Source organism: Durio zibethinus, chromosome 7, assembly GCF_047325235.1.
Source record: "Durio zibethinus cultivar Kanyao isolate XHJ-2024 chromosome 7, ASM4732523v1, whole genome shotgun sequence".
Lineage (NCBI taxonomy): Eukaryota > Viridiplantae > Streptophyta > Magnoliopsida > Malvales > Malvaceae > Durio > Durio zibethinus.
This window is the reverse complement of record NC_143168.1, coordinates 11,901,568-12,045,746: the sequence shown is the minus strand read 5'-3', so window position 1 is coordinate 12,045,746 and position 144,179 is coordinate 11,901,568. Positions and strand designations below refer to the sequence as shown.

The 144,179-nt window shown below is 30.6% G+C and overlaps 11 protein-coding genes and 1 pseudogene across 22 annotated transcripts; 4 read left to right on the top strand and 8 right to left on the bottom strand.

Moving 5' to 3' along the window:
* Positions 1–31,289: 31,289 nt before the first annotated feature.
* Positions 31,290–32,261, bottom strand: LOC111277707 (uncharacterized). The gene has a single exon (XM_022864121.2). The coding sequence runs from the start codon at positions 32,128–32,130 to the stop codon at positions 31,624–31,626; it is 507 nt and encodes a 168-aa protein (XP_022719856.1). The 5' UTR covers positions 32,131–32,261; the 3' UTR covers positions 31,290–31,623.
* A 28,676-nt stretch (positions 32,262–60,937) lies between these two features.
* LOC111277985 (uncharacterized) lies at positions 60,938–63,058 on the bottom strand. The gene has a single exon (XM_089763487.1). The coding sequence runs from the start codon at positions 62,893–62,895 to the stop codon at positions 60,958–60,960; it is 1,938 nt and encodes a 645-aa protein (XP_089619613.1). The 5' UTR covers positions 62,896–63,058; the 3' UTR covers positions 60,938–60,957.
* A 6,737-nt stretch (positions 63,059–69,795) lies between these two features.
* On the top strand, positions 69,796–73,602 carry LOC111276725 (leucine-rich repeat transmembrane protein kinase family protein). Of its 2 annotated transcripts, XM_022862497.2 has the most exons (3): positions 70,208–70,570; positions 70,880–72,873; positions 73,041–73,602. In XM_022862497.2, exons 1-3 carry the CDS (start codon positions 70,329–70,331, stop codon positions 73,346–73,348), a joined length of 2,544 nt encoding a protein of 847 aa, XP_022718232.1. In that variant the 5' UTR covers positions 70,208–70,328; the 3' UTR covers positions 73,349–73,602. The 2 variants fall into 2 exon arrangements, with proteins under 2 accessions (XP_022718231.1, XP_022718232.1); XM_022862496.2 differs by having other exon boundaries at positions 69,796–72,873.
* A 448-nt stretch (positions 73,603–74,050) lies between these two features.
* EMB3003 (2-oxoacid dehydrogenases acyltransferase family protein) lies at positions 74,051–78,217 on the bottom strand. The gene is made up of 6 exons (XM_022862498.2): positions 77,098–78,217; positions 76,461–76,652; positions 76,287–76,374; positions 74,739–74,809; positions 74,544–74,627; positions 74,051–74,376 (listed from the first exon to the last, which is right to left on the bottom strand). Exons 1-6 carry the CDS (start codon positions 77,974–77,976, stop codon positions 74,272–74,274), a joined length of 1,419 nt encoding a protein of 472 aa, XP_022718233.2. The 5' UTR covers positions 77,977–78,217; the 3' UTR covers positions 74,051–74,271.
* A 699-nt stretch (positions 78,218–78,916) lies between these two features.
* LOC111276723 (5'-3' exonuclease family protein) lies at positions 78,917–82,876 on the top strand. 3 transcript variants are annotated; one of them, XR_016343456.1, is made up of 7 exons: positions 78,918–79,443; positions 79,609–79,779; positions 80,240–80,474; positions 81,456–81,678; positions 81,797–81,954; positions 82,373–82,516; positions 82,596–82,876. XR_016343456.1 is itself a non-coding variant. In XM_022862493.2 (6 exons), exons 1-5 carry the CDS (start codon positions 79,048–79,050, stop codon positions 82,488–82,490), a joined length of 1,143 nt encoding a protein of 380 aa, XP_022718228.1. In that variant the 5' UTR covers positions 78,917–79,047; the 3' UTR covers positions 82,491–82,516; positions 82,596–82,827. The 3 variants fall into 3 exon arrangements, 2 of the variants coding, with proteins under 2 accessions (XP_022718228.1, XP_022718227.1); XM_022862493.2 differs by lacking the exon at positions 81,797–81,954 and having other exon boundaries at positions 78,917–79,443; positions 82,596–82,827; XM_022862492.2 differs by lacking the exon at positions 82,596–82,876 and having other exon boundaries at positions 82,383–82,520.
* A 1,062-nt stretch (positions 82,877–83,938) lies between these two features.
* LOC111276722 (tetratricopeptide repeat domain-containing protein PYG7, chloroplastic-like) lies at positions 83,939–89,669 on the top strand. Of its 3 annotated transcripts, none has more exons than XM_022862484.2 (6): positions 83,939–84,215; positions 84,642–84,737; positions 86,391–86,442; positions 86,901–87,193; positions 87,423–87,569; positions 89,121–89,669. In XM_022862484.2, exons 1-6 carry the CDS (start codon positions 84,078–84,080, stop codon positions 89,400–89,402), a joined length of 1,008 nt encoding a protein of 335 aa, XP_022718219.1. In that variant the 5' UTR covers positions 83,939–84,077; the 3' UTR covers positions 89,403–89,669. The 3 variants fall into 3 exon arrangements, with proteins under 3 accessions (XP_022718219.1, XP_022718222.1, XP_089619612.1); XM_022862487.2 differs by having other exon boundaries at positions 84,076–84,215; positions 86,387–86,442; XM_089763486.1 differs by having other exon boundaries at positions 84,076–84,215; positions 84,555–84,737.
* Positions 89,653–94,010, bottom strand: LOC111276721 (MLO-like protein 1). Its single transcript, XM_022862482.2, has 14 exons — positions 93,774–94,010; positions 93,613–93,670; positions 93,297–93,523; positions 92,957–93,073; positions 92,788–92,848; positions 92,116–92,210; positions 91,812–91,886; positions 91,600–91,688; positions 91,283–91,332; positions 90,748–90,788; positions 90,361–90,570; positions 90,120–90,187; positions 89,979–90,039; positions 89,653–89,889 (listed from the first exon to the last, which is right to left on the bottom strand). Exons 1-14 carry the CDS (start codon positions 93,888–93,890, stop codon positions 89,653–89,655), a joined length of 1,506 nt encoding a protein of 501 aa, XP_022718217.1. The 5' UTR covers positions 93,891–94,010.
* A 14,866-nt stretch (positions 94,011–108,876) lies between these two features.
* LOC111276718 (protein SENSITIVE TO PROTON RHIZOTOXICITY 1-like) lies at positions 108,877–111,605 on the top strand. Of its 3 annotated transcripts, XM_022862478.2 has the most exons (3): positions 108,891–109,015; positions 109,545–109,593; positions 109,912–111,605. In XM_022862478.2, exon 3 carries the CDS (start codon positions 109,945–109,947, stop codon positions 111,454–111,456), a length of 1,512 nt encoding a protein of 503 aa, XP_022718213.2. In that variant the 5' UTR covers positions 108,891–109,015; positions 109,545–109,593; positions 109,912–109,944; the 3' UTR covers positions 111,457–111,605. The 3 variants fall into 3 exon arrangements, with proteins under 3 accessions (XP_022718212.2, XP_022718213.2, XP_089619611.1); XM_022862477.2 differs by lacking the exon at positions 109,545–109,593 and having other exon boundaries at positions 108,877–109,015; XM_089763485.1 differs by lacking the exons at positions 108,891–109,015; positions 109,545–109,593 and adding an exon at positions 109,151–109,265.
* Positions 111,606–112,785: 1,180 nt separating this feature from the next.
* LOC111276719 (Tmem18) lies at positions 112,786–116,257 on the bottom strand. Its single transcript, XM_022862479.2, has 4 exons — positions 115,987–116,257; positions 115,097–115,202; positions 113,295–113,443; positions 112,786–113,206 (listed from the first exon to the last, which is right to left on the bottom strand). The coding sequence occupies exons 1-4, from the start codon at positions 116,125–116,127 to the stop codon at positions 113,111–113,113; spliced, it is 492 nt and encodes a 163-aa protein (XP_022718214.1). The 5' UTR covers positions 116,128–116,257; the 3' UTR covers positions 112,786–113,110.
* A 1,565-nt stretch (positions 116,258–117,822) lies between these two features.
* LOC111277984 (GRAS family protein RAM1-like) lies at positions 117,823–119,488 on the bottom strand. Its single transcript, XM_022864429.2, has one exon. It carries the CDS (start codon positions 119,339–119,341, stop codon positions 117,941–117,943), a length of 1,401 nt encoding a protein of 466 aa, XP_022720164.1. The 5' UTR covers positions 119,342–119,488; the 3' UTR covers positions 117,823–117,940.
* Positions 119,489–123,450: 3,962 nt separating this feature from the next.
* On the bottom strand, positions 123,451–132,654 carry LOC111276717 (embryogenesis-associated protein EMB8-like; annotated as a pseudogene). Its single transcript, XR_016343455.1, has 15 exons — positions 132,279–132,654; positions 132,091–132,180; positions 131,937–131,998; positions 130,857–130,957; positions 130,098–130,187; positions 129,369–129,490; positions 128,785–128,862; positions 127,828–127,916; positions 127,469–127,513; positions 126,434–126,490; positions 126,224–126,353; positions 126,049–126,132; positions 125,558–125,624; positions 124,880–125,336; positions 123,451–123,635 (listed from the first exon to the last, which is right to left on the bottom strand). The product of XR_016343455.1 is annotated as an embryogenesis-associated protein EMB8-like (transcript).
* A 1,870-nt stretch (positions 132,655–134,524) lies between these two features.
* LOC111277654 (sucrose transport protein SUC2-like) lies at positions 134,525–140,904 on the bottom strand. Of its 4 annotated transcripts, none has more exons than XM_089763482.1 (5): positions 140,763–140,904; positions 135,654–136,847; positions 135,113–135,196; positions 134,968–135,024; positions 134,525–134,817 (listed from the first exon to the last, which is right to left on the bottom strand). In XM_089763482.1, the coding sequence occupies exons 1-5, from the start codon at positions 140,899–140,901 to the stop codon at positions 134,657–134,659; spliced, it is 1,635 nt and encodes a 544-aa protein (XP_089619608.1). In that variant the 5' UTR covers positions 140,902–140,904; the 3' UTR covers positions 134,525–134,656. The 4 variants fall into 4 exon arrangements, with proteins under 4 accessions (XP_089619608.1, XP_089619609.1, XP_089619610.1 ...); XM_089763483.1 differs by having other exon boundaries at positions 134,525–134,830; positions 134,981–135,024; positions 135,113–135,176; positions 135,658–136,847; XM_089763484.1 differs by lacking the exon at positions 140,763–140,904 and having other exon boundaries at positions 134,525–134,830; positions 134,981–135,050; positions 135,109–135,176; positions 135,658–136,881.
* Between the last annotated feature and the right edge of the window lie 3,275 nt (positions 140,905–144,179).

Below are 144,179 nucleotides of genomic sequence, written 5' to 3'. Positions count from 1 at the left end.
AAAAATAGTAAAAAAAGGGAAAAAAAATTAAAAGTTTTTTTATAGTCTTTTATGGTGTTTTGGGTTTGGATAATTAGGATTTTCTTTTGAGAGTTTTGTGTTAGAAAAAGGAGTTGATAAGAAACATAAAAAGGAGACATTCAACAAAAAATTTTGCCAGAAAATTTTTTAAAGTTTTCGAAAATTTTCTAAGAAACAAGAAAGAAGACAAGGTAATTTCTATTTTTTTCTTCTTTATTTGTATATTTATTTATGTTACTTAGTTGTTTCTCTTTCTTCTTTATTTAAAAAAAATTTATAATAAATATCTTTCTTCTTTATTTAAAAGAAATTTTTATAATAAATTTTCAATCCTACCAAATGATTGGAGAATTTTTTTTTTAAATTATGAATTTTACTAAATGATTGGAGAATTTCATAATGGATTTTAAGAAAAAATAAAATAAATTTTAATCCTACCAAACGATTGAAGGATTTAAATTTTTGTTAAATTTTATCAAACTATTAGAGGATTTGACCTTTTTTTTTAATTTTTCAAAAAAAGATTTTCAGCAAAAAATCCCACCAAACGATTGAGGGATATGCATTGATATAAAATCTTACCAAATGATTGAAGGATTTTATTGATTGATTTAAAAAAAATGATTTCTTAAAAATTATGTTAATGAATCTGATGACAAACCTCTTCAGAGGGACACAAGTTTTTATGAATACTCTTGAGGTGAGGGAATTGTTTTAAATTTCTAATGAACAATTGAAGTAATTTTAAGAACAATTTTCAATATTAAATTTATTAGGTAAATTACAAACACATTTTAAGGCTTAGATAATATGAAATCAAATTGGTATTATTATTTGATGGACGTTGTAAGGGTGCTATAACTTTCTTCACACGTAACCATTCTCTTGGATCTAGTCTTGGTTTCATTGACATAAAATCTACATTTTAAAGATACCTAAATTAAGCTTGAGATGTTTCTTTAAAAATGAACATATTCAATTAGGTGGCCAATTGCACCTAATCAAAAAAGATTAGTGGTGACTTTTAAAGTCAAGTCTAGTTATAAGTTAACAGATTTATACATTATGACAGTTTGATGACTTCACTTAGGAGAAAGAGAGTCAGGCCAGCAAATGACTTCATATTATCCAAGCCTACTTTATTAAATTTACAAGCTTTTTTTCTCCTTTGTGTTTTATTTTCATGTTATATATTATCATTCATGTGCATGCGTATAGCATGAGCTCTACACCCAAGCTCTGTCATTTAGGAAAAAGTTAAGTACCTACATTTTTGTGAGATTTCATGTCTTTGAATGGGTTAGCGAAATACTTTTACTTAAATTGAACCTTTTCCGTTTATAGCCTATAATGAGCGAGAATTTGGGTGCCCTACTAGTCTGTGAACGACAATGATGTAAAGAATAGTTTGGGAACCTTTAGAATTAACCCAAAACACATATAGTTAACTTTATCAGCTTAACCTATAGATAGAGCCATGTCTTCTTCACATTTTAGAATTGACCTAGAGTTTAACATCATATTCTATGCTATCATATTATTATATTTTGTGCTAACATATTTTTTCTTATATTGCATTAACTAACTAGTTTTTTTCTTTATTCTTCTTCTTATATATTCATAAAACATGCATATAAACTGTATAACATATTTGCCCTGAAGATATTTCCATTAAAAAGTTTTCATGGAACCTACAAAACATCTAGTTTGTGTTTCTTCTATGTTTGCCAAATGCGAGTTACCTAATGAGTTGAAGATTGAATCAGAGAATATCCAATAGAAGAAAAGAGATTGTCTATCACTTGCTTATGTTTCTACATTACCTAAAGAAGTTCAATTGCTCTTTAAACAAAATGATTTGCAAGATTTAACAGCTATATGGAAAAACATGAGCTTGTAAAGACAACAAGCTTTTTGTCAAAAATTTGATCATATTGCACATCTCTTGTTAGTGAAAGTGGATAGTCACTTATAAAGGTAATGGTGTAGTTTTGGGACCCTTCTTATCATTGTTTTATCTTTGATGAAGTGGATATAGTGCCAACCATAGAAGAGTATTCGATTTTGGTAAGTATGCATCTCCAACATCCAAATAAAATTTATGTGAAGTTAACTCATACATAGAGCATCTTGTGACCCAATTAGTGAGGCAATGATCAAGGTAGATGACATGGTTAAGGAGGCTGAAGCTCTTAAGGAAGTAATCACCCCAACAGAAAAGCATGGACAACATTTGTTGAACTTTATTGGGGAAACCAAAGACCAATATGAACAAGTCAAACATCTTTTCAAATTAAGAATAATAGATTCTATGTAAATGGACTTTTGTGGAATAAATGAAAGTGTATTTTTGTTAAAAATTCTACTAAAAGCAAATATCATATCTTATGCATTATATCTCATACATTGCATTCATAATAATTTTTTATTTTTCACACTAAGTCATAAACAAGTCCCCTAATTAACAATTATGGTACTTAAGATTCAAGGATAGCTTTACCATAAAAAAATCCCATTCACCACAATATAACACTAGAACTCGAGCAAGACAGATGGAAAAAGAAAACTTCAATTGTTTTGACAAGATTACAAAGGCCCAAAAATAGCTCACAGGGGAGTTGGTAAAAATTTTGAAAGCTCTGAATAAGTTGAATAAAGAAAAAGGGGTGGAAGAAGTTTCAAGTCAACCAGAGCATCTTGTATAGTATGTAATTAATCCTCTGTACCTTCTAAGATTTAGCCCTTATCAAAGCCAACCTTTTCAAAGGGCACAAGCAAATTTCCTCAGGACCTATCCATGGGCTAAGAAAGGAATACAATCACTGTTGCCCAAAGTCAGTCCCAAAGTTATGTTAATCTAGTATTTGAAGAGAAAGCCTTAGAACCAATCTAGATCTTCGATCTATATGATCCAAAAGAAAAGGAGAAGTTAAAGTTAAAAGTGGTCGAGTCAATGAAGGGTTTAAAAGCTGATCAAAAGATGAATAGGCTCGAAAAAAATTTGTGAGCGGTGGAAAGAATTAGTTTCTACAATTCAATGGATGCTGTTGGGTTCTATTTAGTCCTATTTATTATTATTCCTAAAAAATTCAAAGTTTTAGAGTTTGAAAAGTATAATGGTACAAAGTGTCCAATAACTCATGTTACTATGTACTGTCAAAAAATAGTTATCTATACTAGTGATAAAAAACTCTTGACGCACGTATTCCAAGATAATCTTACTAGTTATACGATGAAATGGTATGTTCAGCTGGATCGATCTCGCATTCACACCTAACAAAAGTTAGTCCACGACTTTATCAGTCAATACCAACACATAATAGATCTAGTTTTTGATCATTTTTTTTTGTAAAATATTGACAATAAGGTGATTGAGTCATTCAAAGAATATGCCCAAAGATGGAGGGATATGGTTGTTCAAGTTCAGTCACCTTTAACTAAGAAAAACTATGATGCTTTTTGTAAGTACTTTAAAATTTTCCTATTATAAAAAGATGATAGAAAATGCAATAAAAAATTTCATCGACATGGTGATCTTAAGTGAAATTATTAAGAATGCCATAAAAAAAGGCAAGTTGGAAGAAGGAGAATTTTTCACTAAAAAAACATCTAAGAAAAAAAAGATTAAAGCTCAGACTATAAACTTTGAAAGGCAACAGTTTAGTAACTATCAATATCCATCACCAGTCTACCCCACATATTACCTCACTATAAATAACACCATATTTTAGCCATATCAGCCAACTCCACAACCATCATACCCTTCCACATATCAACTATCTTTTAGACTATAAACTCATAGTATGGTCCTAACCCCTAACCTCATGTCAGACCTTTAATCCATCTTACTAATCCAACAAGTGGTTTGTGAGAGTCACAAAATATTGAAAAAATTTTACCTTTGACTTTATCCCTATGACCTATATAGAGTTACATCGAAAAGTCTACAATAACCACCTAATCGCCCCTATTTGTCTGGAACCACTTAAGCCCTTTTATCCTAAGTGGTACAATCCTACAGCTTATTATGATTACCATTATAAGAATGTTAGTCATTTTATTGAGAATTGCACTGCTCTAAAGCATAAGGTGCAATATTTGATTAAAGATTGAATGATTAACTTTGATACAAGTAGAGTAACAACACAAAATGTTAGTGACAATCCATTACCTAATCACAGTGTAAATGCTTTGAGTAAGGATTGAGAGTGTTACGTAAAGAAAAAAATGAAAAAAATTAAGACTCATCTCAATTAGCTATTTGATGCTTTATCTGAAACTGATATGATACAACTGGTAGACCTATATACTTATCATGGAATATGTGTGCTAGATAATAAATACAAACACCATAATGAGGTTTATGGTTACTCCACTGAAACTTATGAACAGTTTTGTTAGGAAATATAAAAGCTTATTGATTTTTACCAGATTGGGCTTTATAAAGAGAAAAAGATTTCAAGAAATACCGAAGTGTCTATGACTGACAAACCATTAAAGTTGGTTTCAAAACCAATAACAATCTACTGTGAGGAGAAACCAAAGTTAATAATAAATAAGCTCTTGCTCAAACCGATAACTTTTAAGGTCTCCACCCTGTTCCCATACAAAGATGACAAAGTTATGTTATAGAAATATGGTTGTGATGTGGTAGATCAAGGGCAAAAGGAGATTACACCTAAGACTGATGTTGCCAACATAACCCAAAATGAAAAATGTTACATTTCAAAGATGCTAAAAAAAGCTAAGAAGGAAAAGGCATATGTAGGAGAAAAACATAATGAATCGAAGGTAGTGCCTAAAAAAAATGATAAAAGCCAATGACTGAAAAAGTGATTTGTGAGTTTTTTAAGCTGGTGAAGCATAGTGAGTACTCTATGGTTGAACAACTAAACAAAATGTCAACTTAAATTTTGCTACTATCATTGTTGTCGAATTCTAAACCACATCGGAATGCTTTGCTGAAAGTATTAAACCAAGCATATGTGACCTATAATGTGTCAAAGGAATATGTGAATAATTTGTTAAAAATTTAATGGTGCCACATTATATAGCTTTTAGTGATAACGAGATTCTTTCAAAAAAAAAGAAAAGTACTAAAGCTTTTTATATCATTATCAAGTGTAAAAGCCATATCATAGCCAATGACCTTATCGACAATGGCTATGCTATTAATGTTATGCCTATGTTAACTTTGGCAAGGCTAGCAATTGAGTTGTAACATATGAAGAGTAGCCATATGGTTGTACGTGCTTTTGATGGTAATAAGCACAATGTCCTAAAAGATATTAAAATGCCTTTGCAGATTGGGCTATGCACTTTTAATGTTAAATTTCAAGTAATTTTTATTTCCTCATCCTATAACTACCTGTTAGGAAGTCCATGGATCTAAACAATAGGTGCTATCCCATTTTCTTACACTAAAAAGTCAAATTCAATATAAAAGGCCAGCTGATCATTGTGTTTGAAGAATAGGACATATTGGTAACCCAACCTATAAATACCTTACAAGTAGAAGCTATTGAAGAGGTATTAGAATACTTCTATCGATCCTTTAAGTTTATCAATTATATGGGTGAAAGATCTAAGATAAACCAACCTTATTTCATAACATAATGGTGAATCAAATTTTCAACAAAGGCTGGTATCCTGAAGTGGGGTTGGGTAAAAATTTACAAAGAATAAAAGAGACTCTGATGATAGTTGACAACAGTGAGAGGCTAGGTTTAGGCTATGAAATAAAAGGCTGAGAGACAAAAAGAGACAAATGAACATAATGAAAAATAGGATGATGAAACTTAGAGGTTATGAACCAGAAGCTATGCCAACGGTTATTCCACACCTTATGATACATTTAGGCCTTAAAGGTTTATGTATCTAGATTTGGGTAAAAATTTGGAAGAGAAGCCAAAATTAAACATGGAGAATGCATTTGCTAAATTGGCCATTTATGCAATTGGAGATGAAAAGGGGTATGAACATGAAGTGTAAGCCCGTCTTTGTCCATTAGGTTATGAGTTGAACAATTGAAGCATCATTGAAATGCCTACTATCCTTAAAACTTTTTCAATGTAATTGTACATCCCAACAGCTTATGTATAAAAGCATTAAGATGATCTTTTATGTATAGGTCATTTATCTATTATTATTTCAATAAAGATTAGGAATGATGCATTTTCATTCATTTATTCTATTACTCTTATTTTTTATTTTTCCAATACATCTTGGTAACATATCTAATTTCATTCAATTTTAGGTCCTTAAATGAACATAAGGCTAATCATGATAACGATTAAGGGATTAATTTTAAAATTTTGATTAACACTGATGAACTTGATAATAAAGATGATTCTGAGGAATATGTATTACCTCCAGACCTAATGAGATTAAATGAGCAAGAAAATAAACCAATTAAGTCTCATTAGGAGATAATTGAATTGGTGAACTTAAAAAATGAGGAGAATAAGAAAAAAGTTAAGGTCGGTACATCACTTTCATCGATAGATAGGTAAAGATTGAAATATTTGCATTAAGAATTCATAGATCTATTTGCTTAGTCTAATCAGACTATGCTTGAGCTTAGTACAAAAATAGTGAAACATAAATTGCCCTTAAAGCAAGAATGTAAACCAATCCAATAGAAACTAAGGTGAATAAAACTTGAGATGCTTCTAAAAATTAAAAAAGAGGTGAAAAAGTAGTTTAATGTAGGTTTCCTGCAAGTGACCAAGTATCCAGTATGGGTAGCTAACATAGTACCTATCCCTAAGAAAGATAAGAAGGTTCGAATATGTGTGGATTATCGTGACTTGAAAAGGGCTAGCCCAAAGGATAACTTTTCTTTGCCTCATATTGACATGCTAGTGGACAACACGACTAGAGATTCTATGTTTTCTTTCATGGATAGGTTCTCAGGATATAACCAAATAAAAATGGCTTAAGATGATAAGGAAAATACCACTTTCGTGATCATGTGAGGTACATTTTGCTACAAAATTATGTCTTTTGGTTTAAAGAATGCTAAGGTAACTTATCAAAGAGCTATGGTGACACCCTTTCATGACATGATACACAACAAGATTAAAGTGTATGTAGATGACATGATTATGAAATCTCGTGAAAGATAAGATCATGTCACCATCTTCAAAAAGTTGTTTGAGAGGTTGAAAAAAATTTAACTTAATTTAAACCCAGTTAAATGTACATTTGAGGCTAAGTCAGAGAAGTTGTTAGGCTTCGTAGTTAGTGAAAGAGGGATTATAATTGATCCAGATAAAATTAAAGTTATTCAAAATTTATCACCTTCAAGCGTATCGAAAGAAGTTTGAGATTTTTTGGATAGATTGAACTATAATTTTTGGTTCATTTTTCAGCTCATTTATAAGTGTGATCCTATTTTTAAGCTTTTTTGTAAGAATAACCCTAGTGAATGGAACCAAAAATGCCATGATGCTTTTAATAAAGTTAAATAGTACTTGTCAAATCTTTAGTATTTGTGTCATATGCTTCAGGGAAACATTTGATTTTATATTTGACAGTGTGCGAGAAATTGATAAGGCGTGTGTTAGGACAACAAGATGAGTCTAGCAAAAAAAACTATCTACTATCTGAGTAAAAAGTTCACAGAATACGAGTCAAAGTATTCTTCTTTGAAAAAAATGTATTGTGCATTAGCTTGGATAGTCAAAAGACTTAGACAGTATATACTCTATCATATCATTTAGCTTATAACAAAATTGGATCCAATCAAATATATTTTTGGGAAGCCTTCATTGTTTGAAAAAATTATGAGATGGTAAATCATACTCTCAGAATATGACATCTTATATGTGAGCCCAAAGGTAATCAAAAGAAGTGCCATAACCGAGTTTCTCTTAGATTCTACTATTGAAGATTATGAGCCAATGAGGTTAGAGTTTTCAAATGAAGATTTGATGGTTGTTTCCCAACTTGAGGAGGAAAGGCATGATAAAAAGTCTTGGAGAATATACTTTGATGGAGCTACCAATGCCTTGGGGCACTGGGTTGAGACAATTTTGATCTCTCATAAAGAATGATATTATCCTATAACGGCAAGGTTAAGTTTTAATTACACTAATAACATCACTGAATATGAGGCTTGTATCTTGGATTTACAAGCTATTATAGAGAGAAAGATTAGAGTATTGTAAGTGTTTAGGGACTTAGCTCTAGTCATATATCAGTTGAGAGGAGAATGGGGGACGAGAGTTCAAAACTCATCCTATATCAATAATATATCTTAGAATTGATCTAACAGTTTGAAGATATCCAGTTTGAGCATTTACCTCGTGAAGAGAATCGGATTGCTGATACTTTGGCTACTCTAGCAATAATGATTTGAATTAATGATAAGATCGATATTCAACCCATCAAACTAGATGTTAAGGATAAGCTAGCTCATTATTCTAATGTAGAAGAAGAAGAGGATGGGAAGCCATGGTATTATGATATCTTGTAGTACATTAAAAATAAAAAATTCTCCGACCAAGCAATTGAAAATGATAAAAGAGTCATCATGAGACTAGCTATGAGTTTTTTCCTAGATGGTGATGTTTTGTATAATAAAAGTCATGATCAAGTATTATTGAGATGTGTAAATGTGGCTAAGGTAAAAAAGATTATTGAAAAAGTGCATGATAGAATATGTGGGGCACATGCAAATGGCCATATGATGGCCAGAAAATGTCATAATTGCCAGATTTATGTCGAAAAGATTCATGCTCCACCTATAGCTTTACATATATTGGCACCACCTTGGTCGTTCTCCATGTAGGGCATGAATGTCATTAGTCTTATTACTTTGAAGACCTCTAATGGGCATAGGTTCATTTTTATGATGATAGATTATTTCATGAAATGGGTAGAAACAATTTCATTTATAAGTGTGAGATGATCTGTGGTCTGTAAGTTCATAAAGAAAAAAATTATTTGTAGAGCTATACTTTCAAAAATAATCATTTTAGATAATGCTAAAAATTTAAACAGTAAAATGATGAAGGAAATAAGTGCCTAATACAAGATTAAACATCCTAATTTGGTGTTACATCGCTCAAAGATAAATGGGATAGTTGAGGTAGCAAACAAGAATATAAAAAGAATATTTAAGAATATGATCGAAACTTATAAAAACTTTATGAAAAGTTACCATTTGCTCTAGATGCTTGTCGGATATCAGTGCGTACCTTTATTAGAGCAACCCCATTTTTTTTTTTTTTGGTTTATAGGATGAAAGTTGAATTACCAGTGAAAGTGAAAGTTCCATCCTTGAGAGTTTTAAAGGAAGTTAGATTGGAAGAGACTGAATAGATTCAAAAGCACTATGAGTAGTTAAATTTCACTAAAGAGAAGAGATTAACAGCATTGTGACATGGTTAGCTATACTAGAGAAAAATGATGAGAGCTTATGATAAAAAAGTCCGACCTTGTTGTTTTCGAAAAGAATAGTTGGTTTTGAAAAGAATTCTCTCAAGTCAGCATGATAATAGAAAAAAATAGACTTTGAATTAAGAGGGACCATATGTGGTAAAAAGAATTTTTTCGAGTGGAGCATTAATATTAACGGAGATGATTTACCAATCTTATAAATTTTGATGCTATGAATAAATACTATGCTTAAAAAAATAAAAAATAAAAAATAAAAAAAAGAGGACTCAAATAAAAAACTTAAAAAGGTGATTTGAGTCAAAAAGGGGTTCATCTAAGTTGAAAACCTAAAAGAGTAGCTTAGATGAAGAGGATACAACATCAAATTTTGGGATCTCACCAACATGAAAGCTAGCATGTTCCAATAAGCTTTATGTTGTTAGGTGCATCAAGTGGTTGAGTTTTCGAAAAGACTTCAAGAAGTGTTATCATGATGATATTATTGTTTATTTTAGGCATTGTTATCCTAATAACCTATCTTTGTAACCTTTCCTCTTTCAATGGCCAAAGTTGTTTTATCATTTTTTCTAAATAAGAGATATTTCATTTTATTCCTTATGTCTCTCTTTTAATGAATATATTTCATTTATTCCCAATCCATTCATGTTTTTTTCCTTTAAATATCTTGCAATGGAAGAAATGTGTGATTGAATTTTTACTTTTGAAAATTAAAATAATAATTGATAAATGAATAATAACATGAAAGATTATACATTACCTTGTAAAGATTGAGAGTGATAAAGGCAAATATGAATTGTTCAGGGCTTGGTAAGGATATTGTATTTGAAAATGGAAAAGAAAGATTTTTTTTTAAAGGAAGAAATATGGGTGCTAGCATTGAATGAGAGAGATGATTAGGAATTGAATCGGTTCAGTCTTATTGTTTGAAGCTTAAAGATGTCGACTTCCAAAAAAATGAGGCTTGAGAACTTGTGCACCATAATTAAAAAGATATTAATTATTCAAGATTGAGTTTATTCAAGATTTTTTTTTGGATTTTAAAGTTAAGGTTGAAATTAAAGTCTAAAGTTTAAACTAAAAAGAATTTGAAACTGTTTTTGGTTTAGGGATGTAGACATTCATTTTTCGGTAAGCTTCAAAATAGATAATAAATAAAAGATAAATAATAAATAAATAAAAGTAGAGTTTTAATCCTAGTAAAATGATAGGATTAGGACTTTAAATTTTGAAACTGGGATCAATAAGGATGGGTTTTTGAAAAAACAGGCATAAACAGATTAAAAGATAGGGGAAATTTGATTTTCAAATCCCATTTAACCTTGTACCTAGCCCTATATAAACCCTAGTAATCATAAGAACAGACATACAGAAAGAGAGAGAAAAAACGGGAGTAATCAGAATCAAATAGTTTTTCAATAAAAGGTTTTTGGGCGAATTCATGGTTTTTAATTGTTTTTTGGAGATTTTTCTAAGTTTTCTAGAAATTTTTAGAATCCGATGAAATTTTTGATGAAAATTTAAAATTTTCGATGACTTTCCAATGAAAAATCTAGTTTTCAGTTATAAACCTCATAAACCAATGATTTTTTCAACGACATTCAATGAAAAATGGCGATAAAAAATTGCCTAGAGGGAAAAATAAAAGAGAAGAGAAAGAGAAAGGGCATAGCATCTGAAGAAAAAGGAAAATTGGTGCCTTTTATAGTGCCTAGAAATGACACCATTTTGGGTTAAACGCAAGGAAGATTCACGCGTTTTCTTTTGATCTGACCTGACTCGTAGTGCCTTGACCCATTTACCTGCTATTGAGCCATCGAGTTGAGCTGCATTTTAAGTCATTTCAGTCGCGCTTGTCTCTGAAGCCGCATTCCATTCAAGTTCAGTCGAGCCGCACCTAGTTTTTTTATTTATTTGTTTATTTATTATTTATTTTTTATTATTAATTTTTTTGCTTATGTATTTGTTGATTAAATTAAAATCATTTATTTATTTAATTAAAACATTCTTTAATTTTTAATGATTTCATAAAAATAAAATTTTAAAAAATATTTTTGAGAAAAAGTTGAAAATATCAATTTTCTTTGAAAATAAAAAAAAATCAAAAAGCATTTTTAAGGAAAAGTTAAAAGCATCAATTTTTCTTGAAAATAAAAATTTTAAAAATATGTTTTTGAGAAAAAATTGAAAGTATCAATTTTTCCTGAAAATAAAAATTTTAAAAATATATTTTTGAGAAAAAAAATTAAAAGTATCAATTTTCCTTGAAAATAAAAGTTTCCTTCAAAAAGCATTTTTTTATAAAAGTTGAAAGTATCAATTTTTCTTGAAAATAAAAATTTAAAAATATATTTTTGAGAAAAAAAATTAAAAGTATCAATTTTTTTTGGAAATAAAAGTAAAAAAAAATGTTTTGAGAAAAAGTTAAAAGTATCAATTTTTCTTAAAAATAAAAACTTCAAAATATTTTTTGAGAAAAAGTTTGAAAGCATCAATTTTTCTAAAAAATAAAAATTCAAAAAAATATTTTTGAGGAAATGGTGAAAGTATCAATTTTTCTTAACAATAAAATTTTCAAAAAATATCTTTGAGAAAAAGTTGAAAGTAGTAATTTTTCTTGAAAATAAAATTTTAAAAAAAAATATTTCTGAGAAAAAGTTCAAAGGATTAATTTTTCTTGAAAATAAAAATTTCAAAATGTTTTAAGGAAATGTTAAAAGTATTAATTTTTCTTGTATAATGGCATGACTTTTTTTAAAAAATAAAACAAAATAATGAAAAAGATCCTTATCAAAGATTGAAGCATTATCTTTTTTTTTTTACCTTTTGTCTTTTTCATTTTTTAAAAAATTTTTAATGTTAAATAATTTGACGATAGAACCTTTACAAAAGAAACATTAGTTTTTTTGTATACTCTTAAGGTGAGAGAATTTTTTTAATTTTCTATCAAAAGTATTGGGGTCAATTAAGAATAATTTTTAATGATTAATTATTGGGTAAAATTTTTAAGGCTTAATAGATACCATCATTCGATAGGCGTTGTGAGGGTGTTATAACATTCTTCACATGTAATCGTACTCTTAGACCTAATTTTGGTTTCACAGACATTGAATATACCTTTTAAAGATACCTAAGTCGAACTTAGGATTTTTTTTTAAAAAGAGATAAATTCAATCAGGTGGTCAATCGCACCTAAACAAAAAAGATTAGGGGCGACTCCTTAAGTAAATGTCAAGTAATAAGTTCACAGATTTAGACGTTATGACAATTTGGTGACTCTACTGGGGACAAGCCGAAAGTCAGGCTAGTAAATAAATTTGTGTTATCCAAAAGCCTAATAAAATTGAACTTTTTATAAAGATTTTTCAGTCATTCATTCTATTTATTTATTTTGCTTTTGATGTCATTCATATGCATGTGCATGACATGAACTCTATACCCGAGCTCCATCCCTCTAAGAGGGAGTAAAGTACCTATGCTTTCATGAGGTTTTAATGTCTCTACAGTAACTAACAAAATACTCCCACTCAATTTGAACTTTTTTCGCTTGTAGCCTGTGATGGGCAAAGATTTAGGTGTCTTACTAGTCTGTGATAGATAATGATATAAGGAGCAATTTGGGAACCTTTAGATTTTCAACCTTTTAAACCATATATAATGAACCTTAGAAATGCCTAACCTATAGATAGGGCCATCTCCTTCCCTTTAGAATTAACCAAAAGCTTAGGATTCATTCTTTCATTGTGTATGATGTTCTACTTTATTTATTTATAGGTTTTTTCTTATCCAGTGTACTAATCGTCTCTTTTATTCATTTTTTGCATGATTCATATTAATATCATGAAGTTGTATAAAGAATATTTGCTTGAAAAGATAGTATTCAACAAAGAGTTTTTCATGGACTCCATAGAATGATTGATCTACTCTTTATCTGTATTAGCTTTTTTAGTCACCAAATGAGGTAAAGGTTCAGTCAGAAAAAATCTAATAAAAAGAAAGGGATTGTCTACCAATTGGCTATGCTTCTACCTTATCTCAAGAAACATCTATCCTCCTCAAACAAAATAATCTAGAGGATTTAGTTGATATATGAAAGAAGATGAGTCCATCAAGATAAAAGGAGTTTTGCCGGAGACATGGACATATAGCACACCTTTTTGAAGTGAATGTTGAGAATCAACTAATTAAAGTTGCAATGCAATTTTGGGATCCTTCATACAAGTGTTTCATTTTGAATTAAGTTGATATGACACCAACCATTTAAGAATATTCAACTTTGTTGGGTCTGCACCTTAAGGCTCCTAACAAGATATATGTCAAAAGACACAAATCAAGATTCCGTAAGAATCTGACCCATCTTATGGGGATAAACAAGGAGATTGTGGATTCTCATACAAAGAAGAAACAAGAACAAGTTTATTTACCTTGGAAGTTCTTTCATGATTTCCTAGTACAACATGCCGACGAAGAACAGGGCTTAGACGTGTTTGCCTTAGCCATATACGGAATGGTGATTTTTTTTTAAGGTTTTGGGTTATATTGAAATAATAGTAGTTGACTTTTTCAAAAGCGTGATCAATGGTTGCAACCCTTAAACAGTGATATTGGCATAGACTATCAGATCATTGAGTTACTTCGCCAAAATGGAAGGCATTTTATAGGTTGTATACAACTATTGTATTTATGGACGGAAAGCAATTTTAAGTGTAAAAGAAATGTATTCTTGAAGCTATATTTCTTTAATCGAGCTCCAATTAAAGAATTCTATGAAAGTGAGTAGTCGAAACAAAAGTCTAAAAAAGAATGGGTAGCATTGTTACAAAAGCTAACTAGCACTGAGGTAAAATGGTTGGTCTCATGGATGAATAGGAAACTTATGCTATATTAGTATGGAGATAACACCGTGGTCCCACTTTTAGGTTTATAGGGAGTAATAAGTTATGCACCACTATTAGTGAGAAGACAGTTTGGGGCGAAATAATTCATTCCCATGACACATAAACTTCATCAGTCAAATTTTTCTTACAGTGAGCCAAAAGCATTTTAGAGGATGAACGATGTGATTAAAACGTGGAAAAACCCTCATAAGGTGAGTCCTGGACCTTTCACTAATAAGGTCACTCATGAGTACTTGGTCTGGAGAGCAAGACGAAGAAAGAAAGTGGTATTCACTCTTGAAGGTTTTCAACAACCAACAAGAGAAAAGCTTAAAGAAATACCATCAAAATTAGAGCTCGTGGAAAAATAGTTCGAGATAAAAAAAGATAAGCTAAAGCAAGAAATTCAAAAGCTTCAAGAGGAAAATGATCAGTGGAAAGATAAAGCTAAAAAACATTGAGTCAAAGTTTGCAAGATTGCTAGAGAACGCGATATAGCTGTTAAAGACCTAACAGAGCTACACCAAGAACATAAGAGGTTATGTGTAAAGGTGAAAGCCAAGGAAATAACAATTGCTAAGTTGACTGATGAGAATGAGTGATTAAAGCAAGAATATGCTGAGTTGGAGGAAAAAAGTACCTAGGTGCAAACAGAAAATAACATGTTGAATAGTTACTTAAGTAGGTTAAGACAATGGCTGAATTAGCAAGAAGACTATATTGCTGCATTAGTTAAAGAGCATAGAGAGTTGTCATACCAAGTATAGTATGGTAAATGGGAAAACCTAGAAAGACAGAGATATATCGAGCACTTAACAACCCAAATTGGCAAAATGGTGTGTAAGGTAAGAAAAATGGTTGAAAAGGCAGAAGCACTGACTGAAGCAAGTGGTGGCCCTAGTCGGGAAACATAGACAGCACTTACTAAATTTCATTGAGAAAACAGGAGACTGGTATGAGCAGATTAAGTGATTCTATGGTTATAACTCTAAGATGATAAATTCTATGTAAATAGAGTTCTTGGAATAAATGAAATCTTTTAGTTGAACACTATTTTAAGGCAAATATTTTTACATGCATGCATTTTCATTCACTACAACCATCTTAAGTTTTCATGAGATAGTCATATAAACTTGCTAATTCTGAGATATGGTATTAAAGGTTCAAGAATAGCTTGACTATCGACAAATTCAAGCCAACTTGCTTATCACCCATATAATACTCGATCGCAAGCAAGGCAAATGGAACAGGAAAAAATACCTATATGGACAAGATCGAGAAGGCTTAAGAAGAAATAAAAAAAAGAGTTGACAAAGATAATGGAAATATTGAAAAAACTGGATAAGGGCAAGACAGTAGAAGAGACCTCTAATTCAAATAAAAGATAAGATATTGTAGATCTTTTATACCCTCATAGGTTTGGTCCAAACCAAGGTCAATCTTTTCAAGAGACATAGACCCTACACATGCCATTTTCTAGTGCATATGCTTACACCTATCCTGAAGTGCCATATCGTAATTACACTAACCTTATCTTTAGGGTAAAGATAGCAGATCCAATTGAGGTCCCCGATTTTAATGACCTTAAAGAGAAAGAAATGTTGAAAGCAAAAACCTCTAAGATGATAGAAGAGTCAAGCTTCTAATAGAAAATGAACATTTTGAAGGAGAGAGTTCGAGCCATTGAGGGTATGGATTATTTTGGCTTTATAGACGTAGTCCAACTATGTTTAGTCCCAGATGTGGTCATGCCATCAAAGTTTAAAGTCTTTGAATTTAAAAAATATGATGGGACTAAATGCCTAGTAACCCACATTATCATGTACTGCCATAAAATGGCTACCAATGCTTATGATGAGAAATTATTGATGCATGTCTTTCAAGATAGCCTTACAGGCTCTACGGTGAGGTGGTATGTGTAGTTAGATCGAGCCCATATCCGATCCTGAAATGACTTGGCAAAAGCATTTGTAACCTAATATAGACACATTATGGACTTAGCACTTGACCGTCTCTCCTTACAAAATATAGAGAAGAAAACCATAGAAAGTTTCAAGCAATATGCTAAAAAATGAAGAGATGTTGCCTTTCAATTCCAACCACCTTTCACAAAAAAAGAGGTAATAATACTTTTTGTCAGTTCTTTTAAGTCTTCTTATTATGAAAGATTAATAGGAAATGCTATGAAAAATTTTATTGATATGGTAATATCAGTTGAGTTGATTGAAAACGCCATTAAAGATGGGAAATTAGATAAAAAAGAAACAACTAAGGTGAAGAAAAGTGGCCCACCTAAGAAGAAAAAAAGAGAAACTTATGCTGTGAGTTATGAGGGCCAATAGTTTAGAAGTTATATTCCTTTTTATAACCAGCCTATGTATCCAGCCCAAGTAGCCACTACCCATTACCCATATCAACCATCATAACAGTAGGTTTACCAACCCATGCTTCAACTACAACCACCCACTCACATATAAAACTCATCTGTCATACCCTAAGTAAGATTTACTCGTAAACCAAATACCCAACCAATCAACTCAAAAAGATCATGAAATAATCAAAAAAAGATCACATTTGACCCAATCCTCATGCCTTATGTAAACTTACTTCCACAGCTCGTGAAAAAAAAATTTAGTAGCTCGTGTCCTTGTAGATCTCGTGAAACCACATTTCTTTAAATGGTATAACCCAAATGCTCATTGTGATTACCACTATGGGGTTGCAGGCCATTTCATTGAAAACTACATTTTTTTTTAAACATAAGGTGCAAAACTTGATAAAGAAAAGCTTGATAAGTTTTGAAAAAGAAAGGGCATCTAATGTTAAATAGTAACCCTTGCTAACCCATGTTGGAATAATAATCAATGGCATACATAAGGATCAAGCCAGCTAGATAAAAAAGAGAGTATATGAGATCAAGACCCCTTTAACTAAGGTGTTTGATGCCTTGTTAAAGGTAAAAAGGTTGTATCTAATGGACCCATGTACTTACCATAAAGAATATAATATAATCCAAATGTGTAAATACCATAAGGGAGCTATAGGGCATTCAATCAAAAATTATGATTAGTTTCACCAAATTTTATAATAATTGATGGACTCATTCCAAGTTGAATTCTACAAAGTCGAGGGGGCTCAAAGAATGTAGAGATATCTGCTACTGAGTAGGTTCTAAAGCTTGTCCCAAAACCAATAACCATATAATATAAGAAGTCAAAGCCAATGGAGAGTCAACCCACCTATAAACCAATTATAACCTTTAAAATTCCTTGTCTTTTCTTATATCAGAGTAATAAGATGGTACCATAGAAATACAATTGTGATGTTGTGACGCTAGGATCAAATGAAAGAGATATGACAAACAATTCTAATACTGTAAACATAATTGAGGTAGGTGGCATGACTAGAAACAGAAGATGTTACTCTCCAAAAATGTTAAAGAAAGAAAAAGTTAGAGAGGAAGAAAGGAATAGTAAAGATCTTATGGTAGCATCAAGTCAGGAGTACCGAAAATTTATTTTAAAAAAAAAAGCTTGTGAGTTCCTTAGGTTAATCAAACATAGCGAGTACAATGTGGCAGAAAAGTTAAACAAAATGTCAGCTAAGATCTCACTTTTATCACTATTGTTGAATTCAGAGCCTTACCATAAAGGTTTATTGAAGGTTTTAAATTAGGCATACTTATCTCATAACGTATCTGTGGAATACATAGATAACCTTATAGAGAATCTGGTCACCTCAAATTACATTAGCTTTAATGATGATGAGATCCTTCAAAAAGGGAAAAAAGTACTAAAGCTTTGTATATTATAGTGAGATGTAAAAGCCATACAATGGCAAAAGTTTTTACTGACAACAACTCCATGATTAATGTGATACCTATGTCCACACTGGCTAGATTGCTCGTCGACATGTCTTACATGAGAACTAGCCATATAATTGTTAGAGCTTTTGATGGAGCTAGATGGGAAGTGGTAAGAGATATCGAAATACAATTGCAAATCGAGCCATGTGATTTCAATGTCAAGTTTTAAGGAATGAATATTTCACCATCACACGTTGTTTATTAGAGAGGTTGTGGATCCACATGGTGGGCGCTAGCCCACCTTCATTGCACCAAAAAATAAAGTTCATTATCGATGGAAAGCTGGTGTATGTATCAGGAAAAGAAGATTTACTTGTGACCTAGCCAACAAATACCCCATATGTGGAAGCTGTAGAGGAAGTGCTCTTGTAGGTCCTTTAAAATTGTTAATGCAACTTATGTTGATGAAGGATCTAAGCTATATATGCCATAATTGTTGGCAAAAGATCTAAGCAGGTACCAAAATGGTTGTTAAATAGACAATTGAGAAATGGTGGCATCCTAGAAGAAGATTAAAAAAGAAACAACAAGAAATTCGAAAGCTACTAGCTGTGATCAACAACAAGAGAAATTTGGTTTAAGGTATAAACCTACCAAGGCAGATAAAGAGAAACTGATAAAAAGTAGGAAGGAGAAAATGATTGCCAAGTTTAAAAGATAAGAATTGAAGTTAAAAAAATGATTATTCCCTATCTTTATAATACCTTTCGATCATGAGGATGTATTTATCCTAAAGATGATAATCGAGATATAGGGATACAACAATCTTTTTTTGAACTCACCATTCAAATGGTAGAAGGGGAGGCATTTGATAGTCAAGATAAAGCACTGCTAGTGTATTTGACCCCGTAAGGTTCAGTGTTGAAGAATTGGGAGTTCATAGAGCCACCTATTGTCTTTGAATCTTTCCAAAAGTAATGTAATGAATAAAATCCTTATGCTTTTACCCAAAAGTACTAGGATAGTTTTATGTATGGGCTATTCATTCATTTTAATAAAAGGATCAATGCGATGCATTTTCATTTCTTCTTTCCATTCTTTAATTTTATTCCATACATCTTGCCAACATTTCTCCTTTCTCACTTACCCTTAGGTACCCAAATAATAAATATGAAGATAATCATGATAGTAACCTAGGGTTTGAATTTAAAAATTCAATCTATACTGGTGAACTTGATCATGAAGAGGACTCAAATGATGACATTTTACCTCCTAACCTAGTAAAATTGATAGAACAAGAAAAGAAATCAATTGAACCTTACCAGAAAAATACAGAATTAATAAATTTGAAAGATGATAATAATAAAAAAAAAGTTAAAATAGGCACATCATTACCCTTGAATGATAGCAGAGGTTAAAAGAGTTACTTTATGAATATGTGGACATCATTGCATGGTCTTACCAAGATATGCCTGGGCTCAATACTGAAATAATAAAGCATAAGCTGCCTTTAAAGCCAAAGTGTAAGCCAGTGCAATAGAAATTAAGACGGATGAAGCTTGAAATGTTATTGAAGATTAAAGAAGAAGTAAAAAAATAGTTTGATGCAGGTTTCTTAGAGGTGGCTAAGTATCCAGAATATGTAACGAACATAGTCTCAATACCAAAAAAAGATGGAAAAGTCTAGATCGACATCTGAATGTGTGTCGATTATCAAGATTTGAATAGGGCAAGCCCAAAAGATAACTTTCTTTTGTCTTATGTTGACACTTCAGTAGACAATATGGCCAAACACTCCATATTTTCTTTTATGAATGGATTTTCGAGGTAACCAAATCAGGATGGCTAAGGACGACATGGAGAAAACTACATTTGTCACTATGTGAGGAACTTTTTGTTACAAAATAATGCCTTTCAAGTTGAAAAATATTGGGGCTACTTATCAAAGAGCTATGGTAACTCTCTTCTATGACATAATGCATAAAAAATAGATGTGTATGTGGATGATATGATTATGAAGTCTAGAGAAAGAGAAGATCACGTTGCCAGCCTCAAGAAATTATTTGACAAAAAATTTCAATTGAAATTAAACCCATCAAAATGCATATTTAGGGCTAAATCAATAGAGCTATTAGGTTTTATAGTCAGTGAAAGAGGAATAGAGGTAAATCTTGATAAGATCTGGGCCATCCAAGTTTTGTCACCTCCATGCATACCAAAAGAGGTATGAGATTTTTTAAGGAGATTAAATTATATATCTCGATTCATTTCTCAACTCACTTTTAAATGTGATCTTATTTTTTAGCTCTTTCATAAACATAGCTCTAGCAAATAGGATGATGAATGTCAGAAAGCTTTCGATAAGGTCAAAGAGTATCTATCAAATCCATCTGTACTGGTACCACCTATTCTAGAAAAACTATTGATTTTATATTTAACTGTGAATGAAAGCTCGATGGGATGTGTACTAGGGCAACGAATGAAACAAGCAAGAAAGAGCAAGCCATATACTATTTAAGTAAAAAATTCGCTGACTACGAGTTAAAGTACTCCTTATGTTGTGCTTTAGCTTGGACGACTCATCAACTTAGGCAATATATGTTATACCATATCACATGGCTCATAGCAAAATTAGATCCTCTTAAATATGTTTATGAAAAATCTTTGCTATCTGGAAGAATCGCTTTATGACAGGTAATGTTTTCTGAATATGACATCGTCTACGTAACTTAAAAAGTAATCAAAGAAAGTGCCATAACTGAATTTCTAACGCAATGGGCTGCTGATGATTATGAGCCAATAAAGCTTGATTTTTTGGATGAAGACCTGATGGTTGTTTTCCAAGTTGATAAGGAAGAGCCTATTGAGCAATCTTGGAAGATGTACTTTAATGGAGGTACAAATGCTTTAGGACATGAAATTGGGGCAGTCTTGATATCTCCAAAAAAGAATTATATCCCTATCACAGCAAGATTGAACTTCAATTCCACTAATAATGTAGCTGAATATGAAGTTTGTATTATGGGCATACAAGCTACAATTGAAAGAAAAATCAAAGTACTAAAAACCTATGGAGACTCAGCCTTGGTTATTTACCAGTTAAGTGGAGAATGGGAAACAAATTATGCAAAGCTAATAAAATATCACAAGTATGTCACTGACTTGGTTAAACAATTTGAGAAGATTCAATTTGAACATCTGCTTAGAGAAGATAATCGAATTGCTAATGCCCTAGCCACATTTGCAGCTATGAACAAAGTGAAGATAGTTATTAAAATTCAACCTATTAAGCTAGATGTGAGAGAATTTTCAATGCATTATTCAAATGTCAAAAAGGAAGTTGATGAAAAGCCTTTGTATCACCACATTTAATAGTATATGAAGAATCAACAATTCCTAGAGCATGCAACTAAAAATGATAAAAGGATCATTAAGAGATTAGCCATGGGTTTTTTCCTTGACGAAAATATTTTGTATAAGAAGAATCGAGATCTAGTTCTCCTCAGATGTATGAACATGACAAAGGCACAAAAAATCATGGAGAAAGTTCATGATAGGAACTATGGAGCTTACACAAGTGGCCATATAATGACAAGACAAATTATGAGGGCAAGGTATTACTGATCGACCATGGAAAGTGATTGCATAGATTACGCTAGAAAATGCCATAAATGCTAAATTTATGCAGATAAAATATATGTCCCTTCAAATGCCCTAAATGTTGTAGCACACCCATGGCCATTTTCGATGTAGGGCATGGATGTTATCAGACCCATCATGCCGAAAGCTTTAAATGGACATAGGTTCATTTTTGTAATGATTGACTATTTCACTAAATGGATTGAAATTGCATCATATGATAGTGTAACTCGATCGATGGTATATAAGTTTATCAAGAGAAAAGTAATATGTAGATATAGGCTTTCAAAAAGAATTATCACAGATAATACCAAGAATCTTAATAGCAAGATGATGAAAGAGATATGGGCCCAGTTTAAGATCAAGCATCACAACTTGGCACCCTATCATCCAAAAATGAATGGGAAAGTAGAAGCAGTAAATAAAAATATTAGAAAGATTCTTGAAAAAATGACTAAAACCTATAAAGATTGGCATAAAAAGTTACCTTTTGCTTTGCATGCTTATCGGACATCAGTATGTACTTTTACTAGAACAACCCTTTTTTTTCTAGTTTATGGAATAAAAGCCGTGTTACTAGTGGAAGTAAAAATTTTCTCTTTGAAAATCCTAAAGGAAGTCATTTGGAAGAAGCCGAATGGATCCAAGAGCATTACGAGCAATTGAATTTTATTAAAGAGTAAAGACTGATAGCACCATGTCATGGTTAGTTGTACCAAAAGAGAATGATGTGGTTGCATGACAAAAAAATTTGACCATGATGTTTTCATGAAAGAGAGTTGATTTTGAAAAGGATTTCTCAAGTCAACATGACAATAGAGAAAAATAGACTTTAAATTGGGAAGGTTCATATGTTGTTAAGAAAGTGTTCTCGAGAGGAGCATTAATCCTAACAGAAATGGATGGAGAAAACTTACCCAATCCAATAAATTCAAATGCTGTGAAGAAGTACTTTTTTTTAACAAAAAAAAAAAAGAAAAAGAGCTTAAATTGAAAACCCGTAAAGGGTAGTTTGAGTTAAAAAAATAAAAAAGAAAAAAAAAAGGCTCAAATTGAAAACCCGTAAATGGTGGTTTGAATTCAAAAAAAAAAAAAAAGAGCCTAAATTGAAATCCTATAAAGGGCGGTTTGAGTTCAAAAAAAAAAAAAAGAGCTCAAATTGAAAACCTATAAAGGGCGATTTGAGTTCCAAAAAGAAATGCTCAAATTGAAAACCCACAAAGAGCAGTTTGAGTTAGGAAAGGATATCTAAGGTGAAAGCCCAAAAAGGCAGCATAGAGGTTCAAGACATTACTTTCATAGTGCAAAAGGTAAGTGTGATTTGATGAACTCGAAAAGATTAAGGACTTCAGTTGGATGGTTTTTGAGAAGGGCTCTGGGTTACTTTGATTATGATTATCCGGTAGCCCACTTTAGCCCATTTTTGTAAGTCAATCCTATTCAATCAATAAAATCTATTTTTTTCTGATGTCAACACTAACCTTTTTTTATTTTTTTTTCTTTTTGTCAACCCTTTACTCAGGTTAGAAGAAATATGCATTTGCTTTACATCTGTCGTTATATTGAAATGATAATGAATGAACAAATAATGATATGAAAATTTTCTTCATTACTCTGGAAAGATAAGAGTGGCATGGGTAAGCGAAATGAAGGCAATGGAAACTTAATAAAATGGTGATCTTGGTTTAGTTTAAACTAAAAGATAATGATAGTTTGATTCTTTAACCGAATATGTTCAGAAGTTAAAGGATCCATAACTGATGGATAAATGAAAACAAAAAAGAGCTTGAGAATCTTTTTACCATATTCAGATAAGCCTGACATCTCATAACATTTCATGTAGGCATTCCAAGAAAATTGGTATTTCATAGCACTTCGTGTATACATGTCATTTGCTTTTACATCACAGATGATTGGAGTTGTCAAAAATGAAGCAATAGTTGTTGCAAACACAACCTGTACTAACGTATTTTGGCTTAGTCCAAATTATTCATTTTAGATTTCGATTTAGCCCAAGTCATTTTGTTTCAAATTTTGACTTATGTCAGATCCTTCTTCGACTTAGTCTAAATTATTCATTTGAAATTCTAGTTCTATTTAGGTCATTTTCAGATCCTTCTTTGGTTTAGTCCAAAGTATTCACTTTAGACTTCGGTTCGATCTAGGTCATTTTGTTTTTAAATTTTGGCCTATGCCATATATTTTTTTGGTTTAGTCCAGATTATTCATTTCAGACTTCAGTTCTATCTAAGTCATTTTGTTTTCAGATTTTAGCCTATGCTAGATCTTTCTTTAATTTAGTCCAAATTATTCATTCCAGATTTTGGTTCAGTCAAGGTCATTTTGTTTTGGATTTTAACTTATGTCAGATCCTTCTTTGACTTTCATTTTAGACTTTGGTTCTATCCAGGTCATTTTATTTTTGGATTTTGACGTATGTCAGATCCTTCTTCAGCTTCTTCCAAGTTATTCACTTTAGACTTTGGTTCAATCCAAATCATTTTATTTTGGATTTCAGCTTATATCAGATCTATCTTTAGCTTAGTTCAAGCTATTCATTTCAGACTTCAGTTCGATCTAGGTCATCATTTTTAGATTTCAACCTATGCCAAGTCTTTTTTCGACTTAGTCCAAGTCGTTCATCTTAAGTTCCAGTTCAATCTAATTTTTTTTTTGTCTTTAGACTTCATATTAATCCAGTTTGTTCCTTTCTTAAAAAAGGCCATGATAAGTGTTTATGTCTTTGCATAATTTTTATTTAATAAAAAATATGCAAAGAAAGGCAACTGTAGACACTCATTTTTAGGTAAGTTTCAAAATAGATAATAAATAAATAAAAGAAGAGTTTTAATCCTAGTAAAATTCTAGGATTAGGACTTTAAATTTTGAAACAGGGGTCAATAAGGATGGCTTTTTGAAAAAATAGGGATAAATGGATTAAAAGATAGGGGAAGTTTGATTTTCAAATCCTATTCAACCTTGTACCCAGCCCTATATAAACCCCAGCAATCACAAGAATAGACACACAAAAAAAAAGAGAAAAAACAAAAGTAATCAGAATCAATTTTTTTTTAGTAGAAGGTTCTTGGGGGAATTAGTGGTTTTAATTAGTTTTTTAGAGATTTTTCTAAGTTTTTTGGAACTCTTTTAGAAATTTCTAGAATCTGATGAATTTTTTGATGAAAATTCAAATTTTCCAATGAATTTTTGTAAAAAAATCTAGTTTCCGATGATAAACCCCAGAAATCAATGATTTTTCGATAACATTTAATGAAAAACAACAATAAAAAATCACCTCGAGTGAGAAACAGAAGAGAAGAGAGAGAAAGGGCGTAACATCTGAAGAAAAAAAAATCGATGCCTTTTATAGTGGCTAGAAATGACACTATTTTAGGTTAAAAGCAGGGTAGGATCCATGCGTTTTCTTTTGATCCGACCCGACCCGTAGCATCTCGACCCGTTTACCCATTTTCACTTAGCCACTGTTGAGCCATCGAGTTGAGTCACATTTTAAGTTGTTTCAGCTGCGCCTGTCTTTGAAATCGTATTCCATTCAAGCTCAGTCGAGCTACGCCAAAGTTTTTTTTATTTATCTGTTTATTTATTTATTTATTTTTCTTGTGTATTTATTGATTAAAATAAAATCATTTATTTATTTAATTAAACATTCTTTAATTTTCAATGATTTTCTAAAAATAAAATTTTAAAAAATAGTTTTGAAGAAAAGTTAAAAGTATCAATTTTCCTTGAAAATAAAAAAAATTTTCAAAAAGCATTTTTGAGAAAAAGTTCAAAGTATCAATTTTTCTTGGAAATAAAAGTTTTCCTCAAAAAGTGTTTTTGAAAAAAAGTTAAAAGTATCAATTTTCTTTAAAAATAAAAATTTTAAAAATATATTTTTAAGAAAAAATTGAAAGTATCAATTTTCTTTGAAAATAAAAATTTCAAAATACTTTAAGGAAAAGTTGAAAGTATTAATTTTTCTTAAAAATAAAAACTTCAAAATATTTTTTGAGGAAAAGTTGAAAGTATTAATTTTTCTTAAAAATAAAATTTTCAAAAAAATATCTTTGAAAAAAAGTTGAAAGTATCAATTTTCCTTGAAAATAAAAATTTTAAAAAATATATTTCTGAGAAAAAGTTGAAAGTATCAATTTTTTTTGTATAAAGGCATGGATTTTTAAAAAAAAATAAAACAAAATATGAAAGAGATCCTTATCAAAGGTTGAAGCATTATCTTTTTTTTTTTGTTTTTCTGTTTTTCCTTTTTTAAAAAAATTTTTAATGTTAAATAATCCGACGATGGAGCCTCTACAAGAGAAACAGTAGTTTTCTTGTATACTTTTAAGGTGAGAGAATTTTTTTAATTTTTTGTCAAAAATATTGGAGTCAATTAAGAATAATTTTTAATAATTAATTATTGGATAAAATTTCTAAGGCTTAATGGATAACACGAAATCAAGTTGGTACCATTATTTGATGAGCGTTGTAAGGTGCTATAACCTTCATCACATGTAATCGTACTCTCGAACCTAGTTTGATTTTGTAGACATTGAATCTATCTTTTAAAAATACCTAAGTCGAACTTAAGATTTTTTTTTAAAAAGGATAAATTCAGTCGGTGGCCAATCGCACCTAAACAAAAAAGATTGATCGCGACTCTTTAAGTCAATGTCAAGCGATAGGTCCACAGATCTAGACATTATGATAAGGGATCTCATAATTTAAACCCTATAAATACCCCATCAAATTCAACACAAAGGAGAACAAAAAAAAAAGAGTACAGATATACACAGCAAAAAAGCGGAAAGAAAGTAAAAAAAAAAAATTAAGAGTTTTTTCATAATATTTTATGGTGTTTTGAGTTTAGATAATTTGGATTTTTTTTTAGAGTTCTATGTTAAAGAAAAGAAGTTGAGAAGATACACAAAAGGGAGATATTCAACAAAAAGTTTAGCAATAAAATTTTTGAGGGTTTCAAAGAAACAAGAAAGAAGATAAGGTAATTTCTATTTTTTTCCTTCTTTATTTGTATATTTATTTATGTCACTTAGTTGTTTCTCTTTTTTCTTTATTTAAAATAAATTTTTATAATAAACTTTGAATCCTATTAAATAATTGGATGATTCTTTTTTTTTTTTAATTATGAATTTTACTAAACGATTATAGTATTTCATAATGGATTTTAAGAAAAAATAAAATAAATTTTTAATCCTACCAAACAATTGGAGGATTTAGATTTCTATTAAATCTTACCAAACTATTGGAGGATTTAATGACCTTTATTTTTTAAAATTTTTTATAAAAAGATTTTCAACAAAAAAATCACATCAAACAATTGGGGATATGTAATAATATGAAATCTTACTAAATGATTGGAGTATTTTATTGATTGATTTAAAAAAAAAAATGATTTCATAGAAAACATGTTAATGAATCCAATGTATGGAGCATTTTCAAAGTAGAACACGAGTTTCCATGAATACTCCTAAGGTGAGGGAATTCTTTTAAATTTTTATCAAGTGATTGGAGTAATTTTAAGAACAATTTTTAATATTAAAGTTATTAGGTAAATTACAAACACATTTTAAGGCTTGGATAATATGAAATTAAACTTGTACCATCATTTGATAGACGTTGTGAAGGTGTTATAATCTTCTTCACACATAATCATACTCATGGATTTAGTCTTGGTTTCGTAAATATAAAATCTATCTTGTAAAGATACTTAGTTAAGCTTGAGATTTTTCTTTATAAAGGGACAAATTCAATTAGGTGGTCAATCACACCTAAACAAAAAAGATTGGTAGTAACTCCTAAAGTCAAATCTAGCTATAGGTTTACAAATCTATACATTATAATAAATCACATTTATTTGTGAAAAATGATTCCTTATTTTGGTTCATAAAATGTGTTTTTTGAGATTTTTTTTGAGGTTTTCAACCGTGTCAAAAAAGAAAAAAAGTATGAAGAATCCAAAACTCTCTTCTTCTTAAGGTTTTTTTATATTTAAAAGGAAAAGTAAAAATTTACCTTATTTGCCCTCATTTATTGTATTTGTAGACTATATTATCCTTTCTAGTTTCTTAAAATTAAAAAAAATATATGATTGTTGTTATTTATAGTTTTAACCTCATTGTTGCTTGTAACAAAATTAAAATAAAACATAAAATATCTTTATTAATATTATTACATAGAAAATCTAAAATAAATTTATTTGATATTAAAACGTAGGTACAATGAATCAATATTATGATATAAATTAGGATTTTAAGATTATCTTTGTTGAAAATATGAAAAAAAATTATTTTTAGAATTTTTTAGTTTCAACAAAGATAACGTGTTATTTATGTGTCACATATTATTAACATATTAATGTTATAAATATCACATATTATTTTCATGTGTCATTAAAGATAATATAATAAAATATTTTATTAGATAAATTTACATTTCTCTAGACCAAATACAAAATCTTACATTCTTTAAGGTAATAAAATTCAGGAATCACACATTCTCCTTTAATATCACTTTTCCTTACGGAATCAAAAAATCTATCCACCAAATGCTCCCTCCTTTAATAATTCACAAAGCTCTTTTTTTTTTTCCTTTTTAGATATGTTGCTAGTCTATCTATAAATGGATATTCAATGTTTCCATAACTTTTACTTTGGTTTTACTTTAAGTCTTAATCTTTGAATTGTTTCATTTGAGTTCCAAACTTTGTTAAATGGTTCTATTTTGGTTTTTCTGTTATTGTAGCTTATATGGTATGACATGTGAATATATATATATATATTTATATATATACATATATATATTATGTTTAAGGTTGTTAAAATTTGAATTCTGACCCTTAAAACTATGAGTCCAATATTTTACCAATTGCTCATGCAATTATTAACAACATGTGGATATTTCCTTGACATACTATAGTGTTGTATTTATTATTAAAGAAATGATTTCTAAAGATTATTAAAGTGAAAACATTGGTTTACAACCATTTAATATGCATGTGTATAGAAAAAAAAAATGATGTTTTGGAAGTATGAAAAATTATTGGAATGAAGTAAGAAATGAGTAATTGACTATCATATCATTTATTACGCAAGAGCAATTGACTGCCCTAGTAATTGCCCTAGCACTTGCTCATAATCTAGGACATTCTATTTAGAAAAGCAGTCAATTACCATTGAGGGGAAATCAACTACTCTTCCCAAATTGCTTTGGGCAATCAATTATTAGAAAAAGTCAAAGACTTGTATAAGCTTTATCAAGAACTTTTTATGATGATGATGATCATCCATTTGTATTTTCGATTGTATTGTTCCTTTAAGCCTTGGTTGATCCTAAGATGAAACTTTTAAATAACAAAAAAATGGTTTCAAGCTGTGCTGCAAATAACACTTTCCTTAAGTCTTGTTTCGTCCCTACTACATATAGTATGCAAAAGTCATATAATCGAAATAACTCCAAAATACAATGAAGTCTTTTTTGACTTTACCTTGCATTTGTGACATCAAACTACTAAACACCCTTTGATGAAAATGAAAACATTAAGCTTTAAACATTAATTTGTGCGGAAATAATATCAAAGTAATTTTACTTTATTTGTGAAAATGGATGAAAAAAAGCCTTGGTTGATCCTAAGATGAAACCTTTAAAGAACAAAAAAATGGCTTCAAGCTGTGCTGCAAATAACACTTTCTTAAGTCTTGTTTTGTCCCTACTACATATAGTATGCAAAAGTCATAAAATCGAAATGCCTCCAAAATACAATGAAGTCTTATTTGATTTCACCTTGCATTTTTTATATCAAACTACTAAACACCCTTTGATGAAAATGAAAACATCAAGCTTTAAACATTTATTTCCGCAAAAATAATATCAAAGTAATTTTACTTTATTTGTGAAAAATGGGTGAAAAGAAAGAGAGTTTTTGTATTGTTTAATCTTGAACATATTTTTGAACTACTCAAATGAACACTAACAATCTCTATTTATAAAGATTAAAGCCTAAGGTTGTAACTCTTTAATTGTAATATTTCAATCAAAAATCACTTCTTTTAATTAGAAAGATATCTTTTTCAATTATTAAAGATATATTAGTTTATTTGAATGATTATTCTTTTCATTTCAATTGAAATTAATTTTTACGTTTAAGAAAATTACAAATTTTCAACTAAAGCAATCGATTACTCCTATAAGACAATCGACTACCTCTTTGTAAATTACCAACAAATCGATGGTTCATTTTATCTTTTGGTCACAGTCTTAATCTATTTTAATTTCTGGTTTGCTTAAGCTTTCCAATTTTTAACATTTAAAGCACCAAACCTTCTCTATTGATGAAAATTTCCAAGTCAAGAAAGCAAATCCCTGTCACTATATATGCAATCTAGAATCGTTGGAGTCGGACCACATGGTACACTATTTGTTTGTTTGTAATTATATGACTGTCCATTTCTCTAGTCTTGCAGTCCAAGCAAAAAGAGCTGGAGGTTTCCATTTGGAAAATTAGTTCACAAATCACACCTATACTTTCCTTTGCCTCAACCCCTTTTGTGTCACTCTCAAAATCTTTCCCTGCCTATCCTCATTACTCTCGTAACAACAGTCTCATAATATCCCTATATTTGAAATTGATAACTATTCATGTGATGTGTTCATGAATTTAAGCTTGTTCTTGGAGTTACATCCTTTTCTAGGATAATTGTCCAATTTCTTTTTAAGTAACTTTGTCTACAATTTTAGGTAGTAGTATAGCTCAACTTAAGCCTATTTGAAAGTTCGATTAAAGGGCTTCCACTACAACAAAAGATATATTTTATGACTGAACCCTTAAAAAAGTTGAATTATAAAATGCACTTTTCGATATAGTTCTTCAATCGAATTCTCAAATGAACTTTCGAAAAATCTACCTAAACCTTTAAACCTCTTACTAGCTATTTCAGCTAAACAGAGGTGATCGTAACCTTTTTACTTTATTAAGGCACAGCCTTTCATAAGTAATAATTAACTTAGAATTAAGGTTGATTAGGCAGCTTAATGACAAGATCAAAGAACAAATAATAATAATAATAATAATAATACTAATACACCAACAATAGGTCTTAGTTTTAGAGGAATGGAAACTCGTTTTCTCAATGTGGTTTGAATCACATTCAGTTATTATAATGCTTTAATAATAATACCCAATAAAAAAATAATTAGAGAGGAAAAAAGGAGCCCACATTCTCCAACTACATAATAGTCTATTAGCGCGGATTTCATCATCTTATGATTGCTTTTAATGTTGACTTTGATCGATCAGCCTTTCTCATCAGCTCTTACTTAACTAGCCGGCACATATGAAAAATTATTTTAACATTAATTTTGTTTGGTACAAAGAGGCCGGATAGAGATATTGATTCTAATATTTAAATCTCAGATATGTTATCACTTTTTAAGAATGATTATATAAATCAATTTAATTAAAACTCAATATTCATCTTTAACACTAATTTACATGGCAGTATTCATAACACAAAGATTGAATGTTAATATACATAATTCATAAATATGTATTACATTTTTTCTGTATTTCAAAATATAGGCATTGTTCATCATACATTTCCAAGTTCCAACATTGGAGTGGAGTTAGAATCTTCATATTTGACAGCAATTTGTTCTTTCCATACCCATTATATTGCTTTCTCCCATACAGAGTATTTTGAGGAGCTTGGAACTCCAAAACCAGCAGATTCGATCCCAAAGCTAAAACTATATGCATACTTTCCATCATTTTTGCTACAATTCATTTAGAAATGAACCCGGATCGGAGCCCTTAATTCGTCAGCAACAAAACAATCAAACATGGAATTAATTTGTAGGATTAAGCTATGGGGTTTGCCATGTGCGATGTTTAACTGACCGTTGAGAATTATGTAGCAAGAAAAGCTTTCTCATGAATAGCCTCATGAAAACCAACATGCCTGGTCTTCTTGGAGAAAACCTGGCAGTATTGTTTTTGGACAATTTCAAGGACTGGGAACATCCCAATACTACCATGTCTCCTGAAGACCTTGAACTGCGACTTCTTGACAACTCTTCATTGAAATCTTCCCACAACAGGTCCATCTTTTCCTCTTCATCTTCGGCAACCACTTTCTTGGACAGCTTTGAACCTTCCTCTACATATGGAAAGCTCTTTCTTTCCTGATGCTCATCTGGTCTATCTGCGAAGGTATCTTTTTCATCTTCTGCTTCTTTCTCTGTTGTAGCTTTTCTGTCAAGAAAAACATCAGGAGATGCTGCAGGAGACAGACGCCACAACGGCGGTGAATCAATACCAAAAGGGTACAAGTCAGTGGTGGTAGGGAAGCTGAATTCTTCAGTAGCAGCCATGGCCTGGCTGATCTACAGCTCTTTAATTTCTAAACATGGGATAGCAAAAAGAGAAGGCTGTATTGGGTTGGAGGTTTGGTGGTGGTTGCCTTGGAAATTTTAGCTCAACTGCTTCCACAAGTTTAACAACTTTTTATTTTATGTTAAGAAGCTAGATTGAGGGTCCCCAAAAAAAGGGATTTCAATTTTTTTTGGCTCCCTTGAAGTAGGCCACCTATCCATAATTTGGTACTCACCTATTGTCATCCTGGCAAAAAAAAATGATGTCAAGTCAAATAGTGAAATAATTTGGTAAATTTGTTTTGTTTTACACTAATAAGACCAATTTATAAAGTGATTAGGTAAGATCCACAAAGTTTTGTAGCGTACGGACTTTTTCTTTCTAATTTACAATGCTCATCTCTATTGGTACAATTATAAGCTTTTCGTGACCATGGCATTTTTTTTTTTCTCACGTCTTGATCATTTAAACTTCAAATTGCCCATTTAAAAGTATAATTTGGGCAACCATTCAGTTCAAGTTAAAACTTCTTATGTACACCCAAATTTAGTGTTGGTGTACGATTCCTCTCATCAATAGTCAAAGAATAAGTTTAAAATCCTCTTTTTGCAATTAAAAAAAAAAAATAGAACGTTTTTACATCTAGATGAGGCACATAGAGTAAATCTAGGTAAGTATACTTCCTACTCTTTTGATTAATAACATGATAGGTGTATATATAATAAGTTTGAGATTCAAATTTAAATATTTATAATTTTTTATTTATATATAAATTATTAAGAATGGTAATGATTTAAATCAGTTTAAATTTGGTTTATTTTTTTAAATATTACATAATACCATGAATTTAAAATTTTTTATCGGAATTTGATTTAATTCTTTATATAATTTAAGCCGAATTAAATTGAATTTTATTGGTTCAATTTGATTTAATTTTTTAGTTTTTAAAAATTAATTTTTTATTTTTTATATCATTTTAATATAAATTTTTAATATATAAAAATAGATTTTAATATAAAATTATTATTTTTATTTTATAACAAAAAATTAAGAAAAATATATAATTTCATTTGATTTTTTTTTTTATTTTTTATCTCTCAATCTAAAATTCGATCTTAATTTAATATATACATTTAATATATAAATTAATCCCAACCGAATAAAACAATCAATCCAAACTGAATTAAACATTACGATTTCAAATTAATTTTTAATTTTTTTCAATTTTTTTAGTACTTACAAATTATGATTTTATTATAAAAAATTAATAACTGAAATATTAATCTCATCCCCTCATTAAAAATAAATAAATCAATAAATTTTTTGGTGTTGCAAGATGGTTATTGTTATTATTTTTAAAGAGGTTTTTGGTAAGGACATGATTGAAAATGAAGATTGTAAATGCAACCCAGCCAATTAATCCAGTTTTATGCACTGCATGATATACAGAGCAAAATTGCTGTGAATATAGTTGTTTAATTGCTTATCCATCGCCGGATTGAGAGGAGAGGAGTTAGCCTTTGTCTTTCTCCAATCTTATTTTTCCACTTTTTAGAGTTGACTTACAGGCTCATACGTGAAACTTCTTGAAAGAGATCGCATGCATCGCATCCCCATCCCTGTCAGTTTTATAAAACCAGTGATTTTCTGTTTCATGACTCCTATTTTTTTATTCTTAAAATCTTTGAATATTCTTTTCAGCTCTTCTTCGGGTTTTTTCTCATTGAGATGGTCTGATTTATCCATATCCATGGCCCAGCCTACCTAAACTTCAGCTCTTCAGCTTAGTTAAACATGCAGTTTTAGTTTTTTTAGCATTATAGTCTGTTTTTCTTTTCTTTTCTTTTCTTTTTTTTATTTAAGACTGTTAATATTTGAATTTTAATTACTGTAATTAAAAGTTCATTAATAGATCAAGTGACTTTATTGACAGCTCTATAAATTGTTTTGAAATCTATAATATATAATTTCTATAAGAAAAATTGAAAGTAAAATTTTGGAGTTTGAAGGATCTAGATGTTGGAGACATCACGTCTAAGCTTATTTGCTGACAGTGACGAATTTTGATATTTAATTTTGAGGGATCAATTAATATTATTCTGAATTTTAATTTATTTTCTTCATATGTAAACTACTATATATATTATCAATATAAATATATATACAAGAAATATACTAAAAATAACTTACAAAATTATAAATTTTATCAATTTATAAATAAATGTACAAAAAAACATAATACATCAAATAAATTATTTTACTTAAAACTGTGAATGATTTAAAAAACACGAATAAATCAGTTGCTAAATAATATATTTTTTTATCAAAATAAGAAAAATAAAATATGACATTAAATGAATAAAATTAATACTTTGAGATTAGATGTTAATAATTTTTTAACCTTTTAAAAAGTTATTCAAATCTAATTTTTATGTTAGAAAAAAAATTGCATTATAATAGGAGAAAAAATCTAAAATAAAATTCAAAATGAAGATTATATAGAGAGAAGTTGCGGTTAATTAAAAAAAATGTGTTTAATACTTGATTGTGGATTTGAAGTCTTATAAAGAAACTAGAAAGTCAATTTGCCTTTTGTTAAATGGACATGATTATGATTGTAAGTGATATATGCTTCTTAATTCTTATAAAAAAATCTCTTGATTTTAAGGGTTTGTAAGTAATAATTGATTGGTATAACAAATAAACAAATAATAATATGATTTTAATCTCTCTTAAACTATAATGCATAAGATAAATATACATCCGTAATCATAAACATTGAAGTAAAGCTAAGGTAACAAAATTTTTTATGTGACTCTCAACAGATCAATGGATTTTATTTACCCAAAAAACATCTTTATAATACCTTTTTATTGGTCTTACGCAAATTTGCCATTTGAATTTCAGTCTTATTAGCTAGTTTAACTGAATCAACTGGACATAATACATTTACGTCGAGAACAGAGCTTCTAGATTATTTGATTCCCTTAACAAACTTGATTTTTTTTTTTTTTTTGGGGGGGAGAGGTTAAAGACCACTTTTGGCTTGTATAATCATCCACCTTTGCCTCATGTTACAAAGGGTTTTTAAAATTTTTGGGAGAGGGCCAAGGCCCTCTCTGGTTTGAATAAGCATCTACCCTGTTTGCTGGAGCTTTTTTTTATCGCAGTATCACATGTTGTCTTATGCATGAATCCAGGAAATTATATTTCTTAACCATATATAGAAGCAATGATTCGATCCAAAGAGGAAGGCTGTGGTCACATTTGTCTCATCTCAATTGTGCTGTAGTGTACAACCCTTGGATATTAGCTGGAGATTTCAATGTCATAGTTCACCCTACCGAAATGCTCAATTACAATGGCACTCAAACTTTAAATTTTGATATGAGAGAATTTCAGAAGTACTTGACTCAAGTAGCCTTGTTCGATCATGCTTATGTAGGACCTCAATTTACTTGGTTCAACCATCAGCCTGAAAGTTATTTAGCAAGGAAATTGGACAAAGTTCTGATAAATGACTTATGGCTTTCAACTTATCCATAGTCATATGTAGAGTACTTAGCTCCTGAGGTTTCGACCACTGTGCAGCACTCATCAAGCTTCATATGACTACTCATTCTCCTCCTAAACCATTTATGTTTTTTAACTATTGGACTGGGCACCCAGAGTTCAAGTTAATTGTGAAGAACTAATGGAAAATCCCTGTTAAAGGCAACCTTATATCAATGATGCATACAAAAATTAAAGAGGTTAAAACTGGAGCTTAAGAAGTTTAATTTTTCTTGCTATATGGTGAACTGCCTGGAAGAGTGCAAGCTAAAAGAGTGGAACTGGAATCAATTCAGAAAGTCATCCTATCTCATTCCCACACAGAATAATTGATAAAGATTGACAGAGGCCAATATGAAAAACTCAAAGCATTGATGAAGGTCGAAAGAGCTGAAAAATCTAGAATAAGAAGGTTGTAGGAAAGGGACCAAAACGCAAAGTTCTTTCACGAGAAGGTAGCAGCTAATCAAAATAAGAGCACAATAAGAGTAATAATCAATGCAAAAGGGAACATATTGGATTCGTTCTCCCAGATATCGCAGGAAGCTATCTTATACTATTAAAAGTTAATTGAAGAAGTTGATAACAATGTCACAGGTTGCACATATGAATTTCTGACTGAGCTACTGCAGAGAGCCTTATCCAAAGAAGAACAGGACATACCTACAAGACCATTTTCCAAAGAAAAGATTCAGGGAACCATTTTTTCACTCAATAGTGAGAAATCTCCAAGCCATGATGGCTTTACAACACACTTTTCAAGCAAACCTGGAATATTGTTGGAAATGATGTTTCTAATGCTATTATGCGTGCATTTCCTTCAAGCAGGAAATATGTTACCTGCTTTAAATTCAACAATTGTTGCACTGGTGCCTAAGTGCAAAAATCCTAGTAGCATCAGGGACTACACCTATCTCGTATTGCACCATAGTCTATAAATGCATCACCAGGATACTAGCTAACAGGTTTAAGAAATTTCTGTTGGGATTATTAGTTGCAGTCAAAGTGCATTTATAGAGGGGAGAAGTATCACAGATAATGTCCTTTAGGCTCACAAGATGGTTTAAGGTTATGGTAGATCCACATTATCTCTAGGTGTGCAATCAAGATTGACCTCCAAAAAGCTTTTGGTTCAGTGGACTGAAATTTTATTCATGCTGTTTTTAAAGCAATATAGTGCCAAATTAATTCATAGGATGGATAATGAGCTATATTACAACCTCTTTATTTTCTATGTCCCTTAATGGACGATTGGTGGGCTATTTCAAATGAGCTAGAGGAATAAGGCAGGGACATCCAATGTCCTCTTATTTGTTTAATTTGGCAAACTATGTACTATCAAGATTACTTGATGTAGATGCCAAATATGGGGTATTTGCTTTCCACCCAAAATGCAAGAAAATAAGCTTGACTCATTTATGCTTTGCTGATGGTTTACTGATTTTTGCAAAGGGTACCTTGGATTTTTTGTTAGGAATAAATGAGGTGTTGGAAGTTTTCTACACCATTTGTAGTCTACAACTGAATTGTGGGAAGAATGAATCACACAGGGATCAATAGAAGATTGATACTTTGCCAGTCAGATATCTAAGGTTTCTTTTGGTAACTAGAAGGCTTACAGAGAGAGATTGCTTACCTCTATCAGAAAAAATTACAAGGATTAAAAACTAGGTTGCAAGGCATTCGTCATATGCTGGTAGACTTCAATTAATTCATTAAGTGTTATTTAGTGTTCAAAACAATTGGTGAAGACATTTTATTCTCACCATACATTGGCTAGTTAATGAAGATAAATCAATTGTGCTTAGGGTTTTTTTGGAAAGGAAAAGAAGAAACAGCGAAAGGAGCTCGAGTAAGTTGGTAGGCAATATGTTATCCCAAGTTTGAAGGAAGGCTAGGAGTCAAAGATATATTATCCTGGAACCAAGCTTATATTATGAAGAATCTTTGATCCATCTTTACTAAAGCAAGGTCAATATGAATATCATGGTTAGAAGCTTATGTATTGAAAGAGAGAAGAATTTGGCACGTAATAGCCCAATGAAACAGTATCTGGAGCTGCAGAAAATTATTTCATTTGACGCAAATTGCTCACAAATCATTAAGTGGGGTATGGCATTTTCAAAGGGTTGTTATTCGACTGCAATGGTATGGAATGAGATCAATCCTAAACAAGAAAAGGTGGGATGGCATAGGCTTATATGGTTTAAATACCATATTCCAAAACACTCACTGATAGCCTGGATGGCCGCTCTGAATAAACTTCCAATGAATGACAAATTGAAATCTTGGCTAATGAAGATAGAAAGCAGGTGCTGTTTATGCCAATGTGAGGATGAATCCAGGGATCATGTGTATTTTGACTGTGTTTACACTAAATAAGTTTGGAAAATAGTACTCCGGTTATGTAGGATTAAGAGGAGTAGAAAACTGAGAAGCTAAGTTGAGTTGGACAGTGAGCGGGTTGAAAGGGAAAGCTTTGATCTCAATTATATATGCATAGCTTGAAATGCTTCGATATATTTGATATGGAGGAAAGCGAATCAACAACTGTTCAAACATATAGAAGAGACAACAAGACTTATAGTGGATAGATGTAAGGATGCTGTGAGATATAGGTTGCACGGATTAAGGCAGATTGCAGGAGATATAGTAAATAAATAATTATGCGAAGATTAAATTCTTAATATAGCAATTCTTGAATAAATTGCTAATACACTTTCATTTTTTATTTTTGTAAAGTTGTGGAATAATTGTGTTGTAGCTGATGTTTTCTTGCTTTTAAATAAATAAAATTTAGCTTACTAAAAAAAAATAATTTAGGATTTGGGTCTTGAGGTGTTATAAGATTTTTTAAGGTGTGGCTGGGGACAACGGTACAAGTGACAAGATGACATGAGGCATTGGTTGGGAGAATGAAGAGGTGATAAACTGCACTGTTATTTAAAAATTTTTCAACTTCTTTTTCTTTATATAGTTTTTTAAATTTTAAATCTTTAAAATGAAAAATAAAATATATTTTATTATTTCTACATTGTATAAAATTTGAGGTTTGATGGGTATAATTTTTTGGAGTATATCATCTATAATTATTGTAATACAATTAACTAATTAAAATTTAGTATTAAGTAAGGTTTACAAAAAAAATTATAGTCTACACTTTTTAAGTGATCGACCCTACATAATTTTTTGTTATGATTGTCTAATTGCATTATTGTAATAAAGAAAATTGTAGGTGAAAATTTTCAACTTCTTTTGCTTTAGTTTTTTTAAATTTTAAATATTTAAAATGAAAAAATAAATAATATATTATTATCTATATAAAGTTTGAGGTTGGATGGGTATAATTTTTGGGAATATATCACCTAAAATTATTGTGATACAATTAACCAATTAAATTTTAATATTGTGTAACGTTAAAAAAAATTATGTAAAGTTTATAATTTTAAGCTGTGGACCTTTATATAATTTTTTTGTTGTGATTGATATGATTGTAGTAAAGAAAACTGGGGTGAAATGCTCCCTATTTATTTGGCTTTCATATTGGAATTTGATTTTTTAAAAAATATTTATACGATAAATTGATGTTGGATAAGTATTAAACTTATATTTATTTTGAAATTTTGAAATTTGGTATTTTATAAAAGTTTAATAAAATTATTGAATTAAAATAATTATCTGACAATCCTTTATTTATTTTTCTTGCATTTTTTTTTTTATTTGTAACTTCTTTTTGTTTCTTTCACATGACTCAATTTATTAACATTTGCAGAAAAAAGTAAAACAAGAAAAGATTAATTGGACACTGGATAAAGATTGATGGAGAGTTATAAAGGTTGATAAAGACTAAAGAATGACAAAGAGAGTAGGAAGTAAAAAAACAAAAAGAAAGCTGAGGTACCTACGTGGTAGCCAGCTTTTGCATAATATTTTTTTTAATGAATTTTTTAGAGATTTCAGCATTCTAGGCTCTCCATGTCACTTAAGCTTTTTTTTTTTCTTTTTTTTTTTTTTGCTCCTTTTCGATCCTTCATTGGAAGGGCGGCGTGATTCTCCCATCTTTGTTTTTTTTTTTTTTTTTAGTTTTTTTTTATTTAAAACACCTTTTAATTTTTATACATTTTGACTTTTCATCTTCCTTCTTTTCTCTATTCCTTTCTTTAAATGTCGGCTTTCCTCTCTATTTATTTTCACATCATTGTAGACATTTATTTGATCCAAAAATGAATTAATTGGTTTTGGCTCAATAGCATCTAGGTTATCATGCCCAATTACCTATTTTTTATTTTTGGATTTATTTATTTATTATTTTATTATTTTTTAGTTTTTATCTTTGTTGATTATCATTGATTTTTTATTTTTTATTTGCTTGATTTATCTTCCTATTAAGTATTCAATAAGATAATAGTGATAATATAAAAAAATGAATAATAATAATAATAAATAAATAAATAATTTTACTGTAGATTAGGATTGGTAGAGTTGTAAACAAATGAAATCTATTAAGGATAATATGAAAATTTAGTCAGAGGACAAGTTGTGATTAATCAGAAACTCTTGATTTTGTCTTATAAATATATACAAAGACACAGCAACAGACACATAAAAAATATATAGATTACAAGCAATAAGACCAAAAACAGAAAGGAATATAGAAACAAAGATAAGAAACATAAAGGAAATCACACAAAGGGAAACCAGAAAGCAGTCAAAATTTTAGGAGATTTTTTGTTCAAAAAAAATTTTTTTCTAGAAATTTTCTGAAAAATTTTTAAATTTTGATGGAATTTTTGACAATGTTTGAATTTTTTGGTGAGATTTTAACGAGATTCCCAGATTCTAGCAAGTTTTTCAGTTTTCGATGACATTTCCAGAAACCAGTGAAGTTTCAACCAACTTCTGGTGAATAAACCCAGATTTTAGTAACATTTTTTAGAATCTGGTGAATGTTCAACCGATGTTCTTAAGGAATCTAGAGAGAGAGGAAAGGGAAGAAGAAAGAGATGGGAAAAAAGAAATCTGAGGAAGAAACACCGGATTCGAGCTTTTATACCTAACCAAAATGATGTCTTTTAGGCATTAAACGACCCTAGGATTGCACATTTCTATTTAGATGACACGTCTCGTAGCGCAACCTGCTTTTAACCTATGTACCAATCGAACCCTTCAACCTAGCCAAGCCATACTGAGCTATTAAGTCGCGTCCCTAGAGCCAAATTCTGTGTCTACAGTTAAGCGAAGTTCCAGCCATCGAGCTGAGTTCCAGTTGCCAAGTCGAGTCGTTTTGATATTTTTTATTTTATTTTATTTTATTTATTTAGTTATTATATTTATTTCACAAGTTTTTTTTACATGATTAATTTTAGGAAAAGTAAAAAATAAAATATAAAATATTTTTGAGAATAAATAATAATTATCCAATGATGGAATTTGTAAAAATTTCAAATGGTAAATTTCTACAAAATTTTTTAGGTAAGAAATTTTGTCTAAATTTGTCCCAAATGATGGAATAATATAAATAAAATGTCAATAATAATAATTGATATTTATTTAAAAAAAACAAAAAAGAGAAAAAATAAAAAAATAAAAGATAAAAATATTAATAAAATTTTGGAAAAATGCTAGTTAACCAAGGATGAGATTTCTTTAAATTTGTCTCAAATAGTGAAATAATTTAGATGAAATTTCAAAAAAAATAACTGTATTCTTTTCCAAATATAAGAATTTGGTTGAAAATATTTTATAATTATCCAATGATGAGATTCTTAAAAATTTCAAATGGTAAATTCCTAAGAAATCTCTACATGAAAAATTTTTCTAAATTTGTCTCAAATAGTAAAAGAATTTAAATCAAATTTCAAGAAAAATAATTGTCATATTATTTTCTTTAAAAAAAAGAAAAATAAAAAAGAATTTCTAAATAGGCCCAAATGGTAGAGAATTTAGAAATTCAAAAGAGAAGATATTTTTAATTTGACCCAAATTATGGAATAATTAGATATATTTTTAACAAAAGATCAAAAAAATAAAATAAAAATGATTAAACTTTTTTTCCAATGATGGAGCCTCTTCAAGAAAACAACTGGAATTCTTGAATACTCTTAAGGTGATAAAATATTTTTAAGAGTTTTACCAGATTGATGGAAGAATTTTAAAAGTTATTTCAAATATTTATTAAAATTTAAAACCATTAGAATCAAGACCTTAGGATAAATTTAAAATAAAGTGGTACAATCCTTTGGATGGGCATATAGGGGTGCTCTAACATTCTCCATATGTAACCAAACTCTTGAACATTGTCCTAATTAGTAGACCCGAACCTATTCTTTTAGGAACCCTTAGTCAAGCTTAGAAACTCCTTAAAAGGGCAGATTCTTTAGGTGACCAATCACACATAGTTAAAAAAAGATTGGCGACGATGCCATTTGTTAAGTCTAGCTATAAATTTTCAGATCTATATGTTATGACAGTTTGGTGGCTCCACTAATGAGTGCTAGAGAGTCAGGCCATAAATTTTAAATTTATCCTATGCTTTGATCTAATGGTTGTAAAGTATAAAGCTTGTGTTAATTGTTTACTTTTCCTTTTTTGTTTCCCACTTGATTTATGAGGTTGATAATTATATGTTCCTTTACACATACTATCACATGCATTCTCATTACATGAGCTCTATACCCAAGCTTCATCCCTCTTAGGATGGAGTAAAGTACTTATGCTCTCATGACATGATAATCTCTATAATGGCCAGTGAAATATTCCCACTCAAATTAAATCTTTTTCGTTGGTACCCTAAGATGGATGAGGATTGGATTACCTTATTAGTCTATGATGGACGATGATGTAAAGAACAATTTGAAAATTGTTAGTGGTCAAAATCACTTAACCCTGCATATAGTGTACACTTAAAAGGTTAGCATTAAGATAGATCTATTTCTACTCATTGATAGATGTAACCCGAAGATAAGACATACGAAAGAATGGTTTGTGATCTAATCATTTTGTTTATTTGACTTTACGAATTTGCATTATCATGTCATGTATCATTTTCATTGTGATATGTAACATTGTGCATCTGCGTCATTTTCATATTAGATTTCATCCTTGAAAATGTACATTTCATTTATGCATCAACATACCAAACATAAAGCATAGCATATCATTTTTTATCGTAATTATAATATTCAAGGTTTAAGGATAGCTCCACCGACTAAGAATCCCACACAATCAACTCACCAATATAATACAAGAGCTCAAGTCAGACAAATGGAACAAGAAAATTTTAATCATCTTAAGAGGATAGAGAAAGCTTAAAAGAAGTTGGAATGAGAGTTGAATAAGATTCTGGATGCTTTGAATAAGTTAAACAAAAGAAAAAAAATAGAAGGAAATACTAGTCAGCAGGACCATCCATCACAATACCCTTCTAGTTTTGAGTCGCATCAAGCTCAATCTATACAAGATCGACCACTATAGCAGTTCATGTATCCAATAAGATATACATACCCTAGAATGCCATCAACTTCAAACTCAAGGTAGTACCAGAGTTATGTAAATCCTATTTTTATTGAGAAGGCAGTAGAACTAATACCAATCCCTAACTTAGATGATCCAGAAAAGAAAAAAAAAGTAAGGCCTAAGGAGAATGAGACTTTAGAAGGTTCAAAAGCGGAACAAAAGATAAGCTTGTTAGAGGAAAGGTTGCGAGCCATAAAGAAAATTAGTTTTTATGGTTCTGTAGATGTTGGTGGGCTCTGTTTAGTCTCGAATGTCATTATTCCTCCAAACTTCAAGTTTCAAAGTTTGAAAAGTATGATGGTATAAAATATCCGAAGACCCACATTACTATATACTATCAAAAAATGGTTGTCCATGCTAATAATAAAAAATTGTTAATACACATTTTTTAAGATTAACTTATGAACTCTATTGTTATGTGGTATGTCCAGCTGGACATGACTCGTATTCAATCCTAGAGTGATATAGTTTACGACTTCATTAGTTAGTATCGACATATCATAGACTTAACCCCTGATCATTTATCTCTATAAAATATGAAAAAAAAGGCAACTGAATCATTCAAAGAGTACGTCCAAAAGTGGAAGAGCTTCATATGATTGAGAAAGAGACCATAGTGTTGTTTGTTAGCACTTTGAAATCTCTCTATTATGAAAACATGATAGGAATGCAAAAAAAAAATTTTCCAACATGGTGATCTCAGACAAAATCATTGAAAATGCCATTAAAAATGGTAAGTTAGAATAAGGGAAAATCAAGAAGGTACCAAAAAAGAAAGAAACTGAAGCTCAAGCCATGAGCTTTGACAGACAGTTCATGGGATATCAACCTTATCCACCACAAGATTATTCCTCATACTATCATGCTATGAATAATACCTCACTTCACCCATATCAACTTTCTCTACAACCATCTTATCCATTAACATACCAGCCCATCTTCAACCTCTAAGCTCTCATATACAGCTTTGACATTCAACCTCCCGTAAAACCCTAGATTTATTCTGCTAACCCAATAAGTGATTCACAAGAGCAATAAACTACCTGATAAAAACTCATACTTGACCCAATCCTTATAATTTATATGGAGTTATATCAATATCTCTATAACAACCACTTGATTGCTCCCAGTCGTCTAGAGCCGCTCAAGTCACTTTATCCTAAATGGTATGATCTTACAGTTCACTGTGACTATTACTATAAAATTGCTAATCATTTCACTAAAAATTACACTGCTCTAAAGTATAAAGTGCAACGTTTGATCAAGGATGAAATGATAAACTTTGATACAAGGGTGATAACAACACCAAATGTTAATGGCAATCCATTGCCCAATCACAATGTCAATTCTTTGAATGAAGATCAAGAATGAATGTGATATGAAAAACTTAGAGAGTTACAATAAATCAGGGGGCCAGATATCAGGAAAAAGTTTTTGCTTAATCGTATAGGGGCATAATTTAAAAAGAAAAAGATGCTAAGGCTAGATGTTGTTTGTCATTCTAGGTTTTCTTTTAGAGTAATGTTAAGAATTCTTTCATGCAATAAGATTTCATTTGTTATCATTTTAATAAAAAGCAAGTTAATACATTTCATTACATTTTCTTTTTCATCCAAACCATTATTTTATGCTTTGATATTTCTCATATCTTTTCATTCCCATTCTCAAATTTCAAATGATAAATATTTAGACAATGATAACAATAATTTTAGGATTTAATTTTGAAAACTCATTCACATTGATCTGAAGAGACTATTTGAGCAAAAATTAAAAAAAAATAAACTGTTGGCATATGTAAAATAGATATGTCTTAAAGATATATAGTCATTTATAAAGATCATGAGTTTGTTTTTATTCAATAGATGGTTTTCAAGGAAAGCATTCACATCTGAGGTGAAAAATAGTCATCTTTCTTTTATCATTCGTAAAATCAGTCATTGTTACCCTTTTGAGTCTATTATGATTTTTTTTTAAAGAACCCCAACCAAGGATCACTTTTCATATTGGGCATAATTTTTGAAAAAAAAAGAGATAAAAGATCGTAAAAGGTCTCAAAGATGAAAGCAAAAAAAAATAGAAAAAAAAAACAAAGTAAAGTAAAAAAAATAGAAAAAAAATTAAACGCCACAAATGAGTTGGGGTAAAGTAATGAAAATCTTTTTATGAGGAATGAGGTGAATGAAAAAAAGAAAGTCGTGAAATGATGTGGAATAAAGCAAAATGCCAAATTGCATCACATTATTGGAAACAATCTTTTGGTTTTGAACCCTTTAAATATATGTTTTGAGCCTATTTTATCCATTTCTTTCATAACCCTCACCATAGCCTACGTTACAACCTTTAAAGGTCCATTTTGATCAAGTGTGAATGATTGAATTGAATTATCATATGTTGGGCTAAATCATGCTTATGATGAACAATGAAATTGTGCTATGTGTTTTAGAGATGGATGTGTGGGAGATATTAAAAATGAAAAATAAAAAAAAGAAAAAAAAAAGAAAAAGAGGAAAAAAGAGAAAAATAAAAAATGAAAAAAAGGAAAAAATGTAAAAAATGTAAAAAGAGAAAAAAAGAAAACTCAAATTGAAAACCCAAAAAGGCGATTTGGTAGAAAAATATGAGATGAAAGTTAGATAATAGTTCAATATATGGAAGATTAATCTGAAGATCCTTCGAAGTTGGGGTAAAATTTAATGAGCTCAAAATGATTTCAACAGCCAATAGCATGAGTTTTTGAAAAAAAAAATTTGGATTAATGTTCAGCATTGTCTGAATATTCATTGTTTGGATATACCATTCATCCTAATGGCATGCATCGAACCTATTTCTTTCCCCATTTATTTTTATACCAAACTCGTTCTTGTTCACCTTATACTCTCTTACCCCTAGAATAAATCGAGAAAATTTATAATTGTATTATATTTATCATGATTTAAAATGATAATGAATTAATAATAATGTTCATAACAGATTTTTGCATTCCTTTGGAAAAAATCCAAGATGATAGGGGTAAAAAATAAATAAAAAAAATGAGCAAAAAAAATAAAGAGATGGTACAAACTAAAAAAATGATTTGAAAGGATAAATGGGGATGGATTGGTTGAAAAATGATGAAAATAATGTGGATCAGTGGATGAAATTTGTTTTGAAATTGCTAGGGTTGAAAAACTTATGAATCGTGGATTAAAATTTGTTCTAAAATTGCTAATGCAAAAAAGCCTGTGAATTATGGTCAAGTATCAATTGATGGAACTTGTTCTAAAATGGTTAGTACTGAGAAGCTAAAAAGAGAAAATGTGAGATGGTGGAGTCTTGAGAAGCATATTACCACAATTATTTAGGATTCCATGACATTAATGTTAATGACATCCGCATTCCATGCATTGCGTTGGCATTGTTGTTTAAACAGTACACGTATATAATTGAGTGAATATTTGAATCTTGGTAGGCCATGTATTTGAATATTGGTTAAGATACGGCATCTACATTATCATGAGAATCTAGATTGTTGCATTTGCATCAATGAGCATAACATTCATTTATGTAAAAAATTTTGACTTTGATAAAAGTTTGAAAGTCATCTAGAAAGGAAATTTTGAATATTTTAAGATAAGATTTAAAGTTTTCAAATAAAAATCTTTGAATTTTGAATGAGAATCTTTAAGAAGTTTTCAAATAAGAATACTTAAATGAGCATCTTTGAATGAGAATATTTGTCTTTGAGTTTTAAATGAAAGTTTTAAGAATTTGTATGAATCTCCAAAGTTTTTAAATTTTAATCTTTAAAGAATTGGATGTAAATCACCAAAAGTTTTCAAATGAGAAGTTTCAAAATTTTGGATGTGAACCTCTAAATTTTTTGAATAAAAACAGTTGAATTTAGATTTTATTGGATGTGAATCTTTTGAAAATTGAGTCAATTTGTTCAAAGGTTGAAGAGCTCAGAATTCAAGGAAAAAGCTTGAGATATTTGAGTATCACAATGGCAAGAAATTGACATTTGCATAGTATGCAATGCATTTTTGAAGGTTTAGTGCATAGCATGTATTGCATGTAAGAATGTCCAGTACATAAAGTAGGGATATTTCATGATTCCCCATTGAGAAGATATATATGAAAACTTTCCAATAAAAGAATTTCTAATTTTTAGTTGAAGAAAAAAAAAGACTTTTGAGGTAAGATTCTAATCCTTAAAAAAGGATATTAGGAACAACTTGTAAGATCTTCGGGCACAATCTCTTAAAATTACTTCAGACACGATTTTTAACTCCCCTGGATATGATTGTCGAGGTTTATTATTTTTTTAAAGTTGTTGAGCCTCTACTTAGATGAGCTTTATTTATTTTTCAAAGTTGTTAAGCATCTGCTTAGAGAAGCCTTATTTACTTTTTCAAAGTCATTGAGTCTCTAATTAGAGGAGCCTTATTTATTTTCCAAAGTCGTTAAGCCTCTGTTTAGAGGAGCCTTATTTACTTTTCCAAAGTTGTTAAGCTTCTATTTAGAAGAGCCTTATTACTTTTTCAAAAGTCATTGAGCCTCTGTTTAAAGTAGCTTTATTTACTTTTCAAAAATTGTTAACCTCTATTTAGAGGAGCTTTATTTACTTTTCTAAGTTGTTGAGCCTCCATTTAGATGAGTTTTTATTTTATTCTAGAAGTTTGGGTATGTTTAAAAAAAAAAAGAGAAAGTGTCGAGTTGAGTCTTGTTAGGTGTCTACGTCTTTGTGCAATTCCTGTTACACAGAAAATGCGTAAAAAGGGGTAGCTGTAGACGTTTTATTTGGTTTGAGCCCAAACCAATTGAGTCTGGCTCAATAAGATCCAGGTTATCAGGCCCAATTACCCATTTTTTACTGTCAATCTTATTTATTATTTTATTATTTTTTTGTTTTTATCTTTTATTGATTATCATTGATTTTTCATTTTTTTACTTGATTTATCTTTTTGTTAAATGTTCAATAAGATAATAGAGATAATGTAAAAAAAGGAAAAATAATAATAATAAATAAAAGAAGGCTCTACCGTATATTGGGGTTGGCAGAGTTATAAATGGATTTAATCTATTAAGGATAATACGAAAATCTAGTCGGAGGACAAGTTGTGATTAATCAAAAACTCTTCTCATTTTATCCTATAAATACATACATAGACACAGCAACGAACACATAAAAAGATACAAATCACAGGCAACAAGACAGAAAATATAGGGGAATATAGAAACACAGATCAAAAAAATAAAAAAATCACACAAAGGGAAGCCAAAAGGCAGTCAAAAATTTTGGGAAATTTTTTGTTCAAAAATTTATTTTTTTTTAAATTTCCAAATTTTGGTGGAATTTTTCGGCAACATTTGAATTTTCTAGCTAGAATCCGACAAGAGTCCCAGATTCCAGCAAGTTTTCCATTTTTTGATGACATATTTTCAGAAATCGATAAAGTTTCAACCAACTTCCGACGTGCAAACCTAGATTTTGGTAATACTTTCTAGAATCTGGTAAATATTCAATCGGTGTTCTTGAGAAATTTAGAGAGAGAATGAAAGGAAAGGGAAAAAGATAGAAAAAGGGAAGGAAAAATCTAAGGAAGAAAAGACTAGATTCGAACTTTTACACCTGACCAAAACGACATTGTTTTGGCATTAAATGACCCCAGGATCCACGTGTTTCTATTCGGTGACCCGACTCGTAACGATGACCCGCTTTTGACTTATGTGCTAGCTGAACCCTTCAGCCGAGCCAAGTCGCATTGAACTGTTAAGCCGAATCGAGTTCTAGTCACCAAGCCAAGCCGTTTTGGTTTTTATTTTATTTTATTTATTTATTTATTTATTTAGTTATTATATTTATTTTATAATTTTTTTGCATGATTAATTTTAGGAAAAGTAAAAAATAAAATATAAAATATTTTTTATAATAAATAATAACTGTCTAATGATTAAATTTGTAAAAATTTCAAATTATAAATTTCTACATAATTTTCTAGGTGAGAAATTTATCTAAATTTAACCCAAATAGTGAAATAATTTAGATAAAATTTCAATAATAATAATTGATATTTATTTTCAAAAAAAATAAAAAAACAAAAAAAGACAAAAATATTAATAAAATTTTGGAAAAATACTAGTTACTCGATGATGAGATTTCTCTAAATTTATCCTTAATGGTGAAATAATTTAGATAAAATTTTAATAAAAGTAATTGTATTCTTTTTCAAATATAAAAATTTAGTTGAAAATATTTGACAATTATCCAATGATGAGATTCTTATAAATTTTAAATGGTAAATTTCTAAGAAATCTCTGTATAAGAAATTTCTCTAAATTTATCTCAAATGATGAAAGAATTTAAATGAAATTTCAAGAAAAATAATTGTCACATTATTTTCTTTTCAAAAAAATAAAAATAAAAAAGAATTTCTAAATAGGCCCAAATTGTGGAGAATTTAGAAATTCAAAAGAAAAGATATTTCTAATTTGGCCCAAATAGTAGAATAATTAGATATATTTTCAACAAAAAACCAAAAAAATAAAATAAAAATGATTAAACTTTTTTTTCTCGACAATGAAGCTTCTTCAAGAAAACAAATGGGATTTTTAAATACTCTTGAGGTGAAAAAATATTTTTAAGAGTTCTACCAGATTGATGAAAGAATCTTAAAAGTTATTTTCAATATTCATTAAAATTTAAAACCATTAGAATCAAGACCTTAGGATAAATTTAAAATAAAATTATATCGTTTTTTGAATGAGCATGTGGGGGTACTATAAACTTTTTCATATGTAACCGAATACCCGAACCATGTTTTAATTAGTAGACTCAAACTTATTCTTTTAGGGACCTTTAATCAAGCTTAGAAACTTCTTAAAAGGATATATTCTTTAGGTGACCAATTACACTTAATTAAAAAAAAGATTGATGACGACTTCATTTGTTAAGTCTAGCTATAGATTTTCGGATCTATATGCTATGACAATCATTAAAAAGCAAAACCAACCACATTTCTCCTTTGCTACACACCATCTTTCATCCCACAGTAAACAGATTTTTTCTCCATCGTGTTTCTTACCATTTCCCATTGCTTTTATTTTTTTTTCTTTTTTCCCTATATTTTTCATCTTATTTTTCTACTTTACACCATTTCTCATCTATCTCAGCTATTTTTTTGTATAAATATAAATGAGCAATGAAGAATAATTAATGAAGAGTTAAAAAAACTCAACCCTTTGGATTTTCAAATAGTTTTTCCTTTTTTTCTATGATTTATTTTTGTAGCTTTAGATTTCATCTACCTCTATATGAAAGAGTAAGTATTTGTCTCTCTCTTTTTTTTTTTTATTTTGATTGCTTTTTACTTGAATGAATAACTATAAATGAAGCTTTGTTCTATGTTATTAAAGAATGATTAATTAGTTTTATGGTTTATTTGCTTACTTAATTTACTCCATATCTGACTTGGGCTCTTTACCACACAAGTCTCATAAGAACATTATGAGACTTTTTAAAGGTAATTTGTTGACCACTCAACTTAATAACTCGATCACCATTTAGGATATCTTGAAAGGTAAAACCAAAGATGGGTTTGTTATGGATGTCAGTGCCAATGTCCAGATGGCCAATTTTGCGATAGCAATTATAGGGTTCAATGTGTTGGCTTTTAAGTTAGTTTTGGAGAATTTGTAAAGAATTTTTACTGAGGTTTGGTTTAGTAGGATTAAGGAATTGATTACCTTTTTTAAGCCACTGCATCTCATTGGAATGAAAATATTATGGTTTCTTTTTTGTCGATTTTTGACTATTTACAATCTTATTAGTTTTATAAATTTCAAAATTTTTGTTTTTCTAGGTTATAAGGGATGTTTTAACTAAAAGTAAAGTCTCTAATAAGCATGTTAATGATGTAAGGGTTATTGGAGTTAGATATTTCTTCACTATGACTATTTGCATTTATGATATGTTAATATTAGTCTTTAAAATTCTTACTTAATTGTGTTTAGACATTATCAAGTATAATTGATCTGATCTTGAATTCTGAAATTTACCATGTACTTAATTCACATTATCATAATTGAAGAAATGAATTTGTTGATGTAAACAGCTAGAATCCTATATTTAAAAGGAAAAAAATAGGATATTCATTCTGAAATTACTTGTAAAACAAGAAATGTGAAAGTGAATTTAATTATATAAAACACCTCACATAATTAAGTTTCATATAAGCTTTTTTTCTCATTTCTCCTTTTTTATATTTTAAGGAGAAGGATTTGTTACTTTTTATCTTACTTTCTATTATTCTTAAATAGTTATATCCAAGGTGTAAGTGGAACCACGTTGGAATCACCATTCTAATAACAATGTAAATCTAATTAGATTTGTTTGCTATTATGTAATTCAAGATGGGTGATGCATTGTTGTTCTAGTGTTGGATTTGATTTAATTTTACCCATACAAATTAATATTTTCTTTGATTTTGTCTTCACAATTCTCTCTTTCAGATTTCTATTGGTTATTTTTTCTATAATTCAGGGTTTGAAGGTTAATCTTTGATCATTGTTTGAGTGGATTTAAGATTTCTCTTTTAATAACTAATTTTGGACATCAAGTTTTAGAAAATTACTTATCTTAATCTAATGCCTTGAATTTAAATTTAGGTAAAAAATTCAAAGTTTATATTGTCCCAAGCACATAAGCCAAGCATGTCAATGGCAAATAACCTTTGCCAATGTGGAGTGGTGGTGAAGAGGTGTTGATGTCAAATGTATTCAAGAAAATTTTAGATGGAAAAAATCTTTAACCACATACTTATTTATGCTACATATAAAAGTGCATGTAAATATAATATTCTTTACTAATCTTACACATGATTTCTTATAATTTTTCTTTTTTCATTTTTTTAATTGGTTGTGGATAAAGGCAGATACTTCAAAAGGGAATGGTAACAAAATCTTTTACCTCGACACCCTTTGATGGTAATTTTCTTTCTCTTTGTTGCTCTTTTTAATATAAAGGTTGTTTAGTTGCTTATCTTTAATGCATGAAGAACTTAAATGGTATAAAGTAGCAAAATGTAGCTGATGTACAAAAAGTTGTAATCTTGATACATTTTTTCCTTATATATCTAATACATTAAAGATAGATGCAAGTATCCGCCTCTTTAAACACTTAGCCATATATGTTTCATCAATTATATTGATTATTTTGACTTTTTTTGCATCACTTTGTAAGTTGTCAAGGAATTTGGAAGAGTGAGCACTACCAATGAAGGTAGCTTTGACTTTTTTTTATTTTTTGGGATGTTGGGGTGGTTCAAAAAAAGAGTATCCATATCAAAATAAATAATTCATTATCATATTAAAATGCTAGTAGATGATAATTATAATTATAGATTACCATTGTTCTTAGAATATGCAATTTTATATGTTTCATTTGATATTGGTTTTAAGTTGAACCAATATGGGTTGGATTGTTCTAACTTATATACTATTGATACAAAGTTATAGACACCTAATTTTGTCCAAGTTAATTAAAATCAATTGTGATTTTTATGTCCAATTTGAGTCCATTTTAAACCATTTAAGCCATGATTGGATTTGACCATATGGGCTTGTTATGGGGGTCATCAGGGCCTAAAAGTTTGAAGTAGACCATTTAGACTTGAAGGCCCACTGCCCAAATTAGCCTAATTCAAAACTTTTTCTTTTAAATTAAAAATTAACCAAAAAAAAAAAAAAACTACAACTAGGTGCCTTACATGACACCACCTAGGCTAAGTTACCCTACACCTCTACACTCGTACCCACAAGCCTCCAACAGTGCCCACCCCCACTTTAGCCCTGCAGAGTGACCATATTCTACCAGTCTTTCCCTACTAGTAACCTTATTTAGATACCACCTTTTTCTTCTAGTCCATCACCTAAATTTTAAATTTTTGCATGATCCTAAAATCCTTTTAAAACTAAATCAAAAACCAACACATAAAGGCCAAAATTTGAATGGAAAACACCTGACCAAAACAAAAATCCTTACCCCTAGACCATCACCATCTATCTACCACCATGAGCATAGCTCACCATTGCCTAAAAAGCCAGCCCTAAACCTATTGCCTACAGCACCACTGACCTCTACCAAAGTAAAACCTCTGTCTTCTTCCAACCAAGCAACCACACTTCACTACCTAAAACCCATTCAAACTGATACCCATCCCACAACCATAAAAACCTAAAAAAAAAAACAAAACCAAAAAGCATAAAACCAAAAAAGCCAAAAACAACAAAACCTAAAAAAAAAAATCATCATAGCCCCTAGAACGAAGACCTAACGCCAACAAAAAAAAAAAAAAACAAATCAAAAAACCAAAAAAAAAAAAAAGTTTAGTCAAAACTTTAAAGGTTGACTTAGGGATATTAGGGCAATTTTAGGTGAAAATGAAACCAAAACAGGAATGAGGAAGGCTAAAAGATCATTTTGGTTTTTTTTTTTTGGGTGAATTCTGAACATCGGTGGTGAAGGCAAGGCAACCAGCATGATAGCAAGGCCCCGGATTTTAGGCATGTGGCAGAAAGCTAGGGATTTTCTTTGTTGCTTTAAATTTTTTTTTTTTTTGTGAAGAAAGATGAAATGATTTTTAAAAATAAAAAGGTTAGCTTTTATTAAAAAAAAAGTTCAAAAAAATGTCATTTAGGGTATGAGTGATAACGGTTCGGTTCGAATCGAATTCGATTCAGTTTATTCAGATATTACATAATATTATAAAAATTTAAAATCTGATTCAAATTCAAACTGAATCTTCATTTGATCCAAACTGAACTAAATTTTACTAGTTGGGTTCGATTTATTGGTTTTTAATTTTTAATTTTTTAATTTTTATATATTATTTTAATATAAAATTTTAATATACTTAAGTAGATTTTGATATAAAATTATTATTTTTATTTTATAAAAATTTAAAATATATATATAAACTAAGAAAAATATATAATTTGGTTCAGTTTGATTTTTTTTATTTTTCACTTCTCGATCCGAAATCCGATTCGAATCTAATATATACATTTAATATCCAAATTTGATCCAAACTGAATAAGAAAAAAATCAATCCAAATTGAATCAAACACTGTAGTTTCAAATTGATTTTTAGATTTCTCGATTTTTTTTCTCACCTCTAGTTTAGGGTCTTATGAGCCACACATATACCTACAATCCGACTTGGGGTCTATGCACCCGTTCTAGCAACCCACTCCTTCTTAATCTTAAACCAATCTGGTTAAACCAATACTGAATCATCAAAAAATTAGTCTAAATCAAGTAAAAAGCTGTCCGGACCGTTGAATCGCTCCCAAACCACTTTAAAACATTGACCAAACTATTGATTAGTCCAATTCAATTTTTTTATATTTTTTATTTATTTACCTTTTTTCTTTTTACTATTATTTTTTTTCATTATTTTTTATATATGTTCCAAAATAAAGTTTAAATTTTTTATAATTTTAAAATCTATTAAAAAATTTAAATAAAAATGATAAATAAAATAAATATAATAATAATAAAATTGTAGAAAAAAAAATTTTATCTAATGGTGAGATTTTAAGGTATTCTGAGTAGCGATGTTTAAGAAATTTTTATATGAGAAATTTTTTTAAATACTACCAACGTGTAAAAGTATTTATAAAATATTTTTAATGCATTAAAAATTTTCCTTTTTTTCTATAAAATAAAAATAAACAAATAAAAAAAGAAAAAGAAAATTTTATTTTACAATGAGATTTCAAGGTATTTCGAGTAGTGATACCTAAGAAATCTACAGGTGAAAAGATTTTTTTAAATATTACAGTGTATTGAAGTATTTATAAAAAAAATTTCAATGGTATAAAAGTTTCTCTTTTTTTTTTTTTTCTAAAGAAAGTGTGTGTAATAAAATACTAATAAAAATTTTTAAAGGAAAAATAAAACATGTGGATCAATATTTTGTCATTTGCATTGCATGCTCATCATTCTTGGAAAATAAACAAGAGTCTCATTGGATGGGATTCTTAAGATGTCCAAGTAGTGAGTTTTAAAAAATATATAAGTGATAAATTTTCTTCAAATATTACTAGCGTATTGGAATATTTTTGAAATTTTTCTATAACAAGTTTTTAATTTATTTTCTCGAATAAAAAAAAAAGCTAAAATTGTAATGAATAAAATAAATCAAGGAAATTATTGATAAATATCAAACTTAGGACCAATTTTTGTCAAAATTCAAAGGATAACATGTAATTAATTTGTACCATTTTAAACAGGTGCTATGGGGATGCGAATTAATTAGTACTGTTTTAAACGGGTGCTGTGGATGTGCTAATTTTTTTCCATGTATAATTGACTCCAAACCCAATCTGTTTCACAAAACCTAAAATTATCTTTTTAATTAATTGAATTAATTTTAAGATTTTATTAAAAAGGTATGTTTTAATTAGTGGTTAATTGCACCTAGCCAAAAAAATTGTTGGCAACTCCATTTGTTTTTAAATTCATCTAGTGGTCCTAAAACCATTACGACAAAAATATATAGCTAAGTTTAAACCTTACAATTCCGATTTTCTCAAATGATTAAGCAGACTCAACTTTTTAAAAATCAATTGACAAACTTAAATAAGTCTATGACTTGAAATCACATTAAAACTCTCTACATTGTAACCTTTATTTATGTATTGTACTAGAAAGTGCCAATTCTCAACCTATTTAAGCAGCGATGATAGATAAGTTTGGTTGAGCAAAATGGACAAATTATTGGTTACAATATTTAGGAGTTCATAATATCACATTTTCCTAAGAAATGAAATCACTCCCTCAATGTTTATTGGTGAATCTTAAGATTACTTTAGCTTATTCTCCTTTTTTTTTTTTTGTAATTTAAAGTTTGAAGGTTGATCTAATTAGGATTGATGATTGCATGAGTGGAATGATTGGCTATGGTTAGGTAAAAAAAAAAAAAAAAAGGTTTGAGCCCTTAAATTCTATTTATCATTTTCTATCAAAATTCTATCAATGAAATTTGAAACATGGTGTAATGTTTTATGAGATCAGATCTTGTAGTTTTCTTTTAATACACTATATATCTTCCATACAAAATCAAGTAGGATTACTAATTTATACGCTATATATTCAATTGAAAGCATATATATTCCATACCTAGATTAATCGATGCATGTAATGTGCTTTTAATACTGTATATATATATATATATATATATATATAGATTCCATACACAATCAAGATTTTATTTTTAATATATTTTATGATTTTACTTATTATTCTACTCATATAAATTTTGATATGAGCTAGCCCTGATTGTGTATTTACTTTGTTTTTAAAGTTAAATGTACTCTTGCTTATTTATGTAGCCATTTGGGAAATTGAATAAAATGTTAGGATATATATGATAGTTGTAAAGAGAAATCTTTGTCTAATAGGAATACTTCAGAGAATATGTTGACAAATTGTCTATAAATGGTGGGAAGAACAAACCTCATATGCTGTTCCATTCAATTGTTGGTATTAATAGTGAATTTTAAACTATTTTAGTCCAAGAGGATCTCTAAGTTTGAGGCCAATGCTGTAGGAAATTGCAGTAGTTCAATTATGATTTAAGCATACTGACCACTACATTTGAGTTGTTTATGAGGTAAATCATGAGATTTTAATTACTATGCATAATATATATGCCATAATGTAGAAAACTATGCCTATGTTTAGAAACGTTTGAAAATCCTATTAATTTGAATAATACACCTTATAAGATTTAAACAAAGTCAATTGATCGAACTTGGTTTTACCATGATACATTTTTAATAAAAGGTGTTAACAAGCTTATTGTTGCACTTGGGTTTAAGTTTTAATATTTCATAGTGGCATTTATTAATTAAAGTATTTTGAATTTTATGTGGGATATGGGTCATATCAAATTTATTTTGCAATCGATGTCTTTCTCTCACGCACACACACTTGTAATCATGACCGACAATTAAATTCATATTAAGTGTTACTTTTCTTACCTTCTTTTTGAAATAGCATGCAGAATGAAAGCTTCTCCTATAATTCACTTATTTTTTTTTTTTATGTTCGCTAATCTTAACCAACTCTCCTACAGCTCAAAGAAAAAGAAAATAAAAAGGTTTGAATATGTCTAGAAGGGAAAAATAGAGGGGAAGGGGTTACCATTTTTTATATAGTAATGGTACTTCGGTAAGATAACTGAATGGGACGAGGCTACAAACGTAAAAATGTGTTCTATTTAGCATGATTTTACTAAGTACAAAAGAAAAAGAGGGAAGCAAATTATTAGGTTGCTTCGACTTCTTTGGCTTTAATACATTGTTGAAAAATCTTTCTAGACTTTATTTTGAGTGATTCTCTGCAACTTTATTCACAACAGGCAGACCTGTGCTACTATAAAAATATTCCCTTCTTAGCCAATGAGATTTAATAAACCCTAGGAATAGGTTTCTTACCTTTTTTTTTCCCACTGTTTGACCATATCTTCTGATACATGAGTAGTACTAGATTTCCATATAATTTCATTCCTATCGGATGAGTGTTTTATTTGCAATACTTTTAAATGTAATTTAGTTGTGTTTAATAGGCATAGTGATGCAAATGGTAGGATAAAAATTATTTTTATTTCATGCTTGGCATGTAATGAAGTAGCAAATATATTGTTGGGTTAAAAGCCTCCAATCTAATCACACCAGCGGAAGCGAAATCAAACAATAAATCAAACACACAAGAGACAACAATTTAACGTGGTTCGGTCCAACTGACCTACATCCACGGATGAGAAACAAGATCCACTAGTTGTAGAGAATTACAAACATACATCATATCATCAACCCCACTCAACAATCAATACTCATAAGACACTCTCAATCTCCTCTAGTCCTATGAAGTATTCTCTACCCAAACAAACACAAACCCATAATCTTGTGCACCTTTTCAACATAACCAAACACATACCCATATGTTCCCATACATCATACCTATGTGGACCCTCTCAGTCTCCTCTAGTCCACTCACAAACAAACATACACACCCATAAGACGTAGAGCCCCAATACTCCTATGGGGTGTCTATCCCACAAAACCCTACAATTCTCTTACATTTTTTTCTCATACCTAACCCTGTAGAGACTTCACCTATTTATAACCATACAAACTTGTCCATTAAGAATCCCTCTCCTCTTAGAATTCTTCTCCTGTAAGTCAAACTTGCCTATTAAGAATCCCTTTCCTTTTAGAATTCTTCTCTTGCAAGTCAAACTTACCTATTAAGAATCATCTTTCTCTTGGAATTCTTCTTTTGCAAGTCTTCTTGTCCATCAAGCAATATCTGACAAATCTCTAACAAATCTCAAACAAATCTCTTATGGGATTTGAGTCAATATTCCCAACAATCTCCACCTTGACTCAAATTCCATCAATCATCTGTCTTCATGCTAGACATATTTGGCTCCACCTACAATGGAAGTCTCACAATCATCTTCTCTTCTCTTGTGTCTTCACGCTTCATACAAACCAATCCTCAATCTTCAAAACTCGAACTCGAACTCTTCTCTAAAATCGAGCTCTTCTAAACTTGCTTCTTTCCATATCTCAAATCATGCACTTCCCAAACCTTTAACTCTTCCCACATCTCGAACTTTCAGCTCTTTCACGTCTCGAACCTTCAGCTCTGATACCACTTGTTGGGGATCACCACAGCTCTGATACCATTTGTTGGGTTAAAAGCCTCCAATCTAATCACACCAGCGGAAGCGAAATCAAACAATAAATCAAACACACAAGAGACAACAATTTAACGTGGTTCGGTCCAACTGACCTACATCCACGGATGAGAAACAAGATCCACTAGTTGTAGAGAATTACAAACATACATCATATCATCAACCCCACTCAACAATCAATACTCATAAGACACTCTCAATCTCCTCTAGTCTTATGAAGTATTCTCTACCCAAACAAACACAAACCCATAATCTTGTGCACCTTTTCAACACAACCAAACACATACCCATATGTTCCCATACATCATACCTATGTGGACCCTCTCAGTCTCCTCTAGTCCACTCACAAACAAACATACACACCCATAAGACGTAGAGCCCCAATATTCCTATGGGGTGTCTATCCCATAAAATCCTACAATTCTCTTACATTTTTTTCTCATACCTAACCCTGTAGAGACTTCACCTATTTATAACCATACAAACTTGCCCATTAATAATCCCTCTCCTCTTAGAATTCTTCTCCTGTAAGTCAAACTTGCCTATTAAGAATCCCTTTCCTTTTAGAATTCTTCTCTTGCAAGTCAAACTTACCTATTAAGAATCATCTTTCTCTTGGAATTCTTCTTTTGCAAGTCTTCTTGTCCATCAAGCAATATCTGACAAATCTCTAACAAATCTCTTATGGGATTTGAGTCAATATTCCCAACATATATATCGATTTTTAGATAACTATGTTTGTGGTTTAAAACTTCCAATTTGATATTGTTATCAATTTTTTCATGATTGTTTTACATGTTCTATTTAATATCATGTTGGTCCAATGGTGATGGGAGAAAAATAAATAGAGGGAGTTTTCGCACGAGAATTGGTTTACACCTTTTATTTGCTGAAACACAATTAGGGATATCTCTAAATTTTTGTTTATGTGAGATTTTGTATTGGAGTTGGTTTGCGCTATTTATGTACTGAAAACATGGAGATATCTCTAGCTCTAGCTCTTTGTTTATGGGAGTCTAAGTAAACCTTTATTTTTTTTGCAAACATTGCACAGATATTATTATCTTTTCTGTTTTTTCTATAATTAATTATATATTTGATCTTCTTGACTATACTGTTAAATTTGTTTTTACTACTTAAACAAGAAAAATGTACCCGCAGCATAGCGCGGGCACAATGCTAGTCTTGATAAATAGTTTGGTAAAAGTTAAAATATTAAAGAGTAATATGGATTGATTTAAGTGGATTTTTTTTTTAATTTTAGATATTGAATTAAAAGAAAATTATTATGATGATTACATGGTAGAAAAAAATTATATTAAACGATAGATATCAACACAATCTAAATGAATTAAATTTGATATCCATCATAATTTTTTCAGATATAAGATACAAACTTTTTTTTTGAACTCGTTAAAATATAAAATTCATTTAAATCTCAAATATCAATTATAATTAATTGCATTATAATCTTTAATTTTATATTTTTATAATTTATTGTTGTATAAAAATTAATTCCACATGAAGCGGGTCAAACACTGTTTTTATAATTAAAACATAGGCTTCATCAGATCACCTGACCTTACTCTTCTTTTCTTTTGTTTTTTTGAAGCTTTTTTTTCCTATATATTTCTTATTTTTCAAAGGTACAATTTCTTGATTCTTAAAATATAACGTGCATATGTTACCATGTATATCATATTTCAATTATAAAACATGAATCGTATATCTTAAAAGAAAAAATATGTATGAAGTGTGTGTGGATTTTGTTGATGAATTTTTTGGAGAAAAACTTTGTACCGTTAGCTTTTCAAGATGTTATGTAAACACCAAAAATATATTTTGTGTAAAAAATCATTTATTTAAAAACTTTGCAATTTGCTAATTAAAGATAACTTCAATAAATATTGTTTTCTTATTTGATTAATCATACTTTAAAAAATTATATTCTAACATAATTAACTTAATTAATTAAAAGTAGAATAAGAAATACATGCTTAAACCTTCCGCTCATTTGGTGTTGCGATTTCTTTGTGTTTCTCTCTGGTTTGGCTTTTGTTGAGGTTGGAAGAGCAAGTGGAAAAAAAGAAATGAGAAAAAGAAGAAGGAAAAGAAGGCTGCAATTCCCACTCCAATTATTAGAGCAATCGAGTCTTTCTTTGGCGGCAATTCTGGTACTGGAGAATTATTTGATTCAGAACGAAGCCCTGGATTCCCACTTATATTGATAGAAACATGTTTACTGAAATTAGGAACAACTCCAGATAGCTGATTATTGGAAAGTATTAGCTGCGTCAAGGACAATTCAACCAGGAAATCAGGAACTTCACCTTTGAATTTGTTGTTAGAGAGATCCAAAACTTCCAAATTCATCAGTCCAGAAAGAACCTTTGGAATAGATCCTTCAAAGAGGTTGCTGCTGAGATTCAAACAAATTTGCAACTTTTGTGGCATGAAGGGAATCGTACCATTCAATTTATTTTCTCCGAGCTGGAGTTCTACCAGAGAATCCAAGTTACCGATATTATCTGGTATAGAACCAATGAGATTGTTGCCTTGCAAGTTCAGGTTAAGAAGCTTTCCACAATTTGAAATTGAAGAAGGTATGATGCCATTTAATGAATTCCAGCTGATATTAAGTATGGTTAGCATATTTAGTCGTCCAATCTGACTTGGGATTTCACCATCAAGCTTGTTGAGTTGCAGTTTCAGAACCTGAAGATTTGTAAGATCACCTAACTCCACTGGCAATGTTCCATTAAGCTGATTCTGAGCCAAGTTTAACAATGCCAATTTTGAGCAAGAACCAATTTCAGGAGGTATCATTCCAGTAAATTTGTTGTTATCTAACTCCAAATACATCAAATTCTGAAACGATGCAAATCTTGCAGAAGAGATTGGACCACTGAGCAAATTGCTTCCCAACCTCAACCTGACCAAACTTGGAGATATGCTTTCGGGTATTGGTCCATCCAACTTGTTATAAGACAAATCCACAGTCATCAAGTTTGGTTTCAACAGAAACTTCGATGGAATTCTCCCATTAATTTCATTATAACTAAGATCCAAAATCTTGAGAGAATTTGTGATATTAATAGGAATTGTACCATCTAACCGGTTTTGATTGGCTGAGAACCGCAGGAGTGTTGTTATACGTAAAAGGCCTGCAGGAATTGGCCCGCTCAAGTGATTGGAAGATAGAATAAGGGTTTGCAACCTGGTAAGGTTCCCAATAGATTCAGGAATCGTTCCAGTAAGTTTATTCCCACTAAGATCAATCTGGATCAAATTCTCATACATCCCAATATCTCTAGGAATCATACCTGTGAAGTTATTCACAGAAAGCTCCAGTCGTTCCAAAACCTTGGATTTTCCAAGGCGGCTAGGAACAGAACCGCTGAAATGATTGAAAGAAAGGTTCAAACTTTTCAGTGCACTCAAATCATCCAACTGGGAATCAATATTTCCACTCAAAGCATTGAAAGATAAATCCAAGGATTCCAATCCAACAAAGTTTCGAAAAACAGGCAAAGAACCATCCAACATGTTCATGCTAAAGTTCAAGCTTTTTAACCCATCAATCCCACCACAACTACTGAAGAACTGAACTGGGATTGACGTCAAAAAGTTAATGGAAAAGTCAAGAGACTTTAAAGAATCAAGCTGGCAAAGCAAGGGTAGAAATCCAGAGTTCGAGAGACCAAACCCGGATAAAGAAAGAGAGAGTATGGAGTTGTTGTGGGAGCTGCTGCATGTAACTCCTTTCCAATGGCAGGGGTTTCGCTCCCTTGAAGCATTCCAGGGTGAATTTGCGATGTCCAACTGCTGAGAAACACTGATCATTATGGTCGTCTGGTTTGAAGCTGGCTGACAGAAGACCAAAGGAAGAACACAGAAGAAGAAATATATGATGTAAACGCAACTCCCCATTTTAGCTGTTGTTCCCATAAGTTTATGGAAGTGTACAAATACTTGTCTGGTTAGAAGTGGGGAGGAGAGGGGACAGAAAAAGAAAGGAAATGAGCATAACAGAGCAAAGAATAAAATGAGATAGAGAGAATGAAAAGGAAGAGATAGAGATGTTGGCGAGGAGGGGCGATTTTCTATGTGGAAATTCATGGGAAATAGGGTAAGAAAGAAAGATTTTGGGCAAACAACATAGAAATGGACCGACTGACAATGGCTTTTTTGGGGGGGGCTAGATTTCATTTCTACGTTGCTTTGCTTATGACTTTTGACTCACTCACATTGGTGTTTCCATTGACTCGTAAATAATATGTCTCGAGATTTTAGCTTAGTAGTTAAAGATATTTAAGGGAACATAAAAAATATGATTTCGAATCAATTTTGTTTTTTGATGTAACAAAAAAAAAAGAATAATAATAATAGCAGAGAAATGGATTGTGTAATCGTAAATGAGGAAAAGAAAAACAACTAGTGAATGAATTCGGATGATGAATCATCCGTGGAAAGAAGAGAATTCAAAGTTATTGTGTCATTGGGCGGTCCCTGGGAAAAGAGAGGAGAGGAGAGCCCACTTTTGAATGCTACAGCCTGACTATTCGAAAGCACGTTTCAACTCTTTTGCTTTTGGAGTCTTCGTTACGGTCTAGACTAAAATACTGTTAAAAAGGTTAATCTGTTTCTTAACTTGCTTTGAGGTTTTTTTTTATTTTTTTTTAATTTTTTGTTTTGTCTTTTAAATTATTTTTTTAGTCATATTTATTCTGTTAATTTTGGATTAATAATGAAAAAAGGAAAATAAAGAAAAATAAAGAAAAAACCAAAACAAATGAGAAAATTTTGATATGATTTTTTTATGTTGTGATTTTTATTATTTATCTTTGCATTTTTTTATTGCATAATATTTTTGCATTTTTTGTTATTACATGATTTTTGGAATGGATTTTATAATAATATTATTACATGATATTTTTACAAATATTTTATGATTTTTTTGCATGATATTTTTATAATATTATTTTTATGATATTTTATGATATTTTTTGTATGAAATTATTTTGTAAACAAATAAAAAAATTATTGATTTATTTGTCATAAAATATTTAATAAATCCGATAACGGAACCTTTTTAAAATAAACAATAAGTTTATTTTGAGTACTTTTGAGGTAAAAAAAAAATTTTTTGGTGAAAACCTAAACACTTTTTTTAATATTTAAAATATTGAAATTAATAAAAATAAGTAATAAAGACCATTTTAATTGAAGCTTAGATAAGATAATATAAGAGTAATTTGGTATCAATTTTGGATGTTGTGATGGTGTGAAAACTTTCTTTATATGTAACTAACTTTCAAATATAAATTGTTAATGTAGATTAAAACATATTCTTTTTAGGAATTTTTAGTAAAACTTATAATAACCTTAAAAATAATAGATCCATATAAGTGACTAATTACACTAGATAAAAAATATTGCTAGTGACTCCATATTTGTGTCTAATAATCAGGTTATTAGACTTAAATTTTATGACAATTTGATAACTTTATCGAGAATATTAGAAAGTCAAGCCAGTTGTTAGTCACATATTATCTTAAGCTTTAATTTGATGATTTTTATTATTTCTTTATGTGATTATTTATGATTTTTTTCACATATACTAATCTATTTGTTTTCTTTGTATTTTTTTATAGCATTTTTCATGGGTATTGATATATTTTTTTGGTTTTGATTTTCATTGTATAGCATTTGATTTGATTTGTGAATAAAAGGATTGGTATATTTCTTCACACACACTACACGTGCACATTCATGCATAAATTCTAAACCTGAGTTTTGCTTTTCGTTTGGAGAAAGCGAGTACCTACACTCTTATGAACTAATAACCTTTTGTGTAAATTAACAACAAATTCTCACTTAAGTTAAACTATTTTCATTTGGGCTTATAATATATAAGCAATTAGGTGTTTTATTAATTTGTAATAGATAATAATGTGAGTAATAATTTAAAAGCCTTTAAACTGTGAAGACCTTTAAACCCTGTATATAAATAAACCCTAAGATCCAACCATAAGTAAGAGCCTTATTATTCCCTTTATATATAAAATCCTAAAATATGACACATAAAGAGATATCTCCTACCTTTTATTTAATAATTGTAATTTTTTCCTTCTTTATTTTGGTATATTCATGCATTTATATCACTACAATTAAATTTTTAGATTGTGTTGTATTATACTCATTCATGCATATTCATTCATAATATAATACTCTAATTGTGGTAATAAAAATTCAAAGATAATTTTCGAATAATTTGAGATAATACAATACTTGCTACCAAGCTAGAATTATAGAACAAGATCAAGCTCCTCACATCCAAAAGATGAAAAAGGCACAAAAAAATACGAATAGGTAATTACAACACATAGCTGAATTACTCAAAAATCTGAACAAAGAAAAGGCAGTGATTGGGCAGGTTGTTGCCCAAAATGAAAATACTTATGATCCATTATACCCACAAGGTTTTGACCCATACCAAACTCAAGCATCTCAAGGGGTGCCGTCACAAATGCCAGGATACCCCTAATGCATCCTGGCATGCCTTCATCAGTTGTCCAAGCTCACTTTCAAGGGCCTGTGATCTCAAGTTTCTAATTTGTATAACCAAAAGAGTTAAAAAAGCTAAAGATAGGTGCATTTGAAACTACAAAAAGCTCTGAATCTCAACAAAATATGAATCTCATAGAGGAAATGTTACACTCCTTTTGTCTTTCTCCACTCTTACTTTACCACATTTTAGAGTTGACTTCCAGGCTTATACGCGAAACTACTTGAAAGAGATCGCATGCATCGCATCCCCATCCCTGACAGTTTTTTAAAACCAGTGATTTTCCGTTTCATGACTCCATTTTTTTTTTTTCTTAAAATCTTTAAATATTCTTTTCAGCTCTTCTTCGGGCTTTTTCTCATTGAGATAGTTTGATTTATCCATGTCCATGGCCCAGCCTACCTAAGCCTTGTTTGGGATTAAAGGTGGCAACGGGCTTTTGGCATAAAACCAGTGTTCCACCATAATCTCAATAAAAGAAAAAGCTTTTAGACTCGAATGATTTGCCGGTGTTTTTGCGGTTCAATCGTATCTTTGTGAGTAAAATATTTTTATTATTTTAATATCTTCAATTTTTTATTATTTTGTGTATATTTTATTGAAAACTTTAATTCATTACAATTTTTTAATAATAATAGTAAATTTTTAAATAATATTTTACCCTTGGATATTTATATCTTTCCCCTCATGCTCTTCAGCTTAGTTAAACTTGCAGCTTTAGTTTTTTTAGCACTATAGTCTGTTTTGAAATTTATAATATATAATTCTCTGTAAGAATAGTTAAAAGTAAGGTTTTGGGGTTTGGAAGATCTAGATGCTATGGAGAGATCATGTCCAACTTGATTTGCTGGAGCTTTCTGATCAAAGTATCTCATGTTGTATTACGCATATGAATCCAGAAAATTCTATTTCTCAACCATTTGTCTCGTCTCAATGGTGCTGTAGTGGACAACCCTCAGATATTAGCTGGAGATTTCAATGTCATAGTTCACCCTGCCGAAAAGCTCGATTACAATGGCACTTAAACTCTAAATTCTGATATGAAATAATTTCAGAACTGCTTGACTTAAGTAGCCGTGTTTGATCATGCTTATGTAGGACCTTAATTTACTTGGTTCAACCATCAGCCTGAAAGTTATTTAGCAAGGAAATTGGACAAAGTTCTGATAAATGACCCATGGCTTTCAACTTATCCACAGTCGTATGTATAGTACTTAGCTTCTGAGGTCTCGTACCCCTGTGCAGCACTCATCAAGCTTGTCAGTGCTGGAAAATCCCTGTTAAAGGCAACCTTATGTCAGTGGCCCTTAAAAAATTAAAGAGGTTAAAGTTGAAGTTAAAGGTGTAAATGACGTATCAATGCTCTCAAATAACGCAAGTCCAACTGAAATAAAATTCAAATTTGATTAAATTTTTAATTTTGAAATTTTTGTTATATTGACTTGATTGAACTCAATTACACTTCTAATTAAAATTTAAAAAATTCAATCTTTCATGTTATGGTGATCTCCTAGGAAGAGTGTGAACTAAAAGAGTGGAATTTGAATCAATTAAAAAAGCTACTTTCAATTAAAATAAATAGATAGATTTTGTTTTAAATATTTTAATTTAATATTTATTTTAATTTAATATTTATAACAAATTTGATTTTAATTAGAATTTTTAAACTTTATAATAAGATTTTTTAAAAAATATTTGCTTAATTGGATAAATCTAATTTTTTACCAGTAAATATGATTTCAATTAAAATTTTATGATTGTGGTTAATTCACGTCAAGATTCATGAGATAAATCCATGAGATTATGACTCATTTGTTTAAATTTTTATTTTAGTTAGAAACATAAAAATAAGCTATTAATGTCAAATTTGAGTTTGAAAAAAAAGAAAGCTTCAATATAAGGAATATATAGTCCCATAAAGCCTAAGAAAAAGGTCCTATAATACCTTTAGGTCCCATATTTGAGTTCCATATCATATGTAGGTTACTTTGATTTAATTTTATATTGATTTTATTAATTTGTTTTAATTTATTATTTAAATTTTTAATGCTATGTTTGGTAAAGATGATAGATTTAAAAGAGGAAAGATAATTTTTTTTTTAATCTTATGATTGAGAGTATTAATAACATGCTCTATTTATAACAACATCCAAGGTATAATATATTTTCCCTTACAACAAAAGAAAGAGATAACTGCATACAAGGTTGTACAGTAAACTTGTCCATGGACCAGGCAGGTTGGGCTGGCCCAACTCTAGTAAGTTCGGTTCAAATTATCATTTAATTAAAAAATATTTTTATTTAATTTTTATTTTAAAATATATTAAAATATTAATATTTATAATATTTTAATATTTTTTAAAAAAATTCATGGATTTTAGGTCGAAAGCGGAGTTAAACCTTGAGCAAAAGATTAAAAAAATCTATTAGACTTTATTTGATTTAATATTATCCATGAACAACATTTAATATACTGCCTACAAATTAAAAGTGAAAATAAAAAAAAATCTAATCCAGATTTATAACCAATAATTTCAAATTTCTTATTTCTAATTTCTCCCTAAGTTTTGACCATTTATTGCCAAAAAATATGATAAAAAAATCTCAAAAAGAGTGGCATTATATTTTATTAAAAAAAAATTTCATGATAAAAAACGAAAAAGAAATGAAACAAAAAATTTTTGGATTTTAAATTCATAACTGTATTTTTCATACCATGTCATTTTTCAAAATTATTTTTTAATTGTAAAAATTGCTTTTCTAATTATTTAAAACTAAAATTATGAAATTTATTTCAAAATTAAAAGCATAATAATAAAATTGTATAAATCAGAAGATCAACAATAAATTTGAATCACTCGTACAAATATAATGATAAATTGTATTTTTTTCAAAATGGTCTGAATAAAATCCAAAAATACCCCTTAATAAAATATGCTTTGGCTCATCTTGTTTTAAAGTACATGTTTTGAACCTTTGACCACTGTTAGAGTCAATTTGATAGATGATGAAATTAATTTCAATAAAATTAAAAATATTAATAAAAATTATTATAATTGTAATTAAAAAAAATTCATTGGACTTGAAAATTTCAGTGAAAATTTTGTGCTACGTTTGATCAAACGCACCTTACTAATTTCTCATTTGAATTTCACTGATGATTTTTGAAATTTAACTGTACTTTACTGGTGATGCAGTTGCATCCAAATCCACGCTTAATCAACAATCAACTACTTGTCAACAAACGTGAAAAGATATAATTATTTTTAAATAATTAAAATTAAAATATTTAAAAAGTAATTATATAATGATTAAAACATTTTTCTAATTTAATAATGTTAAAAATATTTTTTATTCAAATTTATCAACTTATAAACAAATAAAAAAGATATCCATAATTATAAAAAATAAAAAAAAAGAAATTCCTTAAGATTAATTTATTAACAATTAAATGCTCATAATTTTGAAATAAAAATATAAATATAAATTAAATTATTATTCTAATTAAATTAGAAGAGAAAAATATAAAACTAAAAAATTATACCTAATTTATTTTGTTGAGTTGATATATTTTAATAAAAAAGATTTTCATCATTACTTGTTAACATTTTTTTTTCAATTATTTAAAAATAATTATTTTTTTTCTTTTTTATAAACTAACAATTGACTAATAATTGGTATAAAAATGTAATCAAGTTGAGCCCTATCAATACAGTTAGAAACTAAAGTTTAAACTCGACTTAAAATTTATTACTTAAAATTCGATTTAAGTTCAATCGAGTTTTAATTTTCAAATTCGAGCTCAATTCGAGATAACATTGAACTATTCGAACTCATTCAATTAAATTTATTTAATAAAAATAAGTTCGATTTTTATATTCGATTTCAAGTTAAATTATGTATTTGAATTTGAGTTTGAACTCAAATTGATATATAAAGGTAAAATAATAGATTTATAATTAAAATAATAAAAATATATTAAAAATTAAAAATTTTATTAAATTCGTGAATTATTTGAATCAAATATTAAAATACTTAAATTAATTTATTTGATAAATTAAATTATTTTAATTTAATTTAATAATATTAAATTAAATTTAAATTTTATTTTAATTAAATTTATATAATTTATGAATATTAATATTTCATTTACATTTGTAAGTTGACATTTGAGAATGAAAATATAAAAATTACATTTTGACAAAAAGGGCCAAAATTTTAGTCTACACCGTAAGAGAGACTCCAAAAGCGATAGTGTTAAAACGCGTTTTCTAAGACTCAGGCTGTAGCATTCATAGGTGGGCTCTGCTCTCCTCGCCTTCCCCAGGGGACCGCCCACCCACACAATGACTTTGAATTGTCTTCGTTCCACTCATGATTCACCATCTGAAATCAGCCAGTAGTCTCTTTTTTTTATCATTTACTATTAAACAATTCATGTCTCTGCTACCATTGTTATTCCACAAGTTGATGGAAAGACCAATGTCAGAGCGAGTGCGTGAGTCAAAAGTCATAAACGAAGTCACAACGAAATGAAATCTAACCCCCCAAAAAATGCCATTGTCAGTCGGTCCAATTCCTCTCTGTTTGCAGTCAACTCCACTCCCAACACGCCCAACATCTTTCTTTCTTACCTCTTTCCCATGAATTTCCACATAGAAAATCGCCCCTCCCCACCAACATCTCTATCTCTTCCTTTTCATTCTCTTTATCTCATTTTATTCTCTGCTTTGTTCTGCTCATTTCCTTTCTCTTCTGTCCCCTCTCCTCCCCACTTCAAACCAGACAAGTATTTGTACACTTCCATAAACTTATGGGAACAACAGCTAAAATGGGGAGTTGCGTTTACATCATATATTTCTTCTTCTGTGTTCTTCCTTTGGTCTTCTGTCAGCCAGCTTCAAACCAGACGACCATAATGATCAGTGTTTCTCAGCAGTTAGACATCGCAAATTCACCCTGGGATGCTTCAAGGGAGCGAAACCCCTGCCTTTGGAAAGGAGTTACATGCAGCAGCCCCCACAACAACTCCATACTCTCTCTTTCTTTATCCGGGTTTGGTCTCTCTAACTCTGGATTTCTACCCTTGCTTTGCCAGATTGATTCTTTAAAGTCTCTTGACTTTTCCATCAACTTTTTTACGTCAATCCCAGTTCAGTTCTTCAGTAGTTGTGGTGGGATTGATGGGTTAAAAAGCTTGAACTTTAGCATGAACATGTTGTATGGTTCTTTGCCTGTTTTTCAAAACTTTGTTGGATTGGAATCCTTGGATTTATCTTTCAATGCTTTGAGTGGAAATATTGATTCCCAGTTGGATGATTTGAGTGCACTGAAAAGTTTGAACCTTTCTTTCAATCATTTCAGCGGTTCTGTTCCTAGCCGCCTTGGAAAATCCAAGGTTTTGGAACGACTGGAGCTTTCTGTGAATAACTTCACAGGTATGATTCCTAGAGATATTGGGATGTATGAGAATTTGATCCAGATTGATCTTAGTGGGAATAAACTTACTGGAACGATTCCTGAATCTATTGGGAACCTTACCAGGTTGCAAACCCTTATTCTATCTTCCAATCACTTGAGCGGGCCAATTCCTGCAGGCCTTTTACGTATAACAACACTCCTGCGGTTCTCAGCCAATCAAAACCGGTTAGATGGTACAATTCCTATTAATATCACAAATTCTCTCAAGATTTTGGATCTTAGTTATAATGAAATTAATGGGAGAATTCCATCGAAGTTTCTGTTGAAACCAAACTTGATGACTGTGGATTTGTCTTATAACAAGTTGGATGGACCAATACCCGAAAGCATATCTCCAAGTTTGGTCAGGTTGAGGTTGGGAAGCAATTTGCTCAGTGGTCCAATCTCTTCTGCAAGATTTGCATCGTTTCAGAATTTGATGTATTTGGAGTTAGATAACAACAAATTTACTGGAATGATACCTCCTGAAATTGGTTCTTGCTCAAAATTGGCATTGTTAAACTTGGCTCAGAATCAGCTTAATGGAACATTGCCAGTGGAGTTAGGTGATCTTACAAATCTTCAGGTTCTGAAACTGCAACTCAACAAGCTTGATGGTGAAATCCCAAGTCAGATTGGACGACTAAATATGCTAACCATACTTAATATCAGCTGGAATTCATTAAATGGCATCATACCTTCTTCAATTTCAAATTGTGGAAAGCTTCTTAACCTGAACTTGCAAGGCAACAATCTCATTGGTTCTATACCAGATAATATCGGTAACTTGGATTCTCTGGTAGAACTCCAGCTCGGAGAAAATAAATTGAATGGTACGATTCCCTTCATGCCACAAAAGTTGCAAATTTGTTTGAATCTCAGCAGCAACCTCTTTGAAGGATCTATTCCAAAGGTTCTTTCTGGACTGATGAATTTGGAAGTTTTGGATCTCTCTAACAACAAATTCTCAGGTGAAGTTCCTGCTTTCCTGGTTGAATTGTCCTCACTGACACAGCTAATACTTTCCAATAATCAGCTATCTGGAGTTGTTCCTAATTTCAGTAAACATGTTTCTATCAATATAAGTGGGAATCCAGGGCTTCGTTATGAATCAAATAATTCTCCAGTGTCAATTAAAAAGAGAAAATCAATTGCTGTTACAATTGTCGTTACAGTTGCAGCAGCTGTTCTTGCTGTAGGGCTGGTTGCAATTGTTTTTCTATTGATCTCAAGACGCTTTTACAAGGTTAACGACGAGCAATTACAATCATGGGAAGTTCTTTCTCCACCTCGGGTTGTTCAAGGCAACTTGTTGACAACAAATGGAATCCATAGATCAAATATTGACTTCTCCAAAGCCATGGAAGTGGTTGCCAGTCCAAACAACATTGTGCTGAAAACCAGGTTTTCCACCTATTACAAAGCTATCATGCCATCAGGAGCAAGCTATTATGTCAAGAAGCTTAACTGGAGTGACAAGATATTCCAACTGGGCAGGCATGATAAATTTGAACAAGAGCTAGAGGTATTGGGGAAACTAAGCAATTCAAATGTCATGATACCTTTGGCATATGTATTGACAGTTGATAGTGCGTATGTTTTCTATGAATTTGCCCCTAAGGGTACCCTCTATGATATTCTTCATGGTAGCTCGAAAAATTTTTTGGATTGGGCTAGTCGTTACAGTATAGCTGTTGGAGTGGCTCAAGGTCTTGCTTTTTTGCATGGATGCACTGCAAGTCCAATTCTCCTCCTTGACCTTTCAAGCAGAAGCATCGTGCTTAAGTCTTTGAAGGAGCCACAGGTTGGAGACATTGAGCTTTGTAAAGTAATTGATCCTTCCAAGAGCACAGGAAGCCTTTCCACAGTCGCTGGTTCTGTAGGTTATATTCCTCCAGGTAAATACTCTGACACGCATGAGCTTACATTCAGAAATTTCTTAAGTGAATCAATTAACTTTTTAACCTACTATTTGCAGATGATTTAGCTAAAATAGATGCAACACTTCTCTTGAAATATCAGTTTTGGCCTAATCCTTTTCATCTCGATTTTTGGTGGTTTGCAGAGTATGCTTATACAATGAGGGTAACAATGGCTGGGAATGTTTATAGCTTTGGAGTTATATTGCTGGAATTGCTGACAGGAAAACCAGCAGTTAGTGAGGGAACTGAGATAGCCAAGTGGGCATTAAGTAACTCAGTGCGGCCAAATAAGCTGGATCAAATCCTTGATTTTAATATCAGTCGAACATCACAAGTTGTCAGAAACCAGATGCTTGCTGTGTTGAAAGTTGCTCTTGCTTGTGTTAACGTTTCACCAGAAGCAAGGCCAAAGATGAAAAGTGTGCTAAGGATGATCCTCAATGCAAGATAAATCATCAGTCGCAACTTGGCTCCACGTCTGGCTTTATAAACCTTAATGCGCAACTGAGTTTGTTCAATACTAATTACAATAGATAGAAGAAAACCAGCATTGGTAACCTGCATCTCATATGTAATATATTATATATACTTACAAATTTTGGGTTCTGTAATTTGCCTGTACCTTTGTAAAACTCAGTTATAAGGAGCTTTAAGCCATTGCCCAAAAAGAAAAAGGAGCACCAAGTCAATCTTCCGTTCTATTTATTTCCCTTTTTTCTTTGAGAGTACCAAGAAGGCTTACCTGCCTTCTAAACAAGTTCGTATCATAGTGAAACACTTTGTTCCTCAGAATCAGCACCATGTACAAATTTCTTGTTCTTGTAAGATTGCCAACATCAGGAATTGTAAGTAGCGTTTTTCTCAAAATTTCAACTTGTTTTGAACAGAATGACCCGAGTCACACAGAATAAGTGACAGACTCTCACATAATTCATTGTTGTGATTTTGTAATTGTAGAATTGTAATCGATATGCTCCAACTGATGAGTAGGATATAGTAAAGATAGTGATAAATTTGAAAACAAACAGAAACTTTATTGATACAACAACCAGGAACAGCCAAAATTTAAGTGACAACATGATGATTATGATGATGATGGTTAATGGCAACAGTCAAGGTAATATAAAAAGGCTGAACTAAAGAAAACAGAACCTGGAAAAGTTGAAATAACCATTGATCTGGGAAATTCTCAGTGTTGTTGTCCACTGAAAACTCAAAACATATTATTATAGACCCCTACATTTTGTATCTAAAGTATATTCCAAGATAAAAAATAAGCGATTTGAAAAACATGAACCTTGAGAGCATGCTACGAGACAATTGTCTGACAAGAATATGGCCATGAGGACATCATTGTGTGAAAGAGACAGTAGACTAGAAGGTGAGATCTTTGGGGTCCTCAATAATCTTAGCCAGGGTTTGCAAGAATGCAGCTAGATCGGCACCATAGATGATTCGGTGATCTGCTGTAACATTTACCTGTAAAAGTTTGAAGTTTAAAGTTCAAAAGTGCTTTTGTTCTAATGCTGGCTATTCAAGCATAGTCATCCCATAAAAGTACAGAACAAAGATGGGTTTTTCTCCATTTTCGTTAGGAACAAATACATCATGGCAGCTAATCATTAAAAGTGAAAAATCTTAATTACCTGCATCTGGTTCTTCATGCCAATATGGCCATCCTTGCTGGCCACAACAGTAAGCTGAGAAGCTCCCACAGCCATAATAGCTCCCTGCATAAAAACACTCACATGATTAATATACACAGAGTTGCTAGTATGAAGTTCAATCTAGCCGAGCATACCACAAATGAGAAACTATTATAATTGAGCAACAATACTTACAGTTCCAGGTGGCAGAATGGCATCAAACCGGTCCACTCCAAACATCCCAAGGTTAGACAGAGTGAAAGTACCTGCAAAAGGAGAAAACAACATCAACATCAACAAGCAAATAAAAACAAAAATCTTATAAAGAAAAGGACTCAGTCATGTTGAAAGGATATTAGTGCCGAAACCATATATTAATCACAAATTTAGAAGAAACCAAAAAGCAAAATTTTCAGCAACAATAGCCTATCAACCAAAAGTCAACAAAAGAAAATTTCCAATTGTTTATGACAAGCTGCATCTTACAACTTACCAATATTATTTGTAAAACTAATCAGTCAATATAAGGATAACTAGAAAAGAATTGCCAGTCATACCACATTAGCATGCTTAGGATTTGTCCTGCCATTTTTTATTTTGTGATACCGGATGATATCATGCTTATAGCAGAAGGCAACTAACTTTATTAATTTTACATAATTTAATGGACTCAGCTGAAAATTTTCAGATTAGGGTTATATTTGGTACTTATATCATATAGGATACAAGTCTAACCAACAGGATACCTTCAAAATAATCGAGTAGCTAAGTAACAAAAACCAAACAAAATATCAGATACCAAGCGACAAGCAATAAATCAATTGAGCATTAAGAAAAATAAATAATAGAGAAACTACAACAAATTTATGTTGAAAACCCTCCGGTGTTGAGGAAGAAAACAATGGGATAAACCGGCAACAAATCCACAATCAAGCAAAAGATACTGTTTTGTTGTCTCAAGTTTTTGCCTAAACTTAAGACACCCTCCAAATTACTGCTTACCACCAACCAAAAATAGTTCTCGCCTTAAAGCTCTTCTTTTTTCTCTTTTTCTCCCCTTAGTGGACATACACCACCTTCCCGAAGAACCCTTGCAATTCTGGCTATCCATAATGAGAAAAGAAAGTAACTGTTGCTAACTTTTTCAGCCATTTGATCTGTTGATGTGGCACAATCTTAGCCACCCATAAGAAACCCAAAAACTTGAAGCAAATTCAACTGGAAGTGAAACTGGACTGACATGGCCCATGGGCCCAACAACCTTCCCCTCTAGCCCATACTAGAGATCTTATCGAAGTACAGAATAGAAATTTAAAGTTTCAAAGTTCAAAACATTTTCAGTTACATGAGGCAGATTGTTACATTAATTTATTTAGACATAAAATTGCCCCAGCATAAAAGGTTTATAAATGCCCATGAACAAGCACTTTCTGCATTCTCTTCATGATTTCTACAAGCATAACCATCCAGGTAATACTCATGATTCCGCTACATTTTTTGCTTATTCTTCTACTTCTTATTAAATACTTGCAATAACCATACACAAACTTCTTACTCCCATTGAAACTTTCATCAAATATAAGCATTTCAAATCAACATATAATATACGGAAACAGTATGACACAAAAACAAACCTAGCATATGTCCATGAAGCAGTCAAGATTAGTATGTACATCATCAAACTTTCATTAAAAGAACTCCTTGCTCAATTTATGATGAGAATATTGACACAAAATAGCATACCTGTATTATATTCATGAGGTTGTAGCTGCTTGGCTCGTGCCTTATCAACCAATTCTTTCCACTTTCTTGACAATGTATAAATGTCAACCTGAAATGCAATGTAATAAAGCCCTTACAATGCTGTTACTACCATATCATAAAATAATTGGCAGCCAAAAGTAGAATAACAAGAACCTTATCAGCATCCTGCAGAACTGGTGTAATCAACCCACCATCTATAGCTACAGCAACAGCAATATTGACACTACTGTTATATGTAAAGCTGTTGCCATCCCTACAGGAGGAATTAACTACAGGATGTTGAATCAATGCAAGTGCCGTTGCCTTTGCAAGCAATGCTGTCATTGTTACGCCTTTGGACTTGATCTAAACAAATATAAATACAACTATATCAACCAATATTCACAAATAAACGAAAAGGAAACAAGTCAACAATTACAATATAACAGTACCATCCATCTACCTTATAAGGACTATTTTAGAACACTAACATATTTTTGCCTATAGGCCAATTGTAACAAAAGATGCCAAGGTAAACCATTTAAAATGTGTAATTATGACAATAGATTGACCATCTTTAAAAGAAAAGTTAGCTTCTTGATAGGCATCAAGCTTCCTTAAAATGCCTGAAAATTTAACAAAGGTCAAAAACATCATCTTCTTTCATATAGCATAATCACTTCTGAAACCTTCTAAGAATTCAACGATTTTGAATCAAATGCATTCTCTTACTCTTACTATTAATGGCATCATCAGTTTATAAAAAGAGAAATTATATCATTTTAAAACGCCTTAACAAAACCATCTTTACCTTCTTGTACAAGCCATCAAGGGCATTTGTGGTGATGGTGTAGCCAACTCTAAAAGTAGGCACAGATAAACTCTCAACCATATTCCGACTCACAGCACCCTGCATTGTAGTAAAAGGAACCACTGTCCCCAATTCAATACCAGGAGCCACTGGAGCTGCCTTTGCCGGAGAAGCATGCTGCTGCGATGCATGCCCAGAAGCAGCCACCACACCTGCTGCCGCCGCTGCCTCAACGTCCTTAGCCACAATCCTCCCCATGGGTCCAGTTCCCACCACTGTTCCCAAATCCACCTTCAACTCCTTTGCCAGTTTCTTGGCATATGGCGACGCCACTATCCTTCTCCCTCCCTCCGAAGCCGGATGCACCGCTGACCCCACAGCTACCGTCTTTGTGCTGGAAACTGTAGAAGCAACAGAAGCAGCCACCGAAGCAGCCTGCGCCACCTCTTCCTTTGGCTTTGGTTTTTCTTCTACTACCTGAGCACTGCTAGCAGAAGAGGATTGTGATTTGGCTTTGGCTTCAGCGATCTCGTCTTCGGTCTCTGCCAGGAGGGCGATGGCAGAGCCAACGGGAGCAACGCCGCCTTCCTCCACCATGATGGCGGCGAGGAACCCCTCATGGAAACTTTCGACATCCATGTCAGCCTTGTCAGATTCCACAACAACCACACTCTCTCCTTTCGATAACTTGTCTCCTTCAGACTTCATCCAAGACACGATTTTTCCTTCCGTCATTGTTGAGCTCAATGCCGGCATGAAAATCTCTCGGATCTTGGCCTTAACTTGAAACGCTTGAGACTTCCCTTTAGAACCCGAAATGGGATTCAGGCCAAGGGAGGTAGAGGAGGGAAGGAAAGAAGTTTGGAGAACATGAGCCATTGATGAAGAAGAGAAATGGGTATTTTGCTTTGAGGAAGGAAATGGGACGAAATGAGAAGAATTTGGAGGAGTTGGGGTAGTTGTTGTTAGCTGAGTTATGTTGGTGATGGGGATAAAGTGGGTTTCCTCGAAAGCATCGAAAGAAAGAAGGGGGCGTGGGCGGAGGAACCAACCAACCTAAGCTGTGAAACTGATGATGACTCTTGTTTTGTGTTTGGTTTTTTGGTTTAGCTTAGTGTTTGATGTCCTGTTTTACTGAGAATGGCATACAATCTAACAATGTTTTTTGTTTTTTGTTTTTCATTTTTTTTGCAATTTTTTTCACTATTTTGCTTTATTTATGCAGTTTTCCCAAATAGCTTTCCTTTTTATGTTTTTACCCAAAATTATTTATTATTTGTATCCTGATGTTTGATTTTTTTGGGTAAATAGCAAATTTTTAGCTTGGTTTGAATTGGTTTCATTTCATAATAATTTTAAATATTCAATATTGACTAATTCTCTTGATAATATATTAATGATTTAATTTTATAATAATTATAAATAATAATATTTTTAAAATTTATTTTTTAAAAATTTATCATTTATTTATGTGCTCATTTTATTTTTTTTTAAATTATATAATTATAATTTAGATATTTTGGATTATAAAATCAAATTTTTACTGGTTCTGGATTAAGTCGATCTCAAGCTCTGATAATGATAGGTTTAGATTGTTTTCGTTTTTGGATTTTTGACTATTTTCAATCAATTTAAATCAATTCGAGTTTAGCTTCATATCCATTCAAGCTTTTGGTTCGATTTTATCACTTTTAAATCTCAATTTATCAACAAACGATAGAAATTTATATTTTTTTGTTTGAAATTCAAAGATTCAAATGGAATGGTTTTTTACATGTGTAAATACTCAAAATATTCCAAATTGAATATCGAATGATAATTCTTATCCATTTTCGTAATTAATCTTTTCTACTGTTAAGTAAAAAACAAAAAAACAAAAATCGGAGACTAAAATATTCCAAGGGGCAGAGTAACTGGTCCCAATGGTGATACCGAGGAGCTAAGGCGAAGATGGTCGAAGTTACCTTGGCTGCCAGCATTCACCTAACACCGTGTCTACCCGCAAACCTATTTCCTTCAATTCCAAGTGAAAAACCCAGAAGCAAGACAACCAAAGTTATCCCACCAAGAACAAAAACATGGAAGATTAGAGTCGTCGTTGCTTCTGATTCTTCTTCGTCGTCGTCCTTGGTCTTTGGGTCTTTTAACCGAACAGTTGGTGGACAAGTTTTGCCTGAAAGAAAATGTCTTGAAAAATATAATGATGCAAGCAAAAACAAGAAAAGGGTATTCTTCTTGGACGTTAATCCGCTTTGTTATGCAGGAAGTAAGCCAAGCTTACAGTTTTTCGGTCACTGGGTTTCTCTTTTCTTCTCTCAAGTCAGCCTCACCGAGCCTGTTATTGCCGTAAGCTTTTTACTGTTTGCGTTTTTTTTTTTTAACAACTTTTGTAGAATCAATGAGTAAATGTCCAAAGCAAGTAGCGAAAGCAACAATCAAACAGAGTCTTATGTTTGCAGATGCAATTATTTGGTTGCAATTAGACCTTCTTAATGTTTTCTTTTTTGGCAGGTTTTTGATGGTGAAAAGTGTAATGAGCAGAGGAGACAGTTATTACCTTCATATAAAGCACATAGGAGGAAATTCTTTGGACAACCAACAACTTGTAGAAAATTTGTCAGGAGTCAAGTTGGGAGTTCAAAGCAACTCATTATCGATGTTCTCAAAAAATGCAATGTGCCAGTAAGTGATTTATTTCATTCTGAAAAGTTAAGAAGCTTAGATAAGAAGAGTAATATGAAAGAATGTACTAGCTTATGATGGTGGTGTTTTGGTTGCCAGCACCATCCGTTTCGGTTCTATAGAATCAATGTTATGCAAATTGCAAAATTAGCTTGTCTTTACTATAACATTACTTCGCGACTATAAGGATGAAGCCTTTCATTGACTAGATGGCCAAGGAGATTAGTAACTAGCTTAATTCAAATAATTGTTGAGGTTCCAAATAGATATTTTTTACAAGAGAATTATACCTATTTGTTGACAAGAAGGTGGCATCTTATGACTTCAATCCAAATGCCACCATATTCCTAAATGTCCTAGTTCTTACACCATTATGCAGATGGATCATTGATACTAAATTGTTGGTGGATCCATATTTTTTTTTTTATTGGTTTCATTAGTGAGAACCTAATTCATGCAGGTCATAAAACTTGAAGGAAATGAAGCTGATGATGTTGTGGCCACACTGGTGGAACAAGTTCTACAAAGAGGATATCGAGTGGTTATCGCTTCTCCTGATAAGGATTTTAAGCAGTTGATTTCTGAAAATGTTCAAATTGTTATGCCTCTGGTGGAGTTAGACCGCTGGTCCTTTTATACTTTAAAGCACTACATAGCTCAATATAATTGTGATCCACACTTGGACTTGAGCCTTAGTAAGTATGCAATGCCTTTTCTTTTTGGAGATAGTAAGACTGCAATTATCAAATTGTTGATGTAATTTCAAACATATTTGTATGTTTATTGATGAATTATTTTCAGTGCTATAGTTTATTAGCAATTCTGCACAATATTGTGGTGAAAACAATTCTTCGTTGGAAGTACCTTTTCTTCTTTTTAAAACAGCATGATGCCCAAGTGATAATACTCTGTAGAGACCCACGTGCTCTATTTTTTTTTTTTTTTTCATTTTCTCTTTGAGGGACACTTATTAAGAGAATATCTAGTGTAGAGGTGTAACGGAGAGTTGTTGCTAGTAAGCCATTTCAATTCAGCTTCTTAGTTCTAAAAGAGCTCCTTTCATGAATTCTGAAAGGATGGTGCCTGGTTTGGTGTAATGTAAGAGCTAAGAGCTGAAAGAAGCTGGTTCTTTCTCCTACGTTACAGACTTATAAATTCTGGTTCTCTATTTGAACACAGTGTTCTGTGAGCTCATTATTTTCTAGCTTTGATTTCATTTTAAATCTTTCTAATTTGAGAAGAATGGATTCCAATCTAGTTAAACCAACTGGCAGTATATTACACATAGGGGATTGATTTATGTGTTGTTAGTTGTGTTGCATATGCAGCAGCAAATTTAAATTAATAACCAATATTTTGATTTTCTTTAATGTCTTTTTTTGGTTTATAATAAATCCCATTTTTAGAATTGAGCCTTAAAAACGGAAGTTCCATTCAATATAAAAGTAAAAAAAAGATAGTACTTAGTTCATACGGGTTCTTTAATGGTTCCAAAAGAAAGTTCCGAGGGGATATTCTGCTAGTGACTTGTGTGATTAGAATATACTGCTCTCCAATGCTTAATTTTTGGTTTTTGGTAAATGAATGTTCCTTAATATTGCTTGCCCTCATTTTCCCCTCGTGCTCTAGACCACTTTTGGATGATGTGCACAAGTAATGATTAAGTTATCTTGTAGGATGCATCATGGGTGATGAGGCTGATGGTGTTCCTGGGATTCAACATTTGGTTCCTGGATTTGGCCGGAAAACTGCCTTAAAGCTTTTAAAAAAACATGGCTCACTGGATAACTTACTAAATGCAGCAGCAGTGAGAACTGTTGGCAGACAGTATGCACAAGAGGCCCTCACAAAGCATGCAGATTATCTGCGGAGGAATTATGAAGTTCTAGCCTTGAGAAGGTAATTTGTTTCCTCCCTTGAGCACCATGGTTTCTTGTTCAGAGTCTCCTTAAAGCTTTGTTGTTCTTGAATTGTTTGTGGTTCTCAATTTCCATAGTTCACCCTACTTATTATACAGGGACGTTGATGTTCATCTTCAAGAAGAATGGTTGGTTGAAAGGGACGTATGCAATGATTCAACTGTTTTATCTAACTTCTTCAGATTGTTGGAAAATACTGATAAGCCTACTAGTGAATGTAGATCTAGTTTGTCAAATGGTTAAGCCCTTAGAGCAGGTAAGGTTCCAACATTTAGATGATCAAATAGAAAACTGATTTAATCTAAAAATTAAATGACTTCTATAATGTATAGTGTACATTCTTGGACCATTCCTAACCTTCTAGAATCCGTTTGTTGCCTTCAAAATCATGAACTCATGATTCAAATTATTTACTTTTCAAATGCTCTGTTATCTCTGAAACTAACTATTGATGGTTGCTTCTATATCTGTTATGGTATATAGATCGAGCCCAGAAAATTGCTGATCTGCGTAACTTTGTTACATTTTCTGTTCTTGTTTTGGCCTGAGATAGTTAAATACACCTTAAATGCTTCAAAAATTGCTGCTTTTACCAGAAGATATGGCTAAAGATTGAGCATAAAAATAATAAACTAAGAAACTGAAGTTTGAAGCTTAATGTTTAATATGTTTAGATATCCACAGATGAGGAATAATAAGCTTGAAAAGCAAGATTTTGGTGAGTGTAAATTGACACAGCTCAAGGCCACTGACACTTCCATCAGAGAGCTGGAGCAGCTTTGTTTGAACTGAGAACAAATTGAATACTAGCATTAAAGGTAGAAATACTCATCCTTTATGTACTACCGATCCGTCTATCTATTTGCGAGTAGGATACATCTGATACTTGTAATGCAGGAAGCTTTGTGCAGTGCAGATGATTTCAACCAGAAACGAAGGATAACTGCTGCAGTGACTGAATTAGTATTTAACAAGTTTCAATTTAGTCATTCAAAGATTGGAACAATGTGTAGAATGCAGCAGTTGCTGCTGAGGAAATTTAGAATCAGGCATTTGTTCAACCCAAATTATTTATATTTCATATGTGGTTGTGGAATGCTATACATGCAATGCTGGATTTCTTGGATCAGTACAGCTTTTAAGTCTGTTATGTATAATAGAATCCCTTGCCTTCTCAATTTTGGTTTCATTCCCAGTGAGTGTTAACCTAGAAAAGAGCACTTCATCCAAATGATTTCTCCCTCTTATGCTTAATTGTCATTTGTGTTCCTTGCATTGCTACTCAGAGACAAGAAATAAAACACTTTTGAAACTGCATTTTGTGTCAATGGGAATGAGTCTGAACAATTTAGCATATTAGTTGAGATATTATATTAAAAATTTTTTAAATTTAAATATCATATTAAATATTTTATTATTGTTTCACGATATTTTTATAGAATGATTTCCCACGTTTAGAATAAAAATATGATTTCAAATAACAATCATAATAAATAAGTATTCTTTAAATAGTCTTCTTATATATTGCAATGTTTAAGTAAATTTAGTGATTTATGTATTTATTTTATGTAAAATATTAAAATTTATGCATTTATATTTTATTGTATACATAAATTCGTGTTAACATAAAAGTATAAAAAATATTTATTTTATTAAATTTATATATAATTATTACAAAAATTTTAAGTTATGTTATTTATATTGTATTATTGTATTATGATTTAAATTGTTAAAATCTAATTTTAGGTAGAATAGAATTTAATGGAGAAAGCTAATTCTTATTTAATATTAAAGGCACCTTACTCCATCAGCGATCACCCATCCAAATAATTCAAAAGTCTTCCAAGTCAATAAAACTAAATGGCATAATCGCCTCCTTCATAAGTAGAGTTTCCTCTGAACCAATCGAACCTTTCCCTGCGTAAAAAAAAAAAAAAATCTAAAAACCAATATAATTTATCAACAAAGACGTCAAATCATGGAAATTAACAATTAGACTCTTGCAAATTTATCCACCAAAGAATTTTTTCCCGATAATGATTACAATCAAGTTAATTTATAATTTTTTATTATAATATTATAATTAATCAATCACAATAACAATTATATAAATTTTATATAATATTAAATATTTTTTTTAAAAAATTGAATTGCAAGGAAATCAACTTATTAAAAAAAATACTTACTATATATTAAAAAAAAAAAAACGCTGGCTGGCTTTTTGCTGTTGGGAACAATAAACGCGGCCTTATCTTCTGATTTTTCCCTTTTTTAAGTGATGTCCTGGAAGAGACGGGTAAACTTTTATCTTCAACCATTAGCAAACGCTGCTACTGAGTCTGTCTTAGAGTGAGTGAGTGTTTTGAAGACAAAAGAAAAATGCTTCTCCAAAGTACAATCTCATCTTCACCTTTACACCATCACCATCTGTGCTTCTCAGCGACCCAACTTCCTCATTATTACTCTTTCCTCACATCTGGGTCTCTCAGGTTCAGCCGCAAGAAGCTCCCTTTCCGGGTAAAAAACACTACCCTTTACTCTTTTTTATACTATTGTTATTGTTATAATCCTTCATAGCAAAGTTTCTACTTTGATCTTCTCAACTTGTTCAATAAATTCTTGGCATGCAAACCTTGTTCAAGTAGGCAGAAATAGATGGGATATAGTATATGCAAAGAGTGGTCTGTGCCCACCCCATTTTGTAGGAACCTTATACGGGGTCAAGAAGGAGGCTGTTTTGAGTTTTAATCAGTAGAGAGAAAATTTGTTTAAATTAAGTATTCAAATATACCCTTTATTAGATGTTGAAATGATGTTTCCTTCAACTAAAATTGGCTGTTCTTGGCTCATGCAAAGGCTAGCAGTGGAATAAGGGTATGATATGACGATCTCTGTTCAGTGCCTTATAAAGAACATTTGATAATGCTGCTCTTAACGTTCCAGGCCATTGTTCAGTGTTTTCGTGAACCAGCTTTGAAAAACTCGGGCCCAGGCAAAGGCTATGGAGTGAATGACACTAGATCATTTCTCAACCTACAGGTAAGTGTTTTGTACTCTCTGTGCTTCTGTGGTTTTAAGAAGGAATCCTTGTTTTATGAAGAAAAGTTGCAACATTAATCGTAGAAAAGTTTTCCATCTTATATTCTTTGTTTAATTTAGTCATTCTACATGCTTTAACTCTTTATCGTCTTGGTCGTCCCCTTCCTCTTCATTCCTACTGTGTTTATCCAACTGATACAATTGTTTTGTTATTATAATTCCATAATCATTTTTTCTCAACACCTTGGGTTTAATAACTTCTACTTCTAGATAAGGCCATACTAACCAAACAGAGCTAATGATTATACAGCTAGAATTCTTTTGCTTTTCAGCACTGGCTATACAAGTGTAAATTTAAACTAGTTGGTGACTTAAAATCAAAGCTATTATAATTATATGTGCCCCTTGAATAAGAATTGATGTTGAATTTTAGTTTAACTTTGTTACTCTACCAAATTCTTCAAATGTTGATATTTGGTGGTTAGAAATTCTTTTATCTATTTCATGTTTTCTTTAACTTTAGCACCTTCAAACTATTTTACTTAGTGCTTATGTCCCGTATATATATATAGGTCCAAACAAATGTCTTGACTGATCATGAGGAGTAAGCATATTCTTAATTTTTGATACTCTTATGTGATACATGTAGACTCTTTTATTTCTAAGAAAATTGAGAAGTATAGCAGTAAAATTGATAGAAAGATAAATTGTACTCCACTCCGCATGTATAGGTCATAATTATCTTTATTCCAAAATTATTTTAGAAATGCATAATTCCCAGCAACCAGCATTATGATGAGTGTTGGGATGATTAAGGCTGGTGAGCAGGAATGATGAGTGTTCATCCCTATTTTTATTGCAAGAAGAATGTTCAAGTTTTTGTCAAACATTGTTAAAATTTTGCATTCAGTCCTCATTAAATATTAGCTCTAGTTTCTGATACTTTATTTAAGGGTTAAACTAGAAGAATTTAGGATTTCTCTTTAACTAACTAATTTTTGACTTGAAGTTTCAAAAAATCAAGTTATGTTAATCTATTGCCTTGAGATCAAAATTTGTGTTAAGGATTCAAAGTTTTTGTTGCCCCATGCAGCAATTCAATGGCCAATAGCTTGTGCCAATGTGTAGTGGTGGTGGAGAGGTGGGGATATCATGAGAATTCTAGATGGAATATGCTGTTTCTGAGACTGAAAGAAGTGTGTTCTGAAAGTTTTAGCCCTTAATCTGTGATATTGGAGTTGGTGCTATCAATAATCATATGTATTATATGATATACTTGGAACTAAAAGAAGCGAAGTTAAATGGTTTCATGTAGTTGTTGTTTAAAAGGCTTGGCCTAAACTCTGCCATGGCATAAACACCAAAAAGGGAGTGTAATTTTTCTATGTGGCTTGGCCAATTCCCTATCTTCAGTTTTCTTCCATGCCTACTCTGATTTCCTGGGAATGTTATTATATGTTTCATGATGGATTTCTGTTGATATATACCTACTCAATATCACACTGTTGTGTCTATCTAAAATTATTTTTTTGCTACATATGAAAAGTTCATGTTTAAATTTTTAATCAGATTTTATTTTAGTGAATGGAGGTAGATATAATATGGCTTATTATTTTTCTTTTTCCATTTTTAATTGATTGTGGATAAAGGCAGATGTTTCAAAAGGGAATGGCAACAAAATCTTTTACCGCAACACACTTTGATGGTAATTTCCTTTCTCTTTGTTGCCCTTTTTAGTATAAAGGTTGTTTGGTTGCTTATCATCAGTACAAGAAGAACTTTTGAGCATTTTTGGACACTAGGATACTTTAAGCGTAACTTGAAGGACAAAGAATATAATGACTAGCCTGTAGATTGGGGACATTGACTTTGTGCTAGTTGTAATCTGTAACATTTTTGCAGACAATTGACTTTACTGGAATGATTGATACGCCTTTTCATAGTGGTAACATGTATTACACTTGTAAACTTAAGTGGTATTATGTTGCACAAACTAATTTCTAGTGCATGATATATCTGTCATATTTACTTGTTTAATTTTTTTGGCCAAGAAAGGACTTAAGTCAACACTGGGAGACATATTTTTTTCTTTATACATTCTATATGCTAAGATTCTACCATAATTACGTAAATTTAAATATTGATGTCATCATTTTGTTGTAGAATCCTTGAGGAACCTTCTGGCTATGGTAGAAGACTTAAATGTGAAGAAGCCATTAGTTGTAGTGTCTGCTTTCCTCTTTGGACAAGCCTTGTGGTTGATTTCTGCACAACTAGCAAATGCAAGTGAAATTACTAGTGGAGATGCCGTTTATGAGATTGGAGAGTTATTTGAGTTGGGAATCCAGCTATCTTATCTGCTTTTACTACTAGGTTTGCTCGGGGTTGGAACCTTCTTTGTGATCCGTCAAGTCCTTGTACGCAGAGAACTTGACCTTTCTGCCAAAGAATTGCAGGTAAGAGTCTTTTTTCCTGTGCAAAAGAATGCTAATTTAAATTGCTCTGCAATTATGTTTATTTAAGTTTGACATTTCTAATAGTTTAATGAGGACTTTTCAAGATATTACAACAAAAACTACAAGCAAAATAGAGAAGACTTTTGACTCTTTGTTCTTAGCTTTACAGTGAATGTCGACTGGTCCTTTGTGCTTACATTGTTCTTTGCTATGATTATTTTGATTTCAGGAGCAAGTAAGAAGTGGAGATGCCAGTGCAACTGAGCTTTTTGAGCTAGGTGCTGTTATGTTGAGAAGGAAATTTTACCCAGCTGCTACTAAATTTTTGCTTCAGGCAATTGAAAAATGGGACGGTGATGATCAAGATCTTGCGCAGGTATGATATCTGTTGGATCTTCCATATCTTACAAGCAGAACCATTTGTTTTTAATATGTAAATTGTACTTTATAGAATGCGATATGCATGTCCTGTCTTGCTGTTACAATCGATTATGTCAATCATTTTCATATGAACATTACTGCTTTCAAGCATCACATTCAAGTTTGCTAAAAGTGCAGTGATAAGTTGCATGATGGGTGAGTCATTTGGATAATTGCCTTGAAATATTATCAGCCATTAACATGAAATCATCATTATCAATGATGTACCCTTCTTCTTTTGAGTCATAAATCATGCAATAAGCAGAGCACTTTGTCTGCTTCTCGGTTTTAACTTATCTTGTAGAACCTAAAAAATTACAGCCTTTAGCCACACAGATCATATATAAGATTTCTCCATACTGCTTGCGATTCTTGTTCATAATCTGAACTCAGATTCTTGTGGAATAACAGCATTATCTGTTATAAGGTTACAAAATGTTCCATATAGATCTAGTTTTTCGTTTTACAAGAGAAAAAGGGAGAAAATTCCGGCCAAAACTATTAACTTTAATCATTTGGCTCAGCATTAGCTATTCTGTTTTATTCTGTGTTTAAGTATGAACCATCATAAATATTATTGCCTGGACAACAACCTTGATTTTCGGCCTTTTTTTCGTTGTTGTGCAACCACTTGAATTAGGTCACATTTGTCATAAAAAAATTTTACAAAAATATGGTAATTTCAACCTTGACATGACTAAGGCTCAACTCCAGTGAACATTACTGAGAGGAACCAGAATCTAACAGGACATGAAGCTGTCTAATTCTAAAATTACCTGGTATGAGCTATTTAAGAAACAAAATGATAAATGGTGGCCACTTTTCTGTCACACTGAAGCTTTCTGGATATACTCCTAAAATTGATCCTACTGTCACTAGGAGCAAAATTCAGTTTGAATTGCCTTCTGTAACAGAAATGGTGTTGGCTAATTAAAGTGCCTCGCTATTTTGGACCTCTTGTTAATAATATTGAACTACTTAGTTGTGCTAGTTATAAATCAAGTTGAATCTGATTTACAAAAACAAAGAACTAACGTGTACAGTCTTGAAACTGCATTATCAATGTGGGACCGTTAGTCTGGCGCTTGGTTTTTGGTACATATGAGTTAAATCATAGATTTTGACCCTCAACTGGATGGATAAAAACTTCTAGCCTATGCATTGGTTAATTTTGTTCTGTTGAATTTTCACTTTAATTTTTTACACTTGATGTTCATCAGTCCAGTTATTCATTTGTCACTCTTTTTTATCTTTTGTGCATTGGTGATGAGTAGCAATCTTGAACAGCATCTATTGTTGGTGTGGCTTCTCTGAAGCATGTGTTCTAAAGGAAAGTTTTGTATGTGGTAGAGTAGGCAAAAGTAATGAATACATAAATTAGCATACAAAGTCCTTTTTTGGGTTATCTTGATGGGGGACTTTCTTTTATACAGATATATATATATATATATATATATATATGTTCATCTTGATTGGGAGGACTGTTTATTTGCTAATCATTGCACAGGTTTACAATGCCCTTGGTGTCAGTTATGTCCGGGATGGGAAGCTTGAGAAGGGAATCAATCAGTTTGAAACTGCTGTGAAGCTTCAACCAGGATATGTCACTGCCTGGAACAATCTTGGCGATGCATATGAGAAGAAGAAAGACTATAAGTCTGCACTCAAAGCATTTGAAGAAGTGTTACTTTTCGATCCTAATAATAAGGTAGCACGCCCTAGGCGAGACGTGTTGAAGGATCGTGTACAAATGTACAAAGGAGTCCCTATCAAATCAAAAGACAGATGATTTTGTCCTTAATCCTGAACGAACTGTCAATTTGCTCATGTTCCTGCCCATTTTGATTCTGAATTTTGGACATGTGACTAAAGGGTTGTTAAAACAATTCAAAACCCAAAAAGAATTATCATATGATGCTATGTCAGTAATATGATTATTCGAGGAGAGTACATACAACTTGTCTTCATTTGACTGTATCCCCTAATGGCTGCAGCTTGTAATAAATGCTACTGTGAGCTCAAAATGTCAATTTTCTATATTACAGTTTTGATTCAATCTCTATAGTTCTATCATCCCATACAGCAGATTCCTTTTCATCTACCATTGCCATCTCAAGTACCAGAGGAGACTCCTCTTTCCGACCAACTTGACCGAAGCCATTGGCAGATCTTTTGAAAGCATTGCCCTTATTGTTCTTTTTTGCCTTCCTAGCCCAACCAACAAGCCCTTCGCGAATATGTTCCTCGAAAATGGCCTCCGTATATGAACTTCCCATCTTTGAAACAACAAATAACAAAGCATTCAGAAAGTATAATAGAAATCAGAAAAGAAAATAGATTCAGTTTTGTTTGCAGTTCATTTTACCTGTGTGACAAATGCATATAGCGGCAGGGTACTGTAACTACACACGAACTGAACAAACACCCTAATAATGACCAAATATAATTTACGTAAGTACTTGAACATGGCAAGACAGAAGAAAAGAATTCTTTGTTCTCTTCATACCCTATAACTAGCCTGGGGATGATAAAACGAACTTGCCCCATCATGCATGAGTTGAAGCCGTACTGCACCTGTTATAAATGGAAGAATCAAAATGATCAATTGGAAGTTGTTATTTACATAAGGGCAGGATTAAATTCTTGCCCCAAATGGTTTCAGACATCTTCTCAGGTTAGGGGAACACATGAATGTGTTACAGAATATGAAAAACGAGATTTGATAACGTTGGGACAGTGTCTTTTACCCATATCCAGGCAAAAAATGCCATTTCAAAAGAATTTTGGAATAGGATGATGTGAATCAGACGGAGAACGAGCCGGGGACTGTTGAACCAGAAATGGTTATCCGAAGGTTGAACTACCAATTCCCCTTCGACAGCTATATGTCTCTCAGCTACCTCTTGGGCCAATTGTGTGATTATATGCTCCAACTTGGTGCCAACAGCAAGTAAAAGCTGCCAAAAGGAAAACCTTATTGTCAAATGCTAAATACCTTCTCTAACCTATCTGATTGAACATGGAAGAAGTTGAACTGATTAACCATATGCAAAGAGGGAGAAGAATTAGAACAAAAAGTACTTAATTTAGTATAAGACAGTATAACGAATCTAGTGTTTATTTGAATCACTTACAATGAAGGGAATGAATGCTATCCAAAAATATGTATGCCAACCTGCATAAAAGAACCAAACTTTGATGTTGAGTCAAAATTAACAATCTTCACTAGCTGATCCACTATCGGATTAGAATTGAATCCGGTAACAGCAGAGTTCATATCTATGGAGTGGCAACTGCATATATCTAAGACAGTTTGGATGCAAAAGCAGCGGGGATGATGACATTTTTCCTTTTTACACTGAGGCAGTTAATTGCCCTATAGTCTAGTTGTTCGCAGGATCCTTCTCTTTCCAATCACAGACTGGAGGGTAATTGAAGGCAACTGCACCAGGGGTGCATGTGCTATCCACATGCACCCCTGGTGCAGTTAACCCCAAAAATGGGCCCTTAGTGCCCAAAACTTCCAGTGGATGAGTGTGCCACAAAATTCATAAGCTACATAGAAAAATTGTGGAAGGTGTCCAAGAGAATAAATGATATCATGAACAAGGAGCAAGCAAAAGAATACTCTGCTCATGTAAATTTTAAGTAACAAATTCAGTAACTTACCAACGAAATTCAGCAACAGGAAAATGGTGACAAAGGCCCAAAGATACCAACTGCAATTAAGTGATTATTGGAAGGAATTAAGATGGAAACTGATAGCAATATGAAAGTTTAGTACATAAAGAAACGTTTGTCAAAGCATTTTTTTTTCTACTTAAGGCCATCAGGATTTGATCCCTGATCACTGGAACAAAGAGTCAAGCACTCAACAATAGCCGTGGACTGTTGGTAACACCAAAGGTAGCAACGACATAAATGCTTATGAATCAAACTGTGTAAAACTGAAGAAAACTGAAGTTAGCATGTTTATCATATCTGACCTTATCCCAACAACTTTCTTAAAATCGGCTTCAAGAGCACGCATCATGTAGTTGTGAAAATTAAACTTTGGATTTCCCCTGCAATGTGTCTAGAGAAGAAATTTTCAGCAATTAATGGAATAGAGTTGATGAAGTAAATCATAGGCATTCAAGTTTTTAACAATAAAAATGAATTAAAAATGGAATGAAATAGACTAATTCAATTAACTTACCATGATGAAGCCTAGTCTTAGTGTGATATAATCCGATTCAGTCACAGATCCATAGAATTGCTTGCAAAAAGAATACTAGACAGCAAATAAAGATTATAATCAGTATCATAACTCAAACGGAAAGATCTGCAGCATTTCCAATTGATAAACTTTTCTTTTAATTGGAAACTCTTTGGCTTCTGTTTATGTTGCCACCTGCTTTTCACAGTCCAGTTGTCCAGGTTTGACTGCTTAGGATTTTACATTTTATAGTGGAAAATAAACATGAACTTTAGATGATCATAACAAGAAGAACTTAATTTACCACCCATGCTTGTAATTCTGAATTCTTTCCAATACCCAGGAATCGATTCCTGATAAAATCATGTTCTTGGACTTGGGTGATTTTTGTTTTCCCAACTGCAAAGTAACACTTGCGTCAGAAAATGCATTTTATTTTATAGCAAGTTAGCTATAAAAGAAAATTAAAAGTTTGAAGCAGATCAGTGCTGCAAAATTTGTTAAAGTGAAAAGATCAATGACTCAACACACCAGACTGTTAAATTTACAGTCTCGAAAAGCAGTGGCGGGTCTATGTGATAAGGTAGGGTGTTCACGGCACCCCAAAGATAAATAAATTAGAAAATTTGAAGAAAAATTTTATTTTAAGGACGTCTCAAAATTTTTCCCTGTATACCATTTTTGTCGATAAAATTGGTGAATTCGTCATAATGAAATTTGGTTTTTGATTGAATAACTGTTTAGATTGATATATTGAGAAGGATGTATTAGATAGTATTAGAAATGATGCATTTATATCTTTTCAAGATATGAGAACTCTCATAAACAATTGTAATAATATAACAATATATTATTTCAAATTTTTGTTTATAATTTTTATATATATTATAAATGAACATTTCAAAAAAAGAAATTCAGAATCCGTATCCAAATTAGCCATTCAAATATTTTAAATTTTGGTGCTAGCAATCACTACCTCCTTCGGGATCATATTCCATATCCTTAGCATGATCCTCCCAACTCTTCCATTGATGGATCTAGATCATAAAAGACATGAAAAAAAAAATGAAAAGGAAATTGAAAGAAGTAATATTATACATGGCGTTAGAATCAGACAAATCAGAGTTAAAGGATGTGATCCTTACCTTAGTGCTTCCAAAAAGAATGGTTAGAGCACAGAAAGTCACATGCGCAACAGCTAGCACGAAGATGAATATATGAAGATGATGCAATGCCGTCGTGGATAACAATGGAGCTTTTCCCTGGATTTAAAAATCAAACATATCATAATTGAAGAAAACTATCAACAGCATCCAACCCTAATAGGAAATGCAGAATAAATTGTTGTGAAAAATAGTGACAAGATTGTCCTGGTTTGCCTAGCCATTGAATGTATTTCAAGTTCCTTGAAGATCTTTACAGGATTTTGATTAACAAAGCGATAAGCTGCCAACTGATCATCAACTGGGAAACAGTAAAATTTACCAATGCAGTACAGTATGCAGCAGTATCAGAGTCCTCAGCAAGAAGACGACGGCCAATACCATGATGAAAAAAGAAGGAGAAAAGGGTCTGAAAATGTGCTGTAATTAGTTCTTTGTTTTCCTGACAAGGCAACCCTCGATCAGCCAAATCCTTTGATATACAGATCTTGGCAATACTGTCTCGAAACACTGTCAGTAGCAGTGATATGAATCCCAGCAGCATCAACTCTGCATAAAAAAAATTATTTATGCATATTCATATGTCTTTACAGATTAAGTACAGAACATGAAATCTGACATGATTTTAAAGTCTAGACCTTCTTTGATCTTCTGCAAGGCCTTAAAGAGAGGTTTCTGATTCTTTTTCTTCAAATACTGAAAAGCAAAGGGTCATTGAAACACTTCATCAAGAGTAAAAAGAAACAATAAGTAAAAAAAAATTGACTGAAACACAAATAAAATTAGAATTGAAACTTGCCTTCCCAAAGAAATGGAGCATTCTTTCAGCAGCAAGAGAAATGAAGACAATGACACTGCAGACAACGGCCACCACCCATGTTGGTGTGTATTCTAAGGTTGTTCCTCCTTCTGCCATATCCCAGGCAACCACTCTGCTTTTCTTCTTTCAGTGTTTTTTTGTTTGTAAATGGAACGTGCGGAGCACACCGCAATGGAGAAAATGAGAAAATAACAGAAGTCATGACAGCTGAGAAGCAGAGATTATGGTGATTTGTTGCCATATAAATTTGCTGCATTAATTTGAAAAGCGTAATGCAATTCACGTTCCAACCCGTATTAGGCGTATGCTTTCCTTTTTACAAAAAACATAATAATCCCACCCAAAAAACAAAAAAATATAATAAAATAAAATTTAAGTTCGTAATCGAATTAAATTGATATAGTGAAAAAATCGAATTTGATTCGTAATTTGTCACTTAAATTTCAGTTTGAACTCAATTAAAATTTAAATTTTAAATTTAAATTTGATTTTAAATAAAAATTAAACTGTTTAAATTTGTTTGACTAGACTCATTTATTAAATAAAAATGAGATTGATTTTCGTATTTGATTTTAAAAAATTTGAACTAAATTGATAAATTAAACTATTTAAACTCAACTCAATAATAATCGAATTAAATTTAAATTTTTATTTAAATAAAATCTAAATAATTTGAGAATATTAATATCTCATTTATATTTTACTAAAACGAGACTATTATTAAATCTACTAATAATTTTTTTATATAATTTTTTTTTTGGCCTATTATTAAAAACGGAACTCAAAACCCTCAATTCTAAAATCGACTATAATATTACTGAACTAACAATTAATTATTTTTGTATAAAAAAAAATGTCGTAACATAAAGTTTTGGTTGTGTTAGAATTTAAGGATTGCATGTTCCAACAAATCATTAATTCAGTGATTTCAATTGGAAAACGGTAAAGCATCTTTTTATGCGAATTATTATCCTGGCAAAATATTTTGATTATAGTAACAATGAGAAAATATTTTTTATTCAACAATATATGATATATTCAGAATATATTCCATAATTTTGGGTGAGTTGGTTCGAAAATGTCGTTAGTTACAATTTTTTTATTACGAAAAAGCTCATATTTTTTAAGTAAAAACGCTCATAAAGCAATGCTATAGATAAAATATCAATTCCAAAAATGCAAATAGTAAATAATATATATATATATATATATCTATTTTGTTTATTCAATTAACTATTTTGTTTATAATTGATGATTTTTATTAATTAAAATATTGACTGATGTTTATTTATTTCCTTATAAAATTTGAAGTTCAAAGTAAACTTTCCTTAATAGTTTTCTTTCTAAATAAAATCTTGATTAATTTTTATATAATATAAATTTAAAAATGAAAATGAAAATTACTGAAACAATACTAATACAAGTGGGATTGTGAATGTGATTAACTGATTTAATTTGGGTCGTTGATCAAATCAATTTATAATCTAAGTCTGTCGTTTTAATTTTTTTATATGATGGGTTGTTTTTGTAAAATATAAATTTAATTATATAAAAAATTAAAATCTTTATTCCATTAAATTATGAAAGAATTTAAATATATTTGTATTTTTTTCTTTTGTTTTTTCTTTCTATTAAATTCATTTTATATCTTGAAATTTGTGAGATAATCACTAATCAATAGTACTTTTTTCATTGAATTTTTTATTTAAATGACAATAACTAAAATATAAAATTTTGCAATTAGAGAGAACCAATGAGTTAAATGCAAATTCTTTTTCAATTTTGGTATGTTACTATATAACTACTAATTAATACTATAACTTTTTTAATTGAATTTTTATTTAAATAATAATGATAATAGTAAATATTTTATATAATAAGAAATAATAAATACGCAATGATTTGAAAAAAATAATAATGTGGAAGAATATTATTATCTTAAATAAATAATTGAAATGCAATTTCTTTATATTAATATACATATTACTAATGTAATTGATTTGCAGTTCAACCATATTTTCTATTCTAAACAAAAACTAGAATCCAAGTTGAAAATATCACATGCTTAAGGTTACAGTATTGGATGTCTAATTATTATCTAATGTATAATGAGTAACAAAATTTTATATATATATATATATATATTCTAATTTAATCAAGCAATGTAATCTTATATAAATATATAAAAATCAAAATTTTCAAAAAAGAAATTTTCAAATGTAGATGGTCCATATCATTGACATGTAGACAGTCTTGAAAATGATCATATGTCATGTATTTTATTTTATTTGAATTATTTTAAAAAAATTAAATTAATTATATTTATTTTATATTATTATTTACTTTAAATCACTCTCAATTAAATTTATATTAGAAGTAATAAAGTTTTAACTACCATCATCATAGAATAATTTTGTATTCTCTTTTTCTAATTATAATATTCAACTCTTAAATTATATTTGTGTAAAAAAATATTCACTTTCTAATTTTTTAATCTATGATTTATTTATTTACTCCATCTTTTAAACTATGTAAACACGTTTAATATGTATGTATGTATATATATATATATATATATATATTAATTTTAAAATGATTAAAAGATTATCAAATCAATTAAAATTAATTTTGGAATATATCAAATAAAATTAATTCCATTACCATTATTACACTAATTTTAAATTTCTTACACTAATTTTAAACACCATATTACACTAATATCAAATAAAATGAATTTCATTACTATTATTATACTAATTTCAAATAAAATGAATTTTAATTGTTAAGTATAAATTGCTTTTAATTTAAAATAATATTACTGATTTTAATTTTGTTCTTAAATTCATTTTAGTCAATTAAACATTCAAAAGTTACAAATCATACTATAATTATTTTCAAGACCTATTTTATAAATAATGTTGTTTTGGGATGCTTGAGAAATAAATTGCATCCCTACAATATTTTTTCCTATTGTCTTGATATCCTTTGGCCTATAGTAAACCTAACTTAGGTTTTCTTTCTTTTTGTTTGTGATGATATATATAGATGGATTAGATATACAAATTGTTTTATGTTTGGTTTTGTATTATTTTAGGTACTGCTTTTATTTTTTTCTTTTGTGTTAAGATCTTTTAAATTAATTCTTCATCATAATTGTATAATAATTTATTTTTTTTGAAAAAAGGATCATTTTAAAAAGAAATTTTAAAATTAAGCAAAGTTTCTTGAAAATTTAATGTTTTGGATTTCTTTTTAAGTTTTGGCTATTACTATTAATTTTATTATAGTTTAAATTATACATATATTTGTATATATTTTTATACCTTTTTTTTAGTTTTTGTTATAATATCAATTTGTATACCAAATTCCCATTATACTTTATTATGAATAAAAGAGCAAGCTAGGTAATAAATTATAAACAAGTAATCACTTATCACCTATCTTATCATATGCATCAAATATATATTTTTATTTTTTATTTTTTGTATGAAGTGAATTGATATATTTTTTTTCTTAGTGATTTTTTTTTTTTTTTTTGTTTGCCATTTGATATTATCACTTTTCATGATTTAACTTGAAGGTAAGCTAATTACTATTCTAAGTAAATGAAAATTGATAGAAGTAGTTCTTTAATTTCAATTTTTTGATACGTATAATAAGAAAAGTATTATAGTCATTTTCACCAAATAATTCAAAAATATAATTTTTCATTCAACATTTTACAATATTATTTTTTTTAATAACATTTTTAGGGTGTGAAAATTTTTTTAAAACATTTAGAGCGAGTTGAATATCTTGTAATTTTAAAAAATATATAGTATCATTTTTATTTAAGAAAAGTTAAATCCAAATATGAACTTTTATTACCTTTAATATATTGGAATATAAGGTCATTAAAAAGAGTTAAGCCTGTGTAATTAAATTATTAGGTTTATCTATTAAGGCTCATAAGTTTAATTTTTATAAGAATACTAACAATATATTTTATCATTAAAAAATAATTTTTTCAAAATTATAAATATAACATTTTTAAAAATAAAACAAGCTGATGTTTTTCTAATAAATAATGCTCTAATTTTTAAATAGTAATATATATATATATTAAAAAATTATTTAATTTTAATGTTGATTTATCTTTTTACATGTGATAGTCTAATTTAATATAAGATGTCTTTTGATTATCATATATCCAAATTGATTTACTTGATAATATTTGATTTTCAATGATATTATAAATTTCGTCTTGAATTTGTTAAAAATTTATAATTATTAGCTCAAAAAAAATATAAATAACAATTCAATTACAAATTTAAACAAAATAGAAATTTGCTGCTCATATATTTAAATATTTGTATGCATAATCATCTCCCAATCAAAATTCTTATTGATTTTATTTTTATTGTCTTTTATTTTAAGATGTTTATAGATTAAATGAACATTATTACTATTTAGAATCTTTTTGGTGTAATTACTTCTAATCTATTGTTATTATTAGTCAACTATTAGTATTAAAATTTTTATTTTACTTTATTTAAAAATTATTATAAATTAAAATTATTATCTATGTATCGCACATACTTGAATCTAGTTGTTTAATTTTTGTTTTTTTATATAGGAGATTTTGTTATGGTCAAATCAAATCTATAAATTTTAAATATCATTTTATCATTATTATAAAAGTTTTCAATTTTTTTATATGAGAATTAAATAATTTTAAAAGACAATAACTTGATCATTCTCGATGATTTCATTACTCTTGATAATCTAGTATCACGGACATTAAGATCAACGAATGCTTAAACCAAATCTTCATGATGACCTTATACCAAGCACCATCTAAAAAAAAAAAAAAGAAGCAATGACTTGAGTTTTTTATTATAAATTTCTTCTTAATGAGAGATTAGATTGAACTTCATTCAAATCCTTCTCTTTTTAAGTATAATAATTCATAATTGCTCTCAATACATTAAATAAAGACGTAAATTGTTTCATGATTTGTTTTCATGTAGGATTCTGCTCACTGCCAAAAGGAAAAAGAAGATTACACAAAAACTCACCAGCTAACTGAGATTTACAAATATATGAAGAGATATACAGTGATGTATATATTATGCTGAATATGTGTAGCCCATGTCCAATCAAGTCTAGCAGCCAAGCCCAAACATCTTTCAGCCACTTTATAATAATAATAATTATTTATTTCGTTTTCTGTATTCTTATTGGTTTCTCTTTAACAAGTAGCATATAAAATTTTGATTTAAATCATAAAAGGAAAAGTTTTAAGACTTTTATTCCATATATATATATATAATATTAAAGAAGAGAAATTCGAATTTAACACTTCAAATTAAAAGATATGTGTACTTTTTTTTTTTAATACAAGTGATATTGATTACATATAATGAGATACCAATCTTATCGTATCATAAATCTCAGCTCACTAATTATAATATTTAATCTTAAAATTTTTATGGAAGAGTAAGAAGTTTTAACTGATGAGATTTTTTATTAGGATATATATATTTATTATTGAATTAAATGTTTAAATATATATTTTTAAATAATTTTTATGTAAACAAATTATAATTTAAAGAAAATTATAGATATTAAAATTTAAATTTTACGTTTGTTGAATATCATTTTTTAAAAATTGAATCAATTGAATTAACTTTTAAATTTTAATTTAAAAAATTTTGGATGATAGTAAAAAAGTAAAAAATTCTTAATTTAAGTACTATAAGGAAGTAATATAATCCAAATTCTTTACACTAAGATGTGGAAAAACCATCCAAAAAGCACAATTATATCGAACTTTAGCTTTTATACATTTTTTACATTATAATTTATAGAGGTGTTGCACGAGAATAAGCTAATAAAGAAAAGTTACTTGTTTCGCTTTTGAATATAAATCCCAAAGAAAATCATTTGATGGATAAAGGCGTCGCCTTGGAATAAAGCAGACGCATGGCCCCTAAGTGCACCATCAATTTTTCACATTTTTATGTTAGCAGTAGTTTTCATGGACTTTATTTTTGAAGAAATTATTTATTTATTCATTTATTTTTTAAAAAAATTCTAATATATTACAAGTGGGAGAGAATCTTCTTTTATAAAAATATTTATAAATTTTAAATATGGTAAAATAATATAACATAAAAATCTATAAAAAAAATAAATATAATATAATTTAAAATTTTAATAAAAATTATATAAAATTAATAAAAATAAAATAAATATTTCTTAATAAAGGTATTAACTTAAATTGTATTTAACATCAAATAAATACATCATCCACTCAAAAATAATGAGACGTTAAAATTCATCAATCAAGCAAAGCTCCATCGTCATTGCATGCGTATGTGATTGACGTGAAATCATGCACCTATATACCTAGAGATGGCATCGATGGGAAGTTTCTACAAAGGCAACTGCACCAACTCACCTATTATGGATGGAGTTGGGGTCTACATTTTGGACCACCATTTTTGCATCTGTCCAAACTTTTAATAATTAATTTTGTCCACCTTGCTTCCTATTCTCTGCCTCACAATGTTGGGTTGCGCATTGCATTGCAAGTATAAATTATAGACTATTGCTTCAATCTTAGTTTAATTATACGAGGAGAGATTCATTTTATTTATCGAGTTTTTATAAATATTTATTAAGATTTAAAATTAATTATACAACATTTTTTTTAAATAAAAAAAATTTAAATTAGATTAATTTTTTATCATAAAATACGAAGCCACAAAGAGAACACGTAATTCTCTTTCATTCATAAATTTCGTTCTATTCATCTCAAAATTGAAAGAAGACTTTAACCAATGTCTATAAACATTTATTAAGATTTAAAATTAATTAAAATGTGTTTCTTTTAATTTAAAAAAAGAAGTTTGTATTTGATTTTTTTCTCATAAAATATTAAGCTACAAAGAGAGCACGTAATTCTCTTTCATCCATAAATTTCATCCTTAAGATTCAAAGGGGACTCCCAATATAAAGTCTTACACTTTTTTATTAAGCTAAATGTTCATGTGCTTTATATACTTACAACTAAGAAAGTCTACATAGTGTTTCCTTATTAGACTCTAATTAAGAAAATTACAGATTAACATGTTTACTAAATAGATATGTGAGAATTTTATAAGCATTCTTACAAAATTTAAGAGTCCACCCAAATAAATAGGATAATAATAATTCATAAAATTCATATGACTTAACATTAATAAAAGTCTCCATAGATATTAAATTATATAAAAAAATTGTTGTGGTTTATATATGCTATTGCTAAATAGGATATTTTATAATGCTCAAACACATTATAAAATATTTATGAAAATTAGAAAATTTAAATTAATTAAATTAATACGTGGTAATGTTTTAACATTACTTGTAGAATTTAAAATCTTAATTGTGTAGACATAATCCAACATTATTTAATGTGAAATAATGTTAAGAATGTTAGGTCTGACTAACAAGTATTTATGTGAACACATTAAGATCTTTATTTTAAAGGTTATTAATGGGTTCTTCTAGATATTTGTTATAGCAAGTTAGGATCATTTTGAGTTTAATTTGTACAATTAAAATTTGAAATCAATTCTTCTAGCTCAATTCAAATCAAATTAATTTGAGTTTAAATCACCACAAATGTAAGATAATTTCGAGTTTCAAATTGTTTTAAGTCAAAAGTTTAATCAAATGACAGGCCACGTTACTTTAATGTATTAATTATAAGACAAATCAAGCAAGGGCAGATCTAAGTGGTTTGCTCGAAAAGAAGAAAATTTAAAGAAAAAATTTTTCTTGGACACATTAAAAAGTTTTTTGAATACCCTAAAAATTGAAAAATAAGGAAATTTAAAGGAAAATTTACTTGTAAATTTTTTTAAAACACTATTTTCATTAACAAATCGGTCCACAGTAATTTTATATATTATAAGTGAATACAAAAAAAAAAATCTCAGATCTACCACTTAATTCAGAGACAATATATTAATTACAAAAATTATCGATTAATATTACATTAATAAATGCCTCTCACAAATTCACACCATGTAATATTTTACTTTAAAAATGATTTAATGCAAGAATTATCTTGCTTTCGAAATCCTTTTATATCTTTATAATTTTTTAGTTTTTAAATATTTTTGCATGTTTATGTGATTTTATTTTCAACATATTTTTTTTATTGGCTATTTAACCTGAAAATAATTGTTAATTTATTATAAATTTAAATATAAAAGCATGTTTAGATTATTTTGAATTTAATTTGTATAAGATTTCAACTCAATTTCAGTCAAGTTGGATTTATATAAGTTCATATTAGATTAATTTCAAGTTGGAATCACTACAAATCACTACAAATATATGATAATTTTGGATTTTGAGTTATTTAAAATAAAATTTAATTGAGTGACAGAATGATTTTAGTTTTGGGTCATTGTAAATTCGAGTTAGCTTGATTCAAATTAAGTTATTTTATTATATTACTGAGTTAAAATTTTATTTGATTTTGGGGGAGTTGAATCGAGTTTTTGGATAAGATTCATTTTACCAAATTTTTTTTAAAAATAGATTTTACCACCTATATTAATAATCATATAGACACTAAAGAGAAAATATTTGAAGCATCTCTTAACCAAGAAAAAGAAAAAGTGGTTAATGGGACTTTTCTTTAACATTTTTCAAATTAACAAATAATTAAAAAAATGGAACAAGAAGCTGAATCTAACACATAATTAATCATAGTTAAAAATTATATTATATCCATCAAAATTTTATGTAAATTTTATTCTCATAAATGATGAATTTTAATATAATTTTTTATTATAATTAAACAATTATAACATTATAATTAAAAGATTGTAGGTCATATGCTGTGGAGCACTGCTGACCACCTTTCATGGAAGTAATATGTAGATGAAAGAAAAAAGAAGGAAAAAAAAAGGGTCCTAGGACATGGCGGTGGCGTAGCTTCCTGGTGGCCTTCCCTCCACTTCTCTCTGCCCAATGAAACACCTTTTAATCACAAAATAAAAGGAAAAAAAAAGGGCCTAAAAAACCAAGTCAAATGGTTAATGTTTCATCAATTGTTGATCATCATCATCATTGTCGACGTCGTAGATGTTTGGGTCCTATTCTTCTCCTTTCACACTTGAAAGTTTTTTGTTTGTCTTTAGCTTCTAATTTTTTTTACACAGACAAAATTTATATAAAATATTTTAAATGAAATTTATAAAATTAAAAAAATTAATTTAATAAAATCTGTAATATAAAATTCAAACTGACAGATTAATTATAGTTAATGTGAAAATTAATAATATGTAAAATAATTATTAAAAATATTATTTATAATTCAAAATTTATCAATACATATTTAACGAAAAAAATTTTACTAAATTTTTATTAAAAATATCTATCTAAAAATATATATATCAAAATTTATTAAATTTTTTTTAAATTTTATACACCTGATCCACATAACGAAAATTTTTAATCTATTAATTTTGATTTTTAATTTTAATTTTTATTTAATCCTTTTTAATAAGAAATTTCACAAATTTTATTTAAAAAACTTCATCTAAGTTTTTTCCTCTCTACAGGATCATTTCTGGATCAATCTCTTTGATTTTGATGGATTTCACAGATTAAAAAAAAAGGACATCCCCAAAAAGAAAGAAATCAAAGGGCTTAATTGACGGGTTTGACTTGCATTTTGTTCCACTTAGGACAGCCTGTGCTTGTGCTTAGCCTTTTGATCATCAACTCAAAAATTATGGGACGTAAAAAATTATCAATCAAGCAAGCTTCTCCGTTGTCACTGCATGCATATGTGATTAACGTGAAATCATGAGCCTACATAGCCAGAGATGGCATGAATGGGAAGTTTCTACAAAGGCAACTGCACCAACTCACCTATTATGGATGGCAGTTGGGGTCTACATTTTGGACCAACATTTTTGCAACTGTCCAAAATTTTAATAATTAATTTTGTCCATCTTGCCTTTAGTTTCTTTGCCTCACAATGTTGGATTGTACATTGTTTTTTACAAGTATAAATTATAAAGTATTGCTTCAATCTTAGTTTAATTATATATGAAGGGAGATTCATTTCATTTATAGAGTATTTGTAAACATATGTTAAAATTTAATATTAATTATAACGTGTTTCTTTTTAATTAAAAAAAGGAAGTTTGGATTTGATTTTTTTTCACATAAAATACTAGACTATAAAAAGAGCACGTAATTCTCTTTTATTCGTAAATTTCGTTGTCTTCATCTAAAGATTCCAAGAGAGACTTCTAATTTTGTCCAAGTCTTATATATTTTTATTCTGCTAAATGTTCATGTGCTTTATATACTTATAAGTTATATTACTTTAACCAAGAAAGTCTCCATAGTCTTTACTTATTAGGCTCTAATTAAGAAAATTAAAAATTAGCATATTTACTAAATAGATATGTGTGAATTTTATAAACATTCTTACAAAATTTAAATTTCCACCCAAATAAATAGGATAATAATAATTCATAAAATTCATATGACTTAACATTAATAAAGTCTCTATAGATATTAAATTATAAAAAATTGCTGTGGTTTATATATGATATTGCTAAATAGGATAATAATAATCCACAACAAGTATTACTTCAAACTATATGTTAATTATAGTTTTAATTTTATTTTTTTATTGTAGGATATTCTAAATAAAATGGTATATTTAGTAGTAAATTTAAACTCAAAAATTGGAGTTATAATTCAAGAATAAAGATTTTTTTATGGGCTAGAGGGATAGCTTGTCCAATGTAGTTTTATAAAACTTGGGTAAAATTTTTAAATTTCACTAGCAAAATTAGAATGTTGAAAGACGTTATAAAATATTTTATGAAAATTAAAAAATTTAAATTAATTAAATTAATACGTGATAATATTTTAACATTACTTGTAGAATTTAAAATCATAATTGTCTAGACGTAATTCAACATTATTTAATGTGAAATAATGTTTAAGAAAGTTAAGTCCGACTACAAGTATTTATGTGAACACACTAAGGATATTTAAAATTTTTATTTTAAAGTTTAGTAATGGTTATTTATACATATTTGTTATAACGAGTTTGAATCATTTTGAGATCAATTTATATAATAAAAATTTTAAGTTAATTCAAATAATGTCAATTTCATCTCAATTCAAATTGGATTAATTCGAGTTTAAGTCACCACAAATGTAAGGTAATTTTTAGTTTTGAATTATTTTCAAGTCAAAGTTAAATCAAATGACAGGTCATTTTACTTTAATATATTAATCATAAGACAAATCAAGCAAGGGCAGATCTAAGTGGCTTGGTAGAAAAGAAGAAAATTTAAAGAAAACATTTTTCTTGGTCATTTTGAACACTTTAAATATTGAAAAATAAAAAAAAATTTAAAAGAAATTTTCTTATAAGCACTTTTTAAATTTTTGCTTGAATATTATTTTCATTGATAAAATTAATAAATCTATCTCCACAAGTGTAAGGTAATTTCGAGTTTCAAATTATTTTTAAGTCAAGTTAAATCAAATGATAGGTCATTTTATTTTAATATATTAATTATAAGACAAATCAAGCTATGGTAGATCTAAGTGGTTTGATAGAAAAGAAGAAAATTTAAAGAAAAAATTTTTCTTGGACATTTTAAACACTTTAAATATTGAAAAATAAAAAAATTTAAAGAAAAAAAATTCTTATAAGCACTTTTAAAATTTTTTATTGAACATCATTTCCATTGATAAAATTAATTAATCTATCGACAATATTTTATATATTACAAGTGGATACAAAAAAAAAAATGCTAAATCCGCTACTTAATTCAACAAGAGAAAATATATTAATTACAAATATGATCTGTTAATATTATATCAATAAATGACTCTCACAAACTCACATTATGTAATATTTTACTTAAAAATGATTTAATGCACAAATTTTACCAAATTTAAGAAGAATAAAATATTAATTTTAAATTTTGCATATAAATATCCTCGATAATTATCTTGCTTTCCAAATCTTTTTATTTGTTAATAAATTTTTAGTTTTTAAATCTTTTTGCATATTTCTGTGATTTATTTTCAACTTATTTTTCATTGGTTAGTTAACCTAAAAATAATTGTTAATTTACTATAATTTTAAGTATATAAGCATGTTTGGATTATTTTGAATTCAATTTGTATAAAATTTCAAATCAATTTGAGTCATGTTGGATTTTATATAAGTTCAAATGAGATTAATTTGAGTTGGAAAAACTACAAATATAAGATAGTTTTGAATTTTAATTTATTTTAAATTAAATTAAATTAAATCGAGTGACAAAATGATTTTATTTTTAAATCATTATAATTTGATTCAATTTTAGCGGAGGTAAATTAGGGAAGGCGATATAAATCGAATCTGACGGATTTTCGATCCAACCCTATCTATTAGGATCGATTTTTTTTTTTTAAATAAAGTATTGGATCAAGTTGGATAATATAAGAAAAAAATTAAGATCAGGTTTTAGACAAATTCGATTTGATATATATAATTAGTTTTTAATTAATTATTTAATTTTATGTATATATGTTTATTTAAGTTTATATTTATATTAAAAATAATATTTATATTTAAAAATAATATTATATTAATTTCGAGTTAGGTTTAAATCAAGTACGATTTTATATAATATAAAATCGAATTAAGTTCGAGTATAAAAAATAAAAAAATCATTAAATCAAATCGAGTTTAGAATCGGGTTGGATTCAAGGTGAACAAAAATTCACTTCGACTCGATCCGTTATTATCGTTAAAATAAGTTGAGTTGAGTTTTTTTTTTAAAAGATTGGATTTTATCAATTTTTTTTAAAGAGATTTTACCACTTATATTAATAATCATCATGAATACTAAATAGACAAAAAATATTTGGAGCATTTCTTAACGAAGAAAGAGTGGAAGTCGTTAGTGGGACTTCTCTTTTAACATATTTCAAATTAATAAATGATTAAAAAAAATGGAACAAGAAGTTGAGTCTAAGACGTAATTAATCATTATTTAAAATTACATTAGATCCATCAAAGGCTTACGTAAATTTTATTCTTATAAATGATGAATTTTGAAATAATTTTTTTATTATAATTCAACAATTGTAACATTGGAATTAAAAAATTGCAGGTTTCCTGGTAGCGTTCCCTCCACTTTTTTCTCCCCAATGAAACAGCTTTTAATTAAAAAAAAAAAAAAGAAAGAGAAAGTTTTAGGAGCCTAAAAAACCAAGTCAAATGGTTAATGTTTCATCAGTTGTTGAGCATCATTCATCAAACATTGACATTTGAGAGAGAGAGAGAGAGAGAGAGAATCTGAATCATCGTAGTTGTGTGGGTCCTATTCGTTCTTCCTTTCACACTTGGGAGCCTTTTGCTTGCTTCCACCCTCCTTTACACACCAACGGCTTTGATCATTTCTGCATTAATCTCATGGATTTTATTGGACTTCACAGATTAGAAAAAAAAAAGGGACAGGCCCAAGAAGAAAGAAGTCAACGGTCTTGATTGACGGGTTTTTCTTGTATATTGTTCCACTTAGGGCAGCCTGTGCTTGTGCCTAGCCTTCGCTTGGATTCATGATCATCAACTCAAAAATTATGAGATGTAAAAACCTCATCAAGCAAGCAAGCTTCTCCGTCATCACTGCATGAGTATGAAATGTGATTGACGTGAAATCATGAGCCTACATAGCCAGAGATGGCATGGATGGGAGCTGGGGTCTACATTTTGGACCACCATTTTTGCATCTGTCCAAAATTTTAATTAATGAATTAATTATGTCACTATCTTGCCTTTTGTTTCTTTGCCTCGCAATGCTGGGTTGTACGTTGTTTTACAAGTGTAAATTATAAACTATTGCTTCAATCTTAGTTTAATTATATACAAAGAAAGATTTATTTCATTTAACAAGTGTCATAAACAACGATTAGCATTTAAAATTAATTTTAACACGTTTCTTCTTAATTTAAAAGAAGTTTAGATTTCATTTTTTTATCATAAAATGCTAAACCCTAGGGCCAATATTTTTAAAAAGAGATTTTACGACCTATATTAATAATCGTCATAGACACTCAAGCGAAAATATTTGGAGCATTTCTTAACGAAGAAAAAGTAGAGGAGGTGGTGGTTAATGGGACTTTTCTTTAACATTTTTCAAAATAATAAATGATTAAAAAAATGGAACACGTAGCCGAATCTAACAGGTGATTAATTATTATTTAAAATTACATCAAATCCGTCAAAGTTTTATATGAATTTTATATTTATAAATGATGAATTTTAATATAACTTTTTATCATAATTCAACAATACAACATTATAATGAAAAAATCATTGGTCATACGTTATGAATAACTTTAAAAATTTAAAATACGAAACAAAAATGGTATAAATAAAAATTATAAAATTAATATGATTTAAAATTTTAAAACATCATAATAAATTTTTTAAAAAAATTATATTTTTATGTTATTAAAATTATAATATATAATTTTGATGTAAAAGATTATATAAATATATAAATCATTAATATTTTATACTATCTAAATATAACTCTGGCTGTGGAGCACTGCTGAAGCAATTAAAGAAAAAAGAAAGAAGTCCTCGGATATGAGCATATGGCGATGGTGTAGCTTCATGGTAGCCTTCCCTCCACTTCTCTGTGCCCAATGAAACACCTTTAACAAAAAAAAAGGGGTTTTAGGAGCCTAAACAACCAAGTCAAATGGTTAATGTTTCATCAATTGCTGATCATCATCATCATCGAACATTTAGATTTGAGAAAGAGAATCTGAATCATCGTAGTTGGGTGGGTCCCATTTCTTCCCCCTTTCACACTTCAGAGTTTTTTGTCCCCTTCTAGCCTCCACCTCCTTTACACACCAACGGCTCTGATCATTTCTGTATCGATCTCATTGATTTTGATGGACTTCACAGATTAAAAGAAAAAAAAAGACGGCCCCAAGTAAAAAGAAATCAACGGTCTTGATTGACGTTTTGACTTGTATTTTGTTCCACTTAGGACAGCCTGTCTGCCTGTGCTTGTGCTGTGCTGAGCTGAGCCTTTTGCTGATAAATTGACTGGGTCGACCTTAGTTCCCTTTTACTTTCTCTATCTCATTAGAAGCCTGAAACAAATAGCATCTAAGCAATCTTGAATCTGGTAAGTTTCTTTTTTCATTACCCTTTACTCTAAAGTTTCAATTTTTGAGCTTTGTTTGCTCTAAAGATTAGATTTTTGTATCTGGGTTTTGGCCGAATGTTGCCGTGGCTGCTACTATTAAATTTTGTATGATATATTGGGTGTTCAAGTTACCAATTTGATTGAAAAGAAAAAAAACAACAAAAGAGAGAATTTAGTTGTGTTAAAAGCTCACTCTTTTTTTTGTTGCTGGGTTCTGATCCCGAGAAAGGTATCTATGCGGGCCTTATCTATGCAGGCCTAACAAATTCATTAGAAATTACTTACTTTTGAAATGAGGTTGGGTTAAAAAGAAAGATGGGATTTTTGGTTTGGTGTAAATTTGTAAGGGTTAAGCTCTTTCTGATAGTTTAAATGAGTTCTGAGATTTTAGTTCAATCTGAGGAAGAGTTTTGGGATGATTGAGGTGATTTGACTTTCAATTGACAAAACCAGTTTCTATTTTTTCTGCAAATTTATGAGTCGTTTGTTTCTTTATGACTTTGGATAGGAAAGGCAAAAGGCAGCTTTCGTTAATTCAATGGTGGAAAAGAAAAGAGGTTGCTTGATTTCATGACTAAACTTGGCTGTGAAGTTTGGTTCTTGGTTCCTTGCATGATCATGCTGAAAAATACATTATTGTTCTGGTCAAAACAATAGTGTCTTTACTCGTAGTTGTGTCTTTACTCATAGTTGATTGTTATGGGAATTTTAGGTTTGGGGTTTAATGATTTTTGTTTCTTATCAGAAAAAAAAATTGAATCTCTTCTTATGGTTTGATGCTTGAGCTGTTTTTCTTTTTTTAATTTTTATATTGAAATTTGTTGGAATTTGGATGAATATTTTCTAATCCCTTGATGTTCTCTGGTTTTGACTAGTATGTGGATCTTGATATATAAGAAGGCCTGAAAATGGATCTTAAAGACAGGCTGTCTGGTGAAATACAAAAGAAAGTTCCTGAACACCCATCTTTTACTAATTTCAATCCCCAACATCAGCAGAAGTGGGAGGATCGATCCATTTTAGATTACAGCACCAGGATTGAACCTCCTTTCCAGGCATTCAACCAAACTTCTAAAACTCAACCTTTACTGCCGTGTAACCCCAATAACCAAATTAAAAATGGTCCTGGTAATGAATCGCTTCAAGCCAGTAAAGTCCAAGATTGGGATCCAAGTGCTATGCTAAACAATCTCTCATTCCTTGAACAGAAGATCCATCAGCTTCAAGATTTGGTGCATTTAATTGTTGGCAGGAGGGGCCAAGTGTTGGGTCGACCAGATGAACTTGTAGCTCAGCAACAACAGCTAATTACTGCTGATCTCACTTCAATTATAGTTCAGTTGATATCTACTGCTGGTAGTCTTCTCCCATCTGTTAAGCATACACTTTCTGCAGCCACTCCATCACATGGACAGTTTGGGCAGTTTAGTGGAGTTGTCTTCCCTTCTGGACAAGGGCTGAATGGTGGGGTTCAGCCACAAAATGCTGGTGGAAGCAAGGTCTCTGAGCCGCCAAACACTGTTGATATTAGTAGTAACAGTGGAAATGAGCAGAATCATTTGATTGAGGAACATGAAATGAAAGATGAGGAAGATGCTGAGGAAGGAGAAAACCTTGTACCTGGCACCTATGAGATATTGCAGTTAGAAAAGGAAGAAATCCTTGCGCCCCACACTCACTTCTGCACTATTTGTGGAAAAGGATTCAAGAGAGATGCAAATTTACGAATGCACATGAGAGGTCATGGAGATGAGTACAAAACACCAGCAGCACTGGCAAAACCAAATAAAGAATCCAGCTCTGAACCAACTCTTATTAAGAGGTATTCCTGCCCTTATGCTGGTTGCAAGCGGAACAAGGATCACAAAAAGTTTCAGCCTCTGAAAACCATTTTATGCGTCAAAAACCATTACAAGAGAACCCACTGTGACAAGAGCTACATTTGCAGCAGATGCAACACCAAGAAATTCTCAGTAATTGCTGATCTTAAAACTCATGAGAAGCATTGTGGTAAAGATAAATGGCTTTGTTCTTGTGGCACCACGTTTTCACGGAAAGATAAGCTGTTTGGGCATATTGCTCTTTTCCAAGGTCACACTCCAGCAATTCCCTTAGATGAAACTAAAGGATCCGCTGGGACATCTGATCAAGGAGATGGCAATCAAGCCACAAATAAGGTTGGAAGCATGAATTTCGACTTTTCGTCTAATATTTCTAGTGAAAACGCTGTTCAAACTAGTGTGGATTTTAAAGGGAGCATCGATGATCCTGCTGCTTTTTTCTCACCATTGAACTTCGACACATGTAATTTTGGTGGGCTTCATGAGTTCCCTCGACCACCATTCGATGATTCAGAGAGTTCATTTGCATTTCTCCTTTCGGGGTCTTGTAATTACACTCAGAAAAGTGGAGAAGACTAAAGACCTGATAATCTTGGATGTTGGCTAATGTTTCCAGAATGTATTCTTCCTTCTTCGGATCATAGTATTAATTTGTGTTACATTTGTATGGTAAGGCTACCCTATGTACTTTATTGGTTTAAATAAATGCTATCTTTGATGAAAATAAAGTCCTTGTTCACTAATGCTGTAATTTGGTTAGGTTTAGAAGTAAGATTTTTCCTTCTGCATAAAATCCTCAAACGCCAACTCCATGCTGAAGCCATAATCATAACTACAAGCTTATAATACAACTGCAAGCTTATACTGTCTTTGGTGTAAATTTTAGGTACATTCATCCAACATATCCTACTGTTTCCTGTAGTATTTATAAACATATAATACAGTTTTCATTTGTTTTTACTTGATTTATGGAGCTTAATATTTCTTTTTGTAGATTTTGATCTCTTATGTCATAAATGTCACCGTCTTATTTCAATGTTCAAGACTTGAAACATCAAGTCATAAGTTTCAACCCATCTTCATATGCTTCTGGTATTGATTTCCTACCAAGCAGTTCAGAGAAGTTAGCTATGGACAGATCACCTTCTCCTGCTCTTTTAATTTAGTTTAATATTCCCCGCCCTACACCTGATTTAGGGTCAAGTCAATCATCGGTTTGGCCTTCATTGTCATGTTTTTATATCCAAGCATTACAAACTTTGCCTCAATAATTGTATAGCACATAAAGCCTTTATCTGATTTGATTCATGTAATCATTTTTAAGAGATATTGAGCAGCTTAAGAGTTTGAATCTTTAACATTTGCAACTTTTTTTCCTGTTCTCATGCCGATTAGGACCTCCTATAGCCAGCAAAATTTTTGGCTTTTGACACAACTTTCACTATCATTTGTGGGTTGGCTTTGGCTAGGAATCTATGTGCCGCCTATGATGGTGAAAACAAGTTCCTTTCCAACATCCAAAGCCGTGTGGACCAAACACCAGACATGACTGATACTTTCGATGTTAGAAAAGGATGATGTCCTATGCCAATCATCTTTTCCCCATTAAAGGATTCTTTCTTTCATATCTGATCAAGAAAATCTCCCTTCGTTCTTTTCATTTCATCCAACAGATTTCAATGGGCTCCAGATCATCAATACTACTACCAGTCTTATCCATTGCCACCTACTTTTATGCCAATGAACCTCAGTGCATGATTATGTGAATAATTATCATTTACCATCTCATGCTTGACTTGCTTTGCAAGATATTAGGATTTTGGTTACTAGCCACTTGGTACTGATTATGAGTAGTACTTGACTTCTATATATCTATCCTGAACAGTAAGCATTTATGGGAAAAAAAGCTAGCTGAATATTTTGCTGAATTTAGAACTAGAATGGTACACAAAGCTAGAGCAAATAGCCTTTCCATCTAATGTTTACACAAATAAAATTACCTATGGATAAAATAGAAATGGAAAATTTATCTTGCACCACATGACACATCCTAAAAGGAGACCTTGATGCAAGGGAACAATTATACATATGAAAAGAAGTAAAGAACAAAAAATGCTATAAGTACCTCTGAATATAAGAAGTAAAGAACAAGAACAAGGTTCATAAACGAGGTTAACAAGTATTACACATGCTTATCGAACTAAAAGAGGCAGCAATGCAGCACCAGGTAATTTCAATCCTGCTTGTTACGAGAAAGCCTTGCACGGTGTCTGAGCTCAGCCTTTTTCCATCTAACTATTAGGTAACACATGGAAAAGAGTGTGTTTATCTGCAGAAAGTAGCAGAAGTTGGGGTTTAGAGAAAGGAAAAAAAATGTTTCAAAAAAGGGGGGATAGGAGGAGTTCCTGAACACTGACCAAGATGATGATTGCAATAGTGAGAAGAGGCCCAGACCAGAGTACCGATAAAAAAAGTCCACTTGGATCAAAATAGTTTTGGGCTGCAAATTTCTTCCAGTTGTCACCAAGGAATCTATTCAGGGACTCAGCAAAATATACACCAAGCACTACAAAGACATCATCAAGCAAATAAGCTAGAATGGCAAAGAATATTCAAAATAAACTGAACTTCAATATTATTTTCACATTGCATAAATGTTTGGTGATGCATGTAACACAGTACTGACTAATTTGCTAGAAAGGAAACAATGGTGATGTCTTCTTATGCCGAAGTCATTTGGATCCCGCTAAATATTTGGAATGCTTGATGACATTGAAAGGCTTCAATATTGAGTTACAGCAGGGTACTCAGGTAAGTCCTATTTAGTAAGATAATCAATCAAAATTCCCAGCAAACTGTAAAAATGGTAAATAAATATATTAGACTTGTAACCTACAAATGTAAACTGTCTGCAGAACAGGTGTGTAGTTTATTGACAGGTGTGTAGTTTATTGGCCTACAAATGTAAACTCCCTTCAATGGCAAGATGGTCTTCATCACAAAGTTTCAGCTGTGTTTCTAATTTATTGACTCCATGCATGGCTGCAGTAAGGCTTTATAGACTTAAATCCATCTATATTCATGACCATGTTCCAAATTTCAACTTTTTTTTTTTTCTACTTATTGACTCTACGATTGGCTTCACTACAGAAATTTTAAAATGAATTCTGAAATTGAAAGTCCTATTTCTTGGATCCCCTTGAAGCAAAGAGCCCGACATCTTTGGCAATGATTAAACATTAACTTGTAAGGAAGGTTGCTACTTTATATCCCATATCAACATAGTTGACTATCAAGGTTACAGTTCTAGGTTGCTATGAGCAGACATTGAAGGAAGTGTACATACTCTCACATGCAAAGATGAACATGGGTTATTTTTTGCTTGTGAAGCCATTTACTATTATTATTTGAAATCTATTCAGAGTTCTTTCTGGTAAACATTATCCATTCCATTTATACCTTCTCAAAGACTAAGCTTCTATTTGAAAATCATCAACTTGTCATGCAACTATTAACAAAATTCCTATGATGTGAAATGGGACCTCCAAAATATTTAAGCCTGCTCTAGAATGAGAGAACCATCTTTTGCTGCATAATAAATTTGTTTCAGCCTATTCCTTATGCATCTTAACCACTGGATATTGATGGGACTAGTAAGATCTGCAAATTATCACCTCATTCCTCTAATGTAGAGTATATGTATCAAATACAAGCACCAGCATGTATCCTTCTCACCTCTGAAATATAAGATTGCAAGCATCCAAATCACCTTTTGCAGTAAGACAAAAGTGTAATTGAGACATCATTATTCATCAGAAATTTCAATAACCTTGTACATTTTACTTATTCAAGGGAGAGGTGGGCTCAAGGAAACATTGCTAATTGAGAGAAGGTGGAACTAGTAAATACAGTGAAGCTGTTAAGTTCTATTCAATATCATGGAAACTCTACCACCTGAGGCAAGGTTAACTGCCAAACTATTGAGCCAACCATGATCAGACGGCAAAGTCATCATGATATATTAACAGGCAATATTACATATGTCCTTAATCATTCAACCACAAAAAGACAGTTTATTTGTGAACCTTCACATTTAAATAAAGCATGTAATAGATATGATCAGAAACAAACTACTATAATCAAGGAGAGATCTAAATACTCATATACTGGTGATGATTACAGATGACAAAAAAAAAAAAAGGAAAAAAAAAGAACTTACATGCCAGAAGGAACAAACACATCTGGAAGTTAGTATTCTTCCTGGAGAATATTGTTATTATCAGTAAGAAAACATGGAATGCCAGTAAGCCCATTAACCATGGTTCCTGCCAAAAAAAGGAAAAAAGAAAAAAAAGGTCAGGGAATTGTTATCAATAGATGGTGGATCAAGAACTAAAGTGGGATCATGTCAAAATTTGCGCCCCCCCGTCTCTCTAACAACACAAAACAAAAGGATTATAACATTATTAGAAAAGCATATAACAATGTCTCCATAATGAACATAAGGATTATGCCTAAGACTTGATGCTAAACAACAAGTCATCTAAAAGAAGATATTTATGGCTTTAAGCACCCCATTTGAAGAGTTTCCAACTTTCCATTAGTCTGTTAGAAATAGCTGAACTAATAAGTTAAAAATTAACAAAGATCAAAGTATCACATGTTAAACTCATCAACCATGCATGACATCTTTAGTTCGCTAACCACATAACAACATCAGCATAGAGCAGCAACGGATCTGACTCAAGAAACTGTCTTTACACCAAGCAAATCAGATAAAGAAAGCCCGTCTAACCCAATATTACCAGTTTAAACGTGGGCTTAGCATTAATTGATGCAATCAGCATTATCACCCAAATCATTAGTGCCAAAAGAAAATTTGATATTAATCAAATTACATGCTTCCAAATGAAAAAACTTTTTAAACAGTTTCCTCTCAAATTTTACTTCTTAAACAACAGTAACATTTAGAAACATCCTGTTTAGTTAGTGAGAAAATTCTGAAGAGAAAACAATAAAAAGAAAACACATTTTCAAAGATTTAAATTTTCTGGGGAAACAATTAGAAAATAATAAAGAGGAAAAAAAAAAAAGAGAAAGGAGGCGGACTTTCCAGTCGATGGCGTGGAAGAACCCGATGAAGTTCTCGTAGGCGGGTCGGAGGCCCGAACGAAGCTCCGAGGATAGGTTCTGAACCAGATCCGCCATTAATTCCATGTGCCCTTCCACTGCTGATCTCAGCTCTTCCATTGCCTTTCTTTTTTGTTTTAATCAGATTCAGATCTCAAAAGTTTAGATCAGACGGTCAGTAAATGACGATAAGATTGGCGGAGTCTTTGCTTTTATATATTCATCATTTGAGTTTCTGTCCGGAGTTTAGACGAAGAACAAAGCAGAGTTGCGGTTGCTCTGGATTTATATGATGAATTGACGAAAATATCCTTGATAGTTTAGTTCAAGTACGTCTACGTCCTTAGCGAAGCTTACGTGGTGGTAAAGCGAAAGAAAATGGGAAGAAAAGGAAATAAAAAACAAAATTTTATTAAATGAATAGACCCTGTTCAAGGATCCACCCCAAAATTTTGTTCGAAATTTGAGAAGAATTAGACAAATTTTAGATTTGTTAAATGGGTAGACATTTATAATTGAATTTTATGCTTATTTAAAAAATAGATCAAGTTTTGGACATGATATGTATATGTTATATTTCACTTTAATTTGAAATCTTGCTCAAAAGTTAGGAAGATTATATATGAATTTTATATCTATTATATGGGTTTATGTTTGAATTTTAGGTCCATTTAAAAAATGGACGACGCCTTTGGACATGATATTGAAGATCCAAGTAATAAATAAATAATAAAATAATATTATATATATATATATATTAATATCTTATGTTTACATGTACCAATCTCATCTAAACATCAAATTAAATTATCAAAATCATTTTTAGGTTTTATTTTACTGATTATTTATGTTATCATAGTTAATATTTATTATACAATTTATTTTTATTTTTTTTAAAAATGAAATCTAGACATATTTAAACGAACCTACACAGCGTCTTCTAAAACTAGGATAAGTCAAGGCATTAAAATGAGACCCATATTTAATGTTGAGCCTGGATAAGCCGGAAGCTCACTAATGGTTTTTTTACACCCGACCCAAATTCAATACAACTTGATCCATAACAAGTCTACAAATGAGCCATCAATTTTTTTTTTCTTTTTGTTCAATCAAGTTAATCCTATCTTTAAAAAAAAAAAAAAATTCAAAATCCTAATTAACAATTAAAGACAGAATAAAAAATTTTATTTAATGGAAGCTTAATTCAAATATAATAATAATAATAATAATAATAATAATAATATTTCATATGCAATTGTTTTTAGCGTGATTTTATATTTTGAAAATGTTGCACAACAATTTTGTAATCAATATTTTTGAACATATTTTTTTTAATATACACAATTAAATTATTATTCAATCATTGATTTTCGATTTGATTATGTAAATGAGTCTTCAAGATATTTACTATTGAAAATACTTGACATAAACAATTAGTAAAATTAATATTAATCTCAACAACAAAATAAACAACAAATATACTGTACAAGTACCAATGGGAACTCTTTGAGCTTTATCTAGAGGCATAATTTCAAAATTTTTGGCCACAACTAAATTTACTATTTAATGTATAGTAAATCCTGAATAGTTTTAATTTACCTTAAAAAAATTATCCATCAAAGTGGCTTTAGTAGCTGATGAATTAAAAACAAATAATGTTTCTTGGTTCATAAAATGGTTTTTGAGGCTCATGTAAGGTTCAAGTCAATCACTATTGATGATAACTTGAGCTTCAGCCCTTGAGGCCATGTATGCGGTTTATGACAAAGAAATGCTAGAAAACAAGGAAAAGAAATACTAGCATTAACAGTTTATTGATGAAAATAAAAAGGGGATCAGAGTCCATTAACAGTTTATTTGAACAAATTAATTCGGTTACAGACAAATTAAGAATGATATGAATGTGTTAGAAATTAAATCTTTTCAATCATATTCATACACATTGCCATGCAGAGGCTGTAAGCAAGCACCTATCTTGCCACCCTAAAGAAAGAGCCTTTCCTTCATCTCTTTCAAAAACTCTAAACCCACCATTATTCTCTCCTTCACATTGAAGACGGCAGTAATGAGTCCTTATTTTCAACAGAAGTTTAGCCTGTATCAAACACTTGGAACTCAGTTTCATCCCTTCAAATCCATTACTCTCCATCCTGCTTTTCCATGTTTCCATCTTTTCATACCTTGGACATGATGACTTCTTGTTCTCCTGATCTTCCTTGTCACAGCAATTAATCATGCTTTTGATCTGTTTCCCAAGATGATTTTTCTCAATGCTTAGCCTCTCGGCACTCTCCAGTGGGAGGCAATCATCCAATGAATCAAACATGGCCGCAAAATAATGTAAAGATTCCATAAATCTTGATAAGAAGCTTCTTGGGCTTCGACTACCTTCTTGCTCCACCAAGATAACAATGGAAGGCCTAAGTGAGTGTACTGATTTCAATGTGTCAGATATTCTGAGAAAGTTGTTCAAAGTATTCAAATGAAAAACTAGATTCACAGCAACTGTTTCATTTTTTTTTTTCCTCAGGTTATTCACCTTGGATCCTCTCAACAACCCTTGAAATTCAAAGACCAGATTGCGAAACCCTTTGGCAAAGCTCACTAATCTAGCCTCAGTTTCTTGTAGTTCGTCCAAGCTTCTCCCATAGCCTGTAAGACGAAGGGACATCCGGTTGCCACTAGATGCCTTTTCGGAAAGAGATTGAATGAGAGAAGGCCATTGAAAGCCATAAGAGACATCAAAGTCAATAACATGCAATGCTCCATTATTTATCTCTTCCTCTTTCTCAAAGGCTTCAATTATAGCTTGGTTAGCTGTGAAATGAGCAAACTGGTAATAAGGAGACACCCTGTAAAGACAAGTGAAAGCTAAAAACTCTTCTTCAGTAGTAGGTTCCTTCATGATCATGTCATAGAAAGGGGATTTTCGAGTGAGAAGCCTTGCGGCCAAGCCATCAGCGAAATAAGCAACAACTCGTTGCACCGAATCTCCCATCAATGACACATTTTGATACAGTTGGATGAGATTCTCCAAGGCTGAGTTTTCATTATTATTCTCATCAACTGAAGTGACAGTGATGAGCAGCAAATGGATCAAATGAAGGCCCTTCCCATCTTCAACCACACCTTTTCTCTTGTGATCGAGCTTTAACATCTCTTCCCTCACTTGGAGAAGCTTGAATATCTTCCCTTCAGAACCTTCATACGACGGGTTCAAATCCTTGCAAACATTAACAAATCTCTTCCTTTTTCTATTATTCTTTTCGCCCCCAGGATCTGTCACAATTGCCAGGCTGAGATTCAAAAGCTCCTTCTCATCTGTATCTTCCATGATATGCTATATCACTTCAAGAATCAAGAAAGGTAGAGAAACAAATTAAGATCAAAGAGATGGAGAACAAGTATAAATTTAATTATGACAAGAGAGACATGAACTAGGATAGGCTTTTATGAGGAGAGTATCATGGGAATAACTCATAAAAATTCCATTGCATGTGTCATTACATGTGAAAGGAACCAAAGATTAATATATACAACAAGAGAGAGAGAGAGAGAGAGAGAGAGAGAGAGGGAGAGAGAGAGAAAGAGAGAGAGAGATTGGAGATATTCTTTTTCAATTTTTTCCTTACAACTGGATTTGAGAGATATGTAATTAAGAAAAGAAGGGGTGAAACTAGAATTAGTTAGTTCAATTGATTCATGTAATTACATTTGAAAAGTAATATTCAATAAATTGAAAGTTCAAGTGATTTTTTATATATATAGTCAAGAATCTGTATCTTAAGTCAAGAAAACATATGGATTTTCTCAAGCGAAAAATTTGTGATATGCTTTAGGAAAAGCTATGAGTTGGAGTCCAATTCGTTTGTAGTGAAGGGATTGAAAGATGCCATATTGAAGTTGACAAAAACAGCGGGGAAAATGGGGGAATCTAATAAATCTACCGCCCCTTGAAGAGACTTTTCCACACCTTTTCTTTCTAGATTGATGCCAATGCCAATACGTATACTTGTATCTGTCTTGGTAAACCAAATCTTGTTTTACTATTCTTCTTTTACTATGTATTAATTGCAATATTTGGGATTCCCCTTGAAAAAAGGAAAGAAAATTTGTCAAAACTACTCTTTCAAAGTCAATATCTACAATCCAAGCTATTATTTCTTAGAGGCAGCTAGATCTAACAATTGATGAAACTAACAAGAAATTTGGAATCAAATGTTTGTTGTGCGTGTTAAATTTAATTGTGATTGTAGTTGCATGGAGTTCATACCTCACTTTTTCAAAATGGTAGAAAAACAAATGATTAATTTGTTTTAGAAAAGTGACTTCAAATATCATTCGAAAATCGTAAGATTAATTTTTGAGCATATATATACCGAATAATTACATGTTTTGAAATTTGATATTTAATTATAATCGAAAATATTAATTTTACACAAATCTTCATGTTAAATTCTCAAACTAAAAATTCTTTTTATGAATAGAAGAGCATAATTATCATAATTAAGTTGGAGATTAGGGATATATATATATATATATATATATATACACATTCACACAGAGGCAAGGTTGGATCTAATGTTTGAGATGGAGTGTTCATACACTCCAGAAATTGAAAAATAAGGAAATTTTAAAGAAACTTTTTCCAAACACCCCAAAGATTAGAAAATAAGGAAATCTAAAAGAAAATTTTTTTTGAAGACCCTCAAAATTTTCTCAAATTTTTCCCATGAACAACATTTTCATTAACAAAATTGTTAAAACACTTAGATAATATATATAAATATATATTTATATTTATATTTATATTTACATAAGTAAACACCAAAAGAAAAAAAAAAATCTGGATCTGCAATTGTATATACAAATGGTTAAAATTATTACAGTAGTAAGTACCTGACCCAAAATAGTACACTTCTTCCTCCACTTGTTTCAATGTATTTTTATATTATATGGAGTAATAAAAAAAATATAAATTAATCTCTTGAATTCTTGATGCGGCATCTTGTTCCTGGATTTATTGAAAAATACAAAAAAGTTGAGGAATAAAAAATTGTGATAGTAAGAGTTGAATGAGTTACCGAAGGAATAAGCAAGAATAAATTGATATTACATTGGTAGAACCGTTTGAATGTGTCCTAACAAACAAGCATCGGACCCCAAAAAACAAAACCACATCAAACATGGGACCGTGCAAACGGGAATATTCCACAATTTATTGTCTTTGTTCATGGAGAACATTAAGCTAGCTACTAATTTAATAAAATTGTGGCCTGATATTCAAGGTTTTTCCTGATAAAAGAATGAACAAAGTTTACGATTTTATCAACAGCTGCAATTTTTTTGATGCTCTTCTCTTACAACTGCATGCTAAGTTGACATATGGCAACTCCCCAGATAACCAATGACAGGGATCGAAGAGAAAAGAAATGAAACATGATCCTTCGAACCAGTGATGATAACTTGATTCTTATGACAGGACATTACCAACCATCCGACATGCAGGCCATTTCTCCTTGACTTTTCACCTGGGTTTTTTCTTTATACTACAAATCTATATATAAATATATGTAGCAGAAGCAAACATATCATAAAATCGGTTGATGATGAATTCCATGTAATATATATGACTTATTCATGTGTTTTCGAGAGACAATATAGTCATAGCAAATATCATCGATTCGGATTTTTAAGTTTACATGTGAAAGGCAACCTAATGGATTTTTGTTTTTAATATGAGAAATGAGGATTCCAACTGTGCTTTTTGAGAAAAAAAATCATGCACCAACCAAACTGAGTCAAATGCTCGGTTTCAGGTGATGTAATGGTTGTTATCCCCTCTTAGAAAGGCAATCTGAAAGCAAATTAAGGCTTTGGTCGTCCCATTCTTATTTTTCCAATAAGAAACCAGTCCAAAAACACCATGACTTCTGCCATATAGGAAATTTTATGTGTTTCCATCTGAAAAGAAGGAGGGGTTTTCATTGGCACATCTCCAAAGTTTCATACAATTTGGCTAGCCTTTGGAGAGAAGAAAATAAGAACAAAGATCTTGACTAACATACAAGAGAACTCATTATTTCCTTGACAAAATATAAAAGCTATGACTAGCTATATATAGTATGTATAGTTGTTGATCAAAATTTCTCAAGAAAGCAAGAATAATTCATAAGCTTTCAATTTTATCCAGTCTTATGTGTCAACAATCTTTCCATCTTATTTTGTCTGTTAGGTTCTGTATTCACACGTGAATTTACAATTTCACAAGTGAATTTATTTGTGGACTTTTTGGTGCATAACTTAACTAGCAAGGCACTTAGTTTCATATGAATTTCCGAGTCAAACAAGAATAATTGAAAGCATTAGAAACAATGCCATGGTGGTTCAATTCAAACAAGTGATAATATATTCTTTTAGAAACATTTCATCTGTAGTTTAATTAATGCTCCCCACGACCAAGTCATCCCCTCATATATGTATTTCAAGAACCAACTTTCTTCCTAGATGTTACCTGCATTTGAAATTTTGCATTGTCATTTTGATTTCTTTTCTCCATCAATGACTAATTCCCCGTTCAATTGCACTCAAATTTTTCTTCAATTTCACTTCTTTTCACCCTCCCTTCTTCTTTTTTCAATATGTCATGACTTCATGAACATAAGATAATTAGTCTAACCATTTGTTTAGCGTAATACACAATCAAGACATGAATCTCGAGCTGAATCAAAATCGTTAGTTTTCTTAATTAATATCTAGAAGCCAGTCCGGGGAAGAAAGTTTGAGAAAACCCTAATCAGAACCATATCAAACACCAACATGCATGTATGTGTAGTAATTGGGCAGTAAATTAACATTGTAAATCTCGGAAATCTTCGTTTTAGATTTCGATAACACAATGTAACATAACTTAGTTGAAACTACAAAGTAGTCTCCGAGGTTTACAAGAGAAGGTTTCTGATGCTAACAACTAATTAATTAAAGAGATTCCCAACAATCTCTCAAGTCAATGCATCAATAGAATAATGAGATTGCTACAGCAATGTAAACGACTTTAAATCTATGAATAATGGCTGAGATTACAAAGTGATACCTAATTGTCTTTTCTTTTGTCTTTGGCTTACTTCCTATTGTTTGAATATTATTGATCAGATCAGAATAAGGATCATAATCTTCTCAAAGCCAAAGGAATTGTACTTAAAAATTGAAGAAGAAAGTTCTATTCTTTCTTTGCTTTGATTCATCACAATGAAAAAGGTCATTTTCTTACCAAATTCATTTGTCCTTAAGTCATCAAACGGCAGATTCATATTTTTGTTAGATATGGAATGAGTCATTCTTTCGTGTGCAAATCATCACCATTGTTGTGTAGCAAAACCTAGAGTGGGTTATGGTCCCACCCTCCCCTCCCCCCCAAATTCCTTTTTGGTTTGAAATTTTCTTCGATTTAGATTACGTGGGATTTTGTCAAAAGAAAAAGATTAGAGACTGAAGAATAACCTGTTCAGAGGTAATTAATGTCATGACGAAAGTAGGATCCTTTTTGGTTGCTTATGATTCGATATAAGAGTAAAAACAAAGGCGGAATAAGCTTCTTGTTGACTCTATTACATGACTTAAATGGCAACCTGAGTAAGACACAAGGTTTCGAAAAGATGCAATCAGAGAAGAAACAGTCAAAGCTTGATAAATAGGGAATACATTACGAATACAAACTGTATAAATTTATTAACCAATGATCATGCACAATCTTCTACCATTATAGAATTCATTCATAAAATATTAAGACATACATATAGACAATTTTAATCGAAGACAGATACAACAACAAATGCGATTATGAAATCTAATCATTAGATTAAAAAAATTTCACTGTCTTCTCTATCAAAAAAAAGAAGCAAAATGTGCGGCTAGTCGACCAATAATAATTCAAGCTATGTAATATGCAAACTTTTGCAATGGCTGAGGCCCTTCACTTGATGGATTAAATGAGCTTAATCTAAATTGTTACTTTGATTTGAAAAGATTCCATCATTCACACTGACTCAGTTAGTTATGATCTTTTGTTGTATCTTATGCAAATTACATGAACATACAGTCGCGTATATTGCACTCAAGCATAAAAAAGCACGAGAAAACTAGTTGGTTAGGTGAGTTATAACCAAAGGAAGTTTTAAGGGTGATGATTTGCATAAACAATGAGCTAATCTGCTGATTCAAATAATTGATCACTCTAAAGATAAATGACAAAACGAAGGAAATGATGGTCATCATATGTAGTACCCTCCCTTCTCTGGTCGTCTTCATCATAATTAACTTTATATTGTGATTTTTCATTATAGAAAAGTTTTATCTATGTTGTGGTTATGTTTATGTTTTTTGTTTGATGTAACTAAGTGGACAAAGGATGGATAGACATATAATCTCATTTCAAAGCAAATTACATAGTATATTCTATACCTTTAAAAAGGTGATTTCTTTCAACTATGAGAACGATCTGTAAGAAGTTGCAGGTTAGAATCTACCTTTTCCTCTGCATAGCTAATGCGCGATTAAGTCATTAACCACTCAACTATGGACCAATGGTGTGGAAAGTTTATCACCAGGTTTTATGACATATCAATTAAAAAGAAAATATATGAATAATAGAGATTGCCTCATCAATAGTTTAACGTTACTTCTAGGCAAAGCTAGTTAAACTAGGTTTTTACCATTTTTCACTATTATTTACTTTCAAATTAGTTATGAGATTTAGTTCATAATTGCCATGATCAGAAAATGATATTTTCAGCAGGCAACTATGTACAATTTTGGATTTGAATAAAGACACATCAAACATGTACAGAATACAAAAGTAGCAGCATTGGATTACCTTCTTTGTGAAGTTGAAGGTGAAACATTTCTGAGCTTCTTCCTGGAAAAAAATGCGGAGAGCTGAACCTACTAATGGCCATGATGGCAATATAAGCCAGCAACCCTATTGATTTTCTGTTTTGGCGGGAAACGTGATTCAACCATCTTTTCACCGGAGCAATCACATCAAAAGACTTGACACCCTGCAGGTTTGAAGATTGTCCAGAAACTTGAGCAGCAGCACTGGTTGCAACATTGGACTTTGCTTCCTTCGTGTGCTGGTTTTGTTCCACTGATGAAACCATTTTATCACATTCCTTCTCATGAATCTTCCCTAATCCATCTAAGTGTTCAACTACATTATTTCCTGCATGCTCATTACCAACTGCAGCCACCATTCCATCTTCTGCAATACTTACATATGGACCCTTATCAATTGATGATCCCATCGACAATTGCAGATCAGAATTCTCTGTCTGCAAATGCATCAAGATGGAAAATTATCACTACCAAACATGGGTTTAACTATTGCAGTAAATTAAGAAAGAGAATAAGATTACAATTAGATAGATCTGAACATTGTATTGCTTAAAATTTATTGCACTAGACAGCAAGAGTTTCAACAATTTCTTCATACACCTAACAATGTCCCGTTAGTTTGATAGGAAAACCAAAACACAATGAAAATGAAGCAAACCTTCTGTACGTGCATATGTGTACTAGAGTGTAGGAGACCAAGAAATTCATCAGTGGCCCTTACTCACCTGAATAATAAAGGGAAACAATATGTGTTAGAACATGTCTATGTTTGATGTACTAAAAGAATTACATATTGACAACAACCATGACACCTCAAATATTTTGGTAACTATCATCACATAAACAAGAAATGGTTTAAGCAGGTGATCATATCGCCTATCAACTAAAAGCTAGAGATATGATCATTTTGAAAGTAGTGAAGATTAAACACTTAAGCACACGGGATACAAGAAAAATGGAGTTCTCACTCTCAATTTCAGTGAAGAAGGGTGTCATGACGGCAATAATCAAATAATAACATGAACAAAATGGCCAACTGCTTGAAAATAAATAAATTTCCTGAAATTCTTTTATCAAGGGAAAGCCTGGTTTATAGCATCAGTAGATGTTGGAAACATATGGTTAGTTATGTCTGGAGCTATGAATTACCACAGGCTAGATGCAGTAATTCCCTCAAAAAATGCGAGATGTCCTCCATGTTGAGAGGTGGGAAACACAATATTTTTATTTGCCCTGTTAAAGACAGAGTTACAGAGTTCAATTGCGCAAAATAACATAACAAACTCAAAGAAAGCATTCTGTAGCATGGTTACAGGAGCTCCACCTGCATTCATCCCAAGGAATGGCTTCCCTGGTACAGACAGGCTCTTTTAGAGCACTGATACAGAGCAATGGCACTGACTTTGCGCATAAGAAGAGGAGCTGCTACAATGCCTATAGTACGTATCCACAGTCTGGGAAAACAGTATGATACTTTTGGTAACTCATAATACAACAGCAAAGAAGAAAAACTAGATAGAGTTTGAGATAGTACCTCAAATTTTCCAACAAGGCATGTGGCAAAGTTGTCAAAATCTTGAATAGAACGTGACTTTTGAAGGCCAACTGGATAACCAACAAACAATATATAAGTTAAAAGGAAGAAAAGCATAATGAAAATTGATGACACTTATGCCTAAAGAAATAGATTGAATGAAAATGTTCGCTTCTCTTGAAGTTATGCTATGGGTGATAAGTATAATCTACAGCGTTGCCAACAAGAGAATGGGGGGCAACAACCATAAATTTGTTGTACTAGCAGAAAGCTTAATAGTGCAAGTTATGAAAAGAAGGGGAGAAAAAGTGATTCCAAGGCATCCAAATCAGTTAAATGCATGCACTTGAGATGAAAGCTCAGGTCCAAACTTCCCTCCGGGTCACATAGGTGAAAATCCAGTCGCCCTCCTTGCAAACCCTATTCATGGAAATTTATAAGTGTATAACCGTAATAAAAATTTTTACACTAGTCTGTTATCCTATTTTAGGGAAATTCATAACAGCAAAGACAGGTAATATTCCTCAAATAAGCAATGCTTCTGTTTTCTATCTTATATATCAAGGAAGAGGGGGCCAAAGAAAATATAACAGATGCATACTGTTCATACTGAACACTTCCATAGCTCATTGTATGGGAATAGGAATATATTTCTTCCCTGCGGCATGTTTTTCTCATATATTTAGAGGCAGACAAGGTGGTAAGAGAGCAAGCCTTCAGAAATTTCATAAACCATTAATATATGTTTTCATGTGGAAACTATCCAGGACTTTCCTGGTAGTAGTTAGGTATAACAAACTCATTATATATTAGTCTCTGGATTAGAAATTTTTTGTTTAGTTTTTCCAAGATGAAAGCAAAATGAGGAAACTTTTATCTTATAACAAAAGGAAGTCGATTATTAGATAAACAATGGTTGATTTTTGCGGTATGAGAAACTACAGAACAGCATGATTTCTTTGGATCAATTATTCTAACTTCACTAATGCAATGTCCCAAAGAAAAAATGATCCTCATATCAAAGAAGAATCTAACCTTTTTTATGCCTTCCCAATTAGGCAGCCGAGAATAGTTAGGCTCCTGCCTATAATAAACATTTAGGAAAAGTCGTATGAACTCAAGGAAATTGATCCTGAAAATTTATTAGTACTTTATTACTGAGGCATCTTCAGCAACACATCTCCCAAAAAAAGTTATTATAGATGCTGTTAAGTTTCAAAGGCTTAATGAATTGTAATAGAAACCGGTTACTAGGTACATTATTCCAGGGGCATCCCTCTGTATGCCTCCTCTGAAAGAACAAAAAGATTGGAACATTGTTGAGTTTCAGACACCAAGGGCCTGCATTTAGGCTTCAAATCTTACAACTCATTTGAAAAAAGAGTAGAACAGACATACAGTTTTGCATAACCTTAAAGGCCAATTGTAAGGGCTCTATCGTATAACTTCTGCACTAGCCTATGGCTATAAACCTGTCACCAATCTGCAGAAGATATAAAATTATAAGAAAACCAAATTATAAAAGCAGGACAATTAACCAGATGATGAAGAGCAATTGCAGATTCAAATATATGATCACATATCCTGCTACAATGTCAAAAAATTAGTAACTTGATGTAACTATAGCATATATAACATGATAACTAATATAACTTCGAACACCAGGCCCTGCATTCACATCACAATAAATCAATAACATGTAATTATTAGCAGATGCAAATGAGGGGAAAATGCAGAATGTTATGGGAGATGGATAAGAGTTGATTCAAGAGCTAATGTATTTATTTGGCAGGTTTTACAGCTATAACTTGGCTGTATAAATGATTAAAACAAATAGCTTCAGATTCTAACAATTTTTATTGCCGAGGCCAGAAAATTTTATCTTCCACTGCTCAGGGTTGTAGAAGATAATCATAGAAACTGATTCTGAGGTGGTTACAAAGAATCAAGCATAGGAAAAGAGTCAATTTGGAGGGCCTACACTGTGCTGAAACATATTGCATAACCTACTAGGAGAAGTTAGGGGGCAAGCTATCTAACAAGGGGATGCGCCCATGGCATTTAGTCAATGAAATTTGCGTCATCCTGGTTTTCATAATTGAGGAAAAATGAATTGCCTGCTCTACCATAAAAGGTTGACTGGTCAGTCTTAAGATATTTTATGGACTATGGAGCTTAAGATCACTTTTGTTTGATCCTTAACGCGTTGATGATTTAGTATTGTTGATTGTAAATTCTGTATTCATATTTCATATCAATTAATATGGCATAAGCCTAAAAGATTAAGGAGTAAGGTAATTAAAAACTAGCAGTTAAGAAATAATAGATCTTGCTAGAGATAAAGCACTAACCAAAAGGTCTCATGGAGAACAAATAGCCACTGCTCCAGCTACAGGTACCTTCTTTCTATCCTCCCCAAGATATTTCACCTGTAGGAAGTAATTCATACTAAGGTGTCACAGATAAATTAATATTAAGTTGACATAATTTATAATTCAAGGTAGAGAAATATAATTTCAAACAAATATAATTCAAGGTAAAATGGTAACATGATCAGTTAAATTGCTTATTGGCAAATCAAGGCAACAAATAAATAAATGCATTAATAGAATAATAATCTAGAAAAATTGCTAAACTTAAAGAGAGTGAATGAAAATGTCTAGAATTTGTTGATTAATGAAAAAGTAATTAAAGGAACTGAAGCGAAGTTGATAGACAAAAAGGTGAAACAAGCAACATCTTTCTGATATAGGACAGATTTGCACTGACCATAGTCAGGGTAATAACAAGTAAATTCAGAGACACAAGGGAAGAACCATCATCAAACATAACCAACTGGTTGATGCAGGAGGGACGTAAATCAAGCAATAGAGTTTGTAATAAATTTTATGTACCAAATAATTAAGAAATAGGGAACGCAGACCAGGTAACATACTAAAATGTTGGCACCAAGCTGGTTCCAATTGCAAATAAAGGAGCCTTCGGTTGCTGATGATGGAGATAATCAATGACTACTCGTGTATCCTCTGTCCAGCCAGCATTATAAAAGCAATCGGACTGCAAAAGTTATTACAAAATTCATTAAAGATATAGATCTATTACACATTAACAATGTTAAGTGCTAGAAAACACCATGAAGAAATGATATTGAGGACTAATTTTATTTAACTACAAGATGCCAGAGGAAGTACTAGAAACCCTCAGCTTTTAAACAATTAACGATCAGGTTTTCATCCGTACACACATGTTCTTTGAAACATAGCCAAATACATCTCAACAATCAATTACCAGTCAAAAATTTAGGTTCATTATATTAGTTCTCAACAGATTGCATACTTTGTTGTCATTGTATATGACTTGGAAACATAAATCTTTAAAATTTAAGAAATAAATTTCGTTAAAGCCGTACAATGAGTTTTGGTATAATGTCAGCTTGAAGATCACAACAATAACGGCAACTGCAAAAGGCAAAATGACCGGACTGCATTGTGCAGGTCGTAAAAAAAAGATATAATTGTTGATTGATTTCATAGACTGATATAAAATAGTTATATGGAAGTTCATTTTTCCTCATGAAAGAAGACCAACCAAAAAAAGAAGTTACATAAAACACAAATGTAGTAAGCTAAACAAAGGAGAAAGAAAAAGAAAATGAATAACTCACAGTAATTGAAACGCCACCCAGTCCTTGGTGGTTGCTAACAACAACATTCCATCCACATTTTGCCATTCCAAATACAAGGTGCTTAATATACTGCCAAAAGAATTATAGCAAGACAATTTTAGCTTTGTAAAATGTATTCCACAGCAATCTCTTTGCCCTATTCAATCTGTGTCATTAACTTGCATAAGTTTTCATATAGGCATCTGGACATATAGCTTTCTCTGAGGTCCCAAATAAAAATTTCCTCAGATAATAGTCAAGGAGATTTTATAAGACTAGTTTCATATTAATTTTAGATCCTTAGCATCAGTTAGCATCAGCAACTCTTTAAGATGATTGGTAAGTGGAACTGCAAAGAAATTACTTAATAAGGATCATATTGGCATCGACATTGATAAATTTATTCTCAACCAACCACTCTATGTAGGGCAGTTTAATCTTGCAAAAGAAAAAAGCATTAAACATCCATCATAGAATGAAGATCATGTACAGAATCAATAAATACAGTTGTCATCATCAGCAAAGAAAACTAAGAAACCAAAAGCCAACCCTTCACCTCTAACTACTCGCTGTACTCATGAAGCTTCTAGACGCAGTTATCCAGCTATCATGGTTGGATTTCGATTATTTTTTTTCAAGTTCACCAAAAGTTGATACAAATTGAAGATTGTTTTCCTTTACGACCACAAGTGATTTTAAGGAACAGAGAGAAACAAGAAGAAAAGAAGACTAGTCATAAGTTGACATTAATTAACTTACTGCAGAAGAAGAATCACTTGTTAAGCCAGGAATGACAGCCACCGAAGGAGTTTTTTCATCCTTTGAGATCACATTATTCATCTCGAAGGTGCCTCTTGAAACTGTAAAATTACCAAACACATCAGTTTTAGAATAGAATATTTACTAGACTAACTTAATATGAAATTCAGGTATTATGTCTATGTAGACAAATAACTAATACCTAATAGGATCATTCAGTAACTACGATCAAGCTGCATTATCTGATTTAAAGGCTATCAAAATCTCAGTCAACCTTCTAAATATGAAAGCAAGTCAACTTGGGGAAAGTATAACCAAAAGCAACCACAGTATATGAAAATTGTTTCCCTTATAGGACACTTCAACAGAACATCCTTTTGAAGGAATGACCCTCTAATTATTATGGAAAAATTCACTAAAGATTAAACACACTGTTTTAAGAAGCATATCCATGTTTAACACTAAGGAAATACTGAAACAAGAAAGAGTCGGTATACAGCACCATTATACCAGAGATACCTTTTTGTGATAGTTAAAAGGCTTCTTTTTTTGCTTGCTTGATTGGGGAGAGATGGATTGAATTTAACCTCTTTTCTACTAATATGTGGCTGCCAACAGGATATCACCTAATCCCATCATCTAAGATGCATACGAAGAAGCTGCATTTACCAGCTGCATATTGTAACCCTTTTCGGCATTATTATATTCAAACGCTTAATGTATCCGTCCAAATAGTTAGATGATAAATGGAGGCCAAAAGTAAGGGCTTTTATAACCCAAATCATGGCTTATGAACAAGTTCATTTTAAGGTGGTCTTCATAGCTGCCCTGATAGTTATTAGTCTTCAACTTGCACCCTTTACACATGTTTTAGCAGTTAATACTCCTATTATATATCACCTAAAGAAAAAGTATAATTGATGATGGATCTAACAGCTATGAAAGTTCAATCCTTAAAATGGAATATTGCACAAAATACTAAAAGATTTCAAAACACACATTACAACTAATATCAAAAGTTCTTCAGATGCATATATCAGTGAGGATATTTCATAATATCATCAAAAGTTTTGCACTAACCATCAGAACTTGTAAGCCAATCTAGAGCTATGGTTCCACCATCTGAAGCATGAAAAAGTTGTCTTAGAAAGCGGAGAGAAGTGTTTGTGAGAACAAAGCACATGGAGCAACATATCCAACATTATAAGAGAAGAAAATGATTGAAATTCATGACCTGCTGTAGCTGAAAACTGGGGGATTCCCGAAGAAATTGAGAAAAGCAGTCTGAAAGTGAGGACTTGATAACCATGGCGTCACTACATACCTGCAACAATTCAACAATTCACAAAAAAAAAAAAAAAAAAAGACTTAAAAGTGACAGAATCAAATTCCCCGGTAAAATAGAAAAAAGGAAAAGTGTACCTGCCATGAAGGACCCGGCACATGGAAACGACGTCGTTGTATATATGGGAGGAAGGGTGAAAGGTCAAGGTAACAGGAGCAACGTGAAATGCAGGGAACAAGTCATGGAAGGAATGAATTTCCGGGAAATTGTAGAGAAAAGCTGCCCATATCAGCACAAATGACAGTAAATAGTGGGAAATTGGAATCAGAGAGAGGGCAACGAATGGTTGTTTATATGCATTCAGAGAAGATTCATCCATTTGACAAAGCTTTTAGACAATCAACAAAGTGCGATAGGGAAGAAGCAACGCCCGCAGCAGTTGATAAAAATGTTTTTCTGTTTTTGGTTTTTGAGAATGGATGGAAAGTTGAAACAGGTTTTGAATGGAAAAAGTGGAAGTTGGAGAGACACCTGAGAATTTGGTATTGATAAGTACATTTATGACAGGAATGACTTTAAAAGAGTTAAATTTTTTATTTCAGTTAGTGAAGTTTTTTATTAAAATAATTTAATAAAAATTAAAATTGATAAATTAAAAAATTTTATTATATAAATTAAGTGTATATATTTTTAAAAAATTAATAAAATTTGATATATTTTTTAGATTTGTATTTTTAATAAAATTTTTTATAAAATTTATACTATTGAATAAACAATATTTTCAATAATTTTTTTATATTATTAATTTTTTATTAAATTATTAGTTTTGATTTTTAATAAATCATTTTTAATAAAAATGTTCATATACTTCATTTAATTTTTTTTTAATTTTCAATTTTTTCATTAAATAAGTAAATTTGATATATTTTTTAGATTTGTATTTTTAATAAAATTTTTTATAAAATTTATACTATTGAATAAAAAATATTTTTAATAATTCTTTTACATTATTAATTTTTTATTAAAATTTTTAAAATTATTAGGTTTGATTTTTTATTTTAATTTTTATTGAATCATTTTTAATAAAAAATTGCATATACTTCTTTTAAAATTTTTTTAATTTTCAATTTTTTCATTAAATAAGTGTTCATCAAATTCAAATTATAAATAGTATTTTAATTTTTTACATATTATTAATTTTTTATTACATTCTGTCAATCTTTTAATTTTGATATTTAATTTTAATTTTTATTAACTTATTTTTACTAAAAAATTTCATAAATTTCGCTTCAAAATTCCGTACACATCTTTTCAAAATCTGGCAGTGTGGGCCCAACAGCACTAACTTTCAGACCAGCCGCATCTAGATTACTTTCTCACATTTCTGAGCTTGTCTCTCTCACGTGCGTAATCCAACCAAGCCGCTCGTGTTCTGTCCTGGCTCCGAGTTCAATTCAGTTTTATTTTTCATATTTTAATTCAGTTTATAATTTATTCAATTAATTTCAGCTCGGCTAAATTTTAAATACTATAAAAATTAAATATCATATTTTTTATTTATCAATTTATGCATATTAAATATATAAAAATATATTTAAAAAATAAAAATTTAATTAAACTTACAATAAGTCAATTTTTAAAATACTCAAATTAATTTCAATTTATTATTTAAATAACTCAAGTTCAATTTCACTTTAATAATAAATAAATTAAATTCAAATATTTATTAAATTGAATTTGAATAATTTATATGTAATTTGATTCATTTATAATTTTTTATATATATTAAAGTTTTTATCAACACATTGCTACGATTAATTTTTTTATTTAATTATGATAAGTAATGAAAATAATTTAGTTCTTTTAATTAAAATTTAAAGTCTAATTTAAGCTCATTTAAAAAGGGTAAATTTTTGTTTGCGAAGTAAATTTTGAGTTTGAAAATTTAGTTGTGGAGAAAAAGTATAAGCAATACAAATTAATCTTATGTTTTTATTTTTTTAAGATATGATAGAATGATTTATTTTTAATATTTAATTTTTTTGAAGAATTTATTCTATTTATTCTTTTTTTGTTTAAATTATTTTGGTTTTTAAATATTAAGGATTTTATCAAAGGTATTATAAATTTGAAAGGAGTTAAAGGAAAAAAATTCTCTTACATCAAGAATATTAAAATACAAAACTTGGACCTAATATTTGTAGTAAAATGAATTTAGACAAATTTTAAAAATATTTCCATTCTACTTTTTTTTAATTAATTGAATCCTAAAATGAACTTAATATCCTCAATGTCCAAACGACTCCATCCGAAATACCAAAGTCAAAACTATGAAATAAAATGCATAAAAAATAAAAAAAAAAAAATTGGTCAAAAGATAAGTACTATGAAATGCCAAAGTCAAAACTAAAATTGTTTCTCCACATGAAATTTTTTTTTTGCAAATGAATGTTTTGAAAATTTGAAATCCAATATCCTAATGAATCTATGATGAGCCAAGGTGAATGCTGAGAAGTCAGTGTCCTCCAGCCATTGCAGGGTTGAGAGATGCTTGTTTAGGTGGATTTGGAAGTGCAAAAATAGCCAATAAAGCACTAATGGCAGCCACAATCGATCCCAAAACAAAGGCTGGTAAGTTTCCTCCCCCAAATGCTGCATCAAGTGGTCCACTAACCACTGATATAAACATCTGTCACATTTCCCAAATTAAGCCAATCAATTGTATATATTTATGAACATGAATATGATTTTAGCATAACAATCCTACAATATGTTGATAAAATATTAAATTTTTAATTTTAATGAACGATATGAGGTAAATGAGACGAGGAACTCTTACTTGTGGGATAACTATTGACAAGTTGAGCACACCCAAGGAAAGCCCTACAATTGGTAAAAATATATGAAGGCTTAATTAAAATACAACAAGCGTAGGCACCACAACAACCAATAATCAATCAATAACACTTACCTTGACCGCCACCGGTGGTGGAGCAATAGATGGATGCCAAAGCAAATGGAATGCTGTATGTTACCTGCATTAAACAATTAGGATCTTATGTGTGTGTATATATATATATATATATATATATATATATGATATTTTTCATTTTTTTCTTATAGCTTTATATATCAAATCAAATACAAATTTAATTTCTCAAATTCATCATTCTAAACGTGCCAAATTTAGAAAAGTACTAATGTAATTCATACTTAATTTTCTAAGCCCACCCTTGCTAGATGACTTTGATTCATGCTTAAGTAAGAAACGGCTAAACTTTCCTAAAAAAATTATAAAATGAACTTCCAAATAGAGACATAAAAATTGTCTTTCAAACACCAAAACTCTTTAAGAATAATTAAGACAATATTTATGGCAATATTTTGTATTAAATGCAATAGTGAATAGTTAATGTAGTAATTTCTATCTTTCTTTTCCTCAAATTAATTGATAAAATTTCGAACTAAATTTATGAAATTATTAAAGAGTGGATAAGTGTGAAAAAAGAAACTAACCGCAAGTGGAATACCCAACAATCCAAACAAAGCCAAGGCAAAGCGTTCGATATTGGGCGGATGGGCCAAGATTTGATGTCCAGGTTTAGCCCTCCAGGCCTCGGCCACCTTGGTAATCCACACCGTTCCAGCCAGGCATGCAGCCAAAATGAAGTTGACTGCACCCCACAAATTCTTAACCCCACCAATCAAGCGGCGAGCAGGCTCCAATCCCAACGAAGCACCCCCCAACACAATGGAGTTAATCATCAAACCCAACGCACCTGCACGCACTCCATCATCGTACAATTTTTCTTCATCTGCATTTCCCTTCACTTTCCCTCCAAAAACCTCCCTTCCCATCCAGTCAGTATCGTACAACAAGAATGGAAACCAGGCGATCCAGTTAAGGCTAGTGACGAGAAGCAAGACCCACATTGGTTTCTTTAAGGTCTTGAATGCTGTCACTAACTCCCCAAAGAAAGGCCCAGATGGTTTTCCTTCTTCTTCTTCTTCTTCTAGAGCTTCCTTGCCCGTTAATGGCGTCTCTTTCACGGTGGTAATTGCTGTTATTGTCACCGACATGAGGAAAATAATATCAATGATGAAACAGGTTTTGAGGTTTGCACAGTAAACATCACAGGCTGTTGTTATTGTGAAAGGCAACATCTTGTGTACATGTGAGATGGAACCGGCTGCATAACCCAAAACGTTTCCTACAGCCATGAAGAAAGAGAACCAACCATTTGCAAGTCTCATTCTTTTATGATCATTTGCGGAAAGGTCAGCAAGGAAAGCACGGCATGGACCTTGTAACATGTTGTTAGCCACATCAAGAATCCAGAAACCTGTAACGAAGATAGCAACGGCTCTAGGCTTTGTGGACTTTTCCAGTGAATCACCAGCTCGGTGGCCTATGTCCTTGGCGAAGCCAATGAGGAAAACAGCCATCGCAACGAAACTGGCTCCAGCAACAATAAAGGGTCGCCGACGACCGAAGCGAGAGGTGCAATGGTCACTGCTGTAGCCTACAAGAGGCTGAACAAGGAGCCCAGAGATGGGGCCACAAAGCCAAATAAAAGCAGCCCAGGCGTGAGGCACACCGAGGGTTTGAACATAAGGGGTTAGAAGAGAAAGCTGCAGAGCCCATCCGAACTGGACCCCGGCGGCTATTGCTGAAACCACTATAATCTTCCATAGCGGGCTTGGGGCTGCGTTATCTCCTGTCTCCATGGCGCTGCTATTCAGAATCTAACTATGAAATCTGCTAGAGAAGAAAAGATAAACAACTGATTGATTGATTAGTGCAATAAGGGTTTTTTATATACAATATTTGATAATAGATTTTTGGGTGCAGTGAATCATAAACATTTAATTTGTGATCCTGAAAAATTCAGAACTTTAGATCTTTGTTTTCTATGTATTAACTATAAATGTAACGTTTCTAAATAATATAGTAATTAAGAAAGATAATTAATTACTACATGGCCCAAAAGAAAGATATTTACCTGTTTTGACTTTTTAATTTATTATTCTTAATCTTATCCATAAAACCAAAAATTTTTTTTGGTTAAATGGTTTTGTCATTTCCAAACATCAAATGCACCCGAGCATTGATCATGTTTATTTTGAAATTCAATTGATTTATAAAAGGAAAATTAATAAAATATTTATATTGTTTTTGGTAAGAAATCACGAAGAAACTTGGATAGAAATTAAGGAGAAAATTAAGGAAAGAAAATAAGGCAAGGAAAATTTTTTGGCATAAAAATTGAAAGAAAAGATATTCTAAAGATGAAAGAAAAGATATTCTGTGGAAAATTATAGATAAATTATTAATTTAAACAGAGTGGAGCAAATTAATGAGAGCATATAAATTATGATAATGATTAATATATAAGATAATAGATAAGATAAAATGATAATAATTTTATATTATATTTGGTTTATATCTAAAGAAAAAACTAGGATTATAAGGAAAATTAATTATTATTTTTGTATAAGATGATTCAATTTTCCTAAAATAAAAAGATTATTTTTAGTCTACAAAACTGATCTTACATTTTTAATTATATCTTTAAAAATTATATTAATAATTTAAATTGTATAAATATTGAGAAAGGATAATTTTGATTAATAAATAAATTATTCTATCATAATTTTTACATATATCAAATACAATATATAATAATATTGTCATAACATATAGATCCGTAAATCTATAGCTAGACTTAACAAATAGAGTCGCCGTCAATCTTTTATACTAGGTGTGAATGATCACTTTATGAATCTATCCTCTTAAGGAGTTCTTAAGCTTAACTAAGGGTCTATAAAAGAATAGGTTTGGGTCTACAAACTAGAATAAGGTTTGGGGTTTGGTTACATGTGAGGAAGGTTATAGCACCCCCACATGCCTATCCGAAAGATGGTACCATATTGTTTCAAATTTATCCTAAGGTTTTAAATATAATGGTTTCAAATTTTATGTTAAATATTAGAAATAATTTTTAAGATTCTTCATCAATCTGGTAAAACTCTTAAAAAAATGTTTCTTCACCTTAAGAGTATTCAAGAATCTCATTTGATATCTTGAAGATGCCTCATCATAAAAAAAAAAGGGTTTATTTATTTATTTTTTATCGAAAATATATCTAATTATTCTATCATTTGAGCCAAATTAGAAATATTTTTTTTTTGAATTTCTAAAATTTTCACCATTTGAGTCAATTTGGAAATATTTTTTTTGAAATTTCTAAATTTTTAACCATTTGGGCCTATTTAGAAATTCTTTTTATTCTTTTTTTTTGGAAAGAAAATAATATGATAATTATTTTTATTGAAATTCCATTTAAATTATTCTATCATTTGGGACAAATTTAAAAAAAATTTCTCACCTAGAGATTTCTTAAAAATTTACCATTTAAAATTTTTAAGAATCTCATCATTGGATAATTATCAAGTATTTTCAACCCAAATTTTAATTTTTAATTTTTAATTTTTTTTGTTTGAAAAATAAATATTAATTATTGTTATTAAAATTTTATCTAAATTATTTTACTATTTGAGATAATTTTAGACAAAATTTCTCATCTAAAAATTTATAGAAATTTACCATTTGAAATTTCTATAAATTCCATCATTGGATAATTAATATCTATTCCTAAAAAATATTTTATTTTTTTTATTTTTTTCTAAATTTAATCATGCCAAAAATTTTTTTTTCTAAATAGGCCTAAATGGTGAAAAATTTAGAATTTTCAAAAAAAATATTTCTAAATTGACCCAAATGGTGGAGAATTTAGAAATAAAAAAAGAAATAAAAAGAATTTCTAAATATGCCCAAATGATGAAAATTTTAAAAATTCAAAAAAAAATTTTAATTTGACCTAGATGGTGGAATAATTAGATATATTTTTGACCAAAAAAAAATAATAAACCTTTTTTTCAACGATGGAGCCTCTTCAAGATATCAAATTGGATTCTTGAATACTCTTAAGGTAAAAAAATATATTTTTAAGAGTTCTATCATATTGATGAAGAATCTTAAAAATTATTTTTAATATTTAATATAAAATTTGAAACTATTAGAGTTAAGACCTTATGATAAATTTGAAATAATATGGTACCATCATTCGGATGGGCATGTAGGGGTGCTATAACTTTTTCTACAAGTAACCAAACTCCTGAATCCTATTCTGGTTCGTAGACCCAAACTTATTCTTTTAGGGACCTTTAGTCAAGCTTAAGAGCTCCTTAAGAGGATAGATTCATAAGGTAGCCAATCACACCTAGTAAAAAAGATTGGTGGCATCTTCATTTATTAAGTCTAGCTATAGATTTATGGATCTATATGTTATGACAGTTTGGCAACTCTGTTAGAGAAGTTAGAGAGTCATGCCATAATTTTTGAATTTATCATATCCTTTGGTCTAATGGTTTTGAATTGTGATAGTTTGTGTTATTTGTTTACTAACATTTTTTTTGTCTTGTATTTTATTTTTGGGGCATGAAACTCATATATTCCTTCACACATTCTATCACATGCATTTGCATTACATGAGTTTTATACCCAGGCTCCATCCCTCTTAAGAAGAAGTAAAGTACCTACGCTATCGTGAGATAATAATCTCTGCAATGGCTAACGAAATACTTTCACTCAAATTGAATCATTCCACAGCCCGTGATGGGTGAAGATTGGAATACCTTACTAGTTTATGATGGACGATGATGTAAGGAACAATTTGGGAACCTTTTAATGGTCAAAATCTCCTAACCCTGCATATAGTTCACCCCTAAGAGGCCAACATTAGGATAGAGCCCTTCCTACCCATCAATAGATATCATCCAAAATTAGGACATAAAAGGGAACAACTTGTAAATTGCTTATCTAACCATGTTGTCTGTTTGATTTTATGCATCTGCATCATTTCATTCTATGCATCATATTATCATATCATTTCATTCTATGCATCATTTTTATGATCATGTTTTAACATTATCATTTGCATCATTCTCATTTCATCCATGAAAATATACATTTCATTCATGCATCAACATACCAAAAATAAAGCATAGCATTTCTGATCATAATTGTGGTGCTCAAGATTCAATGATAGCTCTACCAAGCAACCTCACTCACCAATACAATACAAGAGCTCGAACCAGATAGACGAAACAATAAAATTTTAATCATCTTGAAATGATAGAAAAAGCTTAAGAGAAGCTAGAAGGAGAGTTGAATAAGATTTTAGAGGCTTTAAACAAGTTAAACAAAAGAAAATGTATAGAAAAAAGTACTAGCCAACAAAACCATTCATCACAAGAGGTGGATGACCAATTGTACCTTTTTAGTTTTAGGTCACATCAAGCCTAACCCACATAAGGTCCACCATAACAGCAGTTCACTCATCCCATAAGGCACACATACCGTAAAATGTCATCAATTTCAAATCTAGGACAATATTAGAGTTATGTAAATCCTGTCTTTATCGAAAAAGTAGTAGAGCTAATACTAGTCCCTAATTTAGATGATTCAAAAGAGAAAGAGAAGTTAAGGCCCAAGAAAAAAAAGACTTTAAAATTTTTAAAAGCTGAATAGAAGATGAACTTGTTAGAGGAAATGTTACGGGCCATAGAGGGCATTGGTTTTTGTAGTTCAATGGATGCTACTGGGCTCTGTTTAATTTTAGATGTGATTATTCCTCTAAAATTTAAAGTTTTTGAGTTTAAAAAATATGATGGTACAAAATGCCCAAAGACCCACATTACCATGTATTGTCAAAAAATGGTTGTCTATGCTAATAATGAGAAGCTATTGATGTATGTGTTTCAAGATAGCCTCAAAAGCTCTGCTGTTAGGTGGTATGTCCAGTTGAATAGGACCCACATTCGTTCTTGGAGCAATATAGCCCATGCCTTCATTAATCAGTACCAGCATGTTATAGACTTAGGCCTTAATCACCTTTCTTTACAGAATATAGAAAAGAAAATGACTAAATCATTCAAGAAATATGTCTAGAGGTGAATGGATGTAACTTCTCGAGTGCAACCCCTTTTGACTGAAAAAAAACTATTATGTTGTTTGTCAGCATTTTGAAATGCCTCTATTATGAAAAGATGATAAGAAATGCAACAAAAAATTTTGTTGACATGGTGATCTTAGGCAAAATCATTGAGAATGCCATTAAAAATGACAAGTTGAAAGGAGAAAAAACCAAAAAGGTAAAAAAAAAAGAGATTGAAGCTTAAGTCGCGAGCCTTGATAGATAGTTTAGAGGATATCAACCCTATCTACCACAAGATTATTCTTTATACTATCCTACTGTGAACAATATCTCACTTTATCTGCATCAACCATATCCATAACTAGCTTACTTACTAACTTATCAATTAACCTTTCAAGTACCTGCATATGATTATAGTCATATCATTATATCAATTTCAAAGCCTAACAACCAAGTGAGTGGTTCAAGGAGATCTTAGGATAACCAAGAAAGAGCGAACATCAATCCTATCCTCATGACCTATATTGAGTTATTCCCAGAACTGTAAAAAATAACTTGGTATCTTCAATTATTCTAAAATCATTGAAGCCACTCTATCTAAAATGGTACGATGCTAATGCGATGTGCGATTATTATAATAAGAATATAGGTCATTCTATTAAAACCTGCCCTGCTTTCAAACATAAAGTATAAAGTTTGATCCATAAAGGCTTAGTGAGCTTTGATGAATTGATGGTAAGGTGCCAATAAAAAATTTTCACTTGATTGTACAAAAGCATAATTTTAAGAAGGATGTTAAAGCTGGTTGAAGGCTGCTTGCTATTTTAGGATTTCTTTAGAGTAATATTAAGGTTTTTTTTATGCAATAGGATTTCACTTGTTATCATTTCAATAAAAGGTAAGTTAATGCAATTCATTACATTTTCTTTTTCATTCAACTATTGTTTCATGCTTTGTTACCTTTCATAACTTTTCATTCCTATTTTTGAATTCCAAACGATGAATGTTTAGACAAAGATAACAATAATTTTGGGCTTTAATTTTGAGAACTTATTCACATTGATCTAAAGAGACCGTTTGAGCAAAAAAAGTCAGCTGCTGATAGATATGGAATAGATATATCTTGAAGATGCAATCTTTTATAAAGATCCATGAGCTTGTTTTTGTTCAATAGATAAAGTTCAAAGAAAGTATTCACATTTGAGATGAAAAATAGCCATATTTTTTTTATCATTCGAAAAATCATTCATTGATACCCTTTTGAGCTTATTGTGATTTTTTTCTAAAAGAACCTTGACCAAGGATCACCTTCTACACTATAAGACATTTTTTTGAAAAAAAAAAAAAAAAAAAGATCGTAAAAGGTCTCAAAGAGAAAAGTAAAATGAAAGAGAGAAAAAATACCATAAATAAGTTGGGGTAAAGTAATGAAGACCTTTTGTGAGGAATGAGATGAAAAAGGAAAAAGTAGGGAAATGATGTGGAATGGGGTAAAATGCCAAGTTATTTCGAATGATGAGAAAGGATTATTTGGTTTTGAACCTTTTAAACACATGTTTTGAGCCTATTTTACCCATTTCTTTCATGACCCCTCACCCTTGCCTACATTACAACCTTTAAAAGTCTACTTGGATCAAGTGTGATGCTCAAACTGAATGATCATATGTTTGACTAAGGCATGCTCGTGATGAAATAATGGAATCGTGTTACATTGCTTTAGAGATTGAAGTGTGAGAGATAACACTAATGGATGAAAAAAGATAAAAAAAAAAAAAGAGAAAAGAGAAAAAAATGAAAGGAGGAAAAAATGATGAAAAGGAGAAAAAAAAAACTCAAATTGAAAATCCAAAAAGGTGATTTGGGTAGAAAATCTATAAGTTAAAAGTTAGATAGACAGTTCACATGTATGAAAAGGTCAAATACATTTGAAGATCCTTCAAAGCTGAAGCAAAGTTCAATGAGCTCAATGTGATTTTGAAAAGTTAAAGGAATGAATTTTTGAAAAAGAATTCTGGATTAATGTTAAGAATTGTTTGAGTATTCATTGTTTGGATATTACCTCATTTGTTCAATAACATTCATAAGGTCATGCTTTGAATTTGCTCATTTATCCAATTATTTTTGTATCAAACTCACTCTTCATTGATTATTTTCTCACATCTCTAGAACGAATCGAGAAAATGTATGATTTCATTATGTTTGTCAAGAAATGAAATGATAATGAATGAATGAATATGTGCTTAAAAGATTCTTGCATTCTTTTGAAAAAAAAATTCAGGATGATAGGGGGTAAAAAAATGAATGAAATGAACAAAGAGATGGTAAAACTTGAAAAGATGACACATAGGATGGTCAAATGATAAATATAACGATGGGTTGCTCAACAAAATGAAGAAAAGGCAAAAATATGAAAAGATGATGACATTAAAAAATGAATTTGGTGATGGATTGGTCGATATAAATTGTGATCAAATAATGAGGATCAGTGGATGAAATTTATTTTGGAGTGGCTAATGCTATGAGCCTATGAGTTAAGTGATGAAAAAAATATGGATTAGTTGATGAAACGACTAGTGCTAAGAAGCCTATGAGTGGTGACCCAACGATGAAAGATAAAAACTTGTTTTGAAATTACTAATGCTGAGAAGCCTATGAATAATGATCAAGTGATGAAAATATAAGGATCAGTTGATGAAACTTGTTTTAAAGTGCTGAGAAGCTAAAATGGAAAAATACAAAATGGTGGGGTCTTGAGAACCATGATACCACATTTTAATTAGAATTTCATGACATAGATATCCGTATTACATGCATTATGTTTGCATTGTTGTTTAGAGAATATTTGAAACTTTGGTTTGGCTATGCACTTGCATTATGTAGTAAATATTTGACTCATGGTTGAGAACATGACATTTTTAGTCTTATGAGAATCCATATTATTGCATTTGCACCATCAAGAAAGCATTTGCATAATTGATCATGACATTCATTACATGCCAAATTTTGATTTTGACAAAAGTTTAAAAGTCATTTGGAAAA

Excerpts from the sequence above, each read along its gene's own strand:
- LOC111277707 (XM_022864121.2), bottom strand. The coding sequence starts at position 32,130 with ATGGCTGCTACTGAAGAATTCAGCTTCCCTACCACCACTGACTTGTAC.
- LOC111277985 (XM_089763487.1), bottom strand. The coding sequence starts at position 62,895 with ATGGGAACAACAGCTAAAATGGGGAGTTGCGTTTACATCATATATTTC.
- LOC111276725 (XM_022862496.2), top strand. The coding sequence starts at position 70,329 with ATGGGAACAACAGCTAAAATGGGGAGTTGCGTTTACATCATATATTTC. Across the intron at positions 72,874-73,040 it reads TGTAGGTTATATTCCTCCAG|AGTATGCTTATACAATGAGG; the intron begins GTAAATACTCTG and ends GGTGGTTTGCAG.
- EMB3003 (XM_022862498.2), bottom strand. The coding sequence starts at position 77,976 with ATGGCTCATGTTCTCCAAACTTCTTTCCTTCCCTCCTCTACCTCCCTT. Across the intron at positions 76,653-77,097 it reads TTGATGGCTTGTACAAGAAG|ATCAAGTCCAAAGGCGTAAC; the intron begins GTAAAGATGGTT and ends ATATTTGTTTAG. Across the intron at positions 74,377-74,543 it reads GCATGAAGAACCAGATGCAG|GTAAATGTTACAGCAGATCA; the intron begins GTAATTAAGATT and ends AAACTTTTACAG.
- LOC111276723 (XM_022862492.2), top strand. The coding sequence starts at position 79,048 with ATGGTCGAAGTTACCTTGGCTGCCAGCATTCACCTAACACCGTGTCTA. Across the intron at positions 79,444-79,608 it reads TCACCGAGCCTGTTATTGCC|GTTTTTGATGGTGAAAAGTG; the intron begins GTAAGCTTTTTA and ends CTTTTTTGGCAG. Across the intron at positions 80,475-81,455 it reads ACACTTGGACTTGAGCCTTA|GATGCATCATGGGTGATGAG; the intron begins GTAAGTATGCAA and ends GTTATCTTGTAG.
- LOC111276722 (XM_022862484.2), top strand. The coding sequence starts at position 84,078 with ATGCTTCTCCAAAGTACAATCTCATCTTCACCTTTACACCATCACCAT. Across the intron at positions 86,443-86,900 it reads TACCGCAACACACTTTGATG|AATCCTTGAGGAACCTTCTG; the intron begins GTAATTTCCTTT and ends ATTTTGTTGTAG. Across the intron at positions 87,194-87,422 it reads TTTCTGCCAAAGAATTGCAG|GAGCAAGTAAGAAGTGGAGA; the intron begins GTAAGAGTCTTT and ends TTTTGATTTCAG.
- LOC111276721 (XM_022862482.2), bottom strand. The coding sequence starts at position 93,890 with ATGGCAGAAGGAGGAACAACCTTAGAATACACACCAACATGGGTGGTG. Across the intron at positions 93,671-93,773 it reads TGCTCCATTTCTTTGGGAAG|TATTTGAAGAAAAAGAATCA; the intron begins GCAAGTTTCAAT and ends TTTGCTTTTCAG. Across the intron at positions 91,887-92,115 it reads CAGAATTACAAGCATGGGTG|TATTCTTTTTGCAAGCAATT; the intron begins GTAAATTAAGTT and ends TTTGCTGTCTAG.
- LOC111276718 (XM_022862477.2), top strand. The coding sequence starts at position 109,945 with ATGGATCTTAAAGACAGGCTGTCTGGTGAAATACAAAAGAAAGTTCCT.
- LOC111276719 (XM_022862479.2), bottom strand. The coding sequence starts at position 116,127 with ATGGAAGAGCTGAGATCAGCAGTGGAAGGGCACATGGAATTAATGGCG. Across the intron at positions 113,444-115,096 it reads GTGTTTGTTCCTTCTGGCAT|TGCTTGGTGTATATTTTGCT; the intron begins GTAAGTTCTTTT and ends ATGTCTTTGTAG. Across the intron at positions 113,207-113,294 it reads CTATTGCAATCATCATCTTG|ATAAACACACTCTTTTCCAT; the intron begins GTCAGTGTTCAG and ends TACTTTCTGCAG.
- LOC111277984 (XM_022864429.2), bottom strand. The coding sequence starts at position 119,341 with ATGGAAGATACAGATGAGAAGGAGCTTTTGAATCTCAGCCTGGCAATT.
- LOC111277654 (XM_089763482.1), bottom strand. The coding sequence starts at position 140,901 with ATGTGGGTCTTTGGGCATTTTGTACCATCATATTTTTTAAACTCAAAA. Across the intron at positions 136,848-140,762 it reads ACCAATGCCCTCTATGGCCC|CCCCAAGCCCGCTATGGAAG; the intron begins GTAACATTTCCT and ends GAGATAACGCAG. Across the intron at positions 135,197-135,653 it reads GGGTATTCCACTTGCGGTTA|ATCCTAATTGTTTAATGCAG; the intron begins GTTTCTTTTTTC and ends CACACACATAAG.